The sequence below is a fragment of the Sminthopsis crassicaudata genome, chromosome 1 (assembly GCF_048593235.1).
Source record: "Sminthopsis crassicaudata isolate SCR6 chromosome 1, ASM4859323v1, whole genome shotgun sequence".
NCBI lineage: Eukaryota > Metazoa > Chordata > Mammalia > Dasyuromorphia > Dasyuridae > Sminthopsis > Sminthopsis crassicaudata.
This window is the reverse complement of record NC_133617.1, coordinates 748,167,216-748,307,357: the sequence shown is the minus strand read 5'-3', so window position 1 is coordinate 748,307,357 and position 140,142 is coordinate 748,167,216. Positions and strand designations below refer to the sequence as shown.

General features: G+C 47.9%; 5 protein-coding genes and 3 long non-coding RNA genes across 19 annotated transcripts in view; 4 read left to right on the top strand and 4 right to left on the bottom strand.

Moving 5' to 3' along the window:
• Positions 1-15,736, top strand: part of CACNA1D (calcium voltage-gated channel subunit alpha1 D) — a 292,709-nt gene extending 276,973 nt beyond the window's left edge. For 5 of the 9 annotated variants that reach the window (XM_074284463.1, XM_074284465.1, XM_074284469.1 and 2 more), the window contains 8 exons: positions 7,649-7,765; positions 8,472-8,839; positions 9,203-9,229; positions 10,479-10,628; positions 11,106-11,272; positions 13,365-13,486; positions 14,175-14,495; positions 14,916-15,736. In XM_074284463.1, coding sequence (XP_074140564.1) covers positions 7,649-7,765; positions 8,472-8,839; positions 9,203-9,229; positions 10,479-10,628; positions 11,106-11,272; positions 13,365-13,486; positions 14,175-14,495; positions 14,916-15,209 — 1,566 coding nt within the window. In that variant the 3' untranslated portion in view covers positions 15,210-15,736. Of the gene's footprint in view, positions 1-7,648; positions 7,766-8,471; positions 8,840-9,202; positions 9,230-10,478; positions 10,629-11,105; positions 11,273-13,364; positions 13,487-14,174; positions 14,496-14,915 lie in introns of those variants that run through there. The other 4 variants (XM_074284468.1, XM_074284466.1, XM_074284470.1 and 1 more) reach the window with 3 other exon arrangements.
• A 12,283-nt stretch (positions 15,737-28,019) lies between these two features.
• Positions 28,020-61,552, bottom strand: CHDH (choline dehydrogenase). Of its 2 annotated transcripts, none has more exons than XM_074284457.1 (9): positions 61,499-61,552; positions 50,065-50,145; positions 42,987-43,704; positions 41,352-41,503; positions 38,751-38,880; positions 36,959-37,093; positions 32,699-32,841; positions 31,799-31,901; positions 28,020-30,890 (listed from the first exon to the last, which is right to left on the bottom strand). In XM_074284457.1, exons 3-9 carry the CDS (start codon positions 43,672-43,674, stop codon positions 30,472-30,474), a joined length of 1,770 nt encoding a protein of 589 aa, XP_074140558.1. In that variant the 5' UTR covers positions 43,675-43,704; positions 50,065-50,145; positions 61,499-61,552; the 3' UTR covers positions 28,020-30,471. The 2 variants fall into 2 exon arrangements, with proteins under 2 accessions (XP_074140558.1, XP_074140557.1); XM_074284456.1 differs by lacking the exon at positions 61,499-61,552 and adding an exon at positions 61,084-61,472.
• A 60-nt stretch (positions 61,553-61,612) lies between these two features.
• IL17RB (interleukin 17 receptor B) lies at positions 61,613-77,068 on the top strand. 2 transcript variants are annotated; one of them, XM_074284458.1, is made up of 11 exons: positions 61,614-61,819; positions 63,986-64,010; positions 65,406-65,543; positions 65,990-66,117; positions 66,769-66,895; positions 69,896-69,943; positions 71,053-71,198; positions 71,859-71,927; positions 73,935-74,028; positions 74,339-74,440; positions 76,245-77,068. In XM_074284458.1, the coding sequence occupies exons 1-11, from the start codon at positions 61,739-61,741 to the stop codon at positions 76,742-76,744; spliced, it is 1,458 nt and encodes a 485-aa protein (XP_074140559.1). In that variant the 5' UTR covers positions 61,614-61,738; the 3' UTR covers positions 76,745-77,068. The 2 variants fall into 2 exon arrangements, with proteins under 2 accessions (XP_074140560.1, XP_074140559.1); XM_074284459.1 differs by lacking the exon at positions 71,859-71,927 and having other exon boundaries at positions 61,613-61,819.
• Positions 72,825-74,566, bottom strand: LOC141552056 (uncharacterized). Its single transcript, XR_012485047.1, has 2 exons — positions 74,425-74,566; positions 72,825-74,081 (listed from the first exon to the last, which is right to left on the bottom strand). It is a non-coding gene; the product is annotated as an uncharacterized LOC141552056 (long non-coding RNA).
• On the top strand, positions 75,007-75,422 carry LOC141552057 (uncharacterized). The gene is made up of 2 exons (XR_012485048.1): positions 75,007-75,101; positions 75,137-75,422. It is a non-coding gene; the product is annotated as an uncharacterized LOC141552057 (long non-coding RNA).
• A 2,619-nt stretch (positions 77,069-79,687) lies between the features above and the next one.
• Positions 79,688-89,808, bottom strand: ACTR8 (actin related protein 8). Its single transcript, XM_074284455.1, has 13 exons — positions 89,534-89,808; positions 87,042-87,212; positions 86,098-86,208; positions 85,267-85,371; positions 84,844-85,017; positions 84,238-84,331; positions 83,901-84,033; positions 83,049-83,202; positions 82,791-82,886; positions 82,011-82,151; positions 81,185-81,449; positions 80,920-81,083; positions 79,688-80,020 (listed from the first exon to the last, which is right to left on the bottom strand). The coding sequence occupies exons 1-13, from the start codon at positions 89,654-89,656 to the stop codon at positions 79,877-79,879; spliced, it is 1,875 nt and encodes a 624-aa protein (XP_074140556.1). The 5' UTR covers positions 89,657-89,808; the 3' UTR covers positions 79,688-79,876.
• Positions 89,809-92,274: 2,466 nt separating this feature from the next.
• Positions 92,275-99,873, bottom strand: SELENOK (selenoprotein K). 2 transcript variants are annotated; one of them, XM_074284460.1, is made up of 5 exons: positions 99,720-99,873; positions 95,294-95,384; positions 94,152-94,232; positions 93,492-93,578; positions 92,275-93,244 (listed from the first exon to the last, which is right to left on the bottom strand). In XM_074284460.1, exons 1-5 carry the CDS (start codon positions 99,736-99,738, stop codon positions 93,241-93,243), a joined length of 282 nt encoding a protein of 93 aa, XP_074140561.1. In that variant the 5' UTR covers positions 99,739-99,873; the 3' UTR covers positions 92,275-93,240. The 2 variants fall into 2 exon arrangements, with proteins under 2 accessions (XP_074140561.1, XP_074140563.1); XM_074284462.1 differs by lacking the exon at positions 92,275-93,244 and having other exon boundaries at positions 93,488-93,578.
• A 30,443-nt stretch (positions 99,874-130,316) lies between these two features.
• LOC141555929 (uncharacterized) lies at positions 130,317-136,450 on the top strand. The gene is made up of 3 exons (XR_012486390.1): positions 130,317-130,575; positions 133,760-133,902; positions 134,013-136,450. It is a non-coding gene; the product is annotated as an uncharacterized LOC141555929 (long non-coding RNA).
• Positions 136,451-140,142: the final 3,692 nt, after the last annotated feature.

The following is a 140,142-nucleotide window of genomic DNA, read 5'->3' as shown; positions in this document are numbered from 1 at the left end:
TGCGCCTTCGGAGCGAACCCAGGGAGAGAAGAGGAAAGGCGGCAGGGCCGGCCGGCCGGCCCAAGGGAAAGGGACTCAGTGGCGGAAGCTAGCCGGCCAGCGGGAGGAAGGAGAGAGAGAGCCGGGCGCCCCACGCCCCACGCCCCACGCCCCACGCGTGTCTGCTCCGCAGACGACGGCGTTCTCGAGTCTTTCGGCCTCGTTTGCTTGGACTCCTGAGGACTGGAGGCCGCCCCAGCCTGAGCTGAGAGAGCTATTTTTGTAGACTTCTTTGCCACGATCTACCTTTCATCCGGGATCCTCCCGTGCTGTCCTCCGGGACAGAGACGGGGGACATTTAAGGGAAGGAAACACAGACGCACCCAAGTCGTACCCACAAACACACACGCGCACACCCCCCACGCCGAAAAGAAAAAGGCGGCACCTCAGGTTCCATCCTCATGTTTCCGTAGGAAATGTCACCGCGGCAAACAGCATCCGGCATTGTTCATTTGTAGTCCGGGCTCAGCCACTTCCGTGGAGGCCTCTTCGGGGCGCGTGACATCGGGGAGTCAAGAAACCTGGGTTCTAGTCCCAGCTCTAGCACTCATGTGTCGCTTGATGTTGGGCAAGACGTTTAACCTCTCTGTGCCTCAGTTTTTCCCATCTGTAAAATGGGGATACTAATATTGACCTACCTCACAGGGGTGTTGTGAGGACTAGCTAACTGATTGTAAAGCACTTTGAAAGTATAAATGCTTATTATTAAGAATAGACTAATATAACGTATGCCTGTTTACTACCAGAACTTTGAGAAATCTTTGTTTTTATTTAAGTCCTTTTTCTGTCCCGAACCATTGTCCCCCGTGAAGCAAGGAAGCAGCTCCCCTCTTTAGGTTTAGGGATTGGCCAAGAGGCATGACGGTGCGAGCGGAGGGCCACCACACAGGTGCTTTTTCCATTTCTAAGAGTCATAGAATTCAACCTGACACGGAGGTGGTTGGTTTTCGAGCTCAGTCCCTCTCTGATAGAAGTTCTGGAGTCCCAGGGGCTTGGTCACAAGGACAGACCCGAAGGGATAGGGCGTCCGGCGAGGAGGCTGGGGGCCACGCCGACTTTCAGGTCGGCTGCCGGTGTCGGTTGTTTGTAGGAGCGGTGCGGGGAAAACGAAGCTCTCCCAGACCTCCCGATCCCTGGGATCTCATGAGCTCGGCCTGGCGATTCTTACAGAGTAGCAGCAGGGAGGGGGGCTTGCGGCAGGTACAGGGAAGGATGCTGTTCCTGGAGGGACCAGACAAGCAGGCAGCTCATGGGACAAGGAGAACAGCCGCTTACTGGGGGGCGGGGTGAGACAGCCTTGGGACTGGAGAACTCTCGAAAGCTTGAGAATCCTTGGAGGCTTCAGCAAGAGAGTTAGTTCATTTCGTGCCCAGGCTACTCTTGGCTCCACTCGGAGCGAGCCTGGGTTGTTTGGCTGAAGCAGAGAGAGGCTACCGGAGTTAGGATGGGGAAAGGAGACAGCTCTGTTTGTGAAGGAGCTTCCTGGGAAAGGTTTGCAGGACTCGTCCCAAGCAGGATCCGTTTTCCAAAGAAGGACAAGCCAGCTGTAGCCCAGAGAACATGAGGTGGAGTCCAGTATTTCCCAGGACTCAGTGGGTGTTACCTGAATGCAGCCTCACCTCCTCCTCTTACCACAGGATCCTCCCCTAAGTCTGGCCGCACGACTGGTGCCAAGGGCAGAGTCACAGATTGTTTCTGTACCTAAGCCTGGACATACGGGGCAGAGCCGTGGTTCTGCCAGGGGACTCAGTGGACCCGAAAGTGGCCGTGGCACCACGTTAGGTAAAGCAGGAAAGCGCACTGAGTCAGGACACTCGGCCCTCTCCTTTTGTGGCACAAGCCTTAACTTGGAGTAGAGCCAGGCCTCGAGTGTCAGTCGTCAAGGATCCTGCAGAGTCACCCCTCTCCAGTCCAGCTTCCCGGAAACATTGCTTTCTGGGAACCTGAGGCCTCTCCTTGCCTCGCTGGCTTTGTCCTGCTTGATCCGAGTCCTGCTGAGGGGTAGCCCAGGCTCTTGGGAGCCTCCAGAGAGAGTGCGCAGAGCTGGGCAATATTCTGTGCATGGCTTACTTTTCGTGATCTTTCCAAGTCAGTAAATAAATTTAATCAAACTGTGCAAAGACCGGAAACCATCTAGTGAGACGTAGACAGTTGTTTGAAGGAAACAGAATTCTTGTTCCATTGAATCTTGTTGCTTTTTATGGACCGGCTTTGGCTCCAGTCAGGCGGCAAGAGATATAAGAGATGGCGAGGGTCGTCTCAGAGCTCGGCTTGTAAGGGACGCGTGGTTGGAGAAAACGCAGCTTTAGCTTAGGGGCTGAAGGGTCTCTGTTACAGGTCCTTGGTTCGTGAGCATGCTTCTGGCCAATCTGTGTGGAAAAAAACCCATTTAAACTAAGAAAATTCTCCTTTAGTGTGAGAACGTCCCATTCTATGGCTTCAGGACGGAGTCAATATTCAAGGAACTCTGTGGCCCTCTGCCCCCCTCCCCTTAGTTCTTGGCCCACATCTCTCTGAGCAATGGTGAATAATCAACTGCTTTCCAATGAGCTCGTTTCACTGGACACTGCTTTCATTGTATGCTTACTATTGCTCCCAGGACGGGGCGAGAAGTCTTTTCTTGTGAAGTTATGTTCGAAATTTGTTGGAAAAGAGGTCTATAGTGGACAAGAGAAAACAGTTCCTGCTACACGGATCCTGGTGTTCCCCATTTTTCCTTCGTGGTGATGTCGTTCATTAGTGCGTACATCTTGTCAGTCCTGACACATGATGGAGAGTCAGGCTCATTACACGGCAGCAGCAGAGCTGGGGTGGGGGGAAGTGACTGCCAGCATGAGAACCCTTCAGCGGGCACAGCGAGGGCCAGCCTTCCGTATTTCTGTGCGTGAATGTCCATATCTAAACTAGTCAGAATTGGGAGATATAAAGTATTTTGAAAAATATCTAAATTTAAATACTGTTGCCACAGAGGAGATTTGCTTTAATAAATAGGTAAGAATCTGTTGAAGAAGTTACAATATTGCTCTCTTTAGTAGATTAAACATTAGCTCTGAATATAGCTTACACAATTAATTTGCACTGAAAACTTTGTTATTCATAGTATTGAGAAAAAGCAGAATGTTAGAAGATTAATGAATTCCAAGTTAGGAGGATTCGGTGAATGTGTGTTTTTTGTTTTTTCTCCTACATGATTTTTATAATATGAACCTGTCCTGAGTTATGAGAGATGAAAATCACAACTAATGAAAACATAGTGGAAAGAACATGGAACCAAGAAATCAGACACCCAAAATCCTCATTTTGACATTTTCTAATTCAAGCTAATCCTTTAACTTCCTGGTGCCTCAGTTTCCTCAAATGAAAAATGGGGCAAATATCTGACCCATCTACATTGTACAGTGAGATGCTGTATTCATTAAAAAAACAATTTGAAAAATAAAATTGTCCAGATCATCCTACGAGAGTGGATAATGATTGCACTCCCTTACTCCCTACCATGATGCTTGGCTTCTTGCCATTCCTTATTATTAGTTAGCATTGGATTTCCAGGGTCATTGAGAGTAAAGTCCAGAATACCGTGACGCCTCCATTTTGAAGAAGTCAGGAAATTAATAAGTCCCTCTATGAGTCTAGCATTACAAATTACAGTGAAGAATTATATTCTTTCAACGTAGATTGCGTGTAGATTGATTAGCTATTGGAGAAAAGAAAGAAAGCCATTCACTTTCAGGCAGCTCCCTTGTCTTCCCATCTAAAATGATAAATCTGACTTGATTTATAAAGCTGAGTCCCACCCAGAGAATTGGAAAAATAACAATTTCGTTGTGACGTTTGAGTTAATCTTGCATTTAGAGAGAGAATGAATATGGGCGATTAATGGACAGGAGCTCCCTCCCCCCTCGTTCTGTATAAAATAAATAAGTAGATGAAATTACAATCACATCTTCTCTGAAGGAAAAAAACAAAAAAACCAAAAAAACATTTCTATAATGTAGGATCAGATGGGCCCGCTGAGGATGTTTATGCCCGCCGGGTTATGGCAAATGGGCTGAGGGGCGGAGACGGAGTGTGAGCTTTTGTTTTTACTATAGTCCGGCCTCCAACCGTCTGAGGAACAGTGACCTGGGCCCCTATTTAAAAAGTTTGAGGGCCACTGAATTGTAGGGTATATCCACAGACTCTCTGTTGAAGAGAAGAAAAAGAAAACTGACTTTCAGATGAACCGGTTTATTTGACAATCATTTAATTTAAAATTTCTCCTTTTGGTCTCACTAATCAAAAAGTGGACAAGGCAGAAATCTACTGAATGATAAATATATCACATGTTTAATTGGGCTGTTTGTTGAACACAGACTAAACTGTGGTTTTGCGAGATACCAACGTGCTGTTTCCTGCAGGACTGCAGCACTGATCTCATGGCGGCACCAGCCAAGACTTGAGTCTTCTATGTCTTTTGGTACCTGCCGTGGCATAGGTTTTTAAAGCATTTTTGCATGATTTTTAATGGCTGTGTGAATGAACAAAGGAACACGTCTTTGATAGCATCAAGGACCAGTAGTTTTCCGGGATATAGCTTTGATATTCAAAGTACCGAGGTCGGCAAAAATTGAAATCTGAAAGTTAGCCAAGAGTCGCTATCCAAAAGATAAGGAAATTTTTCACATTTGCTGGATGAAATCATTCTGTGCCATTGCTTATGGAAGGCTAGTGATACGCGTGTTTGGAATTATCTTCGATATTGAGCGGAGAAAGCAAGCTTCCCACATTTCTCGTTAATGGAATCTAGAAGTGTCAGCTTTTTGGGTTTTTTTCCTCCTTTTAAAAATATTTTATTAAGTATTTATCAGAACATCTAGCATTTTAAAAATAACATGAAGCTTGAAACTGTTTACAATTTTATAGGATTGGACATGTTCAAACTACGTCACTATTGTCTTTATACGTAGAATATTTTATAGCTACTGTATGTTTCTTTCAAATCATATGACTGTAATTAATGTGAATGAAATGTTTTTAATTAGATTTAATGATGCAGAGTTAATGGCTAATGATATTTGAAAACCTTTCTATTGCGATGATATTTTGCCACTAGACATGTGTAAAATAAGGGAAAATAAGATTATTATGCTGGTTGTAAAGTTTTTATTTTTTAAAAAAAATGATCCCTTTTGGGGTTAGAGAAAGAGCAATTTTCTTGCACAATTTAAGGCAGTATTCTATATTTCCTGGAGTTAGAAGTTGTTGGGAATTTGGGGAATAGCCTAAGCCATTTAGCCTGACCTATAAGAAATTCTCCAACACCTTTTAGCATATGTAATAAATTCAGGGGGGGCGGTCTTTAGGCTTTATTTCAGTTCAAATTCGGGGGCAGACCCGCTGTCCCATGCAGTATGTTCCTGTACCCCTACATATGATGTTTTCAAATCGTGAAGAAATGTCGGTATCTCAAAAAAGTCTATTTTACTCCTTGTGGAACAAACGGGTGTGACATGTTTTCTAGATTTTTGTTGATGTTGTTGTTGTTGTTGCTGTTTCTTGGTCAGGGAGATGCCTTTTCCCATCTTACTGTCTCTTCGACAAAAACTGTATCGTTATCTGTCTTTGAAGGTGATGTCTCTGTCCCCCACCCAACGTTACTCATGATTTGTGTTGTCCTAAGCCAACTGTAGGGCCGTCCCAGCTCGTGAAACATGGCTGCATCGCATTGACGTGTCGATTGACTCATAACCTTGTGTATTATTGATTGGGGGAGGGGGAAGGCAATTGAAGACAGTCTTGATTTTTCTTATGCAATTATGTTATTAATCACTCTGTGTGTTTCAGTGAAATGCTAAACCAACCAGCATAGGACAATGTCAAAAATTTGTTCAAATAAATAGTTTTCTATTTCTCTTATTATTTGCTAACTTAGTGCGATGAGTTGAATTATAGCTCATGGGATGTATCTGTTATTTCTTTTATCTCGAGGAAATTTAAAGGGAATTGCTAGCTGTCGCATCCTCTGCTGCAGGAGGGCATTCATAATTCACCAAAGCAAATTGGGCTGGTTAATTCTAACATATGTTTATTCCTATGGAGACACAAGGACAAGTGTCTGTCACAGCTTTGCCCACATGTCTGGGTCCGTTCCACTGGATAGCAATCCCTCTCTTCCTTCATTTGATGTAGAACTCAAGCTTCCCTGCAAAGTTCTGATCAGTTCTCAGTTGTAATCCTTCTCTGGGAGGAGGTTTTACACTTTACACTTCCCTTTTTTTATGTTATTTTATTTTTTTTTTTTGGTAAAACAAATACCCTTAAAAAAAACCCAACTGAATTTAAGAACATTTTGGGGCTGATTTGTATTCTTTGCCTCCTATATTCCAGCTCTATTGCATAAGAACTCAATTATTTTATCATGAGATTTGGCTCCCTTGCTTTTTTATAGGCAAAGAAGTCGTTATGAACCGATAACCAAATGATGTTATGAGCCCAGGCTCGTCATGTGTGCTATCTGCGGGTCCTAGTGGGCCAAGGTTCCCTGAGAATTAGAAGCAGAGCCCGTGAAAAAGCCACTGTCATCCTGACAGCAGGTTTTAGCTTGCTTTAAGCCATCCATTTAATGCTGAGAGCCTTGGGGCTTTAATTCTTAAGATGGAAGGAACCCGTGGTCCCCTTCCAAGAACGGTCTGAGAGGCTGCTCTTGCTCTCGGTGGCCACTCCCGAAAAGTCCATTGGCAAGTTTCTGCCACTTTGCATTAAGAAATGCAGGTCACTCCTGTGGTGGCAGGGAGGGGCAGGAAGACCATGGGCTATGGTCTCCCCTTGGCCGGCATCCTCCCGTCGAGTGCCCTCGTGTGGCCCAAACCTTCTCTGTGTCTCCGTCTCCTTATTCCCACACCCACAGCTGGCTCTCGTGGCATGGCTGCAGTGACTTTCTTCGCTGAACATCCTTCTCCCTTGCAAACGATTCCCATTCCCCAAGCAAAGAGTTGCCCAGGTCCCTGGCCCATAGCAGACAGACAGCTAGGCCCATGAGTGACAACGGGGCAAGTGAGCAGGAGTGGGTGGGGGATAGTGTCCCAGGGGACAATGTGTGGCAGCAGGCGCAGCCCCTCCGGGTTTCCTGCTGCACTTCTCCACTTAGCCCCGATAGAGAGCCCCTCGGCCGGCCTCCTGTTCGATGGCTTAACGGTGGGGAATATGGCGTTTCCAGCCAGGATAGTTGGCCGGGGGCGGGCACGTGCAGGGAGCCAGCTTTGTCACCTCCGGCTGCTGGCCACGCGGCCCTCTCCCTGCACTTGCTCAGGGCCGATGCAGGGCCCTCCCTTCACCGATGGAGAGCCCTCGCAGCCACCGGCCGTCCCAAGCCAGGGTGCCAACCGGACTCTATCTCTCGCAGAATCCCCCACTTTCCAGCCCTTAGATTAGTGAGGGTGTTGTCCTTGGATCCCACCGAGTGGGGGGAGCCATGACAAAGGACCGAGCACAAGCTGCCCGCTTGCTGACGAGGGCAGCGGTGGATCTTGGGTTTGGAAGGAACGCTGCCCACCCCCAGAACTTTAGTCACCCCAGTCACCAGCAGGGGGAGGGGGCTGTCTAACGTCTTCTGCTGTTCTCCTTGATCTAGGCGGGATTAAGGACTCTTCATGATATTGGGCCAGAAATCCGTCGCGCTATATCATGTGATTTGCAAGATGATGAACCCGAGGAAAAAAAACAGGAGGAAGAGGAAGATGTATTCAAAGTAATTATTCAAAACACAGCTCTATACTGTCCGTTTGGAAATTTTGGAGCAAGACTTCCAACTCTCAGAGTCTGTGCTTGTAGGACTTCATTTTGGGCCAGCAGCGCGCGCCGGGCAGACTCAGAGCCGCCGTGACGCACGCCGGGCGCTGAAGCACAAACACATAGGTTCAGGCAGAGTCCCCCACACCCTCCCCGGCCCCCCTCGCCTCGCCCCCGGCAGCTCCATCCTCCTCCCATCCACCCCGAAAGCAGCTCCGGCTGAGAGCTCCCGAGAGGAGCACGCTCCGCCCGGCGTGAGCCGCTCTCCCGTCACCGCATCCCCGCCATCCCGCGCCATGCACGACACGGCCGGTCTCCACCGGGGTCAGGCCCAGAGCTTCCGCCCATTGCCCACTCCCCGAGGGCCGCCACCTGCCTCAGATGGGTTAGGGCCGGGCTCCAGCCTGCATTGCCAGGGCGTGCCCCGCTGCCCACGTCTGAGCGCTGGCCACTCTCACCCGTCCGGGGGAAGGACGCTCACCCCGCTGCCACATCCCCATGGATTTTTCAGACACTCACAGACTTTCGTTCATCACAGGGATCCTGTAGAATTTTAGTAGAGTATTTTTCATGTAAAAAAAAAAAGAAAAAAACCTAACGTGGCTAGCCTGCCTGCGCCAAATGCTGTGTTAAATTACCTGGTATTGTCTCCCATTATTTTGCAGAGAAATGGTGCCTTGTTTGGAAACCATGTCAATCATGTCACTAGTGATAGGAGAGATTCCCTTCAGCAGACAAATACCACCCACCGTCCCCTGCATGTCCAAAGGCCTTCAATTCCATCTGCAAGCGATACTGAGAACCCAATGTTTCCTCCAGCAGGAAATTCGGTGTATCCTAACCATCATAACCATAATTCCATAGGAAAGCAAGTTCCCAACTCAACAAATGCCAATCTCAATAATGCCAATATGTCCAAAGTTGCTAACGGGAAGCACCCCGGCATTGGAAACCTTGAGCATGTGTCTGAAAATGGGTATCATTCACTCCACAAGCATGAGCATGCGCCTCAAAGAAGGTCAAGTATCACCAGGTAACCTTTGACGTGTTCGCCTCCGGTAGCCTAGCTCCCACCCGTAGCGAGCCCCCCAAGTTGAGTGGCCCCGGCCTCCCCCTCCCCCTGCTCTCCTGCCCCCCTCTCTGTCGCCACTTCCTACTTAGGGCGTCACAGACAAAAGTGGGATCCTTCCTAGGAAGGTGTAAGTATGGCCAGTCTTGGGAGAGGAGAGCGAGCTTCCGACAAGGGACCTCCCGTAGCTTCCCTCCCCTCTGCCCCAGTTCTGTCAGGGGACTCGCAGCTAGCGCCCCTCCATGTTCGCGCCTTGTGCTGGAAATGACTGCTGTTCTCTGATTGTACTCTTCTCCCCCTTCCATATTTTATGCCTTTCCTGGATAGAACCCGCTATTACGAAACTTACATTAGGTACGTTCCCGTTCCCCAAAACGCGTGTTAAGGGAGTCGGGTCAGAAATTGGGTTGTTTTGCCGCTGAAACGAGAAACATCCATTTAAGCCAGTTAGCAAGAAAGCGTTTGGCAACTCAGGACCTTAGATGGTGACGTGGGGGATAAATGGCTGCCTTTTTGTAAAAAGGGAACTCCATGCACCAGCTCTGTCCCAGGGCACCAGCTCTGAAGGGGGAACCAGCTCTGCCCAGGGCACCAGCTCTGAAGGGGGAACCAGCTCTGCCCAGGGAACCAGCTCTGTCCCAGGGCACCAGCTCTGCCCAGGGCTACTAACCCAGCCCAGGGCTCAGTGCCATGGCCTTATGGGTGCCATGTGGATGGCTAAGAAAGTGTCTCCTCGAGAGCAGACAGAGCCCTGGGCCGGAGCCAGGCCCCAGGCTTTCACCATCAGTCACTAAGGAGGGAGAAGCAGGCGGCCTACATTGGGGAAGCAGAAAAGTGGTTCCCTCGAGCAGCCTTGCATAGCTAAGGAGGCAAGCTCCAAGAAGGGGGTGTTAGGCCCCAGCTCAGGGTGATCAGTGTGTGAAACTGTGGATGTCTGGGGCGCGGGCCCTCCTTGGCCTGGAGAGTTAGCTGGTCGTTGTTTAGACCTTTTTCAGTCAGTCACATCTGGCTCTTTGGGCCCCTTTTAGGTTGGTTTCAGGTTTTTTCTGGGCACAGATAATGGGGCGATTGGCCGTGTCCTTCTCCAGCTCATTTGACAGATGAGAAAACTGAGGCAGAGTTAAGTGGCTCGCTCACGGTCACACCAGTAATATCTGAGGTCATTTCTGAGCTCGGGGTCTGCGTGACTCCTGACCAGCCGCCCACCCAGCCAGGGGGAGGGCGCAGCTTTTGAGCTTAGACTTGGTGGCAGTGCCAGGCTGCCGGGGGGAAAGAGAAACAGTAGGCAGAGGGAGGAAGCCTAAGGGGCCCTCAGAAGTGGCTTTCACTGAGGCTCCTAGACTCCTGCTCTGAGCTTCCTGGCCCCCAGCCCATCCGGTCTTCCTTCCCCAGTTCCCGCCCCACGGAGCTGAACAATTAGGCCCAGGAGCTTGCCCAGTGCCCAAGCGCCACTTCTGGCCCTGAGGGCTCCGGGGGCTCGGGATGTGCAGAAGCAGAGGGGGGTGGGAGCAGAGAGAGCCAGCAATGGTGGGGGGAGACGTATGGTGACGCACGGACCCTCCTCCATGCTGAGGCAAGGCCCCGGGCCCTTTCCTGCCCGTAGGTCTGGTTCCGGTGACGGGCAGCTCCCTACCATTTGCCGGGAAGACTCGGAGTGTTATGACTACTTCGGGGACGACCAGTGTGTGGGGGAGCAGGAGTATTTCAGTGGTGATGAGTACTATGAGGACGACTGCATGCTGGTGGGCAACAGGTGAGTCCCTTCTGCCCCGGCCGAGGTGAGATCTAGAGCCTGAGCCACAGGCCTCCCCTGCCTCCCCGGGCCTCCCCTGCCCGGCCTCAAGCTCCCAGCTTCTCGGCCACCAAGCCCCGATGGACAGTGGGCAGCTGGGCGTCTCTGAGATCCATACAGTGGGGGCAGGAGGAAACTCGAGCCGGGGGCAGGGATTCTCAGCAGAAAGGGAGAAATGAAGCAGAAAGATGCTCCTGTCCGGATCGAAGGGCCCGACATGCCCAGCCCCGTCATTTCCCCCAGGCAGAGAGCAGCCTGCTCGGCCACACACCCTGGGAGGGGGGACAGCCAGTGTCACTGTAGGACCAGGAGGGGGGAGGATGTGGTGGCCCTGCCGGCCTGCAGAGCCCCAAACCGGGCTGGGAATCCCCAGACCCTAGAGGGCCGGGCCTGCAGCCTCCTGAGCAGGCCCCCCTTCATTCACCTCTCACTACCCAGGCCAGCAGTGGACTTCTGCCACAGAGGCCCGGGCTACGGCTACAGCTCTGCCTACGAAAGGCCCCGGGCTTCCCAGCGCCCCCACGGCATCCTGGACGAGGACTCCCCGGCCCGCTACGAGTCCAGGAGATCTCCCCGGAGACGGCTGCTGCCCCCCACGCCCACAAGTGAGACCAGACCTGTTGTCTCCCCTCTACCTGCCCCCCCAGGGCTGTAGCTCAGTGGCACAGAGGGTCCCCAAGGGGCCTGGAGCCCACCATCTTCCCCCCTTCTCTCCCACTCTTTCTCCTTTGCTTCTTTTCTCACATTTTTTTCCTGCTTCCTGCCATCCGGGCTGGGGTCCGCCTCCCTGGCTGGGCACAAAAGGCTCAGCAATTGTCAATGTTGTAAAATGACCCATGCATATATGTGGTAAATAAAAACTATTAAAAAAAAAAATAGGTCATGCTAGATTAAATGATTTCCATTTTTGACAGGATTATTAGACTGGTAGAAGAAGGGATTGCTGGAGATTTACTTTACCTAGGTTTATTATTATTATTATTATTATTATTATTATTATTATTATTATTATTATTATTATTATAGCTTTTTTATTTACCAGATAGCTGCATGGGTAATTTTTCAGCATTGACAATTGCCCAACCTTTTGTTCCAACTTTTTCCCTCCTTCCCCCCACCCCTTCCCCAAGATGGCACTTTACCTAGGTTTTTACAAAGAACGAATAAATCTTCTTGTGTTATTTTTAGAAAAAGATGGAAATATGTGGAACAGATACTACACCTAAGTAGATTTGGAACTGGTTTGTTTAGTGGCCAGACCAGAAGAATAATCATTGATTTGATGTTATCTTGAAAGGAGTCTGGGATTTGTGTACGGCCCTTTTTCCCTCCCATCATCTAATTGGGTGAAATGACTGATGGGATACTCACCAGATTTGCAACTAACACAAAACTAAAAAAAAATAGTGGGAGGAGATAGTGGGGACTTAAAATATCTTGATGGGGTAAAAAACTGAGCCATCAAGTAGAATAAAAATTAATAGGGATAAAAAAGAAAGTCATACTTCATGTTAAAAATCAACTTTGCATGCATAAAATAGTGAAGATTGGACGATTTTAAACTGATCTGGAAAATAATGCTAGTTTTTTAGTGGGTGGTAAGCTTTATATGAGTCAACAGTGTAACAGATAATGCCTTGAAGAGTCATGAGAATAAAATGAGATAATATCTGGAAAGATTCACTTGTCCAACACTAAACAGACATGAACTGGCAAGAGGCAGTATTTGAACTCAAAAAAAGTCCCGTATTATTTCCTCTTTAAATCACAGTGTTATCTTGAGCATTGAGTCCAGTTTGGAGTGTTGACTATAGATGGTAGAGGATTGAGTGAAGTATCTGGAAAGCAAGGTTGGAGCCAGTTGATGGCGAGCTTAGAATGCTGGGCTGAGATGGGACGTTATCCTCTAGGGATTGGGGGAGCTCCTGAAGATTTTTGAGCAGGGGAGTTCTGTGACTAGGACTGTGATTTACTGCTGAGACTATCTGGAAGAGAAATAATAGCAACCATTAAACACTTAGTTTGAACTTTTTCCTTTTGTCCTACAGAACTAACCTTGGATCACCAACATTTTCCTAGGCCTCCCAGCCTGACTTTGCCCAATCTGTTCCTACTATGGCCATCTCCTTGTACTCTAGATAGCATCCTCCTCAGGGTTTGCCAGCAGGCATCATCAGGGGGTCCTCTTTTAAGAGAACCAAAGGGGCACTGAGAAGTAGAAATAGCAATCCAGCTCATGGGCTCCCCACGACATGGCATTTGTGACCTTGTGTTCTTCCAAAATGCCTTTGGCACCGAGAGCCAGTTACTGCTTCATGTCATAGAGGCCTAATGGGAACTGCCACTGCTTCCACCAATATTCCATTTGTTCCTCTGAGAATGATTCTCTCCTTAGACATATGTAGACATAACAAGTGAGGATTCTTGCACGTATCCCACCACTTCATTTGTCATTACAGAAATTGGAACTCTGGTCTCCTCTCCATTCCCTCTGAATTAGTGAGGTTCTATTATTTTTTTATGTTTAATAATCCCTTTAAATTCAATTTAAAACATTTAAATGTTGATTTAATAATTAATGTATCATAGCCAATTTTATTCTTCTTGATTTCTGGGCCTACTTTGATTGAAGTGCTAGGCCCGTGACTCCTTGAGCTCTTTTTCATGACTGAATGAAATATTATTCGTATTTCCTAGCAAATCGGAGGTCATCCTTCAACTTTGAGTGCCTGCGTAGGCAGAGCAGTCAAGATGAGATCACTCTGTCTCCTTCCTTCCATCATCGTGCAGCTTTGCCCCTGCACCTGATGCAGCAACAGGTGAGGAAGAGCCCTCCTGACACACTCATGAGACCCCGTAGATAATCCACTCCCTCGATGTCCCACCCACTTGCCCACCAGCTTCCTGAAGCCCGATCCCAACTTCCTCTAATTTCTTCTCTCTCCCTACCAAAGACTCCTGATGAGAGGGAACTTTGCATAAAGATACCCAATCAGTGGTGGCACCTGTACTAGAATTTCTTTTTTTTTTTTAAATATTTTAATAGTTTTTATTTACCAGAAATATGCATGGATAATTTTACAGCATTGACAATTGCCAAACCTTTTGTTCTAATTTTTCCCCTTCTCCCCATCCCAGATGGCAGGTTGACCAATACATGTTAAATATGTATTGAGTATATATAGAGTATAAATAGAGTATAAATTAAATACAATAAATGTATACATGTCCAAATGGTTGTTTTGCTGCTGTACTAGAATTTCTTGCAAAGTTTGTACTCAGTAATTACTTGAGCTTTTCTCCAGGAGAGAAAAATGCTGCGTGTACTCCCAGATTCAGCACCATGTCCCGGCACTTAGTTTCTTAATTTTCCTCCCTTCCTTTTACAGCCTTAATATTTGTGTTCCCTCTGTGAAACTGACTCTCTATAAATGATGAATAACTGCATTTCATTTAAAGGAAAATAAAAAATAAATGGCTTCCTATTGTCTTCCCTTCTTTCCTCAGATCATGGCAGTTGCAGGCCTGGATTCTAGTAAAGCTCAGAAATACTCACCGAGTCACTCCACGCGGTCATGGGCTACTCCACCAGCCACGCCTCCGTACAAGGATCGGACTCCTTACTATACTCCCCTGATTCAAGTGGAAAGGTCCGACTCCCTGGATCAGATGAACGGAAGCCTGCCCTCCTTACACCGGAGCTCCTGGTACACGGACGACCCCGACATCTCCTATCGGACATTCACCCCGGCCAGTCTGACCATCCCCAGCGACTTCAGGCACAAGCACAGTGACAAGCAGAGGAGCGCCGACAGCTTGGTGGAAGCTGTGAGTGCTAACCTCTTGTTTAGAGCATGGGCTTTTTGCAGAATCTGGCCCTGAGCTCCCATAGGACAACACGCGGCTTCACCAGGGGTCCCTTGGGGTCCAGTATAGAGAATGTCCCAATAAAGTGGGGCCTCGGGGCACAGAAGTAATTACTATGTAAAGACTTGTCTCACTGGGTCACCTGAAGCCATTTTTAGCTTCATCCTGAAAGACCAATGAGTCTTTCACTGACTCGTTTGTGAGGAGGCTTTTTTAAAGCCACGTGGAAATTTTAGATTCTTGGAGCTTTCTCCTATGACTAAAAAGTATCTTTTTGAGTGGCATGTTTAATAAATGAGCCCATCATTTTCTCCTCACAACCGCTTTCTAATTTGCCGCTTACCCTATGCCCAGAAATCACGTGTGTTCTTTGCTTTGCAGGTCCTGATCTCAGAAGGCTTAGGTCGCTACGCTAGGGACCCTAAATTTGTGTCTGCTACGAAACACGAAATCGCCGATGCTTGTGACATGACCATCGATGAGATGGAAAGCGCAGCAAGTAACCTTCTGAATGGCAATATGAGCAATGGGACCAATGGGGACATGTGTCCCATCTTAAACAGACGAGACGATGAATTTCCTGACTTTGGTCTCGGTTATAGTGATGAGGAAGCAGACCCCGGTAGATATGAAGAGGACTTGGCTGATGAGATGATATGCATCACAACCTTATAGTGTTGAGAGAGAAACTCGCTGCAGTGTAAATAATGGGGTGAAAAGGGCCTCGTAGTGGGCAGTAGCTAATCCGACTGGTCCGAGTGAAGGACCTTTCAAGGAAGCCATAATCCTGTAAGGGAGTCTGTCCTGATTGGTGCAGCCCAGGGAAAACCTCTGTCGCAGAGGCTGATGTCCCTCATGGGGAACAGCCCCATTGAACCAAAGCAGGTTCAAACCACCTTTTTGGAGAGAAAGAAAGAGTTAAGTGTTACCCCTTGCCCGTCCTTCAAATCCACATTACGTCTTTGAGAAAGGTTTTTGTGAAAAGCATTTGTCAGTGCACCATGTGTCTCTTCACGCGCACAAGGGGTGAAAGGTGATGGCGGTCCCAGCTGGCCGTGTCATTATCTTGTCATCACTTTAGCATATCAAGTAAGTGTGTCCTGGCCATATCCATTTGAACTCTCCCTCCTTTACTTTCCCTCCAAATTGTATCCAAATTTCTGTCCCCCACCCCCGCCTCTTCTGAAATATATCACGTCAGACTCTACCTATCAGAAGTATGAAAAGGGAAAAGACACTCCCGATTCTGTTATGTAACACCAGTTTACATAGGAAAATATCACTGAGATAGTCTATTTTCTGACTGTCACATTAAGGGCAAAAATCTACACTGGAATAACTGCATTCTTACTAATGCAATCACAGCCAGGTAAACTTAGCATTAGACGAGAGCGTTTGTTTTAAAAAATATATATCATAGAGATTTCCTGTACATGACTTGTAACATACTATAATTTGTATTTGTAAAGAGATGGTCTATATTTTGTAATTATTGTACCATAATGGAGCTGCAGCAATATCCATGCATCCGAATTATTGGGGTTCTCCACTGAACCCTGGAGATGGAAGAATACTTACCTGTATTTTTACTTGGGATGTAGAGAGCTATAGGAGAGTATTTAAACCGAGCCACCTCTTCTTGCTTCAATGTGAATTTCTTTGGAAAGCAAAATTTTGAGTTCAAAGAAACTTGACACAATGAGATTTTCTAAAATATTTTGAGTTGATACAAATCTCTCTTTAAATAAGATATGCACAAGTGACTCTGCAGTCTTAGATTTGGGAAAGGTTCATCTAATTGGAAACTGTACCCCTTCTAACCCCCCAGTGGGGCGCCATCATTTCTTAGGCGACCCTCTGATTCATGGCAATTATTAAAGTTTGTGAGCCAGTTGTGTTGACCCGGTAGCATTTTCAGGAGACCTTGGAGGTTCTTTTTGGCATATCTGTTACAGAAATGAAGGGCCAGGCCAATGCAATGTCTGGCCTTGTCCCTAAGGGCCAGTTATGCTGCTTGCAGAAACCGGGGCTGGGAGAGCGTGGGAGCGCGTGGAATCCTGGCCGTCGAGCACGTCCCGGCACGTAAAACCAGCGTTCTGTCCCCTCGGTCCTGTCTGCTGGGGTGGGAGTTCTCTTTGAGGGTTTGTTTTTATGCAATTCAATGAGGGCTGAACTTTGGATTCACGGTCGTGGAGCTCCAGTGGCTGGATTATGAGCCAGTTTTGGGTAAACTCAGACTGTCAGAGGTTCCTTCTCTTCACAAATGACGGTGTGCTTGGCCAAGTTACCTTAGCAGTTGTGCCTGCACTCAAAAGGATGGGGAGCAATCTCAGCTTTCTTTTTTTTTTTTTTTTCTTTTTTTTTTTTTTTTTTACATCCGACACAGAAAAGCAGTCAGACATTTTTGTACATAACGACTTTGTAACGGAGACCTTACGGACCTCTTCTTGAATCATTCTTATTACAAATCCAGGCAAATACCTTAAGGTTTGTAAAAGGACTATTTCTTGACCTACATAATTTTGTATTAAAATGCAAAATATTCTTCGGAATAAAACTGCGTAATCATTTTATTACACCTGGGAGCCTAGTTTACTAATAGCTTTGGCCAGGAATAAATTGAAGAGTGATATTCTTTTGGAAGTGGGGGGAGCGGGTAAAGGGAGTGGGCTAATGTGGAGGGAGACTCCACACACAACCACTTACCAGGGATGGGGGGCCATGCCAAGCTCTTGTCCTATATGTACCCAAATACGAGAAGCGGGGGTGTATCTTTCGTTTTTTCCACTGATCATCTACTTTATATCATGATGTCGCACCATGAACTGCAGCAGATTCTTGGGCACAGCCCCCAACTCCTGAGTTTCCTGCTGGAGATGGGGTCTCTGACTTAATCCCCTATATGCCCTAAATGTGTGCTGGGACCCCTCAAGCAGACTGTCAGTGATTCAATCACTAATCAAATTATTGACTTATGAGAGTCATTTCATCATGGCATCATGGGTGGTGGGCAAAGAGTATAAAGTGGACATGGTCAATCATTTCTTAAATTATGGTACAATGGCAGAGGGCTGGCTTGGGAGTCAGTCAGGAAGACCCGAGTTCGAGTGGTACCCCAGCTCTGTCCTGGCTATGTGACCTTTGGAACTCACTGTCCAGCTGGCCTTTCAGGACATTTCCAGAGTTCCCTCCCATCAAAAGTTCAGCTCCGAAACGGGATTCGTCCCAAGATGACAACAGTTTGGCTGTTCTCTGCAGATAGCCCAATTTTGTCTCGGTATTTTTCTGATGTTTCTTAACACAGGAGGTTAGGTTGTTCCTGAATCCTCTGAACTACAGGTGAAATGCAGCTCGTGTTCCCTATGTCCACGAAGAAACTATCCCCGAGTCATGTAAGGGCTGCAGAGGTGGGAGTTCTCGGGGTCACCAAGCTGTGTACACAGCAGATTCCAGAGGCATTCACTCTGAATCAACAAGAGGGGGACACTTATGAGGCATCCCAGGGAGGGGCCTGAACATCTGGAACTTGCCTGTAGTGTCAGCTTGCTTACGCAAGTTCACCACCTGTTCCAAAATGATCTATGTGAGTTATGGGATGGATGTTGTTAGGGAAAGTCTTGGAAAACAATAATATCACTTAAATGCAAGGATTTGTCCCCCACTTTTTTTTACAAGGCAGAGAAATCTGCTACAAACTGGTAACATATATCCTAAGTGTGTTATAGAAAGTCTGAGGGAGCAGAATTATCTGGATGATAAGATAATATCTGGGACTCTCTTCTATTTTATTCAAATTCAGTTGATTCCACTGGCTCTGAGGGGACATGTCCAATGTTTTTTTTTTAATTTTTATAATTATAACTTTTTTTGGACAGTACATATGCTTAGGTAATTTTTTTTACAACATTATCCCTTGTACTCCCTTCTGTTCCGAGTTTTTCCCCTCCTTCCCTCCACCCCCTCCCCTAGATGGCAGGCATTCCCATACATATTAAATATCTTATAGTATATCCTAGATACAATATATATGTGCAGAACCAAATTTTGTTGTTGTTGTTGTTGCACAGGAATAATTGGATTCGGAAGATAAAAATAATCTGAAAAGAAAAACAAAACAAACAAACAAACAAAATGCTCACAGTTGATACTCATTTCCCAGTGTTCCTTCTCTGGATGTAGCTGATTCTGTCCATCATTGATCAATTGGAATTGGATTAGCTCTTCTCTATGTTGAAGATATCCACTTCCATCAGAATACATCCTCATACAGAATCATTGTTGAAGTGTATAGTGATTTCCTGGTTCTGCTTATTTCACTCAGCATCAGTTGATGTCAGTCTCTCCAAGCCTCTCTATATTCCTCCTGCTGGTCATTTCTTACAGAAAAATAATATTCCATAACCTTCATATACCATAATTTACCCAACCATTCTCCAATTGATGGGCATCCATTCATCTTCCAGTTTCTAGCCACTACAAAAAGAGTTGCCACAAACATTTTGGCACATACAGGTTCCTTTCTTCTTTTAGTATTTCCTTGGGGACATGTCCAATGTTTAAACAATCAACATTTTTTTATTAAGCACCCACTATGTGCCAGACTCATCAGGTGCTGTTGTAGTAGTCCATGGGGAGTGTCCAGGGTGAGTGTAAGAAGGAACCTGATTCAAGAGATGTTGCTTGGGGAGAACCAACATTTGGTCATTGATTAGGTGAAAGGTCAAGGGGGATAGCCAGGTTCATAATCTAGACAATTAAAGAGATGATGATGTCCTAAACAGAAATGGAGAAGTGACCAAATTAGAACCTCGTTACTCTGAATTTTATTTCAACTTAAATTTTATTAGAAAAACATGTACTTATTAAATTTGTGTCCAAAAATGAAAAGATAAAGTTAACGTCACTCAGAAATCATGTCACTGTGTAGGAAAGTCAGTTTTATCAGTGGGAAGATGAATTAAATAGCCTATTTATCATTTTCCCCACGTCACCCTATTCCACCGAGTTCATCTAATGAATATAATATAGATTATGTGATATATATTATATTATTTCCTTGCTGCACTGAGCACCCGATTGAGATTGTAGATCATGCTATTTTTCATACTGAGAGGAAAGTATTTGCAATAAAAAGAAACTATTTGCATATGTCCGTGGCTATGCAAACATTTGGAAGTGACAGCTGACAATTTTTCCCAGAAGATAACATTCAAAAGCTGCAAGTTGCCATGAGCTAGAGGATGATCATATTACAATAAGCCAGGGGTCCTCAAACTACGGCCCGTGGGCCAGATGCGGCCCACTGAGGACATTTACGCGGCCTACCGGGTTATGGCAAAATCAGACTGGAAGTGACGTTCGGCCTAAACTCACGTTAGCAATGCACACTTCCAGCACTGGGCTGAGGCGGCGGAGACGGAGTACGAGGCATTCCAACAGTCTGAGGGACAGTGAACTGGCCCCCTATTTAAAAAGTTTGAGGACCACTGCAATAAGCTATGCTACATATACTTCAAATCACAGTGTACAATACGCTACAAATCCAAATGGCTCATATGCAAAATGTAAAATTAAAGCCCCCTACACCCACTAGATTTTTGTTACATTGCCATATATTTAAAACCCGGAGATCTATTTAACTTTTAACACAAAAAAATCTCCATTTAACAGAAACTCTTTCACATTTTATGACTTTACCATTTTACCATTGACATTTGAAAATGGACCTCTATAAATTTAACTAGAATTTAAGGCAGATTTATAAGATTTATAAAAACACACATCCTAATAAAATCAAAGAAGAAATACATTTTGAACAATTCATCTGCAGATGAGGCTTCCAGAGATGAAAAGTAGTAATTAAAAAAAATAAAATCACAACAATGAAGTAGAATTTGTAACTATTGCATATCTAAAATGCAGTTAAAAACCACAGAAGTGGTGGTGCTTAATTACAGAATTAAACTAACAAGGTGTTTAATTACAGAAGTCAAAAATATACAAAATATTAACCTGAAATGGCAACTGTGTAGGAAAGTCAGTTTTATCAATTTTACATGAATCTGTGGTTGGATAAATGCAGATCATGGGGAAAGATTCAACCACAGATTCATGTAAAATTGTTTAAATAGTAATGTTATTCCATATGTAGGGATTATGTATATGTGTATCTGCATATATAGATATGTATGTATGTGGGTATGTGCCCACACTATTTTTACTTTTTTTTTTGGTACACTTTTTTTTTTTTACATTATTTGTAATAGTATAAAAGGCAACTGAGGGAGCAGCTACGTGGTGCAGTGGATAGAGCACCAGCCCTGAAGTCAGGAGGATCTGAGTTCAAATCTGGCCTCAGACACTAAGCATGTCCTAGCTGTGTGACCCTGGGCAAGTCACTTAACCCCAATTGCCTCAGGAAAAAAGGCAACTGAGAACCTATAATTGAGAAAGCAAAGCCAAATTCACAAATTTTGGATTAAAATGACAAGGCCTATATTTTCATAGCATTTTCCCAATGCAAGAACTAAATGAATTCAGAACTATTTAAAAACTTTCATTTCATATCAGTACATTACTTTCTAAAACTTCCATTAAAAATACAGTTTAAAATACTGAAAATTTTTTTCTCCATTGGTTTTTTTGTTAAGAGATATTCCTGGTCCTAAATAAGCAATAGGAAAATCCTTGCTATCATATTGCTTGACTTCTCCATGGATGGCAAAAAGGAGACAAGTGGAAACTCAAATTTTTAAGAAATTGAATGTTTACACAAAATATTTGTTGAAATTCCTCTAAAATTCCAAATAAAGTTGAAAAGTAAAAGGAGAAGAAAAGGAGGCAAGTAGTATAGATAACTTCTGGAATTGTGGGGAAGGTTTGGCTGAACAAACTGGTTTTTAAAGGAGGGGAATAGAATGAGATCTAGATCCGTTTATAACTAGCACAGAAGGAACCAGAAGTTAAAGATTAAAGATGAGGTGCTGAATCTATGCATATATTTCTTTGGCTCTCACTGTAAACACTGCCAGCAGCTGATCCAGAAAAACTGCTAAATAGTAAATCATTGTTAAATAGTATATTTATATGTTAAATAGTATAAGGCCTGTTGTGCTATGGGAACCACTTGCCAGGGGCTGCTGGAGGTCTAACTCAGACCTGTAGAATGGATCTCTTCATGTGGGGGGAGGAGGAGGTGGAGGATGGAGGAGGAGGTGGAGGATGGAGGAGGATGGAGGAGGAGGATGGAAGAGGAAGAGGAGAATACAAGGAGACTGAGAGGCAGTTGCTATTCTCTGACCTTTCTCCTCTTCCCTCTACCTCCAATTTATCTCATTCCCAGTCCATAAGCAACACCTGTGTCAGTAAAGGCTGCACCGTAACTCCTTCAGATGTTATGATTCACAGCTGTGGAGGCTCTTATTTTTAAAAGACAATTTGAAATTGAAATGAAAAAAAAAGATTAAAGATGAGTGCAAGAAGGAGAGTGATTGTGGGGACAGTCTGCTGGAGAAGGGGATGGGATCAGATAAATATCAAACAGGATAAATGGCCTGAGGAGGAAAAAGGTCACCACCACCACAGAGCTTAGTTTAAAGGAGAGAACAAGATGATGTGAATGGACTGTGAGATCCAAGAGCTCCCAGACAAATGGCCTCCATTTTCTCAGTAAAAGGTAAGGAGAGATCCTCACCTGTAAGGGGCAGAGGAGGGGGCTTTGGAAGGGTTGAGGAGAGAAGAGAAGGTTTGTTACAATGTCTGTGGGAGTAAGATAGAGAATCGATGAAGGAGGACTAAAAGAATTTCCTTGCTGCATTGAGCACCTGGTGGAGATTAAATAACATGCATTTATGGTAAAGTGAGTCAACATTTGGATGATGTTCTTTAGTTCTGTTCCACAGTCTATGCATGGGAAAAGATGAAACAAGATATGGGTGTAATCCAGGGTTCATGATTGGCAACTCATGAGAAATTATCAACTAGAAGGCCAATGGATTCAGGAATAAAGGGTCCTGGATCATAGCCCAGGAAAATACTAAGGGGTTGAATAAATGCAGATCATGGGGAAGGAAGGAAGGAAGGAGGGAAGGAAGGAAGGAGGGAAGGAAGGAAGGAGGGAAGGAGGGAAGGAGGGAAAGAGGGAGGAAGGAAGGAAGGGAGGAAGGAAGGAAGGAAGGGAGGAAGGAAGGAAGGAAGGAAGGAGAGAGAGAAAGAGAGATAGAAGGGAAGAAAAAAGAAGAGAAAAAGAGAGAGAAAGAAAGAGAAAAAGAGAAATAAAGAAAAAGAGAGAAAGAGAAAAAGAGACAGAGAAAGAAAGAAAAGGAGAGAGGCAGAGAGAGAGAAAAAGAGAGAAATAAAGAAAAGGAGAAAAAGAAAGAGAAAGAGAAAAAGAGACAGAGATAAAAAGAGAGAGAAATAAAGAAAAAGAGAAAAAGAGACAGAGAGACAAAAAGAGAGAGACAGAGAGAGAGAGAGAAAAAGAGAAAGAAAGAGAAAGAGAGAAGGGGAGGGAAAGAGAAAGAGGGAGGGAAGGAGAGAGAGGGAGGAAGGAAGGAAGGATGAATTGTTAGGTGCATACCATGTGTAGCCACTGTTCTATGCACTTGAGAAACATCTCATTTGATCTTCACAATAACTCTGGGAGGTAGGTGATATTATCCCCATTTTACAGTTCAGGAAACTGAGGCAGACAGAGAGTTAGTGTCTTGACCAGGGTCATCCAGCTGGTGTATGTCTGAAACTATATTTGACCTTAAGTCTTCTTTACTCCAGATCCCATACACTAAGATACCACCAAATTGCCTCTGGATTTAAAAAAGATTTAGGAAAGTATATATAGGTTTAGAAAAAGTAAAGCACAGGAAAATATGAAGCCATAAATGTCATGATGGAACTAAGGAATTTCAGAATCTTTGATTATAGAAGTAGATCGATTGTAGGTGATATCAAAATGGAAGGTGTGCCCGTCCCTCTGGGTAACTGGAGTGAACTGGAGCAAAAGGGAATGGGAACAGGGAGCTGGCAAGGAAGGGTGCCCGAGACAACATCGCCGTTTCTGTCAGAGCCCTCTGGGAGGGGGGCAGAGGTTGCACGCCCTATGTTTGTCTGTATGGGTCTGTGGGGGATAAAAAATCTTTTTCCTGTGTAGTTAGGTCATGTAGTCGGCTGAATGCCTGATTTGAAGTCAGGAATCCATGAATTTAAATCCTTCCTCAGGTACTTACCAGCTGTATGGCCCTTGACCAATCAGTCCATCTCTCTTCATCTCCCTTTCCTCAGCTATAATATAATGGTACCAACCTGCTTCACAGGGTTATTGTAAGGCTCAAAAAAAGATCACATGCGTAAAAATACTTTGTAAACCTTAAAAAAATTATAGTTAGCTATTAAATGCTGAAATAATAATAATATCCTCAACCAAAAGGCAAATATACCGGTGGGGGCTCTTTCTACAAATTTGATAATTACCAACAAGGATTTATTAGCATCTATTGTCGGGATTCCTTGAACTTAGGACAGCCGTTCCCTGGAAGGCTGCCCTCCTTATGAACCAGGGCCATCCAAAGCGGGGAGATACTGCTGCCTTAGCGTCTGAGATGCCTTGTTGCTTTCCTTATTAGAAGCGTAGAATTTTAGGTTTGAAAGCAACCTCAGCAACCAGAGGAGCCAAATAATTTCTGAGTCCTCATTGTAATATTCAACAGTCATCCACCGACTTTCACAGATCATTAATCCCTCCCCCTCTGAGGTTCATTTGGTAGCAGTTAGCTACCCACCGCTATGACCCTCCTTTCTTCGATGAGTTCGGTGGCCAGCTCTCAGTCTTTCCCTTCATCTTCAATCCTACCCCTGTGTAGGGAAACCAATGGCACACACTCTTGATGCTCTCCCCTAGATACCTGAACTTCCTAGTTCCTTCATTTCCCCAGTTGCGATGACCTACCCTTCCCCTCCACCTCAGCTGCACACAGAGGCGGTCAGACTGTCTCTTCTACTTTACTGGTCATGAGCTCCACAATTTCTTTATTTCACCCTACTCTTTTCTCCTTCCAGCTTTACCTCTTCCTTGCCATCCCAAGCCCCGTTCCTTGAAGCCTTTGCCCCCTGTTCTGTTGCCAACCACATCATCTAAACCCCAGTTTTGGATTACTCTAAGCAGCCGCTACTTGTGCTCCATCCACATGCTGCTGAGTAGAACTAGAGAAAACCTGCCTGGAACCATGCTAGATTTGTTATCTCAACTGGGTCCTCATCCCCTTCTACTTCCCTCATTGCTTCCTTATCCCATTCTCCAAGTGGCTTTTCTCAAACTTTCATTCCTCCTCAAGCTGCCCCTCCCATCCCATCCCCCAGCCCTCTCAACCGAGGACCCCTCCTCATACTTCAGAACAAACAGCAACAACAAACTGGGGACATTTGTTGAGACAGCCCTCTTCCTTTCCTCATTTCACACTGTTAAAGTTCCCCTCTCCACTTTCTCTTCCCTCACTCTGTCTCACATGAAGAAATGGCTTTGCTTCTTGCAAGGAGGGCCAGGGGCTGCCCCTCCATACACCCCACTTGTTTCCCATCCTGTCTTTTCCAACAGATCACCCCCCTCTTATCCCTCCCAATCCCTCCTTAACCTTCAATCTCTTTCTCTTCATTGATTGGCTCATCCTGCTGTATATAAACACACTTTATCTTCCTCATTCTTTAAAAAAACCCTAACTTGCTCCTACCCTCTCCAATAGTTCTCTTCCTATATCTCAAGCTCCCTTCAGGGCTAAAATCCCAGAGAAAGCCCTCTCCACTAGTGCACAATTTCTCTCGTGCCACTTGCTCCAAAACTGCCATCTGGCGTTCTCATTCACCATTCAACTGAAACTCCTCTCAAAATTGCCAATGAAAACACTGGGCTGGTGATAAAGTGTGAGTACCTGTGTGGGTGTTAGATATGTGTAAATATACATCCATGCGTCTATTTGTACACGTGCGTATCTATCTCCTCACAGATGTGTGGGTAAAGATTTGCTGAACTCTTAGTAAGAGCCAAGGTCCTCAGTTGAGAGAGAGAGGAGGAGGTGCCAGAGCCTTGAGAAGGAAAGAGTTTTGGAAAAGAGTCCATGAGATTCACTCATTGAGAGAGAAATAAAAGCCCTGTTTGCTGTAGAGATGGTCCATCTGATGTTGGCTAATAATAGCCTCAGTAAGTGCAGTGGCAGGCTTTCTGAAACTCTATCCAGTGTCTCATGAAGAGATTCATGGAGGAAGTAATCCAGCACTGATGTCTGGTGATCGGAAAGTACCAAGAAGGCAGAGGAGACAAGGAATTGAAATGTGTGCCCAGAGAAACAGCTAACACTGGGTTGAAATTGGAGAGGTCAGTGCAGTTGGAGCAAGTGTTGGGGTCTGAGAAAGGGACTGAACGCTGGAGGAATTCCGGGTCTTGCTGAGGGTGAATGGATTCAGGAGAGTGAAGTGGAACAACAGGTTATGGCCAGATAAGGGCATGCCAGAGTTCCTAATTAGGGAAGTAGACCACTTGTGGATAATGGTGCAATCCAACATGTGGCCATCCCTATGGATAACTGAAGTGGAGTGATTAAAAAATGGGATAGAAGGAAGTCAAAGAACTTGGTAAGGCATTCGAGAGAGCTTGCTTGAAGTCTCCTCTTGTAAGGGTAGGAATAGGTGGGGGGAGGTGGTTGCCCATGAGCTGAACTCTTTGAGAAGGGATTGAGAATGACCTGTGATTAGTATACAATATACTACAACTGCCATAAAACTCTGATTGTCTTTCTTCAGAGGAAATATTTTGGAGGGAAGGCAAAGATTGGAAATAGTAGAAAGCAAGTGTTTGATATAAAAGAAGGTACAGTGAAAACTTGAAATAATATTTTGGAATTCAGTGTGAACAGAGGGGATCCAGCTCTCAGGTGAGTGGATGGAAGCGATGTGAAATAGATCTGGGGCTAACAAATTTGTTTCCCATAAATCTTCTCTTTACCAGGGAAACATTCCCTCTTCTTTCAACTGTGGCACATCCTTATTCAGCATGAACTCAAAGTGTTTTTCCATCTTGTTCACCTACCCTTAGATGTTCCCCAAATGTCCCTCCTAAAATCTGCCACTTAGAGCTGAGCACAGCCCTCCATGTTTAGTGTGAGTAGCATGAGGAACACTCGGTGCAGCCATTTGAACAAAATTAATTTGGGTGAATTCCAGTTTTCAAATTGTAGAAGAAGCAATCAGTTTCTCCTAATCATTGACTCCTGCATTTGGCTGCATTTCTTCACATGAGTGATCTTATGGGAAAACCATCATCGATAACTCAGAGTGGATGTTGCTCTCCCAAGAGCGCTTCTGGCTTTGCCCTTTCACGTTGTCTCCCTGACATGTTAGGGATGCTCCCTTCCTTTGGAGGATCCAGATTGGTAACTGATGGCAAGATGTTACGTTTCCTCTGCTAAGAGGAATTAAGGATGAGTTTCTCAGGACTAAGAATTGGTTAGGACCCAAAAGAGGAAGAAAGGCAATTGGGAAAGAAACTGACAAGTGCCAAACTGGAGCTATTCTTAGGGTGACTAAATAAGCATCAACAATTAGGTCTTTCCAGATCATGAATATCTGAGTCAGAAACTTACTTAGGAATGTCTCTAACACATTATCCAAAGCAGGGAAAGAAAACTAGCATGTTCATGATGTGAGGTCCGGTCTATTCTTAGGTTGTAAAGGACTTAAGAGCCTTGATTATAAATACTAATGGAACAAATGGTAGGCTGAGTCTGGGTCTCTGCTATGGCAAAAATTCCAGCGTGCTTCATGGGAAATCCATTATATCAACCCACAGCACAAAAGCCTTCACCAAGGAGAAATACATTACAAATGAATAACCATGACAGTAGGTATGGAGCCCTTTTAAAACAAGGGAAATAGATACTAAGAGAACACTGGATCTTAAGATCAGAGTTCAAAATCCAGCATCAAATATTATGGTCTTGTCCAAGTCACATCACCTCTACTTCAGCGATTTCTTCATCTGTAAAATGTGGATAAAACACCTCCCTCCCAACATTTGTAAATCACTTTACAAAGCTTCAAATAACCCCATGGACCATCGTGTGCCAATACTGTCTGCAGAATTTTCTTGGTGTAGATTGTCATTTTCTTTGCCAGTCGATTAAGGCAATCTGAGAGTAAGGCTGGATTTGACTCAAAGCTTCCCAATTCCACACCCAATGCTCTATCCACTGAGTCATCTAGTTGTCATGTGTATGTGCTAGCTCTTGGTCCTAATCTGTCTTTCCTTGATACTATTTGATGGATCTATCCCGCCAAAATTTATCTATATGACCCAGAGTTCATAGTTTTTAGCTTTTGAAAACTTACGAGAAGGGATTTCTATCCCTCCACATATTGTACTTATCGTTGGCATTCAGGTAGAAAAAAATAGAATTTAAGCTTCAATCCTAGGAACAAGAACCTTCTCAGAAAGCCAGAAAGGTGCATTGATCATTTTTATTATGTTCGTTGTTTAAGGCAAGACATAGTTCCAGTTCCTATCCAGGAAAAAAACAAACAAAAGAAAAAAAAGCTTGAGAACTGTGGTGATTGGCAACGGGTGAAAGTCCCGACTTTTGTAAACTTTGTCACAGCCAGAGGAGCAGCATCTTCATGGCCCAAAGGAAGTGAAAAAGGAGCCGTCACTCTGCCAACAAGCATTTAAGTGCCAATGATGGGCCAGGCACATGTTAAGTACGGATTACTGCCAAGCTGACTCGGAATAAAGCCCTCCTTCCCCCTGACATTCTGATTATTTCTGACATTAGATTAGATGACCAGGCTATCAAAAAGCATTTTGGTTAGGTAAGAAATCAAACTTTTCCCCAGTTATCTGTATTCTCTCTCAAACTGAAGCCCAGCTTGGTGAACTCCTGCCCTCTACCCATTCACCATCTATATTTTATTCTAAAAGACCCGATTTCTCAATTTTTCCTCTCCAGCTCTGCTCCAGTGCTATTCTCTTCTCTAGTAATGGTACCTTTCTTAAGCATAAGCAGATCGGCCACTTTCTAGTAAGTAAAATCAAGTTATTTCCTATTACCTGGTATTAAGACTAGTTTTGGCCACAAAATTAAGAATCACATTGTTCAATTAGTTGGTTTAAAAAATCAGGACTATTTGATTTTAAATTAAAAATTCACTTTATCAATTCCTATTTTATTCATTTGATTTGATTTTCAGTTTTATCTGTTCACATGTTAAGAGCCCATGATATGGTACTGTGATATCATGTGGATTCTAAGAGATTCCCAGACGAGACTCCCCACTAATGGCCAGTAGCTCCTCCATGTTCTGCTGCCAGAACATGGGCGATGTTCGCATCCTAAACTGAGGAGTGAAGTTTCTGGACAGCCAGCTCTGTGGCCCATGGGGCAGGTTCTATGCAACTCGAGGGTCGAGACAAGCCATCCCAGAATGCTCGGCTGATGGATGCAAGACAATCCTTCCCTTCCCACACCAAAACCCCTGAGAAACTCCTGATGAAGACATGCTGGAGTTCAAAGCCCGAGATTTCCAGGTCCAAAGACTCAACTTCACTAGGGAGCCTGGTACCCACAGACTGTCCCAGGCGTGGCCCAGAGGGGTTCTCAGGTCTCCAGTCATAGCAGTTCAGAGAGGGAAGGAGCCCTTGGGGTCTCACTCTAAGCTATACCTGAGAAGGAGCAAACTAACTTCATGGATGTTGAAGGCTCATCTCGGATTAAAATAAAACCTCCCAGCAAGTCGAGGTCTCCAGAGCTGGAATGGGTTGGCCATGTGGTATTGGGGGACTCTAAGGTGAGGCTGGATGTTCTTGGGTTTGGGTGGGCTTCGGTTCCCCCCTCACTGTGTGTGTGTGTGTGTGTGTGTGTGTGTGTGTGTGTGAGTTCCTGAATGTGAAAATGCATTGGCTGTTTTCCACCCCTTAAACACTAGGCTAGGCTAGCACGAGAGGAATACTGGGGCATCCCTTTGTCTCGTTTGGTCCTCAAACACCTCCCATGCCTTGTACCTCTCCCCCAATCTGCCCAGGTGGGGGGCAAGTCATCACCCCCACTTTTGCAGATGAGAAAACAGGCTCAGAGAGAAAAACAATTGCTCAAGACCAGAGAGAGAGGTAAGAGCCGGGTCTTCAAGGCTGTCAGATAAGCTATGAGTGAGAAGTTAGTCCCCTCAGGTCAGATATCACAGTCTTGGGCCATCATCACTTCCATACGATCATTCCATCCGAAGAATCAACATGGAGTGCCTTCGACATGCATCGACACGTGCCGGTCCTCCTCACAGGTCCTGCTCTGTGCTCCGGCCCTCACGGATGCTAGAGAGGGGCCGGGGCCGGGAGATGAAGGTGCTCACCGCAATCCCTTAGCCCAGAGACTAAGCGGCTCCTTGGGGATGGGAACCACCGTCCCTCTGGCCCTGCCCTGACCACCTCCCATAGGCTGGCTGGTGGAACCAAGGTGAGCAGGATCGAGAGGAGTCCCCCTCCCGGGGGATCCAGAACATCCCCGTCGGTCTTGCCCTACAGACGGGCTCTGACCCGGCAGAAAACTTTAGAAAGTTTTAGAAACACTTTCATTGGCGAGCGATTCTCCTGGGTGAGCTTGTCTGGGGCAGACCTCGAGACCAGCTGCGAGCTGCCTCAGTTACCTGCCTTGGGGTCTGCTTCCAGACATTCTTGGGAAATGAGATTTCTTTTAGAAAAGATGACCAGAAAAGGCTGGAGAAAACACCAGCCCGTTTGTAGGCGAACCCCGGGGCTTCCCTCAGTCTGTTCTGGACAGGGCGGCTCTGGCCACGTCCAAAATCGTCCTAGAATCCGGCTCTGGGCAGTAAGTCACGTCGGCTATGGGGGGCCACTTTCTTCAAGCTCAGCCTCTCTGGCCCCCCCCTGCCCGGGCCACATGAGGGCTTATCGCTGGGTCTCCAAGGTCTTGGGCTGGTAGACGGGAACCCCCGGGTCACAGAGCGCCGGGAGCCCCCGGATGATGTCCGAGGCCTTCTCTGCGATCATGATGGTGGGGGCGTTGAGGTTGCCGCTGACCACACTGGGCATTATGGAGGCATCCACCACCCTCAGGTTTTCCACGCCGATGACTCTGGTCTGGGGATCTACCACCGCAGTGGGGTCCGAGGGCCGGCCCATCTTACACGTGCAGGAGGGGTGGTAGGCGCTGTCGGCCTTGGCCCTGACGAAGGCGTCGATGTCCTCGTCGGACTGCACGAAGATGCCGGGCTGGAGCTCGCGGCCCCGGTACGGAGCCAGAGCTTTCTGGGCAAAGATCTCCCTGGTTAACTTCACCGAGAGCCGGAACTCCTCGATGTCTGCTTCTGGAGGGGGGGAGGGGGAGAAAGCCGGTCAAGAGGCACCCCTGCCGTTCCCCTCCTCCATTCCCTCCTGATCCACCCCAGCCCCACCCCCTGCACAGACCCCAGGCTAACGTGACACTGACTGGGAAATCCAAGGACTCCGTGAGAAAAAACGAATTACAGGAGAATATGGGCTCCAGGGACTGCCCAAGTCCCCACACAGAGAAGCGGGAGAGCCTGGTCCTTAAGGGCACAAGAAGAAGGGCAGAAGCAGCCTCCGGGCTGCTTCTCACTGAGGGATATTGGAGATTGCAACTTTGCCTGGGTGCGGGGGAAGAAAAGCTGCCCCCCTGGGAATGGCCACAAACCCCAAGCTCCTGGGCTGAGAACAGCAGCACTCCAGCTGCCTTCCTGAGGGAAAGGAGGATTGGGTAGGATAAGGGGTGGAGATAAACTACAAAGATGAATGCAAACTCTTAAAAGGCAGACTAAAATTTCTCAGAATGGTGAGAATGGTTGTTCCTCCCTCCTTTTCTCCCTTCCCTCCTTTCTTCCTCTCCTCTCCTCTTTTCCTTTCCTTTCTTTTTCCGTTCCTTTCTTCCTTCCTCTTTGTCCTTCCCTCCCTTCTTCCCTCCCCTCCTCTCTTCTTCCCCTCCTTCCTTCCTCTCCTCCCTTTTTATTCCTTGTTGTTCCTGTTCTTTGTCATCATCATCTTCATCATTGTGTTTGTCATCTTTTTGTCTTTTTTGTCTCCTCCTCCTCTTCTTCCTCTTTCTCTTCTTTTATTCACTTCTTTTTATGGACAATTCCCCAACATTAGGGACTACAAATCCAGTCAAATGTCTGCTGGCATTTTAGCCCTTTTAAGACAGGAAGGAGTCCCATGTGCTCCAGGAGTCAGAGTCAGGGATGAGGGGCCAATGAGTTACCTGCTGACATGTAGTTAGGCTCAATGATGGGGTGCTCCATGGGGTTGGCACTTTTCAGCTTCAGCCAGCCCTTGCTCAGGCTCCGCATGGTCCCAACATGCACCTGGAACAGTCCAAACACATGCCGCCATGAAGTCCCCTCATTAAGTAACCCTTGCACACGTAAGCACCAAATAAATGCACGTTGAATTCATATTCCCTCAACACTGCACCCATTATGTCCTCCCCTGGGAGGGAACTCAGGGACAGCTCTAGGAATCTGACTCTTGGTCTCTTTCACCTGCGGTCGCCGTGACTAACTGAACCCCGATCTTTGTCTGTACTTCCCCCGGCTCTGGCAAGGTGCACACAGACCCGGCTCCACTTTCCCACACACTCACTCTAAACATCTCAACTCTGTTCCCCGAGATCTGAGGAAGCCTCTGGCTCTCTTCTCAGAATCCTCAGAATCGTTAAATGAATTGCTACATGTCAGTGAGTAGTTGGACAAAATAAGGATAATTTTTCACACCCAAGTTCACAGACCACCATAGACCTCTGATCTCCGGTTAAGAGAACCTGCTAAAAATTCACTTTCATTTACTTATTCATTCATTCCCAAAGAAACTAAGGAACAAGGACCACATAAAACTGCCCCCACTAATTTTTCTTCTTAAAAATGACAGTCACTACCAAGTGGTAGGGGATTTAAGCCACAGGCTTCCTAAGGATGTGCAGAGAAGCACCTGGGCTTCCCCATGGGAAGCTCCCCCAAAGGAAGCCCTGTTCTTTCCTCCCAGAACTGGCCAGCTTCTGACAACAGAGATTGGGACGGTGAACTATCCCTAATCTCTTCCTCCACTGCCCACTGGACTGGGAGTGGCCACAGGGGAAAGGGCCCGGCAGTGCCACGCTGCTCACCTGGTAAGCTTCCTGCTGGGTCGGGACTCGCCCATGGTCAATCACTTGGGAAGGCAAGAAGTGGAACTGAATATCAGGGTGAGGAACCCCAGGACGGCTCCGGATGAAGCCGCCAGTTTCAAGGTGGGCAGTGGCTCCCTCTCCTGAGGAGAAAGAAGAGAAATCTTAAAGAAAAAAAAGAGAAAATGCACTGGGCCGGGGGCCTCCACTGCCGGTTTATCCAATTCTGAACCCGGTTCAGTCTCCCTGATCATCACTAACCTTTGCTTGATCTCCTCATGTGAACCTAAGAGGTAGCTAGGTGAGAAGTTGGGGGGCCATGACTGTTCCCATTTAGGGAATACTGGCAGATTCTTTCCTTGGATTCAGTGAGAAGAGACTACTTTGATCATTAACTCCCTGCTTTCCCTCTCCCAGAGGATTGCTCCTAATCAGAGAATTGCTCATGATCTTGTCTTCTTCTACATCTTAGAACTGAGAACTCTCAGGAAGTGGAACCAAAATTGTGGGGCAAAGACAAGGATTTGTGCTTCCCCAAGTCCCCCTCCAAACATTAAAATAATCTCTCAAAATGAATTCTGGGGCAGCAGAACCAGCAACATGTCAGGGTGAAATATTTTTCCCTGCCCAAGACAACTTAGAAGTTTGATTGGAAAGATGTCTGACTCGGGTGAGAATGGAAAGTGACAGCAGAGCAAACCAGCAGCAGGTTCAGGGAGTGGCAGCTTCTTGAGCTCTCAGGCCACAGATGGTGAGGGGGGTCAGACAGCTGATCAGGAGGAGTTGGCTGGCACTGGGTACAGGATTTCGTTGCATGGTTCCAAGCCACAGTCCCAGGGTAGGCTAGAATGCTGGTGGTCACTCACAGAACAGAGTGACCATATCTCTTCTTAGATCATATCACCTTGAAAATACTGACAACTGGACCAGCTAGGTGGTGCAGTGGGTGGAGCACCAGCCCCGAAGTCAGGAGGACCTGAGTTCAAATCTGGTCTCAGGCACTTAACATTTCCAAGATGTGTGACCCTGGGCAAGTCACTTAACCCCAATTATCTCAGCAAAATAAAAAACAAAAACAAAAAATCCAAAAAACTGAAAACCCCAGAACTAGCTCTGAAAATGGCAGCACAAAGTACCTGAAGTTTGGGACAAGGCTCTTTCCACCCAGTAGCAGAACCAAACATTAACATAAAGCTAAAAGTAAAAAAAAAAAAAAAATGCTAGAAAAATGAGCCAACCACAAAAACAGGACCTGACCCTAGAAGCTTACTCACAGAGAAAGTCAAAACATAAACTCAGAAGAAGATAACAAACTGTTACATGCAAAGCCCCAAAGAAGAATGTGTATTGGTCACAGATCCTAGCAGAGTTCAAAAGGACTTTAAAAATCAATAAGAGAACTAAAAGAAAAATTGGGAAAAGAAATTAGATACAAGAAAATCATGAATAAAAAAGATAACATTTCATAAAGAAAGTACAAAAAATGCTGAAGAAAATAACACTAAAAAAAAAACAAACAAAAAAAAACAAAAACAAAACAAAAAAACAAAAAAAACAAAAAAACAAAAAACAACAACAACAACAACAACAACAACAAAATCAGAATAGGCCAAATGGTAAAATAGGCACTGAAGAGAAGAGCTCCTTAATAAGTAGAACTGTCATATGGAAAAGGAGATACAAAAGCTCATTAAAGAAAATCATTCCTTAAAATTGGAATTGGGCAAGTAGAAACTAATGACTATGAGACAATGAGAAACAATCATCATCTTTAGGACAGTTTTAGAAGTATACACAGATAGCGGGCATGAGTCTAAGTTGACCATGATGGGATGCTATTTTAAAAAATAAATTGAGAGAAGAGGAAAGGGAGAAGTATAAAGGGCTAAATTCACTTACATAAAAGAGGCTCCAAAGGGCTTTATAGTGGAGGGGAAGATAGAGAAGGTAGGGGAGAGCATGTAAACCTTACTCTCATGGGAAATGGCTCGAAGTGGGAATAATTTACATATACTTTGGATACAGAAATTTATCTTACTCTACGGGGAAATTAAAAGTGGCTAATAGAAGGGAGGACAAACTGGGGAGGTATTAAATCAGAAGCATGATGATAGGATTTAAAAGAAAAACAGAGAAGGATAAATGGGGGAAATAGGACAGAGGGAAATCTTCAGTCAGTAAATCATGACTATGAAAAAATTTCTAAACTTTTCTGATAAAGGCTTCATTTCTCAAAAATATGGAAAACTGAGACAAATTTATAAGAAGCTACATCATTCCCTGAAGGATATGAAGAGTCATTTTTCAGAAGAAATCAAAGCTACCTATAGTCATATGAAAAATAGTCTAAATCACTATCGATTGGAGAAATGCAAATTAAAAAACTTCAAGATAATTCCAAAGGATTTATGATGGAAAATGTTATCCAACTCCAGAGAAAGAACAGATGGGGTTGAAATGCAGATCAAAACATACTCACTTGATCCCTATCAGATTAACTAATATGACAGAAAAGGGAAATGACAAATGTTACTGGGATGTGGAAAAAAAGGGACACAAATGTACTGTTGTTAATGGAGTTGTGAACTGATCCAACCGTATTGGAAAGAAATGTGGAACTATGTCCAGAGAGCTATAAAACCCTGTATACCCTTTGACTCAGTAATATCATTGTGAGGTCTATATCCCCAAAAGATTAAAAGGTAAAAGGATCTCTGCACAAAAATGTTTATAACATATATTTGTGTGCTATAAGATTGTGAGGGAATACTATTGTGCTATCAGAAACTAGGAGCAAGACGGTTTCAGAAAAATCTGGAAAGACTTACATGAACTGATGCAAAGTGAGGTGAGCAGGACCAGAACAGTGTACACAGTAACAATGTGTGCAGTGATCAACTGTAAATGACTTAATTCTTCTCAATAATATAACGATCCAAGATAATTCCAAAGGATTTATGATGAAAAATGTTATCCACCTCCAGAGAAAGAACTGATGGGGTTGAAATGCAGATCAAAACATACATAAAAAGAAAAGAGAAACCTTTCTGTACTTTTCTCATGTTTATTTTTTTTGTTGTTATTGGATTTTTAAATTTTTGTCTATATTTTCTTTCATAACATGACTAATATAGAAATATGTCCTGCATGACTGCACATGTATAATCTATATGAAATTACTTGTCTTCTCAATGAGGGAGAAAAGAAGGGATGATGGGAGAGAATTTGAAACTCGACATTTTAAAAATGAAGGCTAATAATTATTTTTATACACAATCAGGAAAAAATACAATTGTTTTAAAAAATTAAAAAAGAGAGAACACTTGAATAGTGCCTGCTGGCACCCACTGAAGGGAGGAGCTACAGTTCCTTAGGAGGCTCTGTACATGGAAGAACTGTGTTGGAGGAGAAGGGAGAATGGTGGTCACTACCTACTCCTGACAGCATCCCTTGTGCCTTAGGACAGATCTGGCTTAGCTGGGAGGAGATGATGAAGATCATAGTAACAATAATGATGAGGATGGCAGTAGTAATGATGCTGATAATGATAAGAATAGTAACGTCAGCACGATAATGATGGTAACAACAATAATAATGATGGGAATGACATCAATAATAATAGTAATAATGATGATGAAAATGATAATAATATCGCTGATAAGAATAATAATAATGAGGATAATAATACGAGTGGGGATGATAACAATTGGTGGTGGCAATTACAATGATGATCATAGAGTGATGATGATGATTATAATAATGGCGATAATTATAGTAATTATGATGATAATGGTGGTAATAACAATGTTAACAATAGTAATACTAGCGATGATAGCTATTATTCCTGTAGTGCTTTGTGATTGTTATAAATATCTCATTCTCACAACTACCCTGAGAAGTAGGTGCTATTATTATCCCCATTTAGCAGATAAGAAAGCTGAGGTAGACTGAGACTTTGCTACTGAGTTACATTAATAATGGGGGAAAAGCAATCAGAGCTTTCCTTCAGGTGTGGGAACTCCCTCCACTACAGAGATTGCAGCTGCTCTGCTCCCGGTGGGAATCACCTGGGTCATTAGGAACTTCAGGGACTTGTTCCGAGTTACATGACTGGAAGAGGCAGGATTTGAATGCAAGTTTCCTGGCCTGAGCACACTGTCACCTCACTGCCCAATGAGACCAGGAGTAGTGAAACACCCGATCCTGAGTCCCAGGACCAGTCTGAAACCCGAGCATCCCCATCCCCAGGGAGGAGCCCACCTGAAAACTTCCAGAGCCACTCCAGCCCGATGCGCATTTTCCGAAGGGGCTTCTGGGCCGAGTATAGAGTGATGGGCTGAGTGCACTCCTGCTGGACGTACAATTCCAGATGGTCCTGCAGGTTCTGGCCCACACCTGAGGGAGGGAGAACGGGGTCAAATTTATGAGGGGACCAGAGGCAGGATCTGGGACTGGCTCTGGAGCCTGGAAGATGCCCTCATAAAACAGAGGGAGAAACTGAGGCCCAGAGTGGGAAAGGAATCCAGATACTCTCCTGGAGGTGGGTCCAATCCCAGGGCACTTGTTCCTAATTAATTCCTAGGAAAAAAATCAACTAAGTTTTAACTTCTAACATGTGGAGAACCATAATCATGGCAAAGACTATTTTATGTAATCACCTCGGGAAACGAATTAACTTGGTTGATTTTTTTTTTTTTCTAGGAATTCATTTTTCTTTTTGACCTCTTAGTACATACATCAGTTTCTCACAAAATGGCAAAAAGTTACAGTAGGGCCTCCGGCTTTGCAGTATCTTTAACTGTTGACTATGCTTCCCAATGCTTTCTTTCTGAAATCCTGATCAGTTTCCAGTCCCTTCAAAGCAATGATTTTCCAGCAGGATTCCTGGATCCTGGGGGATAAAGGGCCCGAGGCATGATGGGTCATTTCTTGCGATGTCCAACAAAGTAGAAGCTGGCTGGCCTGATGAGACATGCTGGAGCCCAGGGGTGGGCAGAGGACTGCTGCCTTCCCTGTGATTCGGAAGGGGTAAGCCCCCTCCATGTCCAGTCTCTAGGACTAGAGTTGCCCCAGCTTACACAGTCACTGATGCTTCCCTGGGAGCATTTCTCTCATAGAGAAGAATTTTATTATTGTGTAAACTTCCACAAGTCTGGAAATTAAGACACTGTAGGTTAAACTTAAGGAATAATTAAATAAGCCTAATATGAACTATTTTGATATTTTATACTTCAATATCAAACAAAGAGTTATTTTTAGCTATTACAATTTTATTTCCACGGCCTGAAATGTTTCTTTTTCTGGAGGTTAAAACTTGGGGCCATTCCAATAGATTGAAAAGCTTGTGAGAGAAGGAAGTATCCTTTTCACTTTTTTATCTCCAGGGCCTGTTACACAGTAGGAGTGTGTAACTGAATTAAGATGAATTTTATTTTGTCTTTGTATCTCTTGATTTCTAGCACTGCCTAGTATACAGTAGGTGATTAATATGGGTTAACTCGAGTCAAGAAACATTTCTTGGGCACACACTCTGGGCCAGGTGCTAGAGATACAAAGGGTAACTTCTGCTGTCAAGGAGGCGAGCAGTTTATCATGGACCATCACAATCTTCAACCAGGGCAGAGCCAAAGAGATCCAGGCTCAATGCTCCCCTGGGATTATGGGAGAGTGGCCTGGGGACCAAGAGGAGCCATCGACAAATGCCCTCTGACCCTTAGATGGAGCCGGGTCTGTGGTCATCGCTTAAGGGCACTAAGAATCACTGCTCCCCAGCGCCCGCCACAATTCTACTCAAGATTCCCCCTCTACAACATACCCACCGAGTGACCCTCTAGCTCTGGCTGAGGTCATCTGGAATGGCCAGCACCTCTAAGGCATTCCCGACCAAGCCCGAGTCTTCCACTTTGAGAACCTGCCCCTTTTCCCTGGCTCGGCCTCTGGGGTCAGACAGAACAAGGCTCTTGTCCAAGACCCTTCAGTTCTTAAAGACAGCTCTCATGGACGTGGGAGTCTGCTCTGAGCCCACATGCCCTACTGAAAAGGGGGAACGTACCGGGAAGGTTACAAACGACAGGGATCCCGAGCTTTCTGAGTTCGTCTGCATTCCCGATTCCAGACAGCATGAGCAGCTGGGGAGAATTGATGGCTCCTCCACTCAGAATCACCTCTTTGCTCGCATAAGCCTGAAAAGTCAACATGATTAGAGGCCGGGGAACATTTCAGATTCCCAATCGTTCAGTCATTTCAACAAACCAGAGAAGCCACCAGCAGCGGCACACCCCGGGGGCGGACCAAGAAGCAAGGGACCCTGCCCTGGGCGCATTTACAATCCACTGGGGATATAGAAGGAATGCCCTTTCTCTTGGGTTGTAGATGGGTGAAGGTCCAGATTTTTGGCAAACCAAAGAGCCTGGATTAATAGTCAACAACCATTTTAGAGCAGATTATCAAAGGAATGACCTGTGGGCCATCGGCTAGGGAATCTGGGCTACCAGGGAGCCAGGAAGAGTTCCCCAATGCAACACCGATTAACTTGATTTTTCTTTGCACAAAGTTCTGGGCTGGTAAAACAAGAAAAGGCCATAGATGTAGTACATGGGGACCTTCCACAGTGTTTGATAGACAAAAGAGAGTTATCAGGAACTGAATTATAACACAGAAAGGCGGGTTTGGAATTCGTTGTCCACATTGCCGACCCGAAGGACTAACTCTCCTGAGATGGGCTACAGGGATCTGCTCTTGGCCTGAGTCTGCTGATTGTTTTTAATTTGAGTTGAATTAAGGCATCAGAGGGAAACTAATTAAATCTGATGCATCACACAGCTAAAAAAAGGCAGCAAATACATGGCTTGGTCATTGTCCTTCATCCTCGAGGACGACAAAATAGCATCCCTCTGTTAGCATCCAGTGACAGCGCATTGATTGTGGCTAACCAGATCAGCACAGGCTCAGAATGCTCTTCAGCAGGAACACATGGGGTGGAGTATCTAAGTCTGCTTTTCCCTCGAGTTCTTTCAGTTCTGCTCTGCTCACAAAGCATAGCACCGACTTTCATGAGAGCTGGCCAGTCCTGGGCCAGTGTCTCATGTCCTACAATCAACTCCAAAAATGTTGAGAGACCTTGACAGTGTCCTTGTTCTGCTTCTTCTGCCCTCCTGGAAGCTCTTGCCCATCAAATAGTCTCTTAGGCAAGTGTTCGCTGGGTGCTTGAACTGAAATGGACAACAGGCTGGCCCCCTCACCCCTGAGTCAAGGGGTCTCAGGTTTATGGGGAAAAAGTTGCTTAAACTGCTTTTATGTTCAGACTGGGCCCCATCCCCCGGAGCATGAGACCCTGGATTATCCGAGAAGTGGTTGAAATGCCAAACTTTCTGAGAAGTGTAAGCTTAATAAAGACAGGACAGCATTGCATAAGGTGTCGACAGGGTCCGTTGTGTGCTAACTCATGTCCAGACACTTCCCCATTGTAAACGAGAAGTGTAGGAGAAGCTGAGTCGGTGATTTTTGAAATTTTGAAACAAGGCTGTAGCAGAATGTGGTAAACGCACTTAAAAGTGTACCCCATAGGGGGCAGCTAGGGGGCGCAGTGGACAGAGCACCAGCCTTGAATTCAGGAGGACCCGAGCTCAAATCTAATCTCAGACACTTAACACTTCCTGGCTGTGTGACCCTGGGCAAGTCACTTAACCCCAGCCTCAGAAAAAGTGTACCCCGCTAATGGTTCGGGGCTGATCTCTACTAGCCTGTCTAGTGGAGTCAGTCGCTGGCCAGCTAATAAATGATGCTTTAAATCTTTTATTCTGGTCTGAGCTGTCTATCTGGTATCCGGCCATTACATGACAACGTGGCCAGCCCTCGGAGGCGTGCTCTCACAGGAGAGTTGGATGCTTGGGAGTTTAGTTTGAGAAAGGACCTCAGTGTCTGCTACCTTATCCTGATCTTCAAAATCTTCCTAAGACAATTCAAAGAGGAGCCATGAGGAGGCTGAACCCCTGCCTCTGGGGGCCTTTTCCAGTTCCGGATCCAAGGTGTTAGGAACAAAGCCTCACACCGCCTAAAGCTGATGCTTTATCAGGTTGAATGATGAGGTCCCTAGACAGTGTGTCCCGGGTCATTCACCTTTTGTATGCCATGTGGACGTGGTCTCTGAGGCTCAGTGATGCAAAAAGGGCAAAGGAAAGGTCTCCCAGAAGACCAGAGCCCTGGAGATCTGGTGCAGACAAGAAGGGAAGAGCCAGGTCCTATTTGCTTCCAAATCTCACTCCTTCCAACCAGTCACACTCTAAACAATTCCGTCTTCGAGGACCCCCGAGTTGGAGCCCTGATTAAGACCCCCCCTTTCCTTGTCCTTGCTGTTCTATCCCCCATCCTGTGAAAACTACAAGAGCCCAGGGCATCATGTTTGCATTGGAAGAGATCTTTCAGACCAAAGGATCCAAACTCTCTTCAGACAGATGAAGAAAACAAACAGCCAGCTGGAGTGGAAACAGGGCAAGTCCGCCACACCCTGACTGTGTTTTTGAGTGTTTTGGCCTAGGACCAAAGTCAAGAAGCTGGTGAATGAGTATCATGATCCGCTCCCTACCAACACCTGGGCCAGGGCGCTAGTGGCCAGCAGAGCTTCCCCTCAGCCTCCCCAAGAGGACACACTGACCTTTCTCTTCTGGCCATTCTTCACATACTCCACACCAATAGCTCGGGTCCTATCAAACAGAATGTTGGTCACAAAAGTTCTCGATTCTGCCGTCAAATTGGGTCGAGACAGGGCGGGACGGAGGTAAGCACTGGCCGCACTCCACCGCTGGCCTGGGGAACAGAGCAGAAGGACGGGCTTGGCATTAACCGAGTTCCACGGTTCTGGCACAGGGAAGTCCAATTCTATCCCTCCCACTTCCGTCAGTAAATTATGGCTTTCCTCTCCTGCGCTTGGCAAGACCTTACCTATGGCTCCATTCTGGGCCCAACAAAATCATTCCTAGAAGGAGCTAGCTGCTCCACCCTGACTCCCAGGGGCTTGCATCCACTAAAAAGCTCATTTCTCCGGAAGCAGGAAATCCTGGGATCCAATTCTGCTTAGCTGATTGACCCTTTTTCCGACCACAGTAGCAATCCCTGACTTAGCTACCTCATAAAGCTGCTGGGAAGCTCACATGACTCAATGCCTTTCATTGCACTTGGCAAAAAGGGAAAGGGCTCTCATCGGAGTCAGTGACTGTTCCTGCTTCCAGGAGAATGTCATTCCCCTCCTGTACTTCCGGTGCCCCTGAGTCCCCAGAGATGCTAAACCAGGGCTCCTGGGCCTTGTTTTTACCAATTCCTGCGTGATCCTTTTTCTTTTTTTTTTTTGTTTTTGTTTCCCCTGAGGCTGGGGTTAAGTGACTTGCCCAGGGTCACACAGCTAGGAAATGTTAAGTGTCTGAGAGCAGATTTGAACTCAGGTCCTCCTGAATTCAAGGATGGTGCTCTATCCACTGCACCACCTAGCTGCCCCCATGATCCTTTTCCAAAGTCCTCATCTCCTTTGTAAAGCCACTGACTTGAGTTCCCCATTTAAGACCCAGACAAGGTCCCACCCCTCCTGACTGACAGTTCAAGGGCTCCGAGACACAATAAATAAATAAATAAATAAATAAATAAATAAAGGGAAACCCAGCTGGAGGGAAGTTTTTACTTAATCTCAAACCGCCCGAGGGCCTCCAGGAAGGAGGAGAAGGGGGCAGGGATGGATGGTGTGAATTGAATCCGGGTTTCAAATGGATTCAGGCCACTCACCCACTATGCTAAGTCTTGGAACTTGTGGGGGGGAGGGGGGTGTATCTGTAGGATGAGAAAATGTATCGCCCAAAGTCCCACGAAACTGAAAAGCCAATGTAGTGTCCTGTGATCAGGAGCAGCCTGACGCTGCTGTAGCCAGAATACAATGTCTTGGGGCCTTGGGCCAGAGGGAGCTGGAACACCGGGGTCCTCCCCCCCAATATAGAGATGTGGATGTCGAGGGTCCTAAGTCCCCTCCGGCCCGAGACTCTAAGGGCCACTCCCTTTCGCATTCCCCTCTTTGATCTTTGGGGATCCCCTCTGAGGAGAGCGCTTGGAGTCCTGGATTGGGGGGCTTTTGCTATCTCTGGAGTTTGTCTTTAATTTATTCTCAGTTTCTAGAAACTCCAACGGGGCCACAGAATGGGTAATATTTGTAGGAGGGCCCAGCTGGCCATTTAGCCCGGGTCCACCCCCATTTAGCTCGGAGCCGGGCGGGAGCTGGCCGTGGTCCTGCCGAGGGGCAGCCTTTTACCTTTGTAGATGGTCATATCCATCCAGCCGAAGCCTTCCTGTTGGAAGCCGTTCATGTCCTGGGTGAAGGGGTAGCCAGCCTGCTGGGCGGCCTCCAGGAAGGCGTGGTGCAGGGGGTGGTCACTCTTGCCCCTGGACACCCGCAGGGGGCCCTCCCCGCCCCGGTACCGGTCCGGGCCCAGCTCGTGGTTCTGGGCTCGGCGGAAGTAGGGCAGGCAGTGCTCGTAGTCCCAGCCCTCGGCCCCCTCGAGCTGCCAGCGGTTGTAGTCCTCCGCGTGTCCGCGGATGTAGACCATGGCGTTGAGGGAGGACGAGCCCCCCCAGACGCGGCCCCGCGGCCAGTAGAGCACGCGCTGGTTCAGGCCCTTCTGGGGGGTGGTGTGGTAGTACCAGTTGTACTTGTCGTCGCAGAGGTTCGAGACCAGGGCCGCAGGCATGTGGATCTTCCACAGGAGCCGCTTGCTGCCCAGCCACACGTCTTGGGGCCCGGCCTCCAGGACCAGCACCGTGTTGTCGGGGTCCTCGGAGAGCCGGTGGCTCAGGACGCAGCCGGCGGAGCCGGCCCCCACGATCACGTAGCTGTACGAGTCTCTCTTCCCGTCACTCGACGCGTCCCTGCGGGTGAGCCTCAGCAGCCCGGCCGGAGCAGGCAGGCCCCACTTCTTGGAGGCCCGGAGGAGCAGGGCCATCGTCCTCAGCGAGCAGCACAAGCCTTGGATCTGGAAGACACACCCCGTTGGATCATATTCAAAAGGCAATGACAACGGAGCAGGGGGCAGGGGGCGACTCGAGCCCGGGGCCTGGAGTGCGGCCTTGGGGAGCCGAGGGGCTGAGCAAGCCCAGAAAAGGTCCCGTCTCACCGGGACTACTTCCTACACAACCATCAATGGCTTTCTCCCTCCAGCTTCTCCCCCCACTCAGTGGCCACGGAGACTGTGTCTGTTCATTTACGTTTTTGGAGAATGAGTCTCTCACACAGCATCTAGCACACAGTGGTAATTAATAATTGCTGACCATCTGGCTGAGGCTGGAATTGTAGCAGCCCCTCAGACCAATCCTGCTATTAAACAGCACAGGAGCTTGAATCCACGCAGTTTTTCTGGGGAGGGACCATCCGCCCCTTCGGCATCCTGAGGGCTTGACCACCGCAGCTCAGGACTCCAGTGATTCCCCCAGCTCCACATCCTGTACACTTCCACCCCCGTGTCCGAGCCTATCGTGCACGTCCCACCCTGGCAATCCCCATCTTCATAAACTCCAGGCTCCTTTCGAATTAACTCCTAGATCAAATACAAAGGCCTCTATTTGGCATTTAAAACCCTTTGCCTCCTGGTCTGACCTTCCCTTCCAACTTTTGTACACACAACTCTACAGCTTAGTGTAAAAGGGCCGTCTTATTGCTCTTCACACGGGGCACTCCATCTCCCACCTCCATTTCTTTGCTCTGGCTGTGGCTCCCTCCCGGACTGTTCTCCCACTCCCTCTGTGCCTCTTCAAAGTTCTACTTTTCTCCAAGCACCAACTTCTCTGTGAATGTCTTCTCTGGAGACTGCCTTCCTCCCCCACAAGTTACCTTGGATACATACCTCAGGAGTCCAGATGAGGTTTGCTCGGAGCTTGAGACGGATGTACCAGCAGCACACCCTGAGGAAGCATTGCCATTGGCCTTCACCTTTAAGGGAATAAGAAGGGCCAAATGAGAATGCTCTCCCTGGGGATGCTTCAATCTCAGGTCTTCCAGGTCTTGTGCTCTTACCCAGAAATACACTGTTTGCACTGGGGAAAAAGCCAGGCTGAAAACTTCAGGTCAGAGGACCACTGATTCATGATGAGTTGGAATGGGTCTTTCCATCCAATCCCCTTCAGATGATGGAAAGTTCTTCATGGAGCAAATATTTCAAATAAGTTTTTCTGGGAAATGTTGCCAGCCTTGGATTCAAGGAGGTCAGAGGCTCTCCCAAGTAAGAATTTGTTACAGAGCCACTTACACTCATGTAGCTATCTGTCTCCCATCATATCTGGCCATACCCATCATCTGTATCCAGGCTCTTTTTCTATCCATCCATCCATCCACATAAAGTTCACACACAGCCAATAGCCACCTTCTCTGCTTCCACTTCCAAAAATCAGCAAAGGGGAAAAGGGAAACCTAAGGTTCAAGGGATCTTATTTCCTAGAAAGTCCTAGTTAAGAAACAGTCCTTGCAATGACTAAGGAGGGTGAAACAAGTCAAGGTTGAGGGAGAACTGGGGTAGGAAGAGGAAGAGAGAGAAGGAAGAGCGAGAAAGACGAAAAGGGGAAAGAGATCAGACATTGTCAACATCATGCCTAAATATCTGACGCTGATAGAATGATTTAGAATTGGCAGAAAAACACAAAGACATGTGATTCTATCAACAGAGGCAAAAAATGCCTTTGACCAAGTGTTGGGATTACTAAGTGAGAACTGAGGTTGTCTGGATAGTTACAAGGTGAGAACTCAGGTTGACTTGGTAGAAGGAGCAAGCCCATTGGCTGGGGTGGTTCTTCCCAGAAGCCCTTGCATTATCCCACGCCCATTCTCTGGGAGAATAAAAGAGAGAGCACTGTGCCTGAAGAGCAGATCGGCCTGGAGAAGGATAAGAGCTGGAGGAGATTCAGAGCCAGGATTCAAGAGGAAGACTCTGAATTGCATCAGGCCTGACGGGGCTCTCTGCAGGAAGGGAAGTCACTTCTTTGGACAAGAGTTAACAGCAACTGCCTGGAGACAACGGTTCACTACAGGAAGAAGAATCTGTCTAAGAGATTTGAGTAGACACAGCAGATCTCTTCCCAGAGAGTAATCCGGCAGCTTCTAGAGACGACAGCTCGCTACAATTGGCGTCCACACGTGGGGCAAGGACTTTTGCTTATCCTGACAAGAGGAGCTAGACCAGACCTTTGCAATATACTCTCATGATTTAACCATAAAGAGAGTAATCAGGACTCCTTTTCAATCCACTCAACAGAATGAATTATTTGCTATCATGCTAGCTCTCACTTATTACCCAGGAGACGTAAATATAATTACTGATTCAGCCTATTCAGTAGGTGTAGTACAAAGAATTGCCACAGCCCAAATAAAATTTGCAGCCTCCAATATTTATCAGCTCTTTAAGGAACTTCAAGAGCAAGTGAGAAAACATCCAGGCAAGATTTATATCTTGCATGTCCACTCACATAGTGGACTTCCAGGTCCCATTTTTGATGGAAATTCAAAGGCAGATAGCCTTCTAACCATGTTAGCCAGTAGTCCTTTATTTCAGGAAGCACAAGAATCTCATTCTAAATATCATCAGGCTGCTCGAGCTTTACGTTTACAATTTGGAATCACAAGAGAGGAAGCTAGGAGCATAGTAAAAAGCTGTACAGCTTGTCTTCCTTTCCATGCTCCTACACTCCCTCCAGGGAAGAATCCTCGTGGTTTGAGACCCAATGAAATCTGGCAAATGGATGTGACCCATTATAAATCTTTTGGTCGTCTATCTTTTATTCATGTCGTGGTAGACACCTTTTCAGGATTCACATTTGCAATGCCAGCAGCAAAAGAGACAGCCCGAGTGGTCACTGAATTCCTTATACAGGCTTTTGCAATTATGGGTGTGCCACAAGCAATAAAAACAGACAATGGACCTGCATATACGTCCAAACATTTTACACACTTTTGTGCACAGTATAAGATTTTACATACCACGGGCATACCCTTTAATCCTCAAGGGCAGGCAATAGTAGAGAGAAGAAACAGAGATATTAAGACACTCCTCCAAAAACAAAAGAAAGGGGGAGCCACAGGTAGCCCTAGGGAACTTCTAAATTTAGTTCTCTATACCATTAATTTTCTAATTTTTGACAAAGATGCACTGGCTCCGGCAGACAGGTTTTATAACCCACCAGAAGGGCAGTGTCCAGTGCGAGCAGCTCCACTGTCCTTAGATAATCGCCAGGTGATGTGGAGAGATCCAGAAAGTGGTGAATGGAAGGGACCAGATAGGTTAACTGCCTGGGGGAGAGGGTTTGCTTGTATTTCTTCAGCAGGAGAAGGAATCAGATGGGTGCCAACGAGTCATATTCGCCTTGTCCATCAGAGAGAGACAGAAAAAGAGAAAGGCCTCAAAATAAAGGAGAAGATCTAAGAAACATCTGACACTGAAAGAGCATGGATAATAAGAAGACTGTTAAAGAACTTTAAAAACCAGCAGGAATCATTGGACTTCCTCACACAAGATGAGACTAATGGACAATGGACTTATGGACATTTATAAATTTTCAATTTATGATTATGTTATATACTTCTAGCATGTGTTACGTTACTATGTTACTATGTGCTTATGTAATTTATGTAATTATCTGTAATACTTCCCATATTGATGGATTTATGTTTCAAGGTCATGACTGTCCTATGTTCTAAATCAAAAGAAAGGGGGAGATGTTGGGATTACTAAGTGAGAACTGAGGTTGTCTGGATAGTTACAAGGTGAGAACTCAGGTTGACTTGGTAGAAGGAGCAAGCCCATTGGCTGGGGTGGTTCTTCCCAGAAGCCCTTGCATTATCCCACGCCCATTCTCTGGGAGAATAAAAGAGAGAGCACTGTGCCTGAAGAGCAGATCGGCCTGGAGAAGGATAAGAGCTGGAGGAGATTCAGAGCCAGGATTCAAGAGGAAGACTCTGAATTGCATCAGGCCTGACGGGGCTCTCTGCAGGAAGGGAAGTCACTTCTTTGGACAAGAGTTAACAGCAACTGCCTGGAGACAACGGTTCACTACAGGAAGAAGAATCTGTCTAAGAGATTTGAGTAGACACAGCAGATCTCTTCCCAGAGAGTAATCCGGCAGCTTCTAGAGACGACAGCTCGCTACAACCAAGTACAGTGCTTAACTATGCTAAAAATCCACACACTCCTGAACCACATAATGGTCATTTTCATATGATAAAAAGCACTTATCTAAAATCAAAACTTTGGATTATTTGCAATGGGAAAAATGAAAAGTTTTTCCAATAAATACTAACATATAGATATCTCTTACTCCCTTACTTAGAAGATAAAAAAATAAGATGAAAGAGGTAGGCACAGGCAGGTAAAACTGTTCTTTGTTCATGATTAAAAGAGAGACAACCCCAGGCTCAGGAAAGTAGTAACATCTTTTATGTTGTTGGAGCTTCACAGTTATCCAAAAGTCCTGTAAATATTACTGGACTGAGAGCACTTAACTGACAAGCTCATGGCCATAAGGCAGGCCAGTTTCAAAGAGGGAGTTCCAAGCCAGTCTCTCCTGGCTTCAGGTCTGTCACTCCATGTACTCTGCCAACCTTTCTGGACTGTAAGCTTCTGGAGGAAGGCAACTGTCTCTTGCTTCTCTTTGTATTCCCAAAGGTCAGCACAGTTTCTGACACATAGGAGGTGCTCAATAAGCCATCTATTGACTAATTGAATGGATTCCTCCTGCTATATTCTAGAACTATTTCAGAGCTCGATATGCTCAGGGAATTCTTGCTGAATAGAAAGATATCTGTGTAATTTTGCTAGAAGGGGGAACCTGTGACTTAGAAAAAGCCTAATCCCAACCCCTTGCTTTTGTCATGCTATAGTAAACAGAGTGTTGAACTTAGGGTCTAGAAGACCTAGAATCATTAAATCCAGCCATTTACACTCCCTGGGAAACTGTGATTCTGAGCAAGTCATTTAACCTGTTTATCTCAATTTTCTCATTTGAAAAATGGGGATAATGACAGCGTCTACCTCCCATTGTTGTTGTGAAAACCAAATGAGATCATATTTGTAAAGGCCTTTGTAAATCTTCAAGTGCTCATAAGTACTAGCTATAATTATTATTGTTGCCAACTAATTGTTGACAATATTAACAAATATAGTGATCTTAAAGCGATTGTCTCTCACATAGAACTTATGAATGGGACACTAAATTTCAGAATGGGCAAAGTAGGAAGAAAAATAAGGAAGAAATAGAAGTAAATGAACTCTTCTTGGAAAAGAATGTCCTAAAGGAATGATATTCAAGTTAAAAGAATAGAGATGAGAAGGAGAGAAACAGAGAGAACTGAAAACTTTTTATTTAAGCTTGGAAATAGATCAAAAAGAAATAAAAACAGGTGAGAACAAGGAAACTTAAGAAATGTGAGATAAGGCAGAGAAAGAGCAGAAAAGATGGGGAAAGTCTGGGATCAAAAAAAAATTAGCAAGGCTGAAGCAAATATAATTTAAATAGGAAGAGAGGACATTAATATCAAGAGAAGAAAAAGGAAAAACAAACAAAACATCCTTAAATGGAAAAAAAACAATCAAACACAACTCTAATTATTATAACCTTAAATATGAATGGGTTAGAGCTCCATTAAAAATGAAAGAGAATGTCATATTGGATAAGAAATCAATTCCCAACAATTTTATATATAAAAAAATCTACATTTACAAGGTAAATAAATCTACAGAATGAAAACAAAGGGCTAGAACAAAATTTACAATGTCAAACAGATTGCAAAGAATTAAGAGTTACAGAGTAATAATTTTAGATAACAATAAAAATTTGTGACAAAAAATATGGAAATTATACTGTGTTTAAAGCAAAACAAAACAATGAATATTACATATGTATCAAAAGGCATAGCATTCACATAAGCAAATTTAACTGAATTGTAAAAAAACATTTAGGTAATAACCGTAAGAGAGTGATGCTCCTCTTTCAGAACTAAATAAATTGAACAGTAAGAAAAGCAAAAGGAAAACCCCCTAGTTAAATATACTCTCAAAAAAGTTAAGTTTGAAAGCATCTTAATGGGAATATTAAATTATATATATTTGTGTGTATACATATATACACACACATATATTTCTCAACATCACATAGTACCTCCTAAAAATACTGCATGTTCTAGGGGACAAAAACTTTATATATAAATGTAAAAAGGCAGATAAAGTTTATTATTTACAAACTGTAATTCAATAGAAACAGTGCATAATACAGAACACACAAGCAAGCTACAGGATTAAACAATTCTTTAAACAATTAAAAACTATGTAAAACAAAGTAACAATGAGACAACATACCAGAATTTAGGGATGCCACAAAAGTAGTTCTTGGAGGAAAAATTCCTTTCCTGAAAAACTGTTGAGACCCTTTCTCTAAATCTGGAAGGCAACAAAAATAGAAAAAGATAGAATTAATGAACTGACTGCAATTAAAACAACTAGAAAAGAAATTAAACCCCAAGAAGGGGTTTTGTCCAAGAAGGACAAAAAATAAATCTTGAAAATTGGGAAAAATCGATTAAAGGGAAAACAGAAAAATAATTAAAATGATAAAACCAAGAACTGTTTTTCAAAAATCAATAAAGCATTAGCTATTTGTCTTAAAAAGATGAAAATAAAATTATGAAACTCTCCCTCTCTCCCTCATACACACACATGCATACACATGGACGTACATGTACCTCCCCCCACCACACACATGTACATGCTCTCCCATTAAAATGTAAGCTTTTTGAGGGCAAGACCTGTTTTTTTTTTTCTTTTTTCTTTGTATATTCAGCAAATGGTTAGTTTTTTTCCTTCATTCTAAAAGAGAACCAAAATTACATCACTATGGTACAGTCAAGTTACAGCTTGTCCCATTGTGGCTGATCAGACCAATCAAGCTCGGAATGTTCTGTCACAGATCAGACACAAATAGTCCATATGAACATTGGGGTAGTTTCTCTACTACCCCATTTGTGCATCTCATGGGTTTTTTGGGTTAATTCAAATTAAAAAATAATAATTCTAATAATTCAACAATTAGCATAATAATAGTTAATAAATGGCTGATTGATTTATTGGTACAGATGTTTTCACAAATAAATTTAATGATTTAAAAAATAAATACTTGTCCATTATCAACAACTAAGAGCCTGCTAAACTCTTCTTACAAGACTAATATCAAACTAGGAAGGGATAAGAGTAAAAGAACTTTATGTAAATCTCATAAATAAGGTTGCAAAAAATTTATGTAAAATCTTAGCAAAATAACTTCATCAACATATCCAAAAAAGTATTCACTTTGACCAAGATGGATTTCTATAGGGATACAAGGATGGTTTAAATCTTCAGAAAATAATTAATGTAATCAATCACATAAACAAGAGTAACACAGTAAGGTTACCAGACCCACAAACAGTTTTTGACAAAATGTAACATTATGCCTCTGTGATTTCCTTGAAATAAACAATAAATAAAGGCCTAAGTTCAAAAAAGCACATACAAAACTAAGAGTTAGCATTATGGGGCAGGGCAGCTTGGTGGCACAGTGAAGTCAGGGGGACCTGAGTTCAAATGTGACCTCAAACACTTAACACTTCCAGGATGTATGACCGTGGGCAAGCCACTTAACCCCAATTGCCTCAGGGGAAAAAATTTAAAAGAGTTAGCATTATCTTCCACAGACAAAAATAATGGTTGCCTTTCCAGGGAATATAGTGGTACAAAAGGAGTGCTTCCTCTCTTCATTACTATTTAACAATTCTGGAAATGTTTTCAATTGCAGTAAGATGAGAGAAAATAACAAATACAAAGAATGGGGAAAAAGACAAAATTATACAAGAGGAGCATAATGATTTACTTTGACAACCCTAGAGAACTAAATAGCTTTTTAAAAATGAAAAAAAAAAAAACAGCCAAGGCAAAAACAAAACAGCTATTAGCTTTGGTAAAGTAGCAGGAAAGAAACCCATAAAAATCATCAATATCTGTACTTACAAAATCAGAGACAAGTAATAGGAATGAGAAATTCTATTCAAAATAACTACAAAAGACCTTCTAGGAGTTAACCTACCAAGATACACCAGGACTAAAATGCAACTACAAAATATTCTTTTGGAAATTAAGGAGAAAAAATAATCATGAATTAATTGTTCTTCATGATTGAATCACCCCAACATGATAAAAATGACTATACTACACAAGTTAATTTGTGGATTTGGCACCGTGCCAATCAAATTGCCAAGGGGTGACTTTATACAATTAGACAAAAAAAAAAAATTCACTTAGAAGAAAGAACAAAGGGACTGTGATCCCAAAGGAAAACATGAAAAAAGTGAAAACTAAGGGGGCATGGAATCAATAGATCGCAAATGGGAAAACATGACAAATACCTCCTTGGCAGTAGTTAAAAAATAGAAAAGTAGGTCATTGGAACAGAACAGATAAGCAAGAACTGCAAACACAGGAGGCTGATATTTGATAAGCCCGAGAGCAACAGGCAGATATGATGCTGGTCTGGTCCCTTCTCAGATTGGAGCAAGAAGTGCCCATTCCTGACCTGGCCCAGGGGGCATGCTGAAGCCATCTGGGGAGGCAATGATGTGGGCTCTCCTCCTCTTGCCAGACATGCCATTAGATTTCACTGTCCATGACTCCAGGGCACTAGCCATCTTTACTGGCAACTCATCAAAATTCTCATTTCTTACCAGAATACACACACATCCCACCCAAATAATGTGCGGAAGGTCAGAACACTTCTTGGACTCTTTGGGGCAGGAATCCCAGTACTGAGAACATCCCCCAAGCCAGGCAAAAGCAGAAAGGTTCCATATAACTCACACCATTAAAAGCAGCACATTTTAAAATGGGAAACAAAGTGAGTGCCCATCAACTGGGGAATGGATGGATAAATAATGTCATGTCGATTGAACAAGATGATTCTTGTGTTTTAAGTAACAACAAATGGAAAACATTCAGATTAAAAAGGGGAAAACTGGTGGGCGTTAATGCAGAGCAGAGTAAATAGAATTAAAAGAACAATTTTAAAACGTTCTTCCTCTGGGGAAAGAGATAGGGTACCACAGAAATGGAGAAGTGCACGATGGCAGACAGTCTCTGACGGCCTCTTCTGCTGAACTTTTTGTTACAAGGGAAGGTTCAGCGTGTGGGTGGGAGAGAATGTTACAAGTAGATCAAAGCGAACTCATTTATCACTCATCTGCTTGTTCTAAGAAATTGTTTACACATAGCAAAAGCAACTGTAAGATACCTATCAAACTTATGGATAGGTGAACAATTTATGAACAAACAGGAGATTTGTGAGGTGCAAGATGAATACTTTTGATTACATTAGATTAAAAAAGTTTTGTACAAATTAAACAAATGTAGTAAAGATAAAAAAAATCAAAAAAGCCTGGGGGAAAGTTTTTATAGTTACTCAGATAAAAGTATTATTTGTCAAATCTATAAGAATATGAATCATTGAGCAATTGATAAATGGTTAAGCGATAGGCAAGTTTTACAATGGAGAAACCAAAACTATTGTTATGTGAAAAATGGTCTAAATTGATTAGAGAAATACAAATTAAAACAACTTTGAGATGAAATTTTTTACTTATCAGACTGTCTAAAGTAAAAGAAAAGGAAAGGGACAAATATTGGAGGGAATGTGGAAAAATTGGGACCTTAATTCATTGTTGATGGGTCTGTGATACATCATTTTGGAGAAGGACTTCAAATTAGGCTCAGAGTTATTCAACTGCCCATACCCTTTGACCCAGCAACACCATTATTAGGTTTGTTTTATAAGATAATTAGGGGAAATTGAATAGAACCTACATGTTCTGAAATATGTATAGCAGCTCTTTGAGGTGACAAAGAACTGGAAACTGCTAGGATGACAATTGATTAGGGAATGGCTAAACAAATTGTGGTACAATATATGGTGTGTGGTAAATATTACTCTGCTATAAGAAATGATGAGGTCAATGGTTTCATCAAAGGATGAAGAGATATCCATGAAATAATGAAAAGTGAAATGAACAGAACCAAGAGAACATTGTATACAGTAATACCAGTATTACTTTTTGTTTTGTTTTAAATAGTTTTAAGAAAAACTTTGAATAACCATGTCATTCTATTATACCCAAATTAATGTCAAAGATCCTATAAAGAAAAATGCTAAATCCAGAAAATAATTCCATTGTATAGGAAATGAGTTTGTTACATCTAGAAGAACATGAAAAGACTTAAGACTTATGAAAGAAGCTATCCACCTTCAGAGAAATAGGAGGAAATAAGCCCAGTACAGTCTTACAAATATATGGATATATACATATATTTATAGATATCTAGCCATACTTATTTGTAGCCTTTTATAAAGTGGGTAGGGGAAAGAAGGGAACAAAAATAAGGTCTAAAAGTGCACAGCAGAGAACAAAAGAAAACCAATAGAAAGCAAAGACCAGCAGGGCAGCTTTGAAAATAAGGTGTAGTATTTATAAATGTTTCCTTAAAATGGAAATTTGTTTTCTATTGAATCCTCTCATGTTCTGCTGTGACCATAGAAATGTTTTTTTCCCTTTTCTTATTTTTTATTAAGTGCAAGATAAGAAAATACATAGAGAGAGAAGAAGAAGAGAGAGGGAGAGAGGGAGAAAGAGAGAGGAGAGGAAAGAAGATGGGGGGAGAAAAGGGAAATAGTCCTCAAACAGTCATTTTTCTGTCATTTCTGACTCTTCATGACCCCTTTGGGTTTTTTTTTAAACAGAGATATTGGAGTGTTTGTCCATTTCCTTCTCCAGCTCATTTTACAGATGAGGAAATTGAGGCAAATAGAGTGAAGTGGCTAGCCTGGGTCACACTGACAGTAAGTTTCTGTGACCAGATTGAAGTCAGGTCTTCTTGGCTGGTCCAACACTTCTAGCCACTGTGCCCCCGAGCTGCTGCTGGATATTGTATGCAGGGAGGGAAATAAACACAGGCTTTTTGTTTTTTCTATCCATGGTTAAGGATGCTGGACTTCAGGTCAGTGGAAGCTTGAGATTAAACCCTACCTCTATCATGTCCTATCTTTGTGATCAGGAGAAGCCATTCAACACTCTGAACCTTGTGTCCTCTTGGACATGGAATCCACATGCTCTCTCTCCGGTGAGATCTCCAGCCCAGATCACAAGGCCTCATTATTGTTTGCCCAGATTCCCTTGAACCACACAAGAGGCTTCAAGATCTTTTCATTGGTTTCAAGACCATTGAAACAAGCCAACTATCTAACTCTCCTTGTCATGACATAGAACTGTCTTCATGTGCTCAGTTCCTGTCCCTCTGGGATGATTCCCCCAGGATCCCACACTTGGAGGGGACCTGGACATCCACTGAGTCAGCCACCTCCTTACACAGAGAGAAACAAAGTTTGCTTTCTCTTCACGATAACAATAGTGTATTTTTCTTATTGCTCTAAAACAAAGGTCAACAATTCATTCAACAAATGTTAGAAACATTCCTATTAAAATCTGTTACAAGGCAAGAGGCCCCAAGTTCATCTCTTTGATAAGAGGTAGCATGGAAAAGCCTATCCACCACCATTAGACTTTGGTACCAGAGGGATGAATTCTGGGAATAAAGAGGCCAAAATAGCATTATGAGCAGATGCTATGAAAATGGATCTAGAAAATCCCAACTCCCTCAACCAAAACTTAGTGAATGCAGTGAATAAGTTGAACAAAGCTTTGGGACCCAAAATTAACTCCAATTATTTGGATTTTCAAAGCTTTTGGGGGGAGATCTGTGACAAGGGTCAATCCAAGTTACCAAGGTACTTATATCCTTGACCCAATTCCATCTCTGGGAAGCTACCTCAAGAACCACTCAAAAGAAGAAAAAAAAAAAAAAAAAGGTGATCCACTTCAAGATTTTTATAGCAGGATTATTTGTAACTGCAGAAACCCTGGAAGGGACCCAAGCCCAATTGCACACGATATTAAATAAATTAAATAGAAGGCAATTAAGAGCAACCCAAAATTACCTGGAATACAAAGAAGTTGGAGATTTTTATGAAATCTTGCAGGAAAAGAAAAACAAAAGCAGGACGGAAGACTTGGTCATTAAGCCAAGGAGAAAGAAAGATGAAAAGTCACCAAGAGACAAAGAAATCTGAGGGACTGAGTAGGAAGCAGGAGAAATGACGTTTAGGCTGGAATTCATTTCTCTAATTTAAGCAACTGTTCTCCCCATGTGCACACAGAATCTTCCTGCAGTTACGTCTGACCACTCTATACAGCTGCGTAGAAATCTCCCTTTTGCCTCTAAGATTAAAAAACAAAAAACAAAAAAACAGCTTCTCCACTTGGAAGGTGTTCCACTCTGACTTCAAGCTCCTTCTCCTGCCTCCTTGCTCCTCATTCTCTGAGGTAGGAAGATCCAGTTCAAGTCCCATCTCAGACCCATCCTGCTCTGGGACCCTGGCCAAGACCTTGTCCTCTGAATGTTCTGGGCAACATTCCAAGTTGTGGAGAAAGTGCCCACCTGCATGTGGGAGCCAGCGCCCTGTCACCCAGACTCTCATCTCATCTACCTGGGAGGCTCTCTGTACCTATGGGGCTCTCAGCATCCTTATTGCCTAAAAGGTTCAACCCAAGAATGTCTGCTCTCTCCCTCTGTCTCTTCTCTCTTCTCCATCTCTTCTCTTCCTCCTCTCCTTTCCCTCTATTCCCTCCCCACTTTTTCTTCCCTCTTTCCTCTCCATCTCCTCTCTCTGTGTCTCTCTTCTCACTCCTGGGCTCTTTCCAGGAGACTTTACAAGCTAAGAGTCACTCTAAACTCTGTGGAAGCGGGGCTGAATAGTCCAGCTCACAAAGGAGACAATGGCGACTTTGTTCCTCTGCAGATCTCCCGCGGGCCAGACCGGGCAAGGTTTGCCCCAGCCCTTTGTGTCCTTCGCCAGGGCTGACATGGCCATGGCAGGACCCACTGGCAGCTCCTGAAGTCACTGTGACAAGCAGCTGGGGACATGGAGTGGGGGACAGCCCCGGCCCAAGGCCCCAGCAGGGCGGCAGGGGTGAGAGACTCACCAACTTCGTATGCACTTGAGGGAGTGGGCTCAGAGATGAAGTGACTTGCTTCTCTCCAGGATGATCGTATTTACTAGAGCTAGAAGGGACTCAGAGCCCACCAAGTCCAAATGGACTCAGGCCCAGCAAATGTTTGTATTAGGAACAAAGTGGAAAATTCCTCCTGGGACGGCGGCCTGAGTCCAGGTGGAAGCCCAGAGTCTCCAGGGGAGATTTCTTCTCTCCTCCAGAGTCCAGTTTGCTTTTGATTCCTCTGACCCAAAGCAGCGTCTATGGGCTAGAAAGGTAACCCCTGGCCGGTTTTTGGCCACTGGGGCTGGTTCGGTCCATGCACGTACTAGGACCCGGGGCCTCTGCTAAGAAAACCTTCCCTTCTACAAAGCACAGGAAGAAAAGAGGAAGAACAGTTAGTGGACAGGCGAGAAGGCTCAGCAAGTCCCCTCTGTGGGCCTCTGTTTCCCCATCTATAAAATGAGAGTCAGATGCTAAAGACCCTTTCATCTTTGACCCCACTGCTCCTGTGTGACCTTGTCTCTCTGGGACCTCAGTTTACTCTTCTATCGCTCCAGCTGTGGCCTCGAGCAGGTCCCTTAATTTTCAGGACACTATTTCCTCATCTATAAAAAGGGTTGGACTCAGCTGACCTTCAAGGTGCCTTCCCCCTGAGCTCCCAGTCTCTGAACACAGCCAAGCGGCCAGGTCCCCAGGTGTCCCTGAGGGATGTAGCCTGGAGGATGGTCCCTTGCCTGGGGCTTCTGAGCAGGTGGATGCCCATGGACACACCTGGCTGGTGTGAATGTTGGGGAGAAGCTGGATACCCATGGCGGAGTCTGAGGAGGATTAATTCAGGGCAGAACTCCTTTGATCGCCCTCTCCCTCCTCAATAGCCCTACCTACCCTTTCCCTCAATCTTACCTTCTCCCCTCCCCTACCTGACCCAAGCACTTTGAGGAGTGGGATTGTTTCCCTATGGTCTTTCCATACTTAGTCCTTAGCCCAGTGCCACACATGGAGCGGGTGATGGTTTGTGGACTGATCTATCCCCCCTCAATAAAAACTGTTTGAGGACAAGGAATCCCTATTTTTGTGGCCACGTATACAACAGGGGGTTAAAAATCCTTGTTGATTGAACCTTCTGAAGTTCTGCCCGGCAAGGGGTATCTGAGTTTCTCTGGGAGTGGGAAGGCCCAGTCCTCCTCACCAACAGCTCCGCCTGATCTGCTTTCTATTCAGAAGAATACTGATGTGTGTATTTGTCCTTGAGCTTAAACCCAAGCTCCCAGTGATTGATGGATATTTCCCTTCTGGCAACTTGATAAAATATAAACTCCTGCTTCCTAAGAGAGCCGGATGAGCAGCTTTGGGTCCACTTGCCAAGGCTGAGAGATACTAAGGTCAGAAAACCCTGGAAATTCCTGTGAGGGGGAAGTGGGGCCATCCTTGAGAGGGGCCGGACGGAGGCTGGGAGCCGGGGAGGACTCTGGTGGAAGGAGCCTTCCAGACTTTCCAAAGGAATGGGACTGGCCAAGCTCCTGCTGTGGTTCTCTCCCAGGTCATTTGTACGCTCTGATCTTAGGTGCTCATCAGGTCCCATCTTCAGGCTCCCTCATCCTTTCCACAGAGCAGGCATTCTAATGCACAAATAATCCTGTTATTCCCCAGGAAAGAGAATCCTGTTTCTGACCTTCAAGGTTTCCCATCAAATTCCTGTCTTCATGAACTCCAGTCTGGGATACTCTGTGGCCTCCATCCTCATCCCAGCCTCTTTGGTCCCCAAGTGCTTGTTCCCATTCCCCATGCTGGCCTGGAACGAAGTCTGGTCCTGACACATGAAGGAACCCCAGCGGCCTCTGGGAGGCAGGCAGCCTGTAGCCCAGGGTTCTCAAACTACAGCCACTGGCGACATGCGGCCCGCTGAGGATGTTTATGTGGCCCATGGGTTATGGCAAATGGGCTGAGGGGTGGAGACAGAGGGTGAGGTTTTGTTTTTACTCTAGTCCGGCCCTCCCACAGTCTGAGGGACAGTGAACTGGCCCCCGTTTACAAAGTTTGAGGACCACTAGCCCTTTGGAACAGCTCCGGTCCTTCTGAAGTTTGGGGGAATCTCAAGCCTAAACTGGGCTGTTCCTAGTTCTGTCCTCCGGCCTGAGCAGGCGGCTAAAAACCTTGTCTATTGACTGCTCCCGAGGATGAGGGACTCATGGCCTGAGCGTACCCTTCAGTCTTCTCCCCTGACAAGGCTCTTATCATTCTCACTGCCCCCCTGTGACTGGGCCCAGGACTACTTAGCCAGGCCAGGACTTCTGAGAATTCTCCTCCAACTGTCACATCTCGTGCTGACTCAGCTAGCACTCCAGCAAGACCCCCAGCTTTTTCAAGCCAACTTGTGCTCTTCATTAAGCTGCTTTCTTGAAACTTGGGTTCGAGACTGGATTCTTTGTGAATTTTCGGCCAGCGCTCTATAGCAGTCAAGGCCTGGGCGTCCTAAGGTGTCCGCTGATTGGCTGTCCCTCCCACTGGGGGCCATCTTCAAATGGGATGAGTATGCTAGTTCTGCCTTTCGAAGGGCCAGGGCTGAGCTCCTGGCTGGAGATCCCCTGCCAAGGTGACTCAGCCATTTACAATTACTTGTCGGGTCAGGCCATTCAACCATCTTGCCTAGCCTGAAGCCTCCCGCTTTTTGTTTTTGTTTTTGTTTCCTTCCAGGATATTATGAGATACTTGATCAAATCTGGATAATCTGTAATGAAAATTCTCCCGGACCCATGAGAAAAGGAAACAAGGCCTTTGATCACTGTCCTTTTGAGTCCATTTCTGGGTCCTTTGGCCTGGAACTGGCAGATTCTGCTCTTGATTTTTTTTTTTCTTTTTTTGAGGGGGAAAAATGACTAAGATTTTTCCCAGATCTGTTGTGTTATTCCCCTTTTCCACGATCTTTCACACATCCCGGACTCTCCCCAAAACTTCCACTGTTGAAATCTTTCCCATCCTTCAAGCATCAGGGGCCACCTTCTCCAGGAACTCCTCCCTGAGGGCTGCCAGCATTCCCGATGACCTCATCTCTTTCCTCAGAATTCTCCCAGCGGTTGGGCAGGACCGCTGAGGAACGACTTGGGTGCAAATTTATGCTCCTTCGCGGACTTCGGTTCCTCCTGTAGTTAAGAAGTGAATCCCTGCCCTGCCTGTCACTGGGCTGCTGGGACGATCAGTTGAGAATGAACTTGGTCCTCCCTGCCTCTGAGGTTCTCTTGGTGTGGGGGAGGGGGAGAAGGGGGCAAGACCATCCAGTAATGGCTCAGGTCGAGGTGTCCTTTGGGCCGAGCACTGAAAGTCCATCTCTCCGGACTCAGTTTCCCAATTTGTAAAGCGAGGGGATGACTCCCTCCAGCCCTAAGAAGAGCGGTGGGATCTGGCTTTGGCAGAGTGGTCGCTAGGCTCGGACCCTCACCACAGTCCCGCCCCCGTTTCAAGGCCCCCAGACGGTGGGGGCTGAGGCAGGGTCGGTCCAGGACGCTTCCTAGTTCCGCGGCCCCGGCCCCCTCCCCCTGACCCGCTAAAAGCCCAATTAAGGCCAAGCTCCTTGCACGCCGATTTTAAGGGATCTCGTCCACTTGGTAAGTCGAGTTTGGCAGTGGGGGGAGGGGCGTGGGAAGGACAGCTCCGCTGCCCGGGGCGCACGCACCTGCTGGGCCCGGGGCTCTGAACTGGCACCTTCCTGCCGGGAAAGCGCCGCTCCAGCTGGCCTCGGGCCCAGGGCAGTTAGAGACGCTCCCGACCCTGCCCAGAGCCAGCATTTATGAAGCGCCTGCTCCGTGCCAGGGGCTGGGCTGAGAGCCTCCGGAAGGGCTAGGGACCCAGAAGGCGGCAGGAGCCACAAGGCTGGCATGGGACTCCCTCCTCTCCCCTCCTCCCTTCCTGCGTGGCTCTGGCCCAGATCCCCGCGGGGCCAGGGGCCCAGGCTGGCGAGCCCCGTCCCCCTCCTGCCAGGACTCCCTTCCTCTTTCACCCCCGCCCCGCCCCGCCGGGGAACCCCTGGCCAGAACCCCATGCCCTGCCAGGCCCCACCTCTTCCTCTCCTCCGCTCCCCGCTCCGGGGGCAGGGAACCCCTTCCCCCGGTCCCTCCTCTCGGGTCCCGGGCTCCCCCAAGCGCCCCTTCCTCTGGCAGCCCCTCCTCCCCTCCCGCTGCCCCCGTCCCCACCTCTCCCCCGCAGCCCCCCGCTGCCCCGCTGCCGGCCCTCTGCCCTGCTCCGTCCCCGCCCTCACCGCGCTGTCCGCCGGCCGGCGCTCCTGGCTCCCAGCGGGACCCTCCAGCCGACTGTCCCGCAGGCCGAGCGCGGAGGGCGGGCAGGGGGCGGGCCCGGCCCGGCTAAACTTTAACGGCTGCGCCGCGCGGGCTGCCCCCACCCCCACTGGGGGCCTGCCAGGCGCCGCCTCTCCCGCGCCTCCCGGACTGGGAGGACAAAGGGCGGCCCGCGGGCGGCCGAACACGCCGTCCCATTACGCCTCCGCGGCCCCCCGCCTCGAGCCGCCGAGAAGAATCCTGACCCGTGGCTGCCCGTCGCGCCCCCCGGGGGGCCCGGACCCCGGCTGCAGAGGCCCTGGGGGTCGCCGAGTCCGCCCCGAGCCCCCCGTAATTTCCCAGAGCGGGGAATTCGAGGCCCAGGAAGGGCGTGCGCACCTGAGGGCGGGGTGGGGGTCTGCGCCCCTCACACCTGCGCGGAGCAGGGGGCGTGGGGGAGGTGCCAGAGCTCCTGCCCCGCCCCGCCCGGCCCGCCCAACCCCATGGCTCGGGCCGGGCCGGGGCGGGGCTCGGGGCGGGGCTCGGGGCGGGGCCGGGCACCTGGAGCAGCCCGAGGCTCCGAGGCCGCTAGTCCGCCCCAGCTGGCGCGGCCCGTCAGTGTCCCATCCATCCTCGGAGATGCTACCAGGGCTGCCCTCCCTTCTGGGCTCGGTCGTGCTGTGGCTGAGCAGCGCAGCCCCCCGGGGCCTCGCGGAGCAGGTAAGCCCCGCCCCCTTCCTGCGCCCATCTGCCTCCGCTAAGCCCCCGGCTCCCACTTTCCGAGCTCGTGCCTCCCTCGGCTCTGGCGCCCGTTCGGAACTCGGCTGCTGTCACTTCTGCCATGAGGAGCGGCCCAAGTTCTCCCCGTCCCCCGAGGGCGGGAAGCCCCTTGTCCGCCGCAGAAAGAGGCCGGGCTCGCCCCCTCTCCCCCCGCCCCCGCCCAGTGCCTCACCCAACCGGAGCCCCCGGCGGGTGCGGGACTCCTGAAGGTGCCCGAGGGAGGGATGGCCCCGAGGGAGGGATGGCCCGGGGGGAGGAATGGCCCGGAGGGAGGAATCCTAAGGTTCTTGGCATCTGGAAGGAGCCTTGAAGAGTCACTGTCCCGGGGAGAGCAGTCAGCAAACGTTTCTTAAGTCCCAAAGCGGACACAGAAAGGCCGGTCGGGTCCCGGCCCAGCGGGCTCCTCCGCCCCGCACCCTGCAGTCTGAGGCATCCAGCCCCAGCACCCGAAGTCTTGGCCCTGCGTCTGTCTGACGGTGACGCTCCCCCGAGCCTTGCCGGGTGCCGGGACAGAGACGCAGGGGATGGCCGGAAGGCCCGCATGGCCCTTTAAGGGGAGGGTGGTTCGAGGTCACTGGGGTGATGGGACAAGCAGGTCCGTTAGTCGCTCACTGTGCCAGGGTAACCACTTCAGAGGGTCTCAAACCCATTTTATAGATGAGGAAGCCGAGGCTCACACAAACAGCAAATGGCAGAGCCCCATTTACTCCTCACTCCAAATTCGGGGCTCTGACCAGCCCTACCCCGAATTCTGGTGCTACGAGGTGGGTGACAGCTTCACTGACTGATGGTACCTGGGAAGGCTTTAGGTCAGAAAGTTTAGTTTAGAAAACATTTTGGGAAGGGGAAAACACTGAAGATGATCCCCCCCCCAAAAGCCTTTTCTCAAATTCAAGTGCTCTTGCTGAGTGCAAAGGGAGGGCGGGGTGATGCTCCGGGTTGGCTGGCTTGGTATTCACCCCAGAAATCTGAGGGTTGGGGCAGGGCAGGTAGAGCAAGGCCGGAGATGGACTCCTGGGAGGAGGGCAGCTTCACTGAGGGGTATTCCGTTATGAGCAAGTTGCGGGAGGAGAATTTGGGACTCTACTTGGCTGCTCAGGGGCCCCCAAAGGGCAGTTTGGCCCCTTGTCTCGCCGTGGCTTGGAAACAAGGAGCTGTGGCTGGAATGAAGCTAATTGTGGAAGCACTAAGGGGGGCAGCGTGAGGCCAGAAAATGGGGGCTCAGGGCAGGCCCTCCCCTACATGTCCTAGCTTCAAAAAGCTCTTTTCTCCCCCAAACCCCAAAATATTAGCAGCTGCGTCACAGGATGTAGCATTTCAAGGCTGCAAAGGACCTCGGCCCAGCCATAACTGTTGTGACTCCCTGTGGCAGGTCGTGGCACCCCACTTGGAGCCAGAATGAGGCAGACCTACATCCTGTGGGGAAGTTCCCTTGTGACCCCGTGAGGGGCTTCCTTCATTGCCCTCTAGGACCCCCCCAGATGATAAGTGGTGAAGTAGCAGTGGTCCTGCATCTGTAGAGGGAGTTTCTTTGCAAGAAGTCCATATATATATACCCTGTCTCTCCCCAAGTGCCCCCTGAGCCCCCCACTTCATCCCTCCCCCACCCCTATCTGAAAACTCACAGCCAATCACTGCCCTTGACTTTAATCGGTCCCAAGACATCAAGTGATACCCAGGTGATTTTGCTACATTTGTCATGAGGAAAATTGAACTTTCCAGTGTAAAAAAAAAAAAAAAAAAAAAAAAGTTCCCAGGTACCCTTTGAGTGCCTACAAGTCAGGCTGTGATCAGAAGCATGTGCTCAGGAAGAGAAAACTCTGGCCCCCATTAAAGGAAGATGGGCCTCTGAGCTCAGGGAGCTGGGTGATCCTTATCCCCCTGTGCCTCAATTCCTTGTCCGTAAAAGGAAGGAGCAAGACTCAGTAACCTCCGAGGCCATTCCTGGGACTTGTCTCCCAGTCAATAGAAGCCGTGCTTTCATTCAACCAGTATTCCAGAAGCAGCTGCCATGTGCCAAGGACGGGCTACGGAGCAGGGCGAGAGCGGGGACCATTGGGATTTCTCATTTCTCGTGACTGATACTGTTTTCTTCTTTTCTTGCAGTCTATAAAATGCTTCCCTGAGAACGGTAAGTAAGTAACTGAGTCCAGTGAAAATCCTGGCTGTGGCAACTTGCAAGAAAGCCCAGAACGTTCATTTAGGAGTCAGTCAGGAGGAGTTCCCATCGGGGGTGGCTGTTCAAAAATCACTCAATCGGAAGTTTAAGAGCGATCCTCCAAACAACCTGCCCCACGAGGAAGCCCAACAACGCACAGTTAACAGCTTGAAGTCCAAGCTCTAGTTTCATTTGCCTATAGGAAAATCGTGCTTTGAAAAGGAGAAGCATCTGCAGGGACCCTATTTGCATCCGGTCCCTTTGGGTTCTTTTTACTTCAGATTTTATCATGCTCTTTGTTTGCATTCTTATCTTTGCTGGCTGGAAGCTTGTGCGTCAGTGCTGCACTCTGCTGCTTGGAGCTCCAGATATCTGTCCCTGTGTTCCCAGGCCACCTTTTATTCACTAGAACTGGGTAGAGGCTTTTGTTTTTCATATTTACCGAAGGCTGAACTAGGATTTTTCCAAAGGGCCCTTTGGTTTTGTTGGTCACTGTTAATTCATTTCAGTTGAATTTGAAAAACTTTTGAATTAATAATTGCAAACGTTTGTAGAGTGTCTCATTTAATTCTCACCTGGGGAGGTAGGTGCTGTATTATCCCAGTTTTACAGATGAGGAAACTGAGGCAGGCAGCAGTGAGGGGTCATTGGGTAAAAAGTGTCTGAGCGCAGATCTTCCAACGCTGTCCACTGAGTCACCCAGCTACCCCATGAACACAGATCAATGTGGACAGAATAAATTCAAAATCACTCCAAGGTGCTTAGGGAGGGAACAGAGTACATTTGTAGGATGTGGCTGCGCCCACGTGGTGGGCAGTCGCAATTGGGTGATTGGGGCGTCCTTAGGTTGAGCCCTGTGGACAGGTGGAGTACTGTGTTCCACATAATGGACACAGCTGTCCTGGGATTTAGAGCTGAAGGGCCTTCAGTGGTTATGGAGAACAGCTTCTTCCTCCTAGCGGTGAGGAAACTGCGTCCTGAATGGTCAGGTTGCTTGGCTCCGGTCACATAGGAAGCAGACACTTTTTGCTTGATGGCTATCTCTATCTCCAGCACTTCCACCCCAAACCCCATCTGTAAAAGGGGGATAACTACAGATTAGGGATTTGAAGGGACCTTTGGTGACATGGAGTCCAACTGCCTTATTTCATAGATGAGGAAACGGAGTCCAAGCGAGGGTTTGTGATTGACAGGTGTCACCCAGCTAGGAAATGTTTGAAGCATGATTAGAACTTGCTCCAGACTCCAAGGGCAGTGCTCTATCCACTGAGCTACCTGGCCCCCCCAGTGATACTTGCACTCCCTATAGCATCTCATCAGGCTTTACGGTGCCGAACAAACACCAGCTCTTCCTGTTATTATTCCAAGGTCCATCCAGAGAGTGGCTGGTCAGAAACAAGCTGACTCCAGGGGGGTTGCGGACTCTCCGTGTGCTTTCTGTGGCCAGCCCCAAGACCAATCCAGATGCAGTCCTTTTGAACATAAGCTGGGTGCTCAAGCAAGACGGTGAGTGAGGGACGTGGGGATGGCGGAAGCAAGGTGAGTGACTGGGCGGCATGGAAGTCTCCCAGCTTTTAAACTACTCGGCACTGAGCCTGCCTTTTGTAGTACAGATTCCTGAAGGATCCCATCTTAGGGATCCAAGATGGCTCTACCCAGTGCCTGGGGCACTGCCTGTCACCCTCTGAGAGGCTCACACCAAACTCTTACCCTCCGCTGGAATGGGAGGGTGTCTTTGCACAGGGCTGTCCCCTTGGAGGTGACCTTCCTTCGAGTATTTATCATCTAAGTTCTGATTCCTATAAGTTGGTTCTCTAAACTCTTTTTTTTTTCCTTTGTATTTTTGGGGCTCAGCACAGTGTTCGGCACAGAGTAAGCGCTTTGTCCGTGTTGGTTGGTTATTGACAGGTCGATTTTTCCTTGATCTTCTCCTCTTACTCCTTTGCTTCCAGGCAGCATCCAGATGCTGAAGGCCACCAAGATTTGTGTGGACGGAAAAGGCCAATTCTTAACCTACAGCTGTGTGAGATGCAATTACACAGAAGTATTTCAGAGTCAAACCCCACCTGATGGAAGCAAAGTAAGAAAACCCCCCGAGAGTGTTTTAGCACTGAGTGCAGTAGGTTATCTGACATACTTAGTCACTTCCAGGGGTAACTGCTGGAATCCACGGGCAATCTCCAAATAAGGAGTGCCCGGCTGTAATCTGGGATCTCTCATTCCTCCGGCTCCCTGCTCTAGCTTCAGGTAAAACCTGGAGAGTTCAGCAGCTGCTATTTCCTCATTGTGGCACCCAGTTCCTTTTACAAGCACATAGACTCACAAGGCTTCAAACTTAGACTGATTTTATTTGTCCAGAAAAAGATGCAGAAATCACTTTGAATCCTCCAAGAGTCCCTTCCAATTCACCCTGTTTAGGGTTCTGAGCTTCACAGTTCATTCTAGAAGTGACGTGAAATCCTAAGTAGGAGATCATTAACACGTAAGCTTCTCCAGGTTGTTTCTCCAGTGATCCATCGTTCCTTTTCTCTTGCCTTTCCTCTTTGGCTCTGACAACTCCTGGCACTTCAGGCATACATTTTGTTCTGTGTTTAACCAGGATGGATAAAAACTGGTCTTGTGACTTGACTTTTGGTCAAAAATTAAAAATCAAGATCCCCCCAAAATTGTTGAATTTGTATATTTCACAGGACTAAAGATGGTCAGTGATGAGTTGTTTTTTATCTTTTAGTGGGAGTTTCATTACCTTGGATTTCCTATAAAGCCAGAAACTTCTTATTTCATCAGTGCCCACAATATCCCACCTGCAAATATGAATGAAGATACTACCATTATATCTGTGAAATTCATCTCACCAGGTAAGGGCCTTTTTGGATCCTTCCCTCTGGACCTTGCTTCTGGATAGCTTTCATCCTACTTGCAATGCTCAAACCCAGGATTTCGAAGCAGTTCTCTTTCTTGATTCAGGCAGAATATGTGCTAAGTACTAGGGATAAAAAGACAAAAACAAGCTCCCTGCCCTTAAGAAACAATGAGAGAAAAATGATATGAAAGTTGTACGTTTGTTCTTCAGGAAAATCACTAGTTTAGTTTTTTTAAATAAATTTTTATTAGCCTCCTTTGTTTTTAAGTGACCTTCTGTATCCCTTGCTCAACCTATTCTTCCCCAAAGCATTTCATATAACAGATTCTTTATTGAGGAAAAAAAAAATAGCAAAACCAATCAATATATTTTTTTAAAAAACATATACAATATTCCGATAGATACTCTCCCTGCAACACACAAAAAGGAGTTGGGGAAGATGTCTTCTCGTACCTCATTGCTGAGACCAATCGGCTGAGCTTTTCAATCCATCTTCAAGGAGAGCTATAGAAAACTTCTTGGTCTCAGTGGTACCCCCCTCCCCCATTCTCTGTTCCTCCCATCTAAGAGTTAGAAGTCTCTTCCTCCTTCCTAACATGAATGCCTCCATGTCAGCCCTTCCCATGTCTCTTGGGACCCTGCTGCAGTAATGCCTCCTCCAGATGGCGTTCCCCATTGTCTCTTTCCCTCTGCTTACAAACAGGTCCACGGTCCGCTAATCTTCAGAAATCTTCCCCTTGACCCTGCTGCATCCCTCCCCTCCATCCCTTTGTGGTGCAACTTCTTAGAGAGTCATCTCAGAGCATCCCCACTTCCTGACTCTGCCCCTGGCTTCTGTGCCCACTACCAAGCTCCGTCTGCATGTGTTCTTGTGGCAGAGACATAAAGTCCAATGAAAAATCTCTTTGTCCTGAAGGAGATTACACTTATGGAGACCTCGACGACTCCTCTCTCCCAAGGTGCCAGGTATCTTCTGGTTACCTCTCCAGGGCCTCCTTAATCTCATGCCAAATACTTTGCCTCCATTGGCTTTGGAGACTTGATGCCCTCTTGATTCTTCATTAGCTCTTCATCCTGTTCCCAAACCCTGAGGGTGGGGAGCTCCCCCAGGTGGACCCCATCTTCTCTCCCTTGGCAAACCCCTCCATAGCCAAGATTGCAGCTCTCCCCATTTATGCAGAGGGCTGATTAAAATTTGTTGATTTACACCTACATTTACACTATTGGTCCTGAATTCTTGCATCTCTGAAGATCACCTCTGAGCCTCCTCTAGACTGAGCCATTCTTTCTCCAAGACCCATACAGGTGGGTCAGCATGGTTGCCCAAGTCCCTCCTAGACCATTCTCCCACGACGGTGTCTCAGACTTCTGTTGTCCCACAGCTTCCCTCTTCCTCATCTGCTTGGGTTGGTCCAACGGCCTCTCCACTGACTCTACTTCCTTTCTGTCTAATTCTCCCGCGGGGATGGCTGCTGGAACTGGAGACATCTTCAACTGCTCAACATGCTGCCTCTTAATAATGATGATTATAACAACAAGAGTTGGCACTTCTACGGCATCTACAATGCTAAGGGCTTTACAACTGTCATCACATGTAACCCTCACCACATCCCTGGGAGGGCTATCCTTCTCCCCATTTTACAGATGAGGGAACTGAGGCAGACAGAAGCTACCTGACTTGCCCAGCATCCCACAGCTCAGACATCTGAGGCAGGATCTGACCTGGAGCTCTTCCTGACTCCAGACCCAGCGCTCTGCCCACTGCTTTCCTGCCTCATGTCATACCCGGCCTTGGTTGTGCTCTGCCATGTTCCTGGGATGCCCTCCCTTCCTTACCTCCCCCCATCTGCCTATGGCGTCTCCTGCCCATTCCCCAAAGCCTGGCCCAAACACCCCTCCCCTCTCGGGGCTCCCAGAACCTCATCTAAGGAGATCCTTGGGGTCTCTCCAAGGGATGGGAGCACGTCCGTCAGCTCTCTGAGAGCCACGGCTGGCTTTCACTTTTCCTTTATGTCCCCAGCGCCTCCCATCATCCCTGGCACTCAGCCCATGCCTAATAAGTCAGACTGGGCCACACTGACCTGGAGGGTCACTGTGTCCTTTGGCTGCCCGTATCTGTCCGATCCCCTAACAAGTTCCATGAGGGCGGGTTAAATAAGGTCAGGACCCCCCCCCCCCCCACACACACACACACAGCACAAGAGATAATGAATAAATATTTCTTAGCTGGAAATGTTGAATCAATCAACACATGCTAGGGTCACTTTTTTCTTCTGTTTTTTTCCTCTCATGACTTTTCCCTTTTGTTCTGATTTTTCTCCCAACAAGATTCATAAAGAAATGTGTATTTAAAAACTTTAAGTCCATCAAAAGTTTTTTAAAAATTAGTGTGCACATATAACCAGAAAAAAAAAAAGGAAAACAATAAAAAGGGGGGAAAAAGAAAGGCTGAGCCTTGGGTGCAGCCGTCAGCAAGCATTTCCTATGCCCCTGCCTCGTGCCAGGTGCGTGATGGTGGCAGAAACCAAGAATAAAGCAGCTCTGGCTCTCGACAGGGCAGACAACTGACAGTCGCAGAGTCGGGAGGATCCTGGGGTCGATCCCAGAGTTCCCCATTCTCCCTCCCTGCCCCGATGCGCCCCCTGAGCACACACGAGCCTGGGTGCTGGAGGAGGAAACAGGGCCCAGTGTTCCAGGTAGGCCTGGGAAGGCCTCTCAGTTTGGACGCCAGCCAGCTTTGACTAACCACAAAAACAGCATCCCAGTGGATGGCTGGCCTGGCTCCCACCCTCCTTTCTAGCTTCTGATTTGCATGTCCCCAGGGCCATCCCTCAGCACTGGCCCCGAGGCCTCCTTCCTGGATTTGGTATTAAAATGTAACTGCTGCATTTGCATTTGATGGCCAGGCTTTGGGGGGACAGGGAGGGAGGGAGGGGGAAAGAGGAGAAATTTGCCTTTGGCTAAAATGTAAAAACCTTTTATTTCACTTTCCTAGGCTGCCAGGACCCAGTGATGAAGTATACAAAAAAGTGTCAGGACTATGGTGAGTGTGGGGCTTCCTCGCATGGAGACCTGAGTCCAAATCTGGCCTGAGACCTTAGCCTGGGATCCTGCGCCAGCCCATCAGTCTGCCTCAGTTTCCCCACCTGCAAAAAAACGAAGGAGTTGCCCGGGGTCTCCTTCTAGCTTCAGGTGCTTACTAACCCCAGTGTCCCATCTGTAGAATGGGGAGCGGATTTGTCAAGTGCTCAGCCAACCTTAAAGCACTGTGTGAGTGCTGGCCACAGCACCAGCTCCCCGGGTGTAATGTAGCCTCATGGAGTGCTGGGAGCCAAGCTCTGGTCCTGGGAGTGAGATTCCGCTCCGATTCTGGCCCAGGGCCGGATCCTCGGTTCTGGGTCTGGAGCTGACGCCCAAGCAGCCAGAAGGACGCAGCCAGGTTCCTGGAAGTGACCCTGGGCCTGGTCTGCAAATCCCACAAATAAAACCACGGGGAGGCTTCCAGAGCAGAGCCCCTGCCAGGGAGGTTGAGGTTTGAGGTGTTCCCTCATCCCCAGGGCCTCCAGAGGAAGCCGGACAAAGTCGTGCTAGCAGCTCTGGCCACGTCCCTTAACCTCTCTGGGCCCCGAAAACATCCCAGAATGCCCCCTGCCACCTCTTCCCGGATGGGTACTGTGGGAAGTAATGGAGTCAGGGCCGAAGTACAGTGGGAGGAGCTCTGGGTTCAGTCAGAGGACGGGCTCTGAATGCGGATTCTGCCCCTTAATCCGGGTTCCACTCCGGCCAGCACCAGGGCCCTGTTTCTTCCCCTGTAAAACCAGACAGTCCGAAGACCCTTCGGTCTTTTTGTGAGCAGAGACTACCCCGAGTGAGAGCTGCTGTAGGGAAGAGCGGCCGTGGTAGCGGTGCTCACAGAACCCCCAAATCCAAAGTACCCTGGAGAAGCTCCTGTCACACCCATTTCTTTGACTAAACAAGTAAAACACTTGCTCAGTGGAGCAGCCGGGCCAAGGCGAGCTCTCCTTCAGGGAGCCCGCCTCCTTCCGGGCAGTTAGACCTTCTGTTGGGAAGCAGCGGGGCTCAGAGGGGTGTGGGGGTTCACCCCCACCGGGAGATGCCTCCTGAGTCCTCCTCACCTGCTCTAACCCTCAGGGAGCCTGTGGAGCCCGAACATCACGGCCTGTCAGAAGGAGAAGAGCGTGGAGGTGAACTTTAGCACCAGCGGCCTCGGGCACCGGTACCAAGTCCTGATTACCAGCCGCAATGACGACGTGCTCGGGCACAGCGACATCTTGGAGGTACCGTCATCGCTCCTCCCTGGGCGTGGCCCTTTCCCCTTTGCAGCATCTCCTCCAGAGAACAGGACCCGTCCCAGGCCGGGCTTCTTAGGGTTTGTTTCCTTGAAGGCTTCTCCCAAGCCGTAAGTCATGGTCACTCCCTGGGACTTTATCTGTCGGCGCAGGAAACTCTGGTTTCAGAACCAGGGAGAGAAGGTCTCACCATCCCTTCTCTGGGACCAAGAGTAGCCGTGACAGGTGAGAGGCTCCCCCGTTCCGTCAGGCGCTAATTATGCTCCTGGGCCGCTGCCTTCGCTTCAGTTTGGTGCCCCCCGTGTTTCTCTGACTTCTCCTCCTTGTCGGTTCTCGAGCTCAGGAGTCTCTCGGGCTGTTGGGTCAGATCCGGGTCTCCAGGTACCCGACGTCGCTCCTGGTGTTTTAGCGGCCCCAGAAAGCCCGAGCCCCACTTTGCTTGGATGGGGCACGTGTTCTTGGGGGAATTCTGTCTCTAAGGCCGGAGGCTCTCTCTCTCCAGGCCCCCATTAGCGCGGTCTGCCTCAGGAAGGCTCCTCGGGCCAGCAGTGTGCTGCCAGACAGGTGGGGTGGGGGGTAAGCCGCGAGGCTTTCTCCCTCCTCGGAGCCCCTCCACCTCCACCTAACCCCGGCCGTTTTCTCCATTAGCTGAACCAGAGCCGGGCGACCGTGACCCTCCCAGTGACGGCAGAGGAAGGGAAAGGGGCCGTAGTGCAGGTAACCAAGGGCTTCCCCATTCCCCCCGACTTGGCTTCCAGCAAATTCCTCTGCGGACCCCTCTGTGTTCCAGTTTGAGGCACCTTTGTCGAGCGGTTCGGCCGCTGTCCCCTTGCAGGGTGGGGGAGGCTCTCGAGCATGAGTTGGGGGGGGGGGGAAGGACACAGCAAAGCGGCTGCCTTAGTTTGTGACCCACTGCGGTCCAGCCCCGGTCCTGACACACCCGCCCAAATCCCGAAGTGTCCGGCTGCTCGACTCTCCATCTTGGGGCAGATTGCTTGGCTGTATTATCAGGAGATAATAATAAGCCTGACTTTTTGTGAAGATAAGTTTGCCCTCGATTGCTCATAATGAAGGTGACCTGGAGGAGCCCCTTGTCCTGAAAGGACAAGTCCCCGCTCTCCCGGGCAGCTTGGGAGAGGTCCAGGGGACTCTGCCATTGGGCTCCTGGAGATCCTCTGCCCAAGCTCTAGCATCCAGCTTTAAAAAGGAAAGTCAGTACAGCTCACCACATTGATGTGGCTCTAGACGCATGTCTATGTACAGTAACTGCCTATGTATAGATGTGTGTCTGCGTATGTGGAACAAATGTATCCATATACAGACTATATATATATATATACGTGCGCATACATGCGTACATACAGCCGTGTGTATACATATGTGTTCCCTTCAGATTGATCCCTGCTGAACTGTAGTCTGCCTGGGCGAGCTGGGAAGCATGAAAGGGAAAAAACGCAGTAAAAAGTACAATAGCAGAGAACAAAAGAGTAAAAAAAAAAAAAAGATAGCCAAGAATACCCTCTCTTCTATTTTTCTATATGCTTTCTTAAAAAGGAAATGTATTGTTACGTGTTTCGAATCCTTGATGTTCTGCTGGACACATGAAAAATTTGCTTTGTTTTTCATTTTCTTTTCCTATTTTTTATTTGGTTTCAAATACATCAATATAAAAATAAATAAAGCATCTTAAGCCTGGGGGTGGGGGGTGGGGGGTGGGGGGTGGCGGGGCAAAGCCTCTTGGATTTTCAGCATCCTTCCAGACACGACTCCCCCAGAGGGAGAACGGGAGGGTGCAGGGCTGGAGCTGGAGGGGAGAACTTGGAGCCCATTCCGCCTGCTCGGGTGTCCGGGCCCAGCTCTCACTCGGGAGTCGCCTTCGTCCCCGCTCCTTCCCGCTCTCGGAGCACCCTGGGGCGGAGGAGGTGCTGCCGGCCGTCCCTCCCCCATGATCCTGGCGGTGCCCACGCCCCGGGTGTAGGGTCAGCGGCTCCTCTGGGCTCTGAGGGCTCAGTTCGGCTCCTGAGTCGCTGCGGGTCAGGGGCAGATGGGCGCGAGCTCCGTGTGGCGAGGGCCTTCGGGGAAGGAAGCGAGGCGCAGTTTTCTCCGGGAGATAAGCGGCTCCGGCAGCGGGGAGCTGGGTTCTCGAGCTGCTCGAGTCCCCCCCGGGTGCGAGGCTGCTTTTCATCCCATGAATCTCCGGAGGCAGGAGAGGGGCCGGGAGCCGCGGCCCGGGCTCCAGAATCGGCTCAAAAAAGGCCTTGAGCGGAGCGGCTGAGACTCCCGTTTACTAAGAGCCTTATTTCAGAAAAGTCAAAAATCAAAATTGGGAGTTGGTGGTAGAGCGTCAGCCGGAAAGTTCTAGGTGTTCTTGGTAAGCGGGGAGTTTAACTTCGTTTATTTTCCAGCCTTGTTCTGAGGCGCCAAGAACCAGGCAGGGCCGCGCTGGGGGGCGTGAGCTCCGCCGCCCCCGGCCCATGTTTCAGGCCGGAGAATTAGGGACCAGGCGGACCGGAGCTGGGGACCCTCGGGGCTCACCTGTGGCAGACTCCCCGCTTCCGGAGGGGCCTGGGGCCGGCCCTTGGGAGAGCGTTTATTTACTGAAGGAGCCGGAGCGGCTTCCTCCACGGCTCCTTCCAGTCAGATTCAGACCCCGATGGGGCTGGGTTACAGCGCTGGGGGGGAGGGGGGGGGGCACAGACAGAAACTCGTCTCGTTTTTTCTCAGATAATTCCGTATTTCTCTTCGTGCAACAACGACTGCACACGGCGGCGAGGAGCCATCTTCAGCTGCCCAGAAAGCATCGGTTTGGCCGGCCTGAGTAAGCAGCCCCCTTCCCGGCAGGGCTGGTTGAACTCCCGGGCCTGGCCTTCCCTGTCAGGGCAGAAAGTCTTTTATAAAACGGGGGCTCCCCGGGCTCTGCCGCCCCCGGGCCTCCAGCTCAGGTCCCTGAGGCGGTCCCGGCCTCGGAGCGTCTGACTGGGGAGAGATGCGCCCTGGCGGGAGGGGGGGGGCGCTGGGAGGTGGCCCCCTCGGCCCGGTCTCTCCTCGGGAGAGCCTGTCCTGGGCATGCAGCTGGGGAGGGGGAAGGGCCCGGTCACACTTGGCGGAGGTTCTGCCTTTCCTTGCAGACCAGAGCCAGCCGTGGGCACGGCCGCTGTACTTCCTCCTCCCTGCTCTGAGCGCGGGCCTGTGGGCGCTAACGGCCGGACTCTACCTGCTGTGGAGACGCGGTAGGTGCGGGTGTCCCTGGGAGGGGGGGCGAGGGCCGGGAGCAGTGGGGGCTGAAGGGGCGGGGTCAGTGGGGTCAGAGGGCGGCCCGTCACTTCCGGCAGGTTCTTCTGTGTCTCGGTCTGGGTGAGGTGGCTGTGGCCATCCAGGTGGCTGCGGGGGGGTTTCTCCAAAGGAGAAGGGTCGGACACCGGTGGGCTTTGCTCCGCACGCCCTCATCCGCCAGAGGAAAGAAAGGGCGCCGCGGGCGGGGCAGCTGTGGCCGTCCTGGTCCCTCCAGCCGACCGCGTGTCCGGACGCCCGTGGCTCCGGGGCTGACTCACTGGTCGGGGCACAAGCACCCGCTCTAGCTATTTAGTTCCCACTGATGACCCCCCCGTGCTGCCGGCGGCGCTGTGGGCGCTGGGAACAGCCCCAGCACCCTCCCCACCCCCACACCCGCGCTCTTCACGGTCACTGCTAAAGTGCCCACCCGCGGGTGGGTCCGGGAAGCGGGGGAGCTCGGGACGGCGCCGGGCCCCGGCGCTGCTGGACTCGGCGGTCCTGAGCCTCGGAGCAGTCTGGCGGCCAGGGCTCCAGGCCTTTTTTCGGGGTCACGCGCTCGGCCGGGCCCCGGGAGGCATCTGCGCACGCTCGGGCTCCCGAGAGCTCACAGAAGCGTGTGTGTGTGTGTGTGTGTGTGTGTGTGTGTGTGGGAGGGGGAATCGGGCGCTTCACTCGAGCGTTTCCAGGCCTTTCCCGGGCCGCTTTTCCAGACAAGTCCCCTGAGGCCTCCGCGGCGCGATCCTGAGGGCCCAGCGTCCACCCCAGCGGGCAGGTCCAGTCACTGACCAACCACGGCCGCCTGCGGGCCAGGGGCCCTTTGCCAGGCGGCGGGGGGCGGCCACAGAAGGGGAGTTTGTGAGGGGCCGGGCCACGAGGGGCTGGGGGCTGTTCCGGTCAGGGGCTCCAGGAGGACGGTGTCCCGCCCGCCCAGGTAGAACCCCTTCCGGGGATGCTGCTGCGGCTGCGCGGCCCTCCAGCGGAGGAAGGCGGGGAGATGCCGCCCCCTCCTGGCCCTTGCCGGGATGACGGCTGCTCCGCCGCGGCCCAGATGCCGGGTTGCCCTCCTTGGGCTTTGAGCCCTTCGGAATCGGCGCCTCTGACTCCAGCGCGCCCCTCCCCCTCGCGCCTGCCCCTCCTCACTCGGGACACTTGAATCTAGCTCCTCCCCTGGTCAGCTTGCTGCTGCTTCAGGGGGTGCAGGACGAGCTGGAGTTTTATCCCATTGGATCCTTGCTGCAGGAACAGGGCAGTTTTCTCTGCCGGCCCCGCCCCCCCCTCCCCACTAGTGAACAAGAGCTGCGGGACCTCCGCGGTCCGATCCGACCCCAGCGGCGCTCTTCAGGTCACTGTCATTGTTCTTGCCGGCACAGACGCCACGGACCCGGACGCCCTAGAAGCCGCTGCTCCCGGCGGCTCCCTGAGCTGGGCCCCAGAGCTGCTCCGCCGAGGGGATGACCAGGGTGAAGGAGCTTCGCCCCCTCCCCGAGATCTTTCCTACCAGCCTCTGTTCTAGGAACCACTCGGAGGGTGGTCTTGTGTCCAGGCGACTGGAGGGGCCATTTGTGGGCGAGCAGGTTGTGTTGGCCGCTGGGGACGCTTTAGGGTTTGCAGTTAAGGCACCGGTGTTTATGGAGAATAAAAGCAAGCTCCTGAGGTGAAGGGGGACACGGCAGGAGAGCAGGGCCGTGACCCCACGAGGCCCTTCCTGAGGTCTCCCACCCACGCCTCTCAGCTCCCATCTTCTCTGGCTTCTGTTCACAGGAAAGGCCCGGAAGGCTCCTCCCCACGTGCCCCCACTCCTCCCGTCCATCAGGGTGCTCCTCGTGTACCATCCCCAGGCCTGCTTCCGGCACGCCGTCTGCGACTTCGCCGAGTACCTGCAGGGCCACTGCAGAAGCGACGTCGTCCTCGACCAGTGGCAGAAGAGGAGGGTGGCAGAAATGGGCCTGGTTCTGTGGCTCACGGCCCAGAAGAAGGAGGCGGACAGAGTGGTGTTCCTCTTCTCCAGCCCGGCAGAGGCGTGCGACGGCTCCTGTGGCCCGAGCGCCGGCGGGCACCAGGAGAGCGCCCAAGACCTCTTCGCCCTCGCCTTCAACCTCTTCTGCAGCGACCTGAAAAGCCGGGCTTCCCTGGACAAGTACCTGGTGGTCTCGCTCGGGGAGGCCGCCCTGTCGGAGGACCTCGGCGCCCTCGGCGTGTGCCCCAGGTACCAGCTCATGAAGGAGGCCGGCCCCTTCTGCAGAGACCTGCTCAGCCTCTAGCCCCCGAGGAGGGGGCTCGCCCGTGTCCCTGTCCCCGTGAAGTGCAAGGAGACGGCGGACGAGGGGGAACCCTGCAAGAGCTTCCTGCGCGGCCCCTGAGCACTAAGGACGGAGCCCAGGCCTCGGAGAAGGGGCGAGAAAGGCCCATGGAGCAGGGAGGGCTCTGGATCCGGCTCCCGGCGCAAAAACGCTCACTGATAAGCACATAAAACTGCTGACCAAACCCACACCTCGGAAGCCAGTCACTATTTCTGCTCCTTGTCACAAATGTACATAGTGACTGATTACTGATGTACTATTTCTTGAACACCTGCTCTGGCCAAATACCAGTGTGTGTGTGTGTGTGTGTGTGTGCAGAATTATTATGGCCTTGAAAAGCAGACTAAGAGACCAACCCAGGGCATTGATCAGTTAGGCCCAATAATTCATCCGGAAGAACAAAAGGTCTAGACCAGTGGTCCTCACACTTTATAAACAGGGGGCCAGTTCCCTGTCCCTCAGACTGTGGGAGGCCGGACTAGAGTAAAAACAAAAGCTCACCCTCTGTCTCCGCCCCTCAGCCCATTTGCCATCACCCGGCGGCCGCATAAACATCCTCAATGGGCCGTAGTTTGAGAACCCCTGGTCTGGAATCTCAAGGGAAAAGATTGGGATAAAATTGTAAGATAAATTGGAATCAATGGGGATTAGCACTTTTAGATCTCAAATTATAGCACAGAAAGCAGCAGAATAGCAGATCTGCACAATAGCCTAGAAAAGTCGAATCAGAAATAGAACCTAGATGATGCCCCAGGTTCAAAAAACGGAGATGACTTTAAATTACTTGGGGGAGGAATTCCCTATTTGATAAGAACTACCAATAAACTATATTATCTACATACAAGTACAGGGACTTGGATCACTGCCTTACACCATATACCACAATATGCTCTAGAGATAAAGAACCTTAACAGTTGTTAGATAGTAAAGTTCCCACGTGCAAAGAATTGGACAAGAACCAGATCAGTGCCTTGCACAGGCTATCAGAGTTCTTAATTAAATAAATTATCATAAAAGATAAAACACAAGATGAAAACTCACAAAGTTCTTGCATGACAGAACATAACTAGCAAGCTGTTGATTTGGGGGGAAAATCTTTTGAATAGATCTGACGCAAAGGATAAGAAAAGGCGGTTCTCTAAAGATCTGCAAATTATTAACCACCAAATCACTAACAATAAAATCAAAACAACTCTTAGGGGAACCTTGAACTCAGAAAACTGGCAAATATTAACTTTAAATTAGGTCAACCTTTCTGAGGAGCAGCTGGGGAGGATGCTAAGAACATGGCTAGTGTGCCTGTCTCCCTCCCCGTTGGGCTGCCGCTGCCCAGCGCTGACAGACCAGTGAAGTCCTGATCACTGCCAGCAGAAGCACAAAAGTGGCACCAGAGTCGCCGCCCAAGGATCAGGGAATGGCCAAGGCAGCAGGAGCCCGAAAAGTGGTGAAGCAGGACCGCACCCGAGGAGCCCGAAAGAATCCCCTGGACAGATGCAGAAGGGAGGAAGGTGAACCAGGGAAACGACACAGCAGCGGAAGGCGCGACGATGGCCAAGCCCAGAGGGCCGCAGCTTTCCCATCCAAGCTGGGCCCCGAAGAAGCAAGGGAGGGGCTGCTTATTTGCCGAGCTCTTTCATTATTCTTGACTCCTTATATTTGGGTCTCTGGGTACTTTCAGGAATGAAGGACATGTTTTTAAAAGTTATCAATAAAAAGTTTTCTTTTAAAATTCATTTTGAAATTCAATAGCTTTTTTAAGAGGGAAAGAAACCAGGCTGCAGATGTAGCTGGACTTGTTCTATACACGGCTGCTTGTGGCCTCCCCCATTAGCTGGGGGGGAGGGGGTTCTGGGGGGGCAGCTCTTTCTGTACCCCTAGCACTTCGCCTGGTGCCTGGAACGGAGGCCAAGGTCAGTACCTGCCGACTGACGGACGTTATTTCCACCACACGGAAGTCACTGGACACTAAACACGCCGCTGTTGGCGAGATCCTGCTGGCCTTTAGGTCTCGGGCCCCCGGAGGACCGGCGTTGGAGCCTAGGCCGCGAGTAGCTCGGGGCAGGCGCCTCTGCTAGGAGGCTCCAAGGGTCAGGGGAGCTTCTCCGTCAGGGCCCGACCCCGCTTCTTCACGGCTGCTCCCAAGGCTTCTGGGTCATTGCCCTCCACGGGCAGCAACTGCTTCAAGTCATTCACAAGACATCCATGGGCACCTGTGCCAATCTCGTAAATGCAAAAAATATTAAGTGCTTTTTTATGCCCAATTCACTTTGGGACAAGACAAAAGGCAGCACTTTTTGTCAGTCACAGAACCTTGGGCCTGGGGGGGAGAGGGGGTCTTGGTAGCCCCTCCCCCCAGCCTCTCCTTCCTTCTCAGCAAATTCCCCAACCGTTCCCCCTCAGGCCTCTTGGCTAAGCTCAGGGCTTTTCTGGGGGCTTTGTTCTCGAAGGCGCCCTTGGGGGGGTTGCCCTCCTGGAGCTCGGGCTCCTGCACCATGCTGAGAGCCCCCAGCCGCCTGGAGGCCGGTACAGTGCACCCGACAGCTCCCAGGGCCGGCAGGAGCGGGCTCTCTTCTCTGTCACCTTAGGACTCCCCCTGGGCCCCTGCTCGAGGAGGTTCGCCTTCCCTGAGGGTGAATGGATGAAAGGGAGCATCCCTGGAGCACACGAGAGCCACGTACAGTTAATGGAAACTGGTCTACAAATGGAGGTGGGAAAGGAGAATGGCAGCGGAGGCTCGAGTGGGCCCGGCCCGGAGAGTCACGGAGGGGAGGCCGGGGCCAGTGCGGACTGCTCGCCTCCTGGAGCTGCCATTGGGGACCAGTCTGGATTCCCCCTAAATGAGGGACTCGGGGCCACGGCTCCGGATTTCTGTTATTAAAGCGCAGAAAGAATGGCACAAGGCAGTAGACAAAGCCCATAGTTTATTCCAAAGTGGGTCATATGTACAAGCTGCACCCTAAAACCGACACTGCTCCGTCCTCCACGGAAAGCCCAACGTCGGGTCCCTGCCCACAAAACCCTGATACAAGGTCCGATCAATCAGGAGAACAAGCGCGGCCCGAGTCTCCCCGATGGCACGGCCCCCCGCGGGGCTCACCACACGAAGGCGGCTCGCTCGCGCAGCATGCGGACTCCGAAGCGCTGCCATTCCCGCTGGTAGACCCACAGCTCCTGCGTGGTGTCCAGGCAGGCCAGCACGGCCCCGCCCTTCCAGGCAATCAGGCGCGGGTCCATGTCCTGGGGGCACACGGGAGACAAGCTGTGAGACCCCCCACCCCGGGGGCTCGGGCAAGAGCCTCGGCTCTGCCAGTCAAACAGAAGGAACCAGCGCTCGCCAGGCCAGCCCCCGTGAGGGACAAAGCTCCTGGGAAACCCCTGTTCATCCTTTTCTTTCTGCAACTTTTGTTCCTAATTGTGAGACCCTGCCAGGCAGCATGGCGGCCAGCACGGGCAGAGGAAAGCCATAAGCCAAGAGGAAGCCGGGCACAGGAGCCACCGCCCACCCCACGGCTCTCCAGATGGCATGAATCGTGCTCCCCTCACGCAGGCCGAGGATCCTGACCTGGATGGGGGAGAGCCCAGCCAGCCCCCAGGGGCCGGCGAGGGGGCCAGGGCCACGCTCACAGAGGAATGGGCAGAAATGGCCCCCAGGATTGAAATCTAAGATGTCACTGGGCCTCGGTTTCTCCACCTGCACAACGAGGGGCCGGACCCGGTGATTTCCAGGGTTTGCAGCCCCCAGTTGTGCAGAAGAGGCGCTGCCTCACGGAGGGAGATCAGCGGGGGGGGGGTGCCAGGCCATGGCCGGGGTCTCCGTCCTCCCTTCTCGCTCCATCTCTATGAGGAGGTCACTCCTCTCCCTAGACTCCCCAGTGAGGATCCCCCGGCCTGGGAACCCCACTACAGCCCTCAGGACCATGGGCTTGAACCACGCCAGGGTGGCCGTGAGCCGCCTCTGACCCTCACAAGCTCCCATCCCGTCCTAAGGGTCTGTTAGTCAGTCTACACTTTCTGTGGCCAAGCAGGGAGGATCCCCAGGAAGCGACTCCCACCCTAAGGAGCTCACCATCGAAGGGGGCAGGCCCCGAGCCTCAGTTTCCCCTCGGGACGAGCGGGGCCGCAGTGGCGGGCGTTACCTTCGGCCTGGTGATGACGTCGACGTTCTCCACGACCCTCCTGAAGGAGGGCGGCATCTTGTTGAGGATCCGGTGCTGCAGAAACTCCTGGGCTTTGTGGAACATCAGGCCGCCCCCCACCACCAGGATGGAGCTGTACATCTTCTTCTTGGTGTCGTCCGAGGCTGGAAGGAGGGAGAGCCCCTGCTTCAGGCCGCTGGCCCCGCCTCTCCCCCCTCAGTGTGCTGGGCCGCCCCCCGCCCCCAGCCCCGCCGCGCCCCCTCACCGCAGCAGTCGATGCTGTGCAGGATGGCCTTGTCCAGGCCCAGCGCCTTCCCTTCGAACTGGGAGGCGGCGCTCTTCCTGGACATCAGGGCCGTGGGCGCCTCCTCGGACTCGTTGCCCGCCATCAGGCAGTCGCTCTGGGACGGCCCCAGCTCCACTTCCTGCGCGTGCAGCCTCTCGGGCAGGTCCGAGGACGGGCCGCGCAGCTCGCTGTCGAAGCCGCCGGGCTTGGCCAGGGACTTGCGGTCGGCCGTCGCTTTGGAGGACTTCGGGGGACAAGAAGGGGCGGGGTGAGCGGCCGAGGAGGCCCGGGAGTGTGAGGGGGAGGGGCACGGAGGGTCACAGGCAGTCTGACACTCCCTAGCTGGGAGGCCCTAACCTGTCGGCCTCAGCTTCCCCCTCAGCATAACGGGGACATTAGCAGCCCCTGCTTCAGGACCAAGCCCGGCCATCTCTGCTGCTTTCCCTCCTCCCTTCCCATGTCAGGGAGCAGAGGCCCGACCTGAGCTGCCCCTCCCCCACCAGGCAGGCCCCCATCCTAGAACACAGCTCCCCCAATTCCCTGCCCCCCGATGTGAGCTGGAGCCCCCCCGGGTAACGTCCACCTCACAGGGTCTTTGTCCATAAAGTTTGGCCCAGGTTATTCTGTCCAGGGGGAGGACGGGCCCTCAGCCACTCCGGAGGCAGACTGTTTGGGTGCAGTCCACTTAAACCTCCAGATCATCTTTGGGCTCACTGCGGCCTTACGGGCCGTCCCCTGTCCACAGAGTCTCTGGGCACACGGGGACCCCCGAGCCCCGCAGGTGGCCCCTGCCCCCGGGACCGACCTGCTCCTGCTTGCTCTGCGTGGCTAACAGGTAATGCTCGTCGTGAGGGTCCTCGGGGTCGCCCTGCGATCTCTGGGGCAGCGTCGTCATTTTCTGGCCGACGATGCCGAAGGTCGCGGGGTAAAACAGAGCCATCGGTGCCTGCGTGTGAAGGAGAGGAGGAAGGGCACTCCGAGGGGCGCCTCCCGGCCACACTGACCCCTCGGGCCCCTGGTGACCCTCTGCACCGCACCCCCCCCCCCATCCTATGAACAACTGGACCCTCATCCAGCACGGCCGTGGCCAGCCTGAGGCCCGTGAGCCCAGGCCCCTCCCCACGAGGCCGGGCGCCTCAGTTTCCCCATCTGTAACACGGGCACGATGGTGGCGCCTTTTAAGGGTCCGATGGGATGAGGTTCACAAAGTGGTCGGCGCAGGGCCCGGCACCTGGGAGCGCCAGGTCTCGGTGGCTGCCTTGGCTGGGGTCCCGACCCTGGCGCCCCCCCCTCCCCCACGGGGAGGGGGCTGCACAAGAACGTTTAGTCTCAATTCTCGGGTGTTGGAACGTGACCAGTCCCGCTCGGGACCCTGAGCACCACGTTTCATGTCCTTAGAACCCCTTCCGGGGCAGGGCCCGGACTTCTTCGGACGTCACCGGGTGACACAAGGGGAAGAACCTCAGTCTACAAATGAGGGAACGGGCCCAGGGGCCGGAGTGGGCCCCACTGTGCTTCCAGCCCGGGAAGGGGCCCTGCTCTGCCCGCGGCCCCGGAACAAGGGCACGTCCCCGGGCCCAGTTACCTGCAGCTTCTCGTCTCCGAGCCGGAACTGGTAAAGCAAAGCCGGGGAGTCCGGGTGTCGGATCTGAAACTCGTGGTCCTGGAGGCCGGAGATGTCCTGGGCCGTGGAGAAAACCAGGACGTGGAAAAGCTGCAGGAGGCGTCTGTCTTTCCCTGCCCCCATCATGTCAATCAGCCAGTGGGGCGGGGGAGGGCAGGGCGTGGAGGGGTGGTGGGCTCGGGAGGATGGTGTCTGTGCTCCCCGAGGCTCAGCCCCTACCTGGTCCAGGTGACAAAAGGTCTCTTTGAGGTGCTGCAGCAGGAGGCAGTCCATCTTGTTGGTGAGCTGGCAGTCTCTGTAGGGGAAGCCGGCGCGCTGCATGAGCCAGTAAAAACACCGGGACACGTCGGAGCCCCCGTAGGCGAGACAAAGCCTAAAGGAAGACGGATCGGCGTTTTGGGGAGCCGGAGCCGACGGGGCCGAACAGTCCCCAGCAGCCCAAAGGACAGGGGCGGGGAGGGCCCACAGGCCGGCCTGGCCCGGCCCCCCAGGGCTGAAGTTGTTCACTTGTACTCCTAGGGCGGGGAGGAGCCGGAGCAAGGGGCGAGCAAGGGGCGAGCAAGGGCCCCCGGGGGTCTCCCAGCGTGAGGAGCTCCTCAGGGGCCTGCCTGGCGTCCGCAGGGAGGTTACGTCATTGCCGCCAAGGCGAGCTACGAAAGGGAGACCACTGGCTGGGCACCTCCGCTCTGCGTCCTGCTCATGGGCCAGCACCAGCTCTCGTGCATGGGCCCTCTGTTGCCATCTGGGTTTCTTTGTCCAGAGGGAGCTGGGTCAGCCCCAAGTGAGGGACTGTGTCCCTCTTACAGCTGACCTGGTGCAGCCTCCGTGCTCCCTGAGCTCCTCCTCCAGCGCCCGGTCATGGCGGCCCTCAGGAGCCCTGCATCCTCCAGGAAGCCGCCAGCCGAGGGCAGGTCTGGGCCCAGACGGGTCTCCCGCCCCTCCTCGGAGAACCTCGTTCCGCCCATCACGCTCTGCCAGGGGCCTCACAAGACTCAGGCTCTGAGGGTCAGAGTGTGAACGGGAACCACAGGCCCCGAAGACCCACCCTCGGGCCCGCCTCCGGCCCCTCACCGGGTGTTGCGATGGGAGACGCCGTCTTCCACACAGCACACGCTGGTCTTCTGGTCGCCCACATCCACGATGCAGGCGCTGCCCAAGCCGCTCCCGAAAGTGGCGCACACCGACTCCTGGTGGACCACGATGCCTGCAGAGAGCGGTCACTGCCAGGCCCCGAGTCTGCAGGTCTGACCCCGAGTCCGCAGGCCCAGCCCCTAGCCCTGGGGCCGGAGGAGGAGCCCGGGGCCCCATTGTGGCCCACAGAAGCCCACTCCTCCCCTCTTGTGTCCCGGAGCTTGACCCGGACTCAGTCCTCCCTCCAAATCCTCAGTCGCTCCCACAAGCCTTCTACCTGAGAAGCCCATCTTCATGAGGGTCATGTTCACCATCTCCTTCACGTGCTGCTTGTTGTAAATGTCAGGGATTAACAGGATGCACCTGTAGTACTGGAGAGCAGAGGGAGGAGGTCGTCCCCGGGGCTCCCAGGACGGGCCGGGCACGGCCCCCGGGGCTCCCAGGACGGGCCGGGCACGGCCCCCGGGGCTCCCAGGACGGGCCGGGCACGGCCCCCGGGGCTCCCAGCACGGGCCGGGCACGGCCCCCGGGGCTCCCAGGACGGGCCGGGCACGGCCCCCGGGGCTTTGTGCAGGCAGCCGGGAATCACGACTTTAAACATGAATCGCATGGAACCCGTGAGAGCGCGTGCCTCGGGACTAAGGAGACAAAAGGAGCTTTGTGCAGGCAGCCGGGAATCACGACTTTAAACATGAATCGCATGGAACCCGTGAGAGCGCGTGCCTCGGGACTAAGGAGACAAAAGGAGCCCCCTGGCAGCTCCGGCCAGGGGGAGGGGAAGGGGGCCGGCCCCCGATGCCAGCTGCCGGGGCAGAGGGGAGGCCGGGCAGGCTTCTGTCCCGCAGAACTCTCAATTAAAGCACAGAAGGGGCTCCTCACTCACCTTTAGGTCTTTCAAGGGGATCTCCAAATATTTCTGTATGACGTGGGACCATATGGCTTCCAGGTCCGCCAGGACGGCCGTGAGGGAGCCCCCCGGTCCGGGGTGGATGTTTAACTGGCCCCTGCGGATGGGCCAGTGGATGTTGTAGCAGTCCAGGGGATTGACGTACAGAGCCTGGGGACAAAAGCGAGTCTGGAACGTGCCCTCCGTCTGGCGGGGCTGGCGGCGGCGTGCCCAGGGGCCCGCGCTCCCACTCGCCGAATCCCGCGCACGATCTTCAGGCGCCGGTCTGAGCGGCAGCGACCACAAGCAGGGGCAGGGACCGCCGGGAGGCGAGCATTGGCACCAGGCCCCCAGGAGGAGGAAGCATTCTCCTTCCCCCATGCCACCGCCCACTAATTACAATGCGGAGACCTCACCCACCTCTTCTCCTATCAGGTGCTCCGGGTGATGGGAAGTGTTCGTCCACTTGTTTCCGGAGCAGTGGTCGAGAATCGCCGGCCGCATCTGCTTGTTGTAGGATCGAGCCTGGGAGTTCCAGAAAGCGATTTCAGTTTACACGTGAAAGTCAGACCCTCTTGTCTCCTCTCCGGCGGCCCAGGAGGAGGAGGAGTCCTGGCCAAAGGCCCCGGACGAAGGGGCAGAGCCCCGGGGATTTTCTCGGCCCACCAATGGGCCTTCCCGGGACTTTCTCGTCTGAGCAGTCACCGCGAGGTCCCAGCCCGGACGCCACAGGTAGCGGGCGCGGCCGTGACGCCTTCCTGCCCTTGGGGGTAACACAGAAGGACGAGTAAAAGGGGCTCCTTTGTGCAATCCAGCACAGAGAGGCCCACTGCCTGAATGCCCACCGGCCCACGCGTCTGGGAACCAAAGAAAGACCCCCTGCCGAGGGGAGAGGCTGGAATGGAACGACGGAGTCTGCCCCCTGCCAGGTGTGGGCACGCCCAGTGTCCGTCCTCGCCCAGCACAGGGGAAGGGGGTGGGCCGCGTCCCTCAGGGGAGCTCCCTTCTGGGCCGGACGCCCACCACCTTCTCACGGTGGTCACTCCCATGCCCTAAGCCCACCTGCCCTGCTGCTGCCCTGTAAGGAAGCCTTCTGCCCTAGAGCCGGCCTCGCTGCCTCCCCCAATTAGCGGGAGACCCCTCGGGAGCAGGGAGGCCCTCCCGGTGCCCCCCGGGGCTGGTGGTCACGGCCTGCCACGCCTCCCCCGTCACTCGCTCGCTCGTTCCCACGCGGGGGTCATCGAGCCTCACCTGGTCCGGGGACACCGGGATCCTTCGCGCGCCGTTTGACATCTTCTTGGACCATATCGCCTGGTCCACCATCTTTAGACCGTTCTGTCTCTGCTCGGTGCTTTCAGGCTTCTGGACGGAACAAAGAACAAACTGGCACGCCGTCCTCCAGACGCCTCACTGCCCGTGCGCGGGATCCGGGAGTGAGGAGGGGAGGGGGTCACTGTTCAGGAAGCGGGCTCCTGCCATGCCCTCTGGCTTGTTTGCCAGTCGGGCCCCAGCTGGCCCGGAGCCCACTGCTCCTGCCCGGCCCCGTGCGCTCTGCCGGGGCTCCCGGCCGGGACGTGAGCTCTGAGACTGGGGACGGACAAAGCGCTGCGCTCACAGTGGGAGGCCCCCGGCAGGGAGCCTCCTTCAAACCTGCGCTAAGGGACCCCAGGACAAGCCCCTGCCCGCCCGCCGAGGGATCCTGAGCGTCTGCAGTAAAAACCAGGATCGGTCACTGACCGCCCGGAGCCCGCCCCGTGGCCCTCCCCGACCCGGAGAACTCCTCGTTTTTGAGACGTCGGCGCCGAGCTGACTCTGCCCGGTGCCCTTGGGGACCCTGACCTTGTCCCTCGATCTGTGGGCGCCGTCACACTGAGAGCGTCTAGAACCCTCCCGCCCCGCACGTCGGGCAGCCTGCTCTGAGGGACGCCCGAAGGACGCGCTGGGATCGAGGCTCCGCGTGAAACCCCTCCCCGGGCAGCCGGAGTGCGGCTCAGGCGTGGAGGGAGGGGCCGGGCGGGAGCCCGCAGAGCCAGGCCGGCTCCCCGCTCCGGGGTCCCACAGGGAGCCCCTGACCAAGCTCGTCTCTTACTTTGTCTCCCGCTTCTCCCCTTTCACTTTTCCTCATGTTGGGGGCGGTGGGAGAGAAATAGACTGAACCCACTAAGTAAGATTAGAACCAAAGCGGCCGCACTCACGTTGAGCCCCTCGCGGAGCAGCCAGCTGTCCTTGTACGGGGGCTGGCCCTGCTGCTTGTGCCTGCGGGCGATGACGTGCGGCACGCTGACCGGGAGCGTGTCGGTGGCGCGGCCCATCCTCAGAGTGGTGGAGCCGGGGTGGATCACCACGATGAAGTTGCTTTGAATTTGCTGCAGAGGGGACACGGTCAGGGAGGGGGCACGGTCAGGGAGGGGGCACAGTCAGGGAGGGGGCACGGTCAGGGAGGGGCCATGGTCAGGGAGGGGGCACGGTCGGGGAGGGGGCACGGTCGGGGAGGGGGCACGGTCAGGGAGGGGGCACGGTCAGGGGAGGGGGCACGGTCGGGGAGGGGGCACGGTCAGGGAGGGGGCACGGTCAGGGAGGGGGCACGGTCGGGGAGGGGGCACGGTCGGGGAGGGGGCACGGTCGGGGAGGGGGCACGGTCGGGGAGGGGGCACGGTCAGGGAGGGGGCACGGTCAGGGAGGGGGCACGGTCAGGGGAGGGGGCACAGTCAGGGAGGGGGCACGGTCAGGGAGGGGGCACGGTCAGGGAGGGGGCACGGTCGGGGAGGGGGCACGGTCAGGGGAGGGGGCACGGTCAGGGAGGGGGCACAGTCAGGGAGGGGGCACGGTCAGGGGAGGGGGCACGGTCGGGGAGGGGGCACGGTCAGGGAGGGGGCACGGTCAGGGGAGGGGGCACGGTCAGGGAGGGGGCACGGTCGGGGAGGGGGCACGGTCAGGGGAGGGGGCACAGTCAGGGAGGGGGCACGGTCAGGGAGGGGGCACGGTCAGGGGAGGGGGCACGGTCAGGGAGGGGGCACGGTCGGGGAGGGGGCACGGTCAGGGGAGGGGGCACGGTCAGGGAGGGGGCATGGTCAGGGAGGGGGCACGGTCAGGGGAGGGGGCACAGTCAGGGAGGGGGCACGGTCGGGGAGGGGGCACGGTCAGGGAGGGGGCACGGTCAGGGGAGGGGGCACGGTCAGGGAGGGGGCACGGTCAGGGAGGGGGCACGGTCAGGGGAGGGGGCACGGTCAGGGGAGGGGGCACGGTCAGGGAGGGGGCACGGTCGGGGAGGGGGCACGGTCGGGGAGGGGGCACGGTCGGGGAGGGGGCACGGTCGGGGAGGGGGCACGGTCGGGGAGGGGGCACGGTCGGGGAGGGGGCCCGGTTGGGGAGGGGGCACGGTCAGGGAGGGGACCACAGACGCCGGGGCTTCTCTCTGCATTCGCCAAGCCTCGGACAGGCCGGTGCCCTCGGGAACACCGCGGGTCTCATAAAAACCCTGCCATGGGGAGAGGGGCAATCGGCCCAATGACCTTAGGGGCCAAAGGACAGAGGAGGGGACGGCGGGACACCGGCCTCTAGGGCCAGAAGCGCCAGCACCAACCCTGGCCCCGGCCTGGACGGCTCCTCCTGACCCCCGCCCACTCCGGCAGGAAGTCACTCCTGAGCATTCCAGAGCCTTCTCTTGTCGGCTGGGGCTCCCTCGGGGTCCTCTCCCCTCCACCAGGCTCCCCAGTCCCTAGCAGGGCTGCACTCCCACCCATTAGGGCTCCTTTCTCCTCAGAGTTCCCAGCACACAGTAGGGCTCCTTTCTCCTCAGAGTTCCCAGCACACAGTAGGGCTCCCTTCTCCTCAGAGTTCCCAGCACACAGTAGGGCTCCTTTCTCCTCAGAGTTCCCAGCACACAGTAGGGCTCCTTTCTCCTCAGAGTTCCCAGCACACAGTAGGGCTCCCTTCTCCTCAGAGTTCCCAGCACACAGTAGGGCTCCCTTCTCCTCAGAGTTCCCAGCACACAGTAGGGCTCCCTTCTCCTCAGAGTTCCCAGCACACAGTAGGGCTCCCTTCTCCTCAGAGTTCCCAGCACACAGTAGGGCTCCCTTTTCCTCGGAGTTTCCAGCACACAGTAGGGCTCCCTTCTCCTTGGAGTTCCCAGCACACAGTAGGGCTCCCTTCTGTCTTGGAGTTCCCAGCACACAGTAGGGCTCCCTTCTATCCCTGAGTCCCCAGCACACAGTAGGGCTCCCTTCTGTCCCTGAGTCCCCAGCACACAGTAGGGCTCCCTTCTGTCCCTGAGTCCCCAGCACACAGTAGGGCTCCCTTCTGTCCCTGAGTCCCCAGCACACAGTAGGGCTCCCTTCTGTCCCTGAGTCCCCAGCATCCAGGAGGACTTCACGTCTGTCCCCAGAACCCAGTGAGCTTCACTTCTGCTCCTCCCAGCATCCAGCGGGGCTTCACATCAACACCCAGTAGGGCTCCCTTTTGTCCCTGAGTTCCCATCTCCCAGTAGGACTTCAGGCCTGTCCAGCTAGCACTCAGCACCCAGTAGGACTTCCCTTCCATCCCCAGCACCCAGTAGGGCTCCCTTCTGCCTCGGCGTTTCCAGCACACAGTAGGGCTTCAGAAACACATGCCCCCCAGGGCCGGGCCGTGCCTCAGTTTCCCCTCCGGTCTGGGTCCCGGTGCCCCGGGCGCGCTCTCGCAGCCTCACCTCTTGCAGGGACTCGGGCACGAGCGCGGGCACGATGGGCCGCTTCACGCCGCGCTGCTCCTTCTCCTTCTCGCCGCCCTTTTCCTTCCCGTTCTCCGGGTCTCCTTTCTCCGCCTGGGTCATGGTCGCCGCCGCCCCCCGGCAGTCCGCCGGCTCCTCCGTGAGGGGGCACAGGGTGGCAGCGGGGCGGACTCACGGCGCAGGCGCACTCGCTGTTCCTGGGCAATGCGGCCGCCCACGCAAGCGGAGGCACAAAAGCTGGCGCATGCGCAGATAGCCTCCTGTTCCCGTGGCCGCGCCCCTTTTCCAGGAGCCGAGATGGCCGCCTCCGGGGCGGCGTGGCGCTGAGCATTGTGGGACGGTGGAGGAGCGAGGCTGCGGGCGGAGCCGTTCCCTGAGGTAAAGGGAAGCGCGCTGAGGGCGGGGCGGGGTCTGCTTTCTCCGAGCTCCTCCCCTAGAGCCGAGCGCGGCGCGGGCCCGGGACCTTGGGCGGCTTCGGGCGCTCCTGGAGAGCGGAAGCCCCGTCTGGCAGGTCCCGGCACCCCCCGCGCCCGGCGTCCGTCCGGGCGTTCCTTCCCCGTCTGGGACCGCGGCCTGGGCGCCGCGCTGGGGCGGGACCCGAGGCGGGAGCCGAGCCTGCCTTCCCGGCGCTTCCGACCTAACGGGACACCGCAGGCCTGCCAGAGAGGCCGAGGAGGAGAAGGCGGCGGCCCGCGTCCCTCCCGGCTCCTCCCGTGGCCCCGGGCCACCTCTCCGGCCGGCCCTCGGGGCGCGGAACCGGCCGAGTTCGGCCCGGGCGCTTGGTTTGGGCGGCCTCGGGACCCCCGCTTCCCTCACGTGGGGCGCTCGTGTCTCTGTGTCCCCGCCTCCCTCTGCCTCTGTCGCCCTCTATCTCTGTCTCTCTGTCTCCCAGTATCTCTGTCTCTGTTTCTCTGTCTCCCAGTATCTCTATCTCTGTCTCTGTCTCCCTGTATTTCTGTTTGTCTTTGTCTCTGTCTCTCTGTCTCCCTGTCTCTCTGTTTGTCTCTGTCTCCCTGTATCTCTGTCTGTCTCCCTGTCTCTCTGTTTGTCTTGTCTCCCTGTATCTCTCTGTCTCTCTGTATTTCTGTTTGTCTCTGTCTCCCTGTCTGTTTATCTCTGTCTCCCTGTATTTCTGTTTGTCTCTGTCTCCCTGTCTCTGTTTGTCTCTGTCTCCCAGTATCTCTGTCTCTGTTTCTCTGTCTCCCAGTATCTCTATCTCTGTCTGTCTCCCTGTATCTCTGTTTGTCTCTGTCTCCCTCCCGGTGTCTCCGTCTCTCATTTCCGGTCCGAGGTCACCAGCCCCACCTTAGACCATTTCCAAGTGGAATGTCCCGGACACATTTGAAGCTCATTAAGTCCCGCTGAGTCGGTTTCAGCCGGAGATGACCCGGCCAGACTCCGGGCTTGGGGCTCCTTGGCCCCTTTGTCTCCCCCACGCGGGGCGGGGCCTCCTTCTCCTAGTTGCTCTGGAAGGAGCCGCTTTCTCCCTGGGCAGGAAGCCTTGGGTCCTCAGAGCCCCTTTGTGCAGCCCCCTGCAGGCTTCCTGCGTGTTCCCGGTGCCCTCCCACAGGAGGGGCAACATGGCGGTGATTGTTGGGGGGCCCTGCAGCCCCATTGTCAGAGAGGACGGCTGCCTGCTCTCACTGCCTCTTGGAGGTCCTGAATGCTGAGAACAGGCTCGAGATCCAGCTGCACCCAACAGCCCCAAGTCTCCCATGGGTGCTGGGCTGGCGGGGCAGAAACAGGTCCTGACTGGGGACAATTCTTTATGGCTGCTTATGTGCGCGTGGGAGGGGACGAAAGGCCGTCCCTGGGGTGTCACCGAGGCTTGGGTGGAGCTGGGGAGTCGGGCATGCGGAGGCCTCCAAGGGGCAGCTGGGCAAAACGACTCAACAGGCATTAATTGCCTTCAGGGTGTCAGCGGTTACAGGCAGATTCCTTCCCTCTCCCAACTTCCCTCTGAGAGGGATTACAAGTGGAAAGCAGAGGATGTCAGGGTGGGGGCTGGACCTGGGACTCCTCAGGGGGAGGAGGGGCCCCAACAGGCCAAAGGGAGAAGTGAGGAAGAAGGGGAAGAGGAGCAGCAGCCTGCAGGGCCAGGGCAAAGGCACCTGAGCTCTGGGGCAGAGCCTGGAGGGGGGGGGGTGCCCAGGCTACCCCAGTGAAAGGGAACAGCATGTTATGGATCTAACAGGAGATGGGGAATGACAGAAGCTTCAGGCCTGGGGCCCTTCCATGGGTCGTCCCAACAAGGCCGGGATGGGGACAGAGAGAAAACCTGCCAGTCTGGAGCCAATTAGGAGCCAATCCTTTTTGGTGCCATGCATCCCTTCCCAGAAGGACTGCTTCTAAACACTTCAATCCCAGGGTTACAAAGGAGACCAGTTATCAAAAAATCTTGTGAAAAACCAGAACCCCTGAATTAGGAGGCTTTTGCAGCAATTCCGGGAGAGGCGAGGAGCAAGGCCTGAGTGGGGCCTGAGCTTGGAGGCCACAGCTTGAGTGAGCGGCCAGGAGATGAGTGGGACACAGGATGCCTCGAATGTTGGCCAGCTAGAGATCAGGGGAAGTGGAGGCAACCAACAGAGTCCCTTCCTCTGAAGAACACGCTTCCTGCCTAAGGAAGCAGTGATAAGGCAGAGAAATTCTGGGCTGCAGGTTAACTCCCCGGTGTCTGTCTCAGTCTCCCATGGGTCAATACAACCAGAAGCCCAGGCTTGTTTTATTCCATGCAGCATCTGTCCGTCTTTATTCGGAGTACTTCTCATTGCAATCAACAAGCACCCAAGCAATAAAAAACCAACCAAAAAACAAATTTAAATTGCTTTTGTTCTTGGATTTCCAAGTACATCAAAATTAGATTTCAATTTGTTGTTGAAAATAAAAAAATAGAATCTCACTCACCAACAATGCTTCATTATTCAAAATATAAAGATTACATTTAGCCTCTAATTTTGTTAGGCTTCAACTTGGATACAGGATCTAAGGTACAAGACGCCTCAGTAGCTTGGAGATCTGTGACACAAACACAGACTCTTTAAGGTACTCACTAGGCCGTGTTCTTTATAAAAAGATGGACATGTTTGAGGCTCAAAAAGATGCATGACTCATGCAGATCTTAGAATGGAAAATGCAGAAGGAAGCAGAATGATTTCTTTATAAATGAAGGCAAAGTAGATGATGGACTATTACCTAGGAAACTGAAAAGTGCCATGTGATTTATTTATAAACTAAAGCAAACAATGGAACATATTTAAGAAAAAGAAAAATGACCATCCACAATACAATTAAAGCTTTCCTGAACTTTAAAAATAAACTTAATGTCTTTGTAGTGATGGTTTGCCGCCCCTCAAACTCAGGGGACTGATACATTATCAAACAAGGCTGAATAAAGTCAATAGTTTGCAAGCGGAAAATATTTACTATTAGGACCACATTAGGCTTTTCACAAACTATACAAAATGAGAGATAGTGAACATGTGCATTTATACAGTTGCAATCAGTTACACTGGATCCCCTCAGGGGGGGAGTTCCCAGCACAACATCATTAATCTGTGTAGACACAGAGCAATCAATCTTCCTTCAGACACAGAGCTCCTCCATTGCTCCAAGGTCAACACTTGATACTTTTTCCCTTTTGTCCAAGGGAGGCTGTGTCTTCTTACCTGCTTCTCAAGAGCAGGCGTTTACCTAGAAGAGGAAAAGAACGAATTGTTAGTGGAACACCGAGAACGCTTCACGTCCAAGCAGCTATTTGAAGCAATAAAGCCAGCATATGAACTAAATAAGAGCATTTTGGCAACCTGTCGATTTAAACAAAAACCAAATGGAGCTTGGTGAAAGTTTATTATTTAACACATTCTTCCTAGTTAAATTAGGAATTGCTTTAGAAACACAGATGTTTAAAAAATACCAGGAGAAAAAGATTGCCAATTACCTTCCTCATCCACCGGCCATAGGAGGAGGACTAGGGCCTTTCATGTGATTTATCCGGCCCATTCTGCGGCGAGGATTTCCCGGAGGCCTATGGGAAGGAAAAGAAAATCAGCCCGGGTGTGTCTGTGCCCTTTGCCGTGGTGAAGCAGCTCCCACAAGAAGTCTCCAAGGGCTCCCTGTTACTGCTTTCACACCGAGGACAGCAGCCAGGGAGCTCCCTTGGGGAAGTGAGAGGGGCTTGCAAACAAGTAGGCTGCAAGGGTGCCATTGGAAGTCAGGAACACTCAACTCCATGAGTATAAATCTGGCCTCAGAAACTTGCCAGTTGTACGACCCTGGGTAAGTTACCTAAGTAAGTCACCTAACCCTGCCTGCCTCAGTTTCCTCATCTGCAAAATGAGCTAGAAGGAAACAGCAAACACTTCAGCATCTCTGACATGAAAATCCCAGATGGGGTCACAGAGAGTCAGGCATGACTGAAAAACTGTAGATCGAAAGCTGGAAAGGCCCCGGAGACCATCTTCGCCTGGCCCCTATCTTACAAGGGAGGGAAACTAAAGCCTGGTCATTAAGTCCTGGGCACAGTTGGGATCTGAACTCAGGGGCTTAAGCCTGCGAATCCAGTCAGTTCTCAATCTAGAAATTTTAAAGAGCAACGTACCCTCTTCCATCATCGTACCGGGAATCAGATGTACCCACATAGCCTCTTCTTTTTACATCTTGCTGAAGCAGGCTTTTGAAACTGAAAAAGGAGAGGAAACAAGAAAGCAGAAAATAAACTTTTAAACCAGGCACCAGTTTCAGTCATACTTTTGAATGTTCTTATGTGGAAGAAAAAGCATATAATATTAAGGCTTGTTAGGAATTAACTAATTAGCTTAAAATTAATTTCCAGTGGGCTGGACTATGTTATGGTGAATGTGAATATAGATTCCTTTGAAGGCTCCCTGAACTAAAAACAGCCCAAAAATCCCAAGGGGGGATTTGTCTTTCAAAATGAGAAATTTAAGAGCTCACACTCTTCAGGCCTCTGCACACTCACACTTCAGGCATGTGCAAGGCCTCTAAAACCTTCAGATAAGGAGTCAGTTATTCTAACCAAAATGGAGCTTTCTTTGGAGGGAAACCTCAGGGAGCTACACAGTTTTGAAGGCCAAGGATAATCTCTTATTTTCCTTTAAAAAAAAAAAAATCTCTCCCCGCATGGAACATATTTACAGGCACAGAAGAAACGCTGGTTGAATATCTATAAGTGTTGGTATAGGGTAAAACGAGTCCGGATGGCCACAATGTCAATGAGCGTCAACAACACGGGTCAGGAATCCCACTATCCATGGACTGTGCTTGATGCTCATCAGCGACTTTAGAATGACTCAAAAAGATGGCCCCAAATTACCAACAGTTCATGATAAAGCAGAAATGAAACAGATCAAAAAATTACTTAGAAAGGAAAAACTGACTTTTTGGCAGATCCTATTCCCAATGCATTGTCCCATTTTTACTCTTTGAGGCAGTGCTACTCAGTGGATAGATCACTATTATTTAACTCTACTTCTGACTAGCTCTGTCACTGTGGGCACATCCATGTAACTTCTGGACAGAACCCCACCAAATTTTACCCTTAAAATGGAGACACAATTAGGCTGCCATTGTGGAGGACTTGTGAAGCTGCTAGGGAGAAGAGGGGAGGGGAAGAACACGCTTTCTGAACACTGTAGGAATTGAAGAACTTCGAAGATTGACAAGGTCACAGATTCAACACATAGAGGAGCTAAGTTAAGAGAGATTTGAAGCGATACTCACAACATAATCACAAAGTCAGCGATTCCCCAAAAGAGATCTGTTATGAATGATAAACTCCATAGTGACCGATTCCGGCTGTCTAAAACTTGTCCTGTAAACAATGATGGACAAACAAGTGAAATCAGCAACATCCTCACTGAGAAATGATGATTTATAACAGGTATTACACTGAAATGTCAAAATAAACACCGCATTAGTCACCAAGTCTAGATTTAAGTTTCCAAGGGTACATTCTGTCTAAAAGACCCAAATACCAAGTCCCAGTCTCAGGTGGAAGGTGATGATCTCATCCACGACCCAGACCTTTGCTCCAGAGGCTGATCTCCCTGCACAAAGACACACACACACAGACACACACAGCCACCCAACACCTCAGACAACCAAGGGCTGTGAGGGAGAATAAACAGGTTTGACACCTGTCTTTGCTTCCACCTCAGAGACACAGACCCCAGAGGGCCCCTCCCAGCACACAGGCCCACCTACCTCCAGAACAAGGAGAATATCAGATGCCATCCAACTCCTCCTTTCAGCCTTAAAGGAATAGCCACGATCTCAGTAGTTCCCTCCAGTTGGCCCGTACCTGGAGAACTGCCCTGGGCTCTCCCTGGCTACAGGTCCACAGAACCTCACCTCTGTATGAGCCCTAGAGTCCAGGCTTGGGCTCTCACAAACTCTGGGTTCTGGCCTGAACTCTCCCCAAGGCCCTAAAACCTCCAGTTCTTGCCACTCCTCTACTCAAGACTCCAGGGAAGGGAGCCTTGAGTCTTCCAGGGTTGGCTTGGCTCCCTCCTCTGGAGTGACTAACCTCAGGTTATCCATCAGCCTTGCTGTCCCCTCCTTGCCTCTTCCCTGGACACCTGAGTTAGGCTGGCACCTGGCCATGCCCTAGGGTATCCCAGTGTCTGACTGATGTCATTCCCATTTGGCTAAGAGTCCCTGAGGCCAGTTAAGGGACAGCGCCCCAGGCAAACAGCTGGACAGAGACACTGTGCTAAATGGGCCCAAGGTAATCAAGAAACCTAACCTGACCTTGTAGGGGCACAAAAAGGACATAATAGAATCAAGGATTTCCAACCATTGTTTTCAAGAAAGCAAGAGCAGTCTCCCCCCCTCCCCCCTCCGCTGGGGTTAAGTGACTTGCCCAGGGTCACACAGCCAGGAAGTGTTAAGTGTCTGAGACCAGATTTGAACTCCGGTCCTCCTGAATTCAAGGCTAGTGCTCTATCCACTGCGCCCCCTAGCTGCTCCCAAGAGCAGTCTTTCAAAGGCAAACACAACAGACAAAAGAAACAGTAGAATTTGAAACCTGAAAAGTGTTTATATCTAAAGAGAGAAGAATCTTCAATCTCCATGGAGTCTCAAAACAAAGAGAGACCTGAAGGCTCCAAAAACAAATGCCTGTGGGGCTCCGTGGGAAAGCAATTTTTAAACATGGAGGGGGTGGTGGAGGACAGAGATATTGGAATCTCCCTTAAACTTGTCTGGATTGGGTAAGGCCCATATTAATCATCCTGTGCAGGGGATGCAAGTGGAGGAAGGGAGAGACTCTCAAGCCAAAACAAATTAGCTTTGGGAAAGGCCATCAACAAAGAAAAGGGGGAACCCAGGGAGTTCAACCCAGAAGTCTGCAGAGGGGACAGACTGGGTTTCCAGTTGTTGTTCTAAATAATATGAACTAGATGCCTATGGCTGAGGTCTTTCTTTTTTCTCCTTTCCTTTTTCTTCTAAAGAAGTGGGGGAAAAAAGGATTATCTAACAGATTTAAATTGGGGGAAAGAGTAATTTAACAGTCCTAACTCTAAATTTATAATCTAAAGTGACCCTCAAGGTGGAATTCAGTCAAAACAACTGGTTATTCAGATTCAACAATATTTTAGAGCATTTATTATTCGAAAGCAGAGTCTGAAGAAGCAGACATGACCCCAATATTTGAGAAAAATACCAGAAAAACAAACAGACCCACTTAAGAGCCCAGAGTTGATGCCTTGGGAGCACCAGGTGAAGAAAACTGGGGTAACGGTCCTGGAAGCGGGAAGATGGGGAAGGCTCTGCTGATCTCTCATCAAGTGTGAGAGGGGCTGCTGGTCTGCCTTGATGGGCTTGGCCCCAGAGCCAGAATAGGCACAAGAGAAGGAAGGGAGGTGAAGAGAAGCCAGTTAGGTTCTATTTCAGGAAAACCACTGTCCCCAAAAAGAGCTGAGTGGCAATGGGGCCCCCCTCCTCAGAGCTCTTCAGGAGATAGATGGCCATTCCCGGGGTCCCCCGAGGTGGGATTCTTCTCGGGTGTGTGCTGGACTTGTGGCAATCCAAGTGTCTATTCCTGTGTATAGCCTGTTGCACTCCCTACAGGGCTCAGTGACCAGGAATCTGGATGCTGGGGATGCTACAAGGCTGCCCAGCCATTCCTGGCCCAATTGCTGGAGGCCAGCCTCCACCTGCACCACTCCTATGGTGTGGAATTGGGAGCCGGACCTCTCACTGACTAGTCTGAGCCTCCGGCCATGGCTCGGGGGTCACACCCTCTCCCACCCCACGATCTGTTTGTAGGACAAGGGCCTCTTAACTGCTCCTCTCCCTGAACAAGGCCACAGCTCAGGCTTCCCCAGAGAGAGCCTCCAGGCCCCGCTCACAGCTTCCTTTCCCCTTCCCTATCAGAGATGGGAAGTAGATCTTCCAAGGCAACGTGTGGACCATTAATGGGCAAATCAAGGCCGACCAAGACGGAAGTCAGGCCACAAGGGGACACCAAAGTGCATTCAGGACCAAGTGTCTGGTCCTCCTCGGGACTTCTCCATCCCTGCTGCAGACAGCCACCTCCGGACCCCTCCCCATCTCTTACTCACTCCCAGGCCCTCCGTTCTACCCCTGGAATCTCTGCAGTTCTTTCTCTGTCAAACTTCTACCAGCCCCATTCAGACCCAGGGAAGCGGGGGGCTGCCCGAGAAAGCGAGGGCACCCCAAGCTCTGGCCTCCAAGGGGGGCCTCTGCAGGGGAGACCGGCCTCCCATCTATCAGGCCCCAGGCAGGATCCGCAGGGCTTCTCTTGCCAGCCCAGCTAGAGGCTGCACATCATCCTGGGACCAGTGGTGGGGAGGGGGGTATCAGAGCAGGCTGGGGAGCAGAGGGGCCACCCACTCTCACCTCCCCCCTCCGCCAGGACCAGAGCTGCCTTTGGGGCGCCCATCACGGAGGGCGCAGACTTTTTTCGGACAAAAGCCACACTTCCCCCACCTGCCACTACAGGAGCCTTAGCCTCCTGCCCGTTAAGTTTGGGCTTCCTGGGCCTGTCCCTGGTCCCTGGGCCAGCCGACTCCCCCAGCTCTGCGTCCCTGCGATGCCCAGAAGCCTCGGAAGGCCGGCGCCCCCAAATGCCCGACAGCACCCAGGGACGTGTGGGAGCTGGGGCCGCACGCAGCAGGTCTAAAGTGGGCGCTACCGCCTCCCTCGGGGCACGGGGGATCAGGGGGGCCGGCGGGTGGGAGAAATCTCAGGGCCCGGCCCACCCCCAGGGCGCTGTTCCCGGCACTCCTCCCCAGTGCCCGCAGCCCCAAACCCTCGGCCCCGCCCCCTCCAGCTGCCCTCCCCCCCCCCCCCTCCCGCCAGCCAGACAGCGCGCATTCGGCAGCAGCTTTGGGCCTTCTCAGCTTTCCACGGCCGGGAGCACTCACGGAGCGAGCCGCGCTTTCCCATCCGTAAAACGGGGATGCGCCTCTACCCACGGGGCTGTTTGTGGCCAAGCACCCGCCGAGCCAGTACGAAGCCGCCCGCTGCCGGTCCCGGAGCCATGGAGGCAGCTGCGGCCTCGGGCGGGGAGCCTGGCTCGGACGCCGACCCCCGGGGGCTGCCCAAGAAGTCCCCCTTAGCGAAGACCCCCACGAGGGCCGTCGCTCTGAGCCGGGGAGGTGGGGGCTTCAGGAGTCCCCTCGAGAGCACGTGGGTGGGGCTGTTTGCTGCCCAGCTGGAGGCGGGTCTCCCCGCGCTGCGGGCGGACTGACAGGAAGCCCCCAGACCCAGCAATCCCCCCCCCCCGCAGACACAGCGCGACCCAAGGACCGGGGCGAAAGCGGCCCCTGGGGGTCCTCGTTCCAAACACTTGTCGTTTGATAAAACAGCGACAACAAGGCCCCTCTTCTCTACTTGCGCCTCCCCTCGGCGGGGCTGCTCCGAGCGGACTCCCCAGGAGCCCCTCCCCCACTCACACTCCGCGGGGGGGGGGGGGGGGGTGCTGTCAGAGCGCGCTCCCGAGCCTCAGGCGCCTCCGCTGTCACAGCCCCAGACGGCTCGGCCCAGAGGCCGCCCCTCAGTCCTCCCTCCGGACGGAGACCGCCGCGGAGGCCCGATCTCTGCCCAGGGCGGATGGTCCCTTAGCCCGCGCACGCAGCGCCGGGGGGCGCCCGGCTCCGACCCGATCACACTCCGCACTCACCGTTCGAGATGTAGACCATGGCGCTGCTCCTGCCCTCCGCCCTCCGTGCGCCTCCGTGCGCCGCCGCCGCCGCCTCCGGTGGTCTCCTCCCGGCTTCCGTGGCCGCGTCGGCGACCCGCCTCCTCTGTCCCCGGCACAGCCGCCGTCATGGGGCGGGGCATCACGCAAGAGCGATCTGGGAGAAACCCATTGGCTGGACGGGTGGGGGCTCGGCCCGAAGCCGCGCATGCGCCGCTGTAACGGCAGGATGACAATACTGGGCGGGGCGTAGAGTGCGTACGCTATCACGTGCCCGGAAGCCGCGTGTCCAAAACAATCGCCGGAGCGGACGGGTTTTCTGAAACTTGGAGACTCCGCAAGGCCGGGAAACCGAGGCATCCAGAGGCGAGGCGTCTTCCCGGGGCCGCGCGTGAACTCGGGTCTCCCCGCGCCGCCGGGAGGAAGCTTTCGAGCGCAGCAGTCTCCGTTGGGCGGTGGTCTCCCCCCCCCCCCCCCGGCTGGATCCGCCCCTTCCCCAGGGCCCTGGGGACCTAATGAGGGAGGGTCACCGAGGGAGGGAAGGGCCGAGTAAAGCGCCTACTGTTCGCCGGGGCCCGGGGCGGAGGTGGGGGCGGGGCGCGCCTGGCCCTCCAAAATCTCAGTGGGGTGGGGTGGGGGTGGGGACCCCGGCTTTGCCCTCCGAGCCTCTTGTGTGTACGGGACGGAGGCATCCTTACCTCAGTAGGATGCAGGCTGCTTCTCTTTGTTGGGTCTTTGGATCTCCGGTACACAGCACACAGTAGGAGTAGAATAAGTGCTTATTGTCCAGCACACAGTAGGAGTAGAATAAGTGCTTATTGTCCAGCACACAGTAGGAGTAGAATAAGTGCTTATTGTCCAGCACGCAGTAGGAGTAGAATAAGTGCTTATTGTCCAGCACACAGTGGAGTGGAATAAGTGCTTATTGTCCAGCACACTATAGGAGTAGAATAAGTGCTTATTGTCCAGCACACAGTGGAGTGGAATAAGTGCTTATTGTCCAGCACACTGTAGGAGTAGAATAAGTGCTTATTGTCCAGCACACAGTGGAGTGAATAAGTGCTTATTGTCCAGCATACAGTGGGAGTGGAATAAATGCTTGGTAAATTGAAGAGGAAGTATCTGACCCCCCAAGGAAGATACCGATGTTAATATTGTCGAAGGACTGAAAAATATTTAAAATGCCATTTGACCAAGACGCCTCCTTATCGAAGTCTGTCGGGAGTCATACCCTCAAAATTCCTTTTAAAATAAAAAGGAAAGTAAGTTAATTACATTTTTAAAAAATTAAAAAAGGTCTTAAAATAGAAGCCACGCCTACACCTCTGAGAAGGCTCTGGGATTTAGAATTCTAGCTCGGGGGTGGTGGGTTGTTCCCCAGCGCTGAACCCTGACTGGATGCCACTGAAGGGGAACCGCGGAGCTTTCTGGGTCTGCAAGGGTTCAGAGGGCGCGGAAGCTCCTCCCAGCCTTGGGGACTCCAGACAAATGAGTCATTCCCTCCTGGGCCGGAGAAGTTCTCTGCTTCCTTCTCCGCCCCGCGGACTAGCCCCGGCGCCGCGGTCAGGGTCATCCCCTGTGTCAGCACATCTAAGGGGAACTTAAGGAGCTGCCATTGCCCGGTGCCTGGGCCTGGCCTCGTAGTCTTGGGTGTTTACTGGCCAAACACCTCAGAGGGGCTCCCTTTGTAGGCCCTTGTTTTGTTTTTTCATTTTAATCATGTACTCATCACTTGACATATTCAAGACACTCCTTGACTCCACATAGAGGAGCCTGTTCTTGGGGTGGGGGCGGGGTTGGGAGATCAATACTGGGCTAGTTCTCAGGGGGACAGTGTCCGCTCTGCTCAGATAACTAATAAAGGTTATGAGAGAAACAAGTTACCTTAGAGTGGGAAAAAGGGACAAAACCTGCAGAACTTAGAGGAAAAGAAATCCTCTTTCTCCTTTGCTAAGAAAACTTAAGATGCCAGAAGTTACTCTTCAAAGAAAACTATCAGTTCAGCGTGCGAGCCATGAGTATCGGAGGAAATCATCTTTCGCACAAACATTTCTTAGGAAAGAAAAGATGGCTCCCCAAATGAGGCGCCCCCCCTCCGGTGTTTCAGCGCTTTTACACTAGTGATAACTGGCCTCCTGCAGGCAAGAATCCACACATCAATCACCTATATGAGTCAAACTCAGACGCTGGTAATAGACAACCCTGCATTTAGAAGCTGCCTTCGTTGACAGTTCATTTGCAGAGGGAAAGTTCTTTTTCCCAAGCCAACAACTTTCTATTTTGGGGATTCAGGAAGTCAAAGGGAAAGAACAAAAGAGATGCTAAGCTTTTATTGTCCGTTCTCCACCATGGGTATTGGAAAACACTAGGAAACGACCTAGAAATTTCCTGCTAGAAATAAATACATTCATTGATTCAGAAAAAGGCATCAGAAACTTTGGCCTGTGGCCTCATGTGATTTCACAGCTTTAGAAAGGCAACTTTGCTGAAATGCACAATTATTAGCCGGCTATAAAACAAAAGACACCTCATCGTCCCATCTCATTATTCTGGAAAGATTTCATTTTTTCAAAAGCATCAAGCCTCCAGTGCACTCATTTGCTGGGAGGGCCTAGGGCTGTAATAGGAGGCTGCAAGCAGAGGGCTGAGGACAACAGGTACGGGTCTGCCTGCAGGTGGCTCATGATGCTTTTTTCTTCAAAGAATAATGTTTATATTTGGGGACCAGTGGCTGCAGAATAGAAATGCAAAGCGGCTTTTCCAGTGGTCCTGCTATTATTACCTTTTAGAGCAGCTGCGGGGCAGTGCCGGGTTCGTTGTGCAGAAGCAGTACTAGCAGGTGTGCCCAGGGGCTGCCATCCGTACCACGCCCTGGCTCCCACCCCTGGCTGGGTCCTGGGACAGTCTGGAGCTATGATCTGGCTACAGGAACAAACCTCCTGCAGATTCAGTCCGCACTTCTCTCCAGAAATCCCCGACACCCCTTTGTCAGGATTTGATGATTCCCTGTTAATGACCAAATTATTAACGGTTTTAAATAATATAGAAAATTGAGATAGGGAGAGACTACTATGGGATTGTAGCCAGGGTTATGTCCGTTCTTTTGGGATTCTCCCCACAACTTGCTTTAAGAAACATGGAAGGAAAAGAAATTGAGACACAAATCCTGCGTGGGAATGTCCCTGCTTTTCACTCACGGGAAATCGGGGAGGAAGAAGCTGTGTCCTGGGCTTGGTTTGCTCTCACCAGCTGCTCCTGGAGGGGTGACCGTCCCATCCCAGGCTCAAGCTGCTGTTTCCTTTGGCTGGTCCCATCCCAGGGTGGGCATCTGCTCTCTGCTCCTTGCCAGACGGGCTCTACCCAACCTTACTCTGCTTGCTGCACGGTTGGGCCAGCGGGAGAACCCAGAGAGCCCATCCTCCTGCTCTGCCTTACTGTTGGGGTGCCACTGGGCAGAAGCTCCACAGCAGCCATAAGCCTGGTAAACCGGAAAATATGTGCCCACGGTCACCCCAGCTCACCAAGTCTGTCCTTGGGTCTTCGGGTGCCTCTCCAGCAGCTTTTCTATGCTCCCTGGCAAACTGAGTGGGGGGTCTTAGCAGACTGCCTTTTTAATGAGCATGTAATGGCTGTGAGGACCTAGAACGAATATTGATGGTTTTTTTGTGAATGACAACTTGGCAGGACTGTTTGATTCCATCTCGAGTTATATAGAATTCCCATAAATCTTCACGGTCAATCCTATTGAAAAACGGTCACACTAGTAATACACAGCGATCATCCAAACATCATTTCTATTTCCCTTTGGGGTACTTTAGTTTTCTGATTAGATCGTGCTTAGCATAGATCTCTGGGACCTGGAGCCCTCCTGCCACACTGACATGGAACTGACCATTTGGCCAGTCTAGAATCCATCTAATCATAATTATCTAGTTCATGCCACTCCATCTTTGATGTAAGAATAATTTAATTTTTTTTCAAATGCTTTGAAAAGTTTTAAGTAAGCAATATCTCCATTTTCCTTACCTTACTATTTAATAGCTCAAAGAAAAATCAATCTTCTAGGACTTGTATTTGAGAAAGCTGTGTTGGCTCTTCATAGATAACTGCCCTTTCTCGATGTCCAGTTACTCTTATCACCCATTTGAAAACTTTACCAGGAATCAGAGTCAGACTCTCTTTTTTTTGAAAATCCTTCTCCAATACTGCCGACCTTACCTGTTTTCCATCGGACTTCCGATGTTATAGAAGGTATACAGAAGTTAGGTCAGCCAGTTCTTTTGTACCTGAGGGTGAAGTTCATCTGGGCAGGGAAAGGCAGCTAAGTGATTATTGTCAGCCTTACCTGGGTATCAACTCCTGGTGAGCCACGGGTGTGTCTGCCCTTCAAGTCTCATCTGTGACCATTGTTCCCTGGGAGATCCTGGGCTCTAACTGCCCTGTCTTTGCTCTGGCTGGGTAATTCTCTAAGGTGACAGGTTTTCTGTTTTTTAATTTTAATTTAAAAAAATTCTCAATATAGCAAATACCAAATTAGATGAACATTTCTATATCTGTAGCAGAACAAAAGAGGATTATACAACTACCTGATATTATGTGGTTTGCTTTTTTTTTTTTTTTTTTAAAGAGAATAGATTTCACAATTAAAATTCAAAATTTCAGATGTTCTGCTTGTCTTTTTTATCCCTTTTGTCAAATTTTCAATACTTCAATGATCTTTTCTTTTTCTTGGTTTTTTTGACCTCTCTTCTTACCTTGTCCCTTCCCCACTGGGAAAAAAAAAAGGAAAAAAAATCCCCATGTCCAAATAGAGCTCTCTCTGGATCGTCTCTCTTGCCTACATACACATATACACACCTATACTCAGACCTTTTTCTGACTCTCCTTTGCCAAAACGTCCTAGTAAAATTCTAAAACTTTTTCAAGTTTGGGGGTTTGTTCTCAATTGATAGCTTAAAATACATTTCTAAATGTGTTATTCCATAACATCTTTTTGATTACTTCCTGTTTGTATCCTCTTCCATTCTCTATTTGTTTAGACATCTCTATACTTGTGAATATATTTGCTAATTCATGTGGTAATTTTGGTCATTGTGGATACATTTCTTCTGACTTTGCATTATTTACTTCCAATGTATTACTTCTTGTATTTGCAGATTAATTATTAATAAGTCATCAGACAACGCTAACATTTGTCAAAATGTGAAAAAGCTTCACTTCATGAATTTTCATTATATTAGAATTTTATTTTCTAATTTTCTTATACTTATCTTAAATTCTTTTAATATTTTATGGATATTCTCTACTTTTTTGAGATCATTTACCTCGTTTTCTTAAAATGCTAATTGTTCCATTTGTTGTCATTAGCATTAGAATAATTTTTAAAATTTTGTATCCATTATAAGTCCAATTAAAAGTTTTTTTCTCCCACCCTTTTCATTATATAAGCAATCTCATGCATAGATTAGAAGGAAAATATTTGAAAATGTATATGTTTTCTCACTTTCAACTATCTGTGTATATTGTGGAGGCAAAAGGGGCTCGGGCAAAGGGGAAGATGGAAGCAAACGTTTCCAGTTGACAAGGTGAGGAGGAAAGGGCTTCAAACTATATGGAGTTCAGCTAGTCGTTTAGCTAGATAGTCATCCCACCAATCTCTGGAGAAAACTTAATTTGGTTAAATGTTGCGAATCTTACATTTATTGTTCTCTCATGTTACTTTTAGGCTACTCTGTTCATACCTCTTTTGCTTATTTATGGACACATTTTCTGACTTCTTAGAATATAACCTCCTTGAGGGCAAGGGCTGATTTTTCTGTTTTCACTGTCTGGCATATAGTAAGTGATTAATAAATGTTTGTTGGTTACAATTAGGATTCCCTCTTCTGTATAACTTCATTTTCTCCCCTTACAACTTAAACCTATATTTTTATGTTTTGACTCTGTTATTCTCTGAATTAACCTTTCATTCCCTTGGAGATGATACACCATCATTACCTTTCCTCCTCTCTTTCCCCTTTTCTTTCTCACTCAATTAAATTATTCCATTTTTTAAAAATGTGGCTTATTTTCCAATTTGTGATTGGTGAGAGAAAGTAGGGCAAAGTGGATGGAAAGCTGTTTCAGAATCTTTAGCCCATCTCTGACACTGATTGGGGAATTCAATTAGTTTTGAAATAACAAATCTGGTTCCCTGTCCCCCAGTCTTTGCCATTGCCTTGTTCTGCCACAAATTGACTTTAAATGTGATTCTTTAGCTTGACATAATGCTCCAAAAGGAAGCCAAGCCTATCTGAGCTATCCAAACTACACTAGTAGCTGAGTTGTTGATTGTTATGGGAATAAGAATGGCCCCTACCTCCCAGGTCTTTGTGAGGATAAATGAGATCCTATTTGTCAAGTTCTTGGCACTGGGCCTGGCACTTAGTAAGTGTACTCTATATAAATTTTATTTATTATTATTATTTACATTCAAAGGCCCTTTCCTTAAGGATTTCATTTTCTGCATATACAAGGTAGATAAGTCATAAAAAAAATTCCCAAGGCTGAACTCCCTGGAGGTCTCAGTTGATTGAACAGTTTGGAATTTCATCTTTATCCTTGGAAGGATGTCAAGATACTAATTGCCTTATAATTGCATTAGTGAACATGTATGATTTAATTTCAGTGGGCTACCTTCCAATGAATAAGCATACTTTTAATCTCAGATTTTCAGCCTCATTATGGTGAGGGGAACTTTATTCTAATGACTCTCTGGGTCTTTTTTTTTTTTTTTTTTTTTCTCATAGGGATCCTCTTTTTAGCAATTTTATTTGCTGGAATGGCTGTTGCTATATGCTGCAAGGGAATACTTAGCCAGGTTTTTAACCCCAAATTTGATTCACTGGCTTAAAAAGTATAAATACTTAAAAATCTGAAACGATCATTGTCACACTAGAAAAACCTCCTGGAAGAGCCAAAGTTTTGTCAGCTGTCCTCCATCCTGGAAGGGCTAAAGGCTAAGGGGGAGCCCAAAGGGGAAAACAGAATAGAGACCAATGGGTCTCCCAGTCACAATGGGTGACTCACCTAATACTTCTATGCAATTTCCCTCCACTGTAATTCAGAATTTTGTGCCTAAGGCAAAGAAAAGATGTTCAGAAGAGATACAGCTCTGAGTGATAGAAGCATGGGATGGGAAGGAAGCACTTCCAGTGATCACTATGCAGCAAAACATTTTTTGTTAATAGCATAGTATTAGTAATATATAGTAATTACATAATAATAGTAAAAAAAAATTAGTAATATAGTAATAATTATATAGTAATAGTTCTGTCTCCAATCTTACTCTAAATCAGGGGTTTTTAACTTGAGGTCTTTGAACTTAAAAAAACAAAAACAAAAAACATGTTTTGATAACTGAATTTTTATATAATTGATTTCCTTTGTATCCTAAATATTTTATTCTGTTTGTATGCATTTAAGCACATTATTCTAAGAAAAGATCCACAGAAGTCACCAGACTTCTCAAGGGCTCCATGACACAAAAATGGTCAAATACTTTAGATTAATTCCAAACAAGTTAAGATCATTTCAATGAGCTACATTAATTCAAAAAAGTGTCTAAATGGTTTTTAGTGAAACTCAGTGAACCCTTTTATCAAAATTTGGTTTCAGGGGCAGTTACATGGCACAGTAGATAGAGCACTTGTGATGCCGGAGAAAGATAGAGATTAGAGACCAATTTAATAATTTATTTGAAAGAGAGAAATTTTTTACTGGGACCAAATGGATCCAGGGTTTGGTCCCAGGGCTGAATGAAACTATTGTCTCTAAGAATCCAGCAGTGAATGTCAGATACAAGATTCTTTTAACAAAGTAACAAGAACAATGACATAATGGGGGAGGTACCTGGATGGGGATGACCAAATGGTGGGAGGTACATAGAATGGCACAATGAGAGGTACTGGAGAGGCTGCTGATAATCTAATGATCTCTAAAATGGATAAAGCCCTTTATCCCATCAAACATTAAGAGGGAATGATTATAGCCTAAGCTAAGGTCAAAGATATAAGACCTTTATCCTAACATTAAGAGGGAATGGTTATAACCTGAGGCAGAGTAACTGAATAGGACAATTAGGGAAACTGGGTCAGGACATTAAAAGGGAACTGTGGCACAGCACACTGACCTTGGAGTCAGAAGGACCTGAATTCAAATGTGGATTCAGACACTTAATACTTATTAGCTGTGTCATTTAACTCCAATTGCCTCCAAAAAAAAAGTGTTTTTTTTTTGTTTTTTTTTTAATGTGTTTTTAGCATTTTTGTGACTGTTTTCTAAGTGTTTTTGAGATATTATATTAAAAACTTCCTTAAGGATACATTTATCTTTTTACCTTTTCATGTTAAAAATTAAAATTTTGTGACTTTTATTACTTTTTGTATTTTAAAATAAAAGGTCATGCCAAAGAAGAGTAACAAACAAAATTTCTTCCTTCCTTCCTTCCTTCCTTCCTTCCTTCCTTCCTTCCTTCCTTCCTTCCTTCCTTCCTTCCTTCCTTCCTTCCTTCCTTCCTTCCTTCCTTCCTTCCTTCCTTCCTTCCCTTCCTTCCCTTCCTTTCCTTCCTTCCCTTCCTTCCTTCCTTCCTTCCTTCCTTCCTTCCTTCCCTTCCTTCCTTCCTTCCTTCCTTCCTTCCTTCCTTCCTTCCTTCCTTCCTTCCTTCCTTCCCTTTCTTCCTTCCTTCCCTTCCTTCCTTCCTTCCTTCCTTCCTTCCTTCCTTCCTTCCTTCCTTCCTTCCTTCCTTCCTTCCTTCCTTTCCTTCCTTCCTTCCTTCCTTCCTTCCTTCCTTCCTTCCTTCCTTCCTTCCTTCCTTCCTTCCTTCCTTCCTTCCTTCCTTCCTTCCTTCCTTCCTTCCTTCCTTCCTTCCCTTCCTTCCTTCCCTTCCTTCCTTCCTTCCTTTCCTTCCTTCCTTCCCTTCCTTCCTTCCTTCCCTTCCTTCCTTCCTTCCTTCCTTCCTTCCTTCCTTCCTTCCTTTCCTTCCTTCCTTCCCTTCCTTCCTTCCTTCCTTTCCTTCCCTTCCTTCCTTCCTTCCTTCCTTCCTTCCTTCCTTCCTTCCTTCCTTCCTTCCTTCCTTCCTTCCTTCCTTCCTTCCTTCCTTCCTTCCTTCCTTCCTTCCTTCCTTCCTTCCTAGTTGTCTTTCTTTTATAGATGAGGCAACTGAGGCAGACAGAATGAAGTGACTTGCCCAGAGTCACATAGCTGTTAAGTATCTGAAGTGGGATTTGAACTCACGTCTCTCTTCCCACCTCAACATCCAACACACTGGCCACTTGGCCCTGTTGCCTTTGGCTGCCCCATTGCCTCTCTAGGTATATTTGGAAAGGAACGTGATGTCAAAACAGGGTGCCACCAACTATGAGTTTTATAAAGAAAGAAAGCACTTTGCTCAATAGAAAAGCAGCACATAGGTCGTATATCCAAAATGCAGAATATCTGAAAACCAGCGACTCAGGACCCATCTTTTGTGTTCATAAATGGAACTTATTGGATATCTGAAAAGTCCGGACAAAAATAGTTTCTTCAATGAGATTTCACTATTGTTTATGCTGAATCAGGTTTTTCCAAACATCATCCAGTGTCAAACACATTTCCCTCCCCCTGTATAATATATTCCAAGTATTCCCAAACGAGCATCTGGCCAGATGTCTAAATGACAGTGATCCTTCTCAAAGACAGCGTCTTATGTGCTCTTGTGCAGACATTCGCATATGCTTCGGAATGGAGAAAAACATTGAGTTAAGAAACTCTGCTTTCACCAACCCACTCCCAGAAAGCCCCAGAGAAAGAGCAGAGGGGTCTGAGCAAGGTCATTCGGGTCCTCCTAAGCCACGACAACCGAGGAGGGAGGAGGATTGTTTTTCTAGAACTGTCTGCCTTCCATTTTCATCTGATTTCTGTTCTCTCGCAAACCTAATGACCACTTATGTTTAGCAGGAGTTTGCCTTGCCAGAGAAGCAGCAGGGGGCCCAGGAATGCACACATTTTCTTTTTGTTATTTCAGTCTGTATCCTTGGGTCTGGATGAAGAAGGGAAGTGATCGGTTTGTGGGGAGCAGAGCCCACATAGATGAAATCATCTTTGCCTTTTAAAGTAAATGTGATAGGAGAAAAGAGTCATATTGTGAAAATCAGTGACAGTGCATTTGTATATAAAACTTCTATTAGTAATAATAATGTATAAGGCTATTATTGCAGTAGGTAGTCTTGTTATATCGGAAATCAACACCTGTTCCCTTCAGTCTGGATATGATTTCACCTGCGTTTTTGTCACAAACATTGAGAATATCATTTAATAGATTCCTTTCTTTACTTTTCTGAAATCATACCTTTTTACATTCATTTCTAGATAATTTCTTCCCCTCTTTCAACAAGAGTGATCCTTATAATAGAAAAGAAAGATGGGAAGGGGAGGGGGAAGAAAGCAATTCAACAAAACTAAGCAATTCCTGAGTCTGCCAGTATCTTCATTGTTTAACATCCACAGGTCTGCACCTCTGTGAAAAAGCGAGAAAATGGTGCATCTTTTCTTCTTCTCTTCCATGACAAACAAGGTTGTTATGTTTTCAGGGTTTTTTTTGTTTTGTTTTGTTTTGTTTTTGTTTGGTTTTGTTTTGTTTTTTTTGGCTGTCATTCTGTTATCATTTTACTTTTGTAGTCGTACATATCAATTTCCTGGTTTTTCATTTGACACCAGTTTAAAGAAGTTTTCAGAGATTTTCTGAGTTCTTCCTAGAAATTGTATCTTATAGTGCATTGAAATTTTTCTTTGCCTCCATGGACTATAGTTATTATTTGTTATTCCACAATTGATGGGAAGCTCTGATCCAGGATCCTATTTCTGTGGATGGAGGACTGAAACCAGTTCAGTTTACTGGATACTTTTTATGTGCCAGTCCCTTTTTTTATCCACACCATGCCCACTATCCATTAATATCCTCAAACTCTGTCCTGGCCCCTCTCCCCCTTCTGTTATCTCCCACGGTGATTTCATCCTCTTTTGTGTGTTCAGTTATTTTTCTTGCATATTCCCAGCTCTACAGATCCATTCTTAATCACCCTTCTGAACTGCCATCCCCTATCACCAGTTGCCTGTTGGATATTTTGAACTGAATGTCCTGGAGGCATCGCAAATATAATGTGCCTAAAAGAGAGCTCATCATCGTTCCCATAAATTCTTCCTTTCTCTGAACTGCCCTAAAATGTCAAGAGCTCCCCAATAATCCAGTTTTACAACTTATTTTTATGAAAGATTACCCATCGCTGGTAAAATGCTGCAGTGGATAGTGTGCTAGGTCTGTAGTCAGGAAGATCTGGCCTCAAACCCAGCCTTAGACACTTTCTAGCCAAGTGATCCTGGATAAGTCTCAGTTGTAAAATGAGAATAATACTAGCCCCTACCTCCCACAGTGTCCATGAGCGTTGAACGTCCCTCCTTCTGTCTTTCCTTAGTGTCTTCTTCGACTCTTAATCATCCAACTCATCAGCCACCCAAACTCATCATTTCTTCCCTGACAGCATCTCTCTTACATGTCCTGCTCTCCACCACATGGCCATCTCTTACCCTTCATCGCTTCTCCATGCTCTCTTGCCTGCAGTTGCTCCACCCCAGATTGCCCTGCACTCAGCTGTGAGTCTTTCCTAAATCAGAGTTCCGAATATCCCAGCCAGCCCTCACTTCAGTAACCTTGGTGGCTCCCTGTTACCTCCAGGATCAACCAGATTAAGTCCTTTTTAGGCGTTAGCAGTTCTTCCCAAGGTGAACCCCTTCTCCCTGTTTGTTCTCACATTCTGCTCTTTTCACCCACTCTGCCAGTCAGTTACACCAGTTTATTTGATGTTCCTGGAGGAAATTCTCTCACTCTCTTTATTGGGCCTTTCTTCTTCCTGTTTCCTTAGGCCTGGGGTGCTAGAATGAGTATATATACACATATATACCCCACACTTCTATTTATATACATTTATGCACACACATCTAGAAATAGATGGAATATACATACACATTTATATCTACATGTTTATACACATACATACAAATACACACACATATATAAAATAAAGAAATATAGATATGTAAAATATACATGCATACACACACATATACAAAATAAATATATATATGTAAATATACATGCATACACACGCACGCACACACACATATATAAAATAAAGAAATATATATATATATACGTAAAATATACATGCATACACACACACACACGCACACACACACACACACACACACATATATATGTGCACACACATTTCTAGGTTTGCCAGCAGTAGCCAAGAAGTGAGAATCCCTCAGTGTGCCCTCATCATTTGAGGTATGAGAGTCTCTGATATAAAGTTATATTTATAAGACCATTTTCATAGTGCAAATAAAAATATAGGTAAAGTTTATTGTACTGACATTAAACAGTTGGTTATTTGGCTTGTACCTCCTCTAGTTTGAACATCAATTTGCTAGGATTTAGCCACCTCTCTCACTATTGTTCCTGGATTTATTAATGACCTCTTGGTATGACTGAATTGGAAATGCCATTTTTTCTAGCCTTCAATCAATGAAGAATAGTAACCCCCAGTCCACCAATTATCTGTCTGGTTATGTCTTCTGTAAATTTCAAGAAACTAATTTTTTGGGGGGTATTTCTTGGGTTATAAGCAAGAACATCACAATCCTGTTTGTCTTCAGATGACTTTTCCATTTGATGACTTCCTACCATTTTCTTTTGAAAACTAAGGACTTGATGTTGAACATGACTTCAGTTCAACCACAAGGTGGGGGTACTCTCCAGAATGACAAAGCTTTCTAGACTGATGAAAGCCTCTATACAAAAAGCCAAGGGCTGTTCTTCAAGATCTTTTCTTCTTTGTGAGCTTCTAGAGTTCAGAATTTCTGCTCTTTTCACCCACTCTGCTATATGGTCACACTGACTTAGAGAATCAGTCTCTGTTTCTGGCTATTGCTTATGCCTGAGAGAATATCTGGAATATATAATATATATATATATATATATATATATATATATATATATATATATATATATGTGTGTATATATATATATATATTTGTATACGTATACACACACACACACACACATATATATGTGTGTGTGTGTGTGTGTGTGTGTGTGTGTGTGTGTATATATATACACGCACACACATCCCATATATATGGCAGTGTATGTATATGTATATGTGTGGTAATATCTGCGGTTCAGCCTCCACGCTCCTGCTTCATTGATTAACTTTGCTAAAAGGCACCTTTTTAAGCCAGCCGCTTAAATGGGTAAGTCAGTGTGTGACCAAAGCAGAAGCATTCCTTGGCTTTTCATTCAATCCCAAGACCAACTCCCCTAAGACAGAAAACTCCTCAGTCTTTTTCTGGGCCATTTTTCCAGGTCGTGGCCTTCCCAGATTATAGTTTAAAAAAGCCCACAATCGTCCACCCTGTTATTTTAAATGGGGAGTTCCAAGCTGTCCTTTCCGCTTCCCGGTGGCTTAAGCCATTCTTTGGCTGCCTCCCTTGCAGCTTCCCCTTCACAGATTAAATACAAGTTCTATAGCATTTGTCACTGATCATAGTTTCACCTAGAAATCCAGAAATAAAGAACAGCTTAGAGAAACAAATCTGGAAGTTAGTCTCTGCCATTGGTGGGCAGGGATGAGTTGGGCCACTACAGGCCTTCACAGGCTTTTTCAGGTCTCAGGAGTCAGCAGCTTCCTATGTCCTCGCCACATACCTGCTCAGGAGTCTGAATTGGTAGGATTCTAGCTTTCGTTCCCCACTGTCTGTTCCCACCTGCCGTAGTGCCGCCATGGCGATCTAACCCGCAGCTGCGATTGCCAACGGGCATTTTTCATGTCCCAAAGGTACTTGGGTATCCGCCAATGACCCGTGAGGTCAGACTTCAGTAGCTGACTCAGTGATTTCCTCTTTTCTGGTTCCTTGACAGCTTATAACTTCACCATTCATCTTCAAACCCTTCAGTCTTTAATCTAACAGTCAGTCTATATGCATTTATTAAGCACTTACTGTGTGCCAGACATTGTGCTAAATGCTGGACATATCAAGAAAGGCAAAAGCAGCCCTTTCCTTCAAGGAACTTATATTTTGATGGGGGAGTCAACATGTAAATGACTGGTTATATACAGCAGGTGGAAGGTAATCTGAGAGAAGAAGTCATTAGCCGCTTGAAGGACCAAGGAAGACTTCCTGACATCCACTTCTTCTGCTTTGTTAACTCATATTAACATGGCATTTTATTTTTTAAACACAATCTTATGAAACAAGTAGTGACTGCATTATACCCCCATGTTATAGGTTAGGAAACTGAGGCTCAGAGAGACTATATTTATACAGTACTTCAAGGTTTGCAAAGCACGCCACAGACATCTTATTTGGTCTTTATGCCAGCCCTCAGAGGCAAGGACTATTGGTACCCAGACTTTACAGATAGGAAAACTGAGGTGTTAAGTAACTTGCTGAGATTGAATTTAGGCTCTGGTCCTCCTGACTCTCCTTACAAATTTGTTTATCTTTATTTAAATGTTGATTTTTGTCTCCTAAAATAGGAATGATGATAAACTGTTAACTGCAGGCATTGCTAACTCTGGGATTATTTATTGGGAATAGATTTAGAAGGAGATGATTGGAGTTTAGTGTCTTGGGAGAGAGAGATGTTTGAAGTTCCGGTATATTTGCTAATGAATGGCCTGCTGGTTAGGGCTTAGAGATAAAAAGAGATTTAAAAACTCATTTTCCAGCTTCCCAGGGCAGAGAGAATTTGTATCAAAGTCCCTTCAGAAGAAAGAATGAGGCGCAGTGACTGGGGATCATCATATTGATAATTAATTAACATTTATTAAGTGTCTATCATGTGATGAGCATGATCCTAAGCCAAGGTGTACAAAGACAGACAAAAAAAAAAAAAATAGAACCTGCTCTCAGAGAGCTTACAACCTAATGGTGAAGTCCATGCAAAGAACTGTAGAAAAACAAAATAAATTGGATATGATCTATGGGAGGTTGTCCTCTCCTTCAACTGCTGTTAAATTGACCAGCTTTAATCTCATGTACCTGCAAGTCTCTGCTTCCTGGGCTGCTCCTTTTATTGAAAGAACAAAGGGGAAATTCTGTGATTAGTTTTACTCAGTGATAGACTGGCAAATGTTTAACAATATTTCCTCCTTCATTTTCTGAAGTCTGGACAATCAGCAAAAGAATACACCAAGCCAAGTTGGAAGCATTTGTTGGTGTAAATGCTCACACAGAAAATTTAACAATCGACTTCCATCCAGCCTATCCTGCCGGATGTTATATTTTACAGAACATTGCTGCTACCCTTGCTGCTGCCCAGCAATTTTATCTCTTCTCAGCTTCCAGCAGCCTTCCTCTGGTGGGCCATTCTTTATCCTTTCTTCCCAGGGCGGCCCTTCCCCTCAGCAGATGTCGTACTGAGCAGGGGGAGCAGGTCACCTCTCTCAAACCCTCTCTTCTCGAGGTTTCTTTCTTCTCACAATCTGCTCTTCCTTTCTCCTTTAGTGTCTCTGAAGAAAATCCAATAATGTCCCTGCACCTTGGCTTCTTATCCCGTCTCATTTTACCTCTTCTGGGACTTTTCTTAATCACTCATGCCTTTCTTGCCTCTTATAAATGTTTCATCATGAATTTAACTTCACATAAAAAATTGAACACCTCTGAAACCATTACAATCAAAACACACTTTGAACACGCAAATGTAACATGCCCTTAAAGGAGCTGATTCTTTGTAGGCAAAAGCATCCAGGGGCTCGCAAAACATACAGTCTGTGCGCTGAGAGACATCACTGAGCTGAATGAACATGAGGGCTTCATGGTGGGAGATTTTTAAAGGGAGATAAAAGATGAGCAAGGAGCTGGAGCTGGTGGGTGCTGCTGCAGGGGGCTGAGGGACCGCTCTGCCGGGCGGTCCGGTGTCTGAGGAGAAGGGTCTGAAAGGAGAAGGCTGGGGGGAAGACACACACACACACACACACACACACATACACACACTCACACACACACACACACAAAACAAAACAGAACAGAACAGAACAAAACTCAGAATACACGGGTAAAAACTGGAGAATGCTGCAAAAGAGTTTTAAAAAAGGTCTTTGTTTCTACTTGTTCGGTTCCTCCATCCCTCAGCGGGATGCTGCCTCACATCTGCTCTGATTTGTTCTTGTTAATGCTTTAATTTTTGTCATTTTGTGACTCAATTTCTCTTTACTTAAAACAAGTGTCATCAGTCCTAAAATGTTTCTGGCTCGTGGAGTGGAATAAAAGACATGGCGGTCCCCTGGGATTTATGCAGAATCATAAAGGGGCAGAGATGCCAGGCTCTGGGTAATAGTTAAAGAAGGAAAATAGCTCCTTTCGTCTAGGGGTCCTATTACATATGATTAATAATCAGACAGGGATTTTTATCTTCAACCTTTCCGAACCCATAAAGGAAAGAGTCTTAATTGTCAGTGATGAAAAATTACCCATGCCTATATCTTGTAAATAAAAAGCTACAATTAAAAAAAAAAAAAAAAAAAAAAAAAAAAGGAAAGGGCCTTAATGGCTTTTGTGAAAACTGGGGCTTTTCTCTAATGTTTAGGAGACTAAGATGCTCTGAAAGAAAATGGCTTAGGGCAGTCTCCAAAATTGAGTAAGGGAGCAGTAGAGAAGGGGACTAGAGGAAACCAGCCCGTGAGTGAGACAGGAGGGTCCTGGGAAGAGAACCTTTGCTTTTTTCTCTTGGAGAAGGGAGTGAGGAGTATGGCAGGTCAATTCTGCCCTGAGCTCTGGAGAGGGACTGGGCTGTCCCTCCCTGTCCCCCTTTGGATGGCCATGACTCTTCTGCAATTCATCTTCTCCTCCCTTCTGGGAGAGATAGTCTCCCAATCTAATCCCAGATCCCCAGCCACTACTGCCTCATTCTTTTTCTGGAGGGACCCTGATACAAATATTCTTTCTCTGCCCTAGGAAGCTGGAAAATGAATCTTTAATTCTCTTTTTATCTCTAAGCTCTGACCAGCAGGCCATTCATTAGCAAATATACCTGAGCTTCAAAAATCTCTCTCTCCCAGCACTATCTTCCAATGATCTCCTTCTAAATAGATTCCCAATAAATAATCCCAGATAAGCAATGCCTGCAGTTAAGAGTTTATCATCATTATTGTTTTAGGAGACAAAACATTATTTAAATAAAGGTAAGTAAATTTGTAAGAAATAGGTCTTCCTCTTGTCTAGGAAGAAAGTCATCAGCCTCCAGCTCTCTCTGTAGGGGGACAGTGAGGGAACCCTTCAAAGAGAGAAGTAAAGAATCATGGTCTTGCAGCACTGGGTAGAGTCAACAGCACAGCATCCCTCCCACATTCCCTGGCTTACATTACCCATCTTTTGCCCACATGGTCCTGGAGTCTAGTATTAATTGTCTTTTGGAAGCATTTTTCTTTGCAGCTCCCACTTCCCTGGAGTGCTGTCTATTCTCCAGGCTCCACATCTGGGAGGGAGCCTTTTCCATTTCTTCTCTAGCTCGTCATGTAGCATCCTTTCTCCTTGGGACAGGAGGGCCTAGCTTAACAGCCAAAGGCAGGCCTAGGGCCCCTTGGTCCTTGCATCCCTCATGGAGTCTCAGTTCTCGATTTTCCAAGCTAGCTTTCCCTTGAGTTTGAAGCTGATTTTCTTTTCTGCTGCCAGGGATCATGTTCCTTGGAGCTTCTGTACCTTAGGGTGACTGCCTTTTTGTAGCAATGACATTTTGGAAAGTAGACATCTCAGCCTGACTGCCGGCTTTTTGGATTCTTCCAAAATGATGAGTTCTGGAACTGTTGGATAGAGTGCCTCCTCCTGGGTGCCATGGCCATTACATAGGTAAAGAGAGAAAGATCTGTTTTCTTCCCTGTTGCCCTTTGCTTGGACTCTGAGCTTGGACTGCTCAGAGAGTTTGAACTCTCAAATTTTAAGGGTCACCTGAAGACAAAAAACTTCCAGCATCCAATGTGGGAACTTCCCCTTTAATTTAACAGTAGGTTTAGACTTTTAAAAGTGTTAATTCCTTGTTAACACAATAACAGGTAACAATAATAACAAGTGATTATATTCTATTGAAGATAATTGGATCCATGTATGGAATAATAATTGTAATTGCTGGAAATTATATGATATTTTAAGATTTGAGAAGGAAAATTTCATCTTATATTTATTTATAAAAAGGATCCTTTTTAAAAATAGCTGAATTGTCTTTTAAACTAGCTGCATCATCTTCAGCCAGACAGGAATAAGTAAATATTTATTATGCACCTTATGCTAAGTGTTAGGGATGCACAGAAAGAAGAGCAAAATACGGTCCCGGTGTTCTGTGAATACACAGTCTAGTGGGGCAGAAAACACCGAGAAAAAGTCTGAAAAGGAAGTCAGGGAGGAAACTCAACTCTGGGACTTGATGGAGTCTTTTTTTTTTAAATTTTATTTATAATTTTTTTGACAGTATATATGCATGAGTAATTTTTTAAAATAATATTATCCCTTGTATTCATTTTTCAAAATTTTCCCCTCCCTCCCTTTATTCCCTCCCCCCGATGACAGGCAATCCCATACATTTTACATGTGTTACAGTATAACCTAGATACAATATATGTGTGTAAATACCATTTTCTTGTTGCACGTTAAGTATTGGATTCCGAAGGAATAAGTAACCTGGGTAGATAGACAGTAGTGCTAACAATTTACATTCCCTTCCCAGTGTTCCTTCTCTGGGTGTAGTTGTTTCTGTCCATCATTGATCCACTGGAAGTGAGTTGGATCTTCTTTATGTTGAAGATTTCCACTTCCTTGATGGAGACTTACATCCAGGTGGGAAATAGTCTTGCTGAAGGACTTGGATGGGTTGGTGACTCTACAACTGTCTCACTCAAGTCCACTTTGTGAGTAAATCTGACGTCACCCTCATGATGTCATTGACCACTGGTAAAGGCAGCGTGAACAACAAGGACATGGCTCCCTGAGCCCCCTCCTTAAGTGGAAGCTCTGAGAGGAGTTCTCCAGTGTCCGCCCTCCACTCTTACCAGTCAGAAGGAGGGAGGGATCCGTGGAAAACGAGTTGTTGGTTTGATAGAGTAAGTTTTTCCACAACACAGGTTCTAAAACAAATAAATCCCTTTGAGGCGTCTTTTCTAAGATCTCATCATTGCCTGGCGTTCTCTAACAAGGCACATGTCGTGATTGTCTGGTCCAGGCCTTTACATCTGACAAAATCAGGGTCCCAAGAGCCCTCACCAAGCCAGACTGGATCTGCAGCACTCAGGATAGAATAGCTCCAGTTGCCTCTCGAAGGGAGGTAAATAAAGGTAGCCAGCTCTTTCCTCCCCAGGATCCTGCATCCTCCACTTAAATGTCAGCATCCACATTGGTCCCACAAAACGTTCCTCTTTTGGCTTTTCTCTCTCAAACCAGAGGGGGGCAGCAAAGAATAACAGGTTAGCCAGACCCTTTGTTCCACTCCCAAAGCTGCTCCCCATCACCTTGCACCTGGGTTATTGCCAGTATCCTGGGCACTCCATCCCATCACCCAGGCTGCATCCCGCCCCCAAGTTGTTTCCTTAAGCACCGTGCTCTTGCTTTACTCAGTGCACTCCAATGGTTCTTGGGTACCACTAACTCATTTGTCTCATTTGTTAGCCTGGAGAAACCTATGGATCCTTTATCTGAATCATTTTGAAAAGAATTTGAAATCTTTAATTTCATTCTGAAATCACTTTGAAAATTAATTGAAGGAAATGTCTCAGCTTATCTCAATATCTATGGATGATGAGAAAAAAATATAAATATATAATTTTTTTTGAGAAACACTTTAGTGTAATGAATCTTGGAGTCAGGAAGACCAATATTTAAATTCAATTTTTAAAAAAATATATCGATGATTTTAAAAAAATGAATCTATATCACATTTTTGTGACTTCCTAAAAGTCATTTTGTCAGAAACAAAGGTTTTGTTGATGGCTTAATTTCTAATATAATGCTTTTCAAAAGTCAAAAGGTGATAGCTCGGCCATAGGTCAAGTTCCCCCGTGCCCCAAGCAAAGCTCTGAGACTATAAAATGCTGAGCACATTTGCTGTGAGCTGGTAGTTGGATGTGCTTTGGCCAAAGAGTTAATAACTCCACTCTCTCCTCTCCTACATTTAAGGAAAAATGGCCTGTTTGAGAGCCTCTGTCCTTTCCATTTTGTGTTCAATAAAAATGAATTTATTTTACAGCTTTTTAAAGGGAAAACTTTATTGTCTTGTGTTCAGAATTGAGGGGAGAAGCAGTTAGCTGTGCTTGAATGGGTCCAATATTGCTATCGTCGGGGTTGCTGCGGCCCGGGGAGCGTGGGAGTGGGGGAGCCTCCCCAGAGCGCATGGGTGCCCCTTCATTTTCAATCTTTTTTTTTTTCTCACTCATTGCACAATAACAGAACAGCCCAAATTACCCAAGGTCATCTTCTTTTAAAAACAAGCACAGCAACAACAAAACCCATCATTTGGAATTCATTTCTTTCGCTAGGAGGACTTGAAATTGTCTTACATGGAGAGAGAGCGGGGGAGATCGACTCTGAAAATGGAATCTGGCAGCCGGAGAAGTGAGGTTTCACAGCCTTTTTATTCTGCTGAATGAGTTGTGTTTCCTTTAGACGGTGCTGAGGTGACTGAGAAGTCTGCGCTGAGTCTGAGACGTGTTGGGTATTCAGAGATAGATGACTAACGGTAAAAATGGGCTCCATCACCTTGATGCTGTTGTTCTTGAGGGCTGTAGGTCAAAGCCAAAGGTCACTTTTGGAGAAAATGTTCTTTGAGCATCCCTTGAATTTTAGCAGTTATGTGATGGAGAGGTGCCCCCTTCCTCCTGAGAGCCTGGTCTCTACTTCTTGGACATGGCAGCTTGAGCAAAATGCTCCCCTAGGTGAGCTTGAGGAAGGTTGCCCTGATTACCTTGGGTTTCTTTTCCTCCACGGATATGACGGATTAATTCTCCTGAGCTTTGTAAAAGCAGGGGCTGTTGGTTTTTTCTCCCAACAAGCAGATATTTACGAATGATCTTTTGAAGCACCTTGGTTATTATTGTCACATCCAATAGCAGCAAAAAAAAAAATAAAAAAAAATCTCAAGAAATGTAGTCCCGATACTCAGCAGGAATGAGCAACAGTGGACAAATAACCCACACCTTTCTGCTTTAGAATGGATCCCAATCTTCCTGCGGTAGGAAGGAAGGCCAGGAATCACCCCTTTTGGGGAAAATCAAATCTTCAAGATTGGTTAAGACTTAAACTTAACCACGGTGACATTTAACTAGTCTTACACAGGGACTGTTTGTACCTTGTGTATGTATGTGTGTTCCCATAATTCAACACTGTCTGGAACATAGTAAATGTTAAATAAATGCTTGTTAACTGATCGACTGAAATGGATGTTTACCAGCCTGGAAGACTGGTTGCCTTAAGAGTTTCAAAAGTCATGAATTTCCAGCTTCCTCAGTTGGAACTTCCTGGAGGCAGAGTTTTGTGACTACATCCTTTTTGGAGAAAATGACTCTAAAGGGATGTCGGTGGCCGGAAGACATGGGCCTTGAGATCCTTGTTTGGACAGTGAAGGGAAAACGTTTAAGAAGTTCACTAAGTGCTTCATTTCTTAAAGCTTGAATGACCAGCTTCCTAGGAAGGCCGAATAGGAATTATAGGTTACTGTAGAGTGTACTTTACCTCTTTGTCAGCACACACTCATGAGTCTTGTGTTTGAAACATTGAGTTTGTGTAGAGAAAATAAACACTGAGTGACTTTCTTTGTCTTTTTTTGGGTGAGGAAATCCTAGACAAGATTGTACTTAAGCTTTTGATTTCCTCCCTAAGCCTGGGGTGGAACCTTAAAGAACCAGATTGCAAAAATGACTTCTCTTCCTGTTTCCTCAAGTTGAACTTTGTATGTCTAAGTCCCAAACTAAGAGTAGGGGAAGGTGCTTTCCCCAGGCCCATGTAGATCTAGTGGGTCTATGGTTATACCAGAACTTCAGAGCTGGGAGGAAAGTTACATTTCACCATATTTTATCACCATATTTTGTCACTATATTTTAGACCGGTACATACCTGAAAAGGATTCTCTCTACAAAATACCCATCAAGTGACCATCCCTCCTTTGCCTGAAAAAGTGGGTTGACTCAGTTTCTCTCAGGGAAGCCTTATCTACTTTGGGATAGCTCCAACCGTTAAAAAGGTTTTCCTGATTTTAGGCCTAAACTTGCCTCTTTGCAGCATCTACCCTTTGCTTCTGGCTCTGCTCTCCTCAACTCTTCTCATTTCCAAATGGGCTTCATCCAATGTGATGAAGACCTTTGATCACTCTGGTGACCCGATGCTCTCCAGCTCATCAGTGACTTTCCTAACATGTAGCACCCATTGTAGAGGGCGGGAACTTTGGAGAAGTCTACTTGAAGCAAGGATACTTACAACAAGGTGTTAACTCGGTGTGATTGATGAGATGTTGGTTCTCTAGTTCACATATACTTAGTTCTTAGTATGGTGATGTAATGGCTGTATGCTGTAACGATGTCATTGTAATAGGGTATTTAAGGGCTGAGAGGTGTGGAAACGAGACATTCCATCTTCGACCATCCTCCTGATGGCTCTCCTGCCTTTCTCACTTCTCCACCTAAAGACCACGGCCCGTCCGAAGAACCTCCAGAAAGCTAGCCTGGACATTACAATCCATAGCTGAAATATGATAATATTTCCTGTATGGTCTGACTGGAGCAGACCTTGTTCCTAGATGCCATTCCCCTCGTAGGGTAGCTGAAACTCATTTTGCCATTTTTGTTACTGTATCACACTATTGACTCATTGAGTTTGCAAGCTGCTAAGACCCTCTCCTCTCCCACAACCTAGGTCAACTGCTTCTTTCTGGGAAGCTTTTTTTTTGGCCCTAAATTTAAAACATCTTTATCTAAATTAAATTAAATGTTTTTTTTTTGTTGTTCTACCCAATATTCTAGTTTGCAAAATTTTTTTGAGTCCTGGCTCTACAAAACAGTAGCTTAGTTTTCCCTTCCAATTTCATGGCAATGCTTCAAAGAGCATGCTTTTAAAAGTGGGAACCTTAAAAATCAATTGCCTTCACAGAGGTGCTTCTGTGGTAGTTAAATTTCAGGTTATATTTTTAAGGCTCTTTGGACTCACAAAGCTGTCTTTGGCTTTGACAAATGACACTTGAGCACATGAACATGTTCATACACACATATCAATTCATGTGTGAAAGCCCTCCTTTTTTGATTTTTTTCTAAGTATAAATCAAGTCTTGTGAGGATCTTTGTAAATATAGTTTCAAATGCCTCACTGTGGCCCCCCAAAAGCCCCAAGTGTTGATCAGAATAAAGTCCTATGTATTCAAATTTAGAAATTTAGAACTGAGGCAGATTTCTGAATGAAAACCCGTTATTTATGTATGGAGCTATTAAAGAATCCTAGTCTTCTCAACTAGACGTGGCCGGAACAAAATGGCCACACACCAGACACTGAAAGATCCTCTGATCCTCTTCCCAGCAGGATGGTTTCTAATCTAACTTACAGACTGTTGTCTTCTCCTAAGAACTCTGCACATGCCGCAAAGAGAAATGTGAACCAAGAAAACCTTATGGCTTCTGATGCACGAGGCAGAAAGACTAAAAAGAAAAAAAAAGGGAAAAGAATTTCCAGTGTTTAGTCTAGCTTCTCTTCCTTTAATAGAATTTAGAAGGTGTAAAAAAGATACACATTGGCAATTTGGTCTTGTTTTAGCTAGAAATAAAGAAATGAAAGACAGGGGAGAAGGGAGAGTGAGGCAGAGAAAGGAAAAGAAGGGGAGAGGAAGGGAGGAAGAGAGGGAAAGAAGTACAGAAAAAAGAAGGAAGGGGGAAAACAGAAAGAAAGATAACGAGAGACAGAGAGACAGACAGAGACAGACATAGAGGAGAGGAGAATGGAGAGGGCAAGGCAGAAAAAGGAAAAGAAGGGGAGAGGAAGGGAGGAAGAGAGGGAAAGAAGTACAGAAAGAAGAAGGAAGAGGGAAAACAGAAAGAAAGATAAAGAGAGAGAGAGAGAGAGAGACATATGAGGAGGGGAGAATGGAGAGGGCAAGACAGAAAAAGGAAAAGAAGGAGAGAGGAAGGGAGGAAGAGAGGGAAAGAAGTACAGAAAGAAGAAAAAAGGGGGAAAACAGAAAGAAAGAGACAGAGAAACAGATAGAGACCCTCTCCCCACAGAGAGAGTGACAGAGACAGAGACAGAGAGAACTGAGATTTTTGATTTCCTATCTCAGGACTATATTCTAGAAATAGCAGAATCAATGCTAAAAATAAGTGGTTTCTTTTATTTTAAACATTATCAAGCAGGAAGAACAAAGAGAAAAGAAGGGAAGAGAGAAAGAGAAAGAAAGAAGGGAAAAATGATCTTCTAAATCAAAGTGGTTAGAGAAAATGTGGAATAACTATATGTTCCTATGACTCAGAAAAATCTAAAAAATTTGATGAGATTGTCTGGAAAAAAACCCATGCAATATATTTTCTCCTACAGCTCATGTTACCAAATAAGCAACTCTTTAGCTTTTAAGATAATGGAATTATTTCAAGGATCTTAGATAAGTGAAAGAAATGGCTTCTTTTGATCTTCTCAGAGATTCAAGAACCATATGAGAGCTTGTGGTTGTTTTTATGAAAGAGGTCAGAAGAAAGAGCTCAGAGTATTTTAGCCTCTCCTCTCCTTTTCTTTCCCATCCTGTCCCCTTTTCTTCCCTCCCTCCTCCTCTCCTTTCTTCTCTTTTCCTCTCCATTCCTTTTTTCTTCTTTTCTCTTCTTTCTTTCTCTTCTTTCTTTCTTTCTTTCTTTCTTTCTTTCTTTCTTTCTTTCTTTCTTTCTTTCTTTCTTTCTTTCTTTCTTTCTTTCTTTCTTTCTTTCTTTCTTTCTTTCTTTCTTTCTTTCTTTCTTTCTTTCTTTCTTTCTTTCTTTCTTTCTTTCTTTCTTTCTCCTTATTCTGTTTCTCTTTCCCTTTCTTTCCTTCCTCTCTTCCTGTCTCCTTTCCTCCATCCCTTCTTCCTCTCTCTTCCCCTCCTCTCTCCTCCCTTCCTTCCTTCCTTCCTTCCCTCCCTCCCTGATTCCTTCCCTCTCCTCCCTCCTCTCCTCTCTCCATCCCTCCCTCCCTCCCTCTCTCCCTCCCTCCCTTCTTTCCTTCCTTCCTTCCTTCCTTCCTTCCTTCCTTCCTTCCTTCCTTCCTTCCTTCCTTCCTTCCTTCCTTCCTTCCTTCCTTCCTTCCTTCCTTCCTTCCTTCCTTCCTTCCTTCCTTCCTTCCTATTTTTTCCAAACTAAGGAATCCTGAAAAGAGCTAAAAACCACTTTTAGGTGGATTCCAAAGCATTGCTGAAGCATTTGGTCCCATCCAACATGGAATTGTTTTATTTCAGCATTGCATTCAGAAGTGAAATATGGAAGAGGGCAGAGGAAGAGATCCAGCATTTGGAAAGCACCTGCTATGTTTCCAGCATCTCTCTAATAGGCACCTCACAACAACTCCGGAAGGTGCATGCTCTTATTAATTCTATTTTATAATTGAGGGAACTGAGGCAGACAGGGTGAAGTGACTTGCCCAAGGTCACACAGCTAGTAAGTGTATGAAGCAGGATTTGAACTCAGGTCTTCTGGACCTTAGGCTCAGAGCTCTAGCTCCCCTAGCTGCCTTGTGGAATGTACCGGGAGTCCACCTCTAGAAAAAACCCTATCAATTCAGCCATTCAGTGATGTGGTTAAACTGCATCAGGTCAAATGAATGAGTAAATGAGGAAGACCATCCATCCCTCTAATATTTCTAATCACAAGGGTCCCTGCCCTCAAGAAACTTAAATTCCAATGAGAGAAGATAGGCTATAGACAGAAGTACAAGATGTCCCCAAAGTCTTGGGGATATTTAAGAGTTAAGTTAGAATTCTGCCAAGGCTTTTGGGATGCTCTGTATTACATGGAAGAAGCCTTGAACATATTGAAGTCCTAAGTGATTTCCCTCAGGTTCTTAAGAGAAATTTGAGTGTCTTTGTTTTCTTTTTTTCATAGTATTTTATTTTTCCAAATATAAGCAAAGTTAGTCCTTAACATTCACTTTTGCAAAACCATTATGTTCCAAATTTTTCTCCTTCTCCCCTCTTTCTCAGGCCCCAAGGCAGCAAGCAAACTGAGACAGGTTAAAAGTGTACAGTTGTTCTAACCATATTTCCATATTCATCATACTGCTCAAGAAAAATGAGATCAAAAAGGAATAAAATTGAGAAAGGAAAAACAAACAAACAAACAAACACAACAATAAAAAGGTGAAAGTACTAAGTTTTGAGCCATATTCAGTCTCCAGAATTCTCTCTCTGAATATGGCTGCACCTTCCATTTCAACTTTATTGGAATTGCTTTGAATATCTGAGTCCATCAGAATTGATCATTATATAATCTTCTTGTTACCATGTACCATGATCTGGTCCTGCTCCCTTCACTCAGCATCAGTTCCTGTGAGTCTCTCCAGGCCTCTCTGAAACCATCCCGCTGGTCATTTCTTACAGAACAATAATATTCCATGACATTCATATACCACAATTTATTCAGCCATTCTCCATCTGATGGGCATCCATTTAAGTGTCTTTGTGTCCATCTGTTCCACATAGTAGTACACTTGTGGTTCATCCTTTTCAGGAAGAGCAGTCGCCTCATGGTTTACCAGTCACCTCAATTGAGTGGAATCGTACAAAGCTGTCATCCCCATTGTCCCTTCCAAAAAGAAATAATACAATAATAATAAGTACTAAAGTCCTAGAAGCATGGCAGAGCCTGGTCACATGAGGAGGAGGGAGATTGGGAGGACGACCTAGATGGGGTAGACCTGCCTCTCTGTCTCAGAGCACGCACAGGAACTCTGTGACAAGGTGCGAAGATGGCAGAATCACAGACTTTGGGAGCTGGAAGGGATCTTAGTCCAACCCAAAAGAAATGGCCACAACAGCACGTTTAAGAGTCAACTCTGAGTACTTCTCATCTTGAAATGTCTGTTTCATCAAAGAAATGATTCTTGATGACTTCATGCTATTGGGATTCACAGCAGATCTTCCCACGAAGCTTTAGGAAGCATCCTCTCCCCCATTTCCCAAAGACATAGGCTCTCTTCAGCCAAGGATCCCTAGTTCAGGCTGCCTTTCCTTTGTATGTTCTGGTTTCCCCCACAAATCCGTCTCCTCGGTTTTCCATTAGTTCTAATCCATTTCGTGATGGGATGCTGTTAGCTCGTTTGGCATTTTCCTGTATTTCTCACAAAAGGCAGCTGACTTTTGATGTTTTTCTACTTATGTCTCATCAAAGGCTCCGGGGCATCTGTGCCACACGGCTCTCTGCAAAACCACCTGCAAAACATTCCTGGTCGGAAAGAGCTCCCCTAACGCGGGTCTCGGTGCCACTGATTTACAGGTTGCTGAATGCAGCGAAATTGGAAACAGCCCGATTTCAAAGGCGATGGGTGCCATCAATCCCAGAAGACTCTCAAAAGAGACAAGCAGCCCCAAAAGATACATCGGGGGAGGGCAGAGAGAGTGCAAGGCTGCGCTACAAATCCGGGGAATCTTCATCAAGCTCGATAGTCCCAGGGAGCCTTGTACCACGGCAGCCCTTCCTTGCCACTTTCCCCAGAATACACAAGCCGGGGCTGCTTGACCCAGGGAGAACTGGCCAGATTGGCAGATTTGATGGTTTGATTTCATGTGGAAGAAATTCTGAATTTGGAATAACTTCTCTGGGTCTCCTTTCCTTCATCTGTGAAATAAAAGTGTTGAACCGTTAGATGGCTTCTAAATTTCCTTCCAATTCTAAATCCATGGTTCTAAGTCATTTCCCCATAATTCCCTAAGGTTCTTTTCAGCTCTAAATCGATGATTCTCCGATATTCAGACAGCAGCAAGTCTTATGGGCCAATTCTTTTAAATATCTTGTCATTGAAGAATCCGTGTAGATTGGCCATGGAAAATTAGACCCACCCACTATACATATACACACATATGTACATATAGACACATATACACATATGCACAAAAGACACACATATAGACACACACATATATAGGCATCTACACATGCATGTACATACAGACACATACACACATGTACATGTACATACAGACACGCACAGTACATGTACATACACATATACACATATATGTACATATAGACACACACACATATATATATGACTGCACTCATATAGATTCAGTCTTGGTTCATGGGGGCTTAAGAGTAGAGTTAGATTAGGTCTGTCTTTTCTCAAATTTAGGAGGTCTATGTCAAGAATTATTAAAACTCAAAGGAGAGGGAAAAATCAGACTGCTTACAGCTTTTGAGTACTTTAAAGAAAAATCTGATGTAGTAACAATTTGCTGAGAACTTGACAATGACTGACAGCATTTTCAAAGAGTGAATAATGATTATGAAAGCTAGCATTTATATAGCACAGGTACTGCGCGAAGCTTTACAAATATTCTCTCATTTAATCTTCACAACAACCCTGTGAAGCAGAGGACAATTATTATTTCTGCTTTGTAGTGGAGGAAACTGAGGTAATAAACAGAGATTAAGGCACACAGTTAATAAGTGTCTGAGGCTGGATTTGAATTCAGGCATTCATGACTCCAGGCCCAAGGCTCTATCCCTTATGTCACTTAATGACTTGTAAGTGGCAGATACTTATCCCATCAGGCTTCGTTCACAGGGGGCTTGTCCATGTGTGCAAAGTGGGGTTGGAAAGGAAATGTTTACTTGGATTTTCTGAGTGATTCCACGAGTGAGTTGCCTTGGGAAGGGGTGAGCTCCCCATCACTAGGGGTTTTCGAGCAGAGGCTGGAGGACTGGTCAATGGGGATTCTTTAGAAGGGTTTCTTGCTAATGCACAATCCTTTCCTTTTGATTAATAATCTGAAACTTACACATGAAAAGTGACCGTAATCATCCCCTTGTGAGATTTTACGAAAACATTTTTGGGAAAGTGTACATTGTGGAGTATATTTTTGAAAGTGTGATGTCAAAATATAATGTGTCTTTAAGAAATCTACAACAAATAGATGATGCTGGCACTGGGCCATTATCACATTCAGAACTGTGGTCCTCAATTGCCTAGATTGGTCTCTCAAAAGTTAAATTTTTCTCTCATAGACATTGATGATGATGATGATGATGATGATGATGATGATGATGATGATGATGATACCCCTTGAAATATGAGGCAAGGTTCTCAGCTGAGAAGATGGGGGGAGAGAACACTATGGGAGGCTTGGGAGGGGTAAAAAGTTTGGGTTATCCAGTGTAGGAAATGGGATAATGAATCAATTAGGGAAGTTTAAGAGGATTACTTACTGTAGTAAAGACCCAGTGGGGATTATAGAGCATAAATTTATAGTGGACCTAGTCAGTGTGATTCTCTCCATCTTCATTCAGTCGCATGAGAGGAGGCGAGAAGGAGTAACAAGAGGCTTGGCAGGGCATGACTGACCAAGGGACTTGAAAGAATTATGCTGGTTTAGCAGGGGTCAAGACAGAGAAGAGAGAAGAATATAGTCAATATTATGGATTATGGATTGGGAAAGAACTGGGTAGGGGAGGAGTTGGAGGTACCAGAGGGACAAAGAACAGGGTTTAGGTTGCAAGGTAGAGGGAGAGATGGATGACAATAGATCGATCAAGGAATTCCGGCATTCATGAACATGGATGTGGTGCATTTGTGGGTGATGAAGAGTATGACCATTTTGTATGGAGTGGACGTGGAGTCGAGAAAGGCGTTCATGGGATGTAAAGAAACTGAGGAGTCATGAAGTGAGAGAATTTGAAAAAGTAAATATTATTAATTAATAAATATTAAAAATAAGAAAAAAGTCTCTTTCCAGAACACTTCATAACTTTCTTTTCTCTTTTCTGTCTTATAGAGAGCAAGATAGACACTCTGGCCATCATGGTTGCAATAGAATTCAACTGATTAGAAGATTCTTTGGATCCCATTTTGTTGCAACTCATGGAAATGACTACATAAAGAAGCAGAGGCCGGTGTTTCAGACTTTCTTAGAAAGGCAGCCATTGCTCTCTCAGGGGTGATGATTATAGGAGTTGTTTCTGTGGAAAATAGTAACATGTTGGGCAATGGACACTTGACTTTAGAACCCCCCCATTCCCCCTCGCCAACTCCTAGGAATATGGTGAAAAGAAATGTGGACAAACTTAGCTAAAGGAATTGGAATTAAATTGATATTCCATCGTCTCTGTCTGTCTTACACACACACACACACACACACACACACACACACACACACACACACACATACACACACACAAAACCTCCTCCAAATAACATAATTTTCTCCAAATACAATCTTTTTTGCTGCCTTCTATCACATTTAATTTTTTTCAGTTATATGTAAAGATAGTTTTCAACACTCATTTTTGTAAGATTTTGTCTTCCAATTTTTTTTCTTTTTCCCTATCTTCCTCCTCCCTAAGACAGCAAACAACCTCATATAGGTTATATGTATACAATCATTTAAAATATATTTCCATATTTGTTTATGTAGTGAAAGAAAAATCAGAACAAAAGGAAGAAAACACCATGAGGAAAAAAAAGGTGAAAATAGACTGCTTTCTATCTCCATAGATTTTTCTCTGGATGCAGATGGCATTTTCCATCCCAAGTCTCTTGGAATTGTCGTGGAGCACTGCATTACTGAGAAGAGGTGAGTCTCCCTAGTTGATCATCACAATTTTTTTGTTGTTGTTTTGTACAATATTCTCTGCTCACTTATCATCAATCCATGTAAGTCTTTGCGTGGGCTTTTCTGAAATCAGCCAGCTCCTCATTTCTTATAGAACAAAGATATTACATTAATTCATACATCATCACTTATTCAGCCATTTCCCCACTGATGGGCAAGTGCTCAATTTGCAATTCCTTTCCAGTACGAAAAAAGCTGCTACATTTTCCCACATGGGAATCCTTTCCCCTCTTTTAGGATCTCTTTGGGATACAGATCCAGTAGTGATACTATTGGATTAAAGGATCCACAGTCTGAGTGCCCTTTGGGCATAGTTCCAAATTGTCTGCAGAATGGATGGATCAGTTCACAACTTCACCATACATTAGTGTCCCATTTTCCTCATATTTACCAGCATTTATCTTTATATTTTTCTGTCATTTTAGCTAATCTGAGAGATATGAAGTGATGCCTCAGAGTTATTTTAGTTTGCATTTCTCTAATTAATAGTGATTTAGAGCATTTTTTCAAATGACTATAAATAATTCATTTATTTATTCATTTGAATATCTCTTCATATCTTTTGACTGTTTATCAATTTGGGGAATGATTTATGTTTTAGAAATGAGGTCTTTATCAGAAATTCTGACTATAAAAATGTCTCCCAGTTTTTTTTTTTTTTTTTTTTTTTTTACCCTTCTAATTTTGGCTGCGTAGGATTTGCTTGCACAAAACTTTTTACATGTAATGTAATAGAAATTATCCATTTTACATTTCGTAATGTTCTCTAGTTATTCTTAGTTGTAAATTCCTTCCTTCTCCAGAGATCTGACAGGTAAAAGTATCCCTTGTTCTCCTAATTTGCTTCTAAGTGGCACATTTTATGTTCAAATCGTGAACATATTTTGACCTTATCTTGGAATAGAGCATGAGACGTTGGTCTATGTCTAGTTTCTGTCATGCTATTTTCCAGTTTTCCCAGAAATTTTTTGTGGAATAGTGAGTTCTTATCCCAGAAGCCGGAATCTTTGGGTTTGTCAATCAGCAGATTACATAGTTTTTGACCATTGTGTCTTATGTACCTAACCTATTCCACAGATCCACCATTTAATTTCTTATCCTGTATCAACTGCTTTTGAAGATTGCTGCTTTATAAGATAGTTTTAGGTCTGATACAGGTAGGCCACCTTCCTTTGCTTTTCTTTTTACTTCCCTTGATATACTTGACCTTGATATTCCAGATTAATTTCATTATTATTTTATCTAACTCTATAAAGTAAATGTAGTTCTATAAAATAAAGCTTATAGGAAGAGTTCACTGGCTCATAGATTTAGAGATGGAATGCACCATATAGATTTTCCAACTCAGAATTCTCATTTTATTTTTTTTAATTCATATATTATTGATGATTTTTATGTTGTCCTTTCCTAGTTCTTCCATAGAACTTTATCTTGCAATAAAGATTGTCACAAAGAAGTTCAGATCACCAAAAAATCTATTCTTTTATGGACTGATTTTTTTTTTAGGGCAAAGATTCCTTCATTTATTCATTCATTCATTTATTTGTTTATCTATCTATCTATTTATTTTATTTGTTGTTTTTATATTTCCAGTGCATTTCACATAGAAAATATCTGATTAGTGCTTAGAGGTCAATTGATTTTCATTCCTCTGGAGTTAAGGTTGATCAATGCATTGATTTGAGCTTTGATGTTTTGTAGAGTTGTTTTTTATTTTATATCACTGTAGTCCTTGTGCATATTGTGCTCTTGGTTCTGCTTACTTCAGTTCATGCAAGTTTTGCATTTCTCTGACTTTTTCATATTTTCCATTCCTTAAATCACAAAGATATTCCATTGCATTTCTGTAACTCAGACTTTTCCAGCCATTCTCTAATTGAAGAGAAGGTTGTTCTTCCTTTTTTAATCTGCTTCTTAAATATATCTATATATATATATATCTATATCTATCTATCTATTTATTTATTTATTTATTTATTTATTTATTTATATGTATATATATGTAAAACTGCAAATATTTGGTCTTGGTTTGGTCCTGGCAGCACAATGTTCTGCTTGCTGAGAACAGAGGTCCCCACTAATAGGCTGCTCACTTGGGATTGTATGTCTTCCTTGGCCATGAAAAACCAAACAAATCAATAAATAAAGATGCTCTCAGTCCTATTTAGCACCTTCTGCTTCTAAAGTGATGATGTCAACAAAGAAGGAAAGGGACAGAGTGTGCTAAGAGTCTGAGATATTAGAACTTCTGCAAACATGAACTTAGCTGTTTAATTACCAGTGAATGAACATCCTCCCTGAGGAAAGGAAGCCTCTTAGTCTTGACATTTTCACTGTAAACAAAACCGGTAGATAGAAGGAAGCTGCAGTTAAATGAATGACTTCTCCAAGGACCTCTGGAGAGACTGAAGGAGGAGGTGGAAGGATGGGAAGGGGACTGAGCAATAGAGTTTTGTGACTAGCTTTGTGAGCAGGGATGGGGCCTCCAGCTTCCAGAACCCCTGATCTTGTTATGTAGAGGGTGGAACTCTGGGGAATTATGCTCGAAACAGGATTGGTGATTGATGGGATTGATGAGGTGATGGTTCTCTAGTTCCCACATGCTCAGTATGCTGTGGTGATGTAACTGTACTAAGGTGTATAAGGGCTGAGAAGGACTGGAAGAGAGACATTCCATCTTTGCCCATCCTGGTGGCTCCCCTGCCTCCTGCACTAAGACCAAGGACTCAGGCTAGTCCTGAGACCCTCCCGGACATTACACTGTTAGAGCTAGTGGTTCCTTGGAAGCCTTCCAGCACTGATGGACGGTGTGGTCAGGAGGCTCTCCCTCCCTTCTGGGGCTAGGCGAGTTCTCGTGGTGAGCGAAACCTCAGGGTGGACCTCAGGAGGCTCCTGTGACCTTCACAAAGCACGTCTTCTCTCCGATCTCCACTCCCTCTCTGTTTCTCTCACCCATGTGGCCAACCATGTCTCAGGTCTCTAATAGACCATCATTCCCCTTCGAGCTACATATATAATAACCAAATTGAATCAGCATTAATGGCTCTGGGATTTAGAAAAATATTTGGATAGCTTAGAGCTGAAAATAAGATTATCACAGAAATAGAAACTCTTCTCCTTCTCCTCTCTGCAAATGCTTATCTAGAGCTTCAGAGGGCCACTGAGAAAGCAGACGGGGCAAGGGACTACCAGCTGAGAAGTGCATTCCCTGTGCATACAGAGAGGCAAGGAACACGAAGGAGTTGTTGCTGGAGGGACTGCCGGACTCCGTGTGCCTGGTTGGACAAGGTAGGTCCAGTCCTGCCTTTGTAGCAGAATTGCAATGGCTCCGCCATCTCCCTCCCCTTGGAAATCATTCCATCCTCGCCTTCATCAGTTCTGCTCGGTTTCTCCTGCAGCCACCTGGGAGGACTTTTCTGCAGGCAGATGCCATGGCTTCTCTATCAGCTGCGGCAAAGCTCTCGGTCCTTCTCGGATGCCCAGCCAAGGGCCAGGCCCCGGCCCCGGAACCTGGGAAATCCTGGGCCAATCCAGTGTCCAGCGAGCCGGCCCCTGGCTCTGCAAGGCCAGACACAAGTCACCAAGAGCAATCCCACGGGGCAGGTCTTAGAGACCGAAGTTATTGATGACCCGTCCGCTGCCACACAACTCATTAAGTGTCCGAGGAAAGGCTCCGCTCTGGATTACTCTGCCTCCGGACTGTAGTGCTCTGTCCGCTCCACAGCACTGTCTCTAAAACAGTGCACCAAAACAGGAGCCTGTTCCCTACCAAATCTCACTTTGTTGGCCAGTGGGCAAGATTTTCACATTTCGATTTCTGACCGCGGAATCAAGGTTGTAGGCCGTCTAAAAATGGGGAGATTCCCAGCCTCCAAAACCCCTTTCCCACCATATCACCTGCTCTAAACCAGAAGAAGCCCCCCGAAAGGGAGGATCTCTTTGTATTTCATTAGGGGGGGAAGCCTGAAAGGAAGGATGAGGGTACCCCCTGAAACTCCATGTCCTGACGCTGATGTCTCTATCTTTGTGTCCACAAGGTGTCACCCCCACTACTTCATAATGAAGAAGTGGCTTCAAGCAGCCTGGGAAGACTTTGTTTAAGTTACTGGCAAATTATATTCAATGGACTTATTGAATAAAACATCCCTGAGATATAAAACCTTACGCTGTCTGATCCAGGAGCAAGAACTACTTTCATTCGTTCACTCATTCATTCCTTTATCCATTCTTTCTCGCTCTCAGTTTCTAGTTTTCCACATTCATTTATTTGATGAGATTTCATTTCCAATCCGCCCTCCTTTCCTCCTTCCTTCCCAAGATGACAAGCAATCTGAGAGAGGTTACACACGCCCCATCATGTTAGACGTATTTCCACATTAGTCATGTTGTACAGAAGAATCGGAAGAAAAGGGAGAAGCCATGAGAGAGAAAATAAAAACAAAAAAGGGAAGCAGAATGCTCGGATCTGCGCTGGTCCCCACGGTTCTTCTCTGGCCGTGGATGGGATCTGCCCGCGGGGCAGAATTGGCTTGGATGCTGCGTTGCTGAGGAGAGCCGAGCCTGTCAGAGTTGATCTTCCCGCGATCTTGCTGTGAGTGTGTACGATGCTCTCCCCCGGGCATCAGGTCATGGATCATTCATTCTCTATATTCTCTATAGGGTGCTTCTGTATTCTTCTGTAAGGCTCTGCCCAGCACCTTGCCTAGCCCCTCGGCGAATCATTTAACTCCTGCCTCAGTTTCCTCATCTGTCAAGTGAGGATAATTATAGGATAGAACGAGACCATATTTGTGAAGCTTTGGCCGATTTTAAGCCCTCTCTGAATGCAGCCTGAGACCCCCAGCAGAATGCTTCCCGACCCCTTGTTCTGCACGGAGAAACTTGGCTGGATTAAATGAAATGATGGCCCTGTCAAGCTGAGTGGATCTCGTTCCTGCGGGTATTAAAGCCCTTTGTTGGGAGACTGGATTACTCCTCCATCTCTCTATCAGGACCACTAAGCTCCTGCTGCTGCCAGGGATTAGACAGGGACCCTTTTCAAGTCCGGACGCCCTTTAAGAGCCTTGCTCCCCTTGGTCTCCCTTTGTAGCTGCTCTTCTGGCAGAGCCAAGATAAGAGATGAGATGATAAGGCGGGAGCATCCCGGCGGCCTGGGAGGCCTCTGCCGGCTCCTGGGCCTGGGCCCTCTTCCCTTCCTCCTCCTGGCAAACCTCTGGCCGGAGGCTGCCTCATCCACGGGCCTGGGGGTCTCCGGAGCTCAGGGGCGCTCTGTGGAAGGCTGAGCACAGATAATCAGGCTGCCCGGGAGGGCCAGAGAGACACACCGGTCTGGGGTCCCGCTCTAATGGGGAGCGGCTTTGGCCAGTCTTGAGACAGAGCCACCATGCCTTAACCTGTGGTGGGAGGAAGCTGGGAATTCAGATGCATTGTTCCCAAGTCTGGTTCTTTCCCATGGAGGTCTCGGGACTGTCTTTTCACCCAAATTTGGGGTTTTCTTTATGTTTTTTTAAACTTAATCACTTGCTTAAGTCAGCAGCAGGCACAGAGAGGCTAACAGGATATGTTCCTGCCTTAGGGGCTGAGAAGACCCAATTTAAAAAAAAATGGAAAAATCTATTGCAAAAGTGGGGGGCTATGGAATGTGGAATGTCACACACACTATCACAAATAGCTGGTGTGTCAGTTTTATTGAATGACTTTCTTTTCTTTCTGAGGCTGGGGTTAAGTGACTTGCCCAGGGTCACACAGCCAGGAAGTGTTAAGTGTCTGAGACCAGATTTGAACTCGGGTCCTCCTCATTTCAGGGCTGGCGTTCTATCCACTGCGCCCCCTAGCTGCCCCAACTTTCTCCTTTTTCTACCAAAAAAAAAAAAAAAAAAAACAAAACCCAAAAAACTTTTATAAGATGTTTCCTATTTACCCTAATGTTCCTATTAATTTAGGGGATATTAGGAATCTTATTTATTATTTAGGATAATATTCCTATCATCCTAGCTTGCTTTGTATACATTTGTTTGTATGTCATCTGCCCATTACATTGTGAGGTCGGGAACTGTCTTTTGCCTCTTTGTACTTCCAGCCGTTAGTGCCTGGCACGTGCTAAATGGTACTTAATAAATGCTTATTAATTGATCAACATATTTGAGTGATATATTGACATTCAGAAATGAATGATAGGAAAGTGTTTTTTTTTTAATAAATAAGTACAATAGTGAAAATAATAAAATAAAATGATAAATAAATAAGATTACAATAAAAAAAATAAAGCCACTATTTCCTGCCCTCAGGAAGCTTACCTTCTATTGGGAAGGAATAGAAAACATACACAGACATAAATACAGACGAGATGCAGACCGATGTGAAATCATTTCAGTGTTCAAACTGATTTGGGGGGCACTCAGACCTGCCAACTCTCATCCACCTCCGGGCAGAGCTTTGGACTTTGTGGGGTACCATACCATGCTCCCCCCACCCGCTTTCAAGTCCACTTTTATGACTTGTTCTCCTCCATTAGAATATAAGCTCTCTGAGAACAGGAACTATGTCTATTCTTAGCACTGTACTTAGTACAGTGCTTAATAAATGCTTCTTGTCTCCTTTACCTTCTAGAATAAAGCTTCTTAAACTAATTCAATATGAGGGCCACACTATTTAAGTGTTTTATTTGATTTATTATCATAATTTCTCAATAAATGTTTGATTTTCTCTATCTACATATCAGGGAGAGGGCAGAAAAGGGGTCACACCTGGTCCAGAGGAAGAAGGCCAGAAAAAGTCTCATTAAAGTGATAACACCTGAGCTTGGCTTTGGAGGAAGTGAGAGATTCTGAGGTGAAACTAAGGAGCCAGGCGTGGGGGCCCGGGAGCAGAGGTGAGAGATCCAAGGTTATGAAAACGGGAAGGAGGAGAAAATTGTGAAATAAGAGTGATTTTTAAAAATTTACCAGGCATTGTGCTAAACCCGAAGGCAGCTACATGGCGAAGTGAATAGAACTGGGGCCTGTAGTCAGAACGGCTCACCTTTAAATCTGGCCACAATCACGTACTAGCTGTGTGACTGTGGGCAGGTTAATTCAGTCTATCTGCCTCAGTTTGCTCATCTGTAAAATGAGCTGGAGAAGGAAATGGCTACTCTAGGTCTCTGCCAAGAAAATCCTGTTTAATCATCAAGAGTCAGACATGATTGAACAACAATGTACTAAATCTTTAGGAACCTAAGACAAAAATGAAATGATCCTCGTCCTCAAGAAGCTTCTATTTTATTACACATATATCAGTACCAAAAAAATAGGCAAAATCAATGCAAAGTAAATTTGACAGAGAGGGTACTAAGAACTGGGGGAAGAAGGATTAGGTGGAAGGTTCACTTTTTGGACCAAATTAAGCAGTTCCCCACCTTTTCTGATGGAGGGGGCGGATGATACCTTAAGGAACTTGTGTTCTGAGGGTCAGTGCTGTGGCTGAGCCACTTCTAGTGTCCAGATCCCTGGATTCCCAGGATAATTCTTGAATTCCCTGGATTGGGAAGACCCGTGTGGGGGGGGTACGCTAGGAAGTGCACCTGGGCATAAAATGAGAAGCAGCAAATCCCTAACTGTCAAAGTAGTGAGAATAGGGGCGTTTTCTGTTTGCATTAACTCGATGCAGATGACAATCCATAGCCGATAAAATGGCCCCGGAGAGCAAAGAAGGAGAGCTCCCATCCAGGTCAGGAGCAGTTCTGGAAGATAATCATCCTGGCCTCCACTTGGGGGGACACGGACCCACTTGGCCCGCAGCTTCCTTGGGCCTGGCACATGGGATAAGATCTGCAGTTGGAAGCTTTGATCTGTCTTAGGTAAGCTCCTGGTGAGATGGAAGTGAAGGGTGTGTTGGACCTATTTCCATTCGATCTTCCTCTCTCTAAACAAACATTTCCCTCTCTTTGGTCCAAGCTGTTCACAGCAAACCTGCTGCCCAGAAATGCAAAGTGACCCACTTTATTCTGTGTCGGTGACAACAAGCATCCCTGGAATTGGGGAATGGGAACAATTACGGGGCCCATTCTGGCCTAGCTCCCTCCCTTTGATCTGGAAGGTATTGATGTGCAGGAGGCAGTAAGGAATAGAAAATGAGGGCTGCACCTGGAAGGATTCCCCCTGTGATACCAGCTGTGGGAGCTTGGGCAAGAGAGTAAGGAACGTACTGCCCTGGGCAGGGTCCTGAGCACTCAGTTAGGATCCTGGCCCATAGTAAGTGCTTTATACATTTTACTGACTGGGAGCACCTACCAGCCATGTGATTGGAACTTCCCGAGCCTCATGTCTGATAGTCTCTAGCTCTAGCTCTGGATCCTGCGTGCTTTGTCCTTGAGCTATTCCCAATAAAACCACTAGGATTTTCTTTTCAGTGGGTTGTTGTGGAGGTTCTTGGGGAACATAAATGCAGGGCTTACCCCCTTTAAAGTCCCACTCAGTTGTCCGCATTGTAGTCACCATATGCAAGCATCATCTCCATTCATTTCTAGTCCTATATCAGAAAGATGAAGGAAGGGCTAGATCCAGGATTGGGGTAGAAAGGCGATGATGGAAGATGACAGAACAAGGATCTATTTTGCACGTTTCCTTTGTCTAAGAGAGTGAGATGGGGAAAGACCCAGCAAAAATTTACTAAGATAAGTGAGATTATATCAGAGCCCTTCTCTGCCCTGGGGAATTGGATGGCATCATTGATTGTTGAGCTTTGAGAAAATGGGGCAAATAGGAGGAATTGGAGCAAACTGGTATTTAAAATCATTTAAACATTTAAATTATTAAATCATTTAAACATTTAAAAATCGCCTGTGTGAAGACATGGATGATATGCTTGTCCAATTTGGGGATGATGTGAAGGAGGGAGACATAGATGAAGCAGGATACAAAATGATCGGGGATAATAGTCAGATTTAAAGTACCAAACAGAACAAGATGACATTTATCAGGGATGAATGTAAAATAGTAGATCTGGGTTAAAAAATGTCAGTTGTATTAGATGGAGAGAAAACAGGAAAACAATGTGATTGCTTGATGAGAATCAGTGACATCCTGTGGAGCTATGACTAAAACAAAAAGCCAGTCCTGGAGCTGATCGTTCCCTGAGAGGCTAATGGAACTGTGGTCAAGGAGACTGTCCTTGATTGAGTTTCTCTTCTCTCTGATTGACCAACTATGACCTTGTGAGTGTCCAAAGGTTAGAAGAGCTGGAGTGTCCTTCGTGCATTAGCTATGTCCCCGAAAGAGTGGGGCTTGAAGTATCTGCACCGAAAGGAAGGAAACAAGCATTTAGTAAGTGCCTACTATGTGCCAGGCTAAGTGAATTTCAACTATTATGTCTTTTGATCCTCATGGCAACTAAATTTTCTCTCATTTCTCCCAGCATGAGTGTGGGAATTAGGAGAGGCTTACAAGTCTTAACACAGATGTGACAGTACTTCTCTTATCATATGTTACTATAGTGTCACTTGCTAATGTCATGGGCTGGCTTGAAATCCATAAAGGGGATATGGCAGAA

What these genes read in the sequence shown, in the direction of transcription:
- CHDH (XM_074284457.1), bottom strand. Translation starts at nt 43,674, where the DNA reads ATGGCCCTGCTCCTCCGGGCCTCCAAGAAGTGGGGCCTGCCTGCTCCG. An exon ending in GGATATGACCATCTACAAAG is followed by an intron (nt 41,504 to 42,986) that starts GTAAAAGGCTGC and finishes TCTGTTCCCCAG; the next exon opens with GCCAGCGGTGGAGTGCGGCC. An exon ending in TGTCGTTTGTAACCTTCCCG is followed by an intron (nt 37,094 to 38,750) that starts GTACGTTCCCCC and finishes TCCCTCCCTCAG; the next exon opens with GTGTGGGCCAGAACCTGCAG.
- IL17RB (XM_074284458.1), top strand. Translation starts at nt 61,739, where the DNA reads ATGCTACCAGGGCTGCCCTCCCTTCTGGGCTCGGTCGTGCTGTGGCTG. An exon ending in AAAATGCTTCCCTGAGAACG is followed by an intron (nt 64,011 to 65,405) that starts GTAAGTAAGTAA and finishes TATTATTCCAAG; the next exon opens with GTCCATCCAGAGAGTGGCTG. An exon ending in CCCCACCTGATGGAAGCAAA is followed by an intron (nt 66,118 to 66,768) that starts GTAAGAAAACCC and finishes TTTATCTTTTAG; the next exon opens with TGGGAGTTTCATTACCTTGG.
- ACTR8 (XM_074284455.1), bottom strand. Translation starts at nt 89,656, where the DNA reads ATGACCCAGGCGGAGAAAGGAGACCCGGAGAACGGGAAGGAAAAGGGC. An exon ending in AGCACCTGATAGGAGAAGAG is followed by an intron (nt 85,018 to 85,266) that starts GTGGGTGAGGTC and finishes TTTTGTCCCCAG; the next exon opens with GCTCTGTACGTCAATCCCCT. An exon ending in CCTTTTGTCACCTGGACCAG is followed by an intron (nt 82,887 to 83,048) that starts GTAGGGGCTGAG and finishes TCCACGGCCCAG; the next exon opens with GACATCTCCGGCCTCCAGGA.